Genomic DNA, 134,043 nt, shown 5'->3' with positions numbered 1-134,043 from the left:
ATTTTTCAACAAGAACATGTCAATGTGCTATATGGTGGGAGCTGATGAAGAAATGCTTACATCATTTCAGTATTCTAAGAGTATGTTCCCAAAGCTAAAAAATTGCTAATAATAATCTCAGTGAAAGTGTGTTAAGCAAAGGATTATATCCAACAGTTCTATAAAAGAAACTGAAACAGTAAACTTGAGCCACATAAAAATTCTAGAGCTATAGTAATTTTGGAAGCATAGTATGATAATGGCAATATTATCATTATTTATACGACTAAGAATACACATTATAATTGGGTTGTGAACATATATTGATTATTTTATGCAATATTCATAATAACATTACCAACAAATATTCTTATTTATATTTGGTGCTGTGAGAGGCAGAATTTCCAAAATGGCCCAGTAAAGATCTGCCTGTCTAATCTCTGGACCCTAAGAATATGACACAATATTGATCCGTTGTCTCTGTTATGTTTCATGACACCTTTGACGTTAGGAAAGAAAGATTATCTGTGTGGGCCTGATGTAATCATCTGATCCCTTAAATGTAGAGAGCTTTCTTAGCATGGTGGCAGAAGGGGAGTCATAATGATTTGAAACATGAAGACTTGTTGCTCTGTGTCTGTTTTTGAAGATGGGAGGGCCATGGGGAAGGAAAGTGGGTGTCCTCTACTGTAGTAACTTAAAGAAACAAACAAAAGAAAAAAAAGAATAAAACCTGAACTGCCACAGACCACCGTGAGGTATTAAGATATAGAGATTGTTGAGATTTAGGGGTTGTTACAACAGATAGTCAGCATTACATTGACTAGTAGAGTAGTTCATGCCAAGAAAACAATGAAAGCAAAAACCTAGGGTAAGAATTTCTCAAGCATGCAGGGCACTGATGCAATTGCAATTGAACTGTTCCATGCTTCCTATTGCCAATCCTTACCTGGTGCAGAACTCTGCAAGTGTGATCCTTCCTACTGTCTTCCCACGTGGTTATCTGTGTTGACTCTCTGGCTGGTGGATACTTCCTTCATTCTCAGTGTATTCACATTGCATCAACCTGAAAGTGTCTAGCCAAGCAATAGTAACTTGCCTATTACTAGTGCTAAAATAAATTATCTTCTCGTTTTGATTTACTGAGTTATATTCATGGAAATTTCAAAGCAAAAGAGTTGAAATCTTGTGCTAAAATCACTGTCTTGACCGGGTGTGGTGGCTCACACCTGTAATCCCAGCATTTTGGGAGGCCGAGGCGGGCAGATCACGAGGTCAAGAGATCGAGACCATCCTGTTCAACATGGTGAAACCCGTCTCTACTAAAAATACAAAATTTAGCTGGGTGTGGTGACACACACCTGTAGTCCCAGCTACTCGGGAGGCTGAGGCAGGAGAATCACTTGAACCCGGGAGGCAGAGGTTGCAGTGAGCTGAGATCCCACCACTGCACTCCATCCTAGTGACAGAGTGAGACTCCATCAAAAAGAAAAAAAAATCACTGTCTTGAAATGAAATTCTTATCATAAGTTGGTGGAAATATTTTAGTATCTCCTCCAAACCCCTCTTTGGACACAATCAAATGCAAGACACAATGCCTTTGGATGAGTTTATCCTTTAACTTAATATTAAAAAACTAGGAAGAAATATCCCCACCTCGATTAAAAGTTATATTGCACAAATGTTTGGAGTATTTGAAATAGAAGGTAAGAATAACTTATTTTGAGGCCTCAATAGATGAAAATATTACAAGGATTATAAAGAAATAATTTTAATGATACTTAGTTTATTCTTATATGAGATGTGAGTTTCTCAACAGTGGCACGATTGACATTTTGTATTGGAAACTTCTTTGTTGGAGTGGTGGTTGGGGAGGCTGTTTTGTGTATTGTAAAATATTTTGCAGCATCCCTGGTCTCTTATCCACCAGATGGCAGTACCACTCCCCAAGTGTTACAACCCAAAATATTTCCAGAAATTTCCAAAATCTCGCCTAATCCGCTATATTTATATGTTACTTAAACCAACTGCTTGATAATTTTATCTTGAGTAAAAAAAATGAGGAATTCAGAACAGTTGATCTCCTTTATTTAGGAATTTTGGTTTCTGTGCTTAGCACAATCAGCCAACCTGCAAAAATTGTCCTTTGAGAACAAATCTAGTAAATTAGCAATACAAATGTTCAGTAATTAATAGAAATGCCTATAGACAATGGAATACATTTTGTTTGAAGTTCATGTCCCTTTGAATATTTTCAAGACGGCACAGGCCTCAGTAAGGTCACATAATAATCTGTGGATTATTTCTGTGAGGGAAAAATAAAGACCTCAACAAACTGTAGCATATACTGAATCAGCAAAACTTCTGACAAAGCAAGTGTGGCAAAGACTGTTGAAAATAAAACGAGGTCTCTCTTTCTGGGGTGGCACTGTAAAAAGCCATTCCTTGAGTTGTCTTGACAGGAAAGGTTAATGTTGAAGCAGATGTGTTAGCTTACAGGGAAAAAAAGATCCTGACTCAGCACTGACTCCTCACATGAACCCTGGGAGTGCACTGAAGCCAGCGCTACAAAATTATCTTAGAATTCTTGGCAGAAAAGGACCTCGAAGGCTGGGTACATGCCTGTAATCCCAGCACTTTGGGAGGCTGAGGTGGGAGAATTGCTTAAGGCCAGGAATTTGAGACTAGCCTGGACAATATAGCAAGACCCCATCCCTACCAAAACACACACACACACACACACACCTTTTTAATTAGCTGAGCACAGTGGCATGAACCTGTAGTTCCAGCTACTCAAGAGGCTGAGGTGGGAGGATGGCTTGAGTTCAGGAGTTTGAGGCTGCAGTGAGCTATGATTGCACCACTGCACTCCAGCCTGGGCAATAGGTGAGACTCGGTCTTTTAAAAAATAAAAATAAAGGACCTCAGCGATCCTACTGTAATTTACTTGTTTCACAAATGTAGAACCTGACAGATTTTATTACTTGCTCTTACAGAATAGAGAGACATTTATCTCAAGTCGCAGTAAACTTTTGCACACTTATTTTTGGGAAATGCAGTATAGAATATAAACTCAGTTTTAATATCTCTGTTTACATATAATAAAATATAAGACTGTAACTAGAGGCTGGATAATGGCTTACAGTTCTTCCCTCACTAATAGATGCACAGTAAATCATAATGAGTTTGACCAAGAGAAGAGTCTCTTTTATGATTGGCTTAGTTTGAATTTTTACTCTTCCCTGTCTAGTTTCATGCTTTCCTAGAACCACACTGCCCAGTCCTTCATTTAGGACTTCATTTAGGTTAACCATCCTGGCTAACACGGTGAAACCCTGTCTCTACTGAAAATACGAAAAATTAGCTGGGCGTGGTGGCGGGCACCTGTAGTCCCAATCACTCGTGAGGCTGAGGTTGGAGAATTGCTTGAACCTGGGAGGTGGAGGTTGCAGTGAGCCAATATTGTGCCACTGCACTCCAGCCTGGGTGACAGAGTGAGACTCTGTCTCAAAAAAAGAAAAAATGAAAGAAAGCAAACCCTTTCTAATTAACCACATCAAGTTTCTGTCTACTGAAATCATCATTAAAAGTCTAAGACTCCCAGATTATCCATCAGCACTAGAGATCTTATCTTCATGTAGTCTTCTCATCCTTAGATCTTTGTCTTCCACTTTGTTCAATCCCACCCATCTGACAACCACAGACAGCTGAGCCTTAGCTAATAATTCAACTTCATTTGGAAGGTGTAAGCCTAGGGCAGTGAGCGTAAGAAAAAGGCGGAGAAGGTAAGGAAAGACATGAAACAGATTTTATGTGTGCTGCTTGGCTGGCTACTACTCCATCATGAGCTGAGAAAAAAGCAAGCCTGTTGCTAAGCCAGTATGTCCACTCACTTCATAGGATTTCTCTGGAAGTGGGTACTTGCAGGTGTAGTCAATGGAAGAAAAAAAGAAAAGTAAATTTATCTTCCAAGCAATATCCTATTTCTATTTTCCTGTTGTATAAGGTTTAGCCCACAGGGTATTAGTTTTCATGCTTTTTAAAGATTTCCCCCTTGGGAAAATGGATCCCATACCTGATTGGGTGTTGTTAAGTCACAAATTGATGGCCAGCCCTTATCAATACCACTTGGCAGGCGGAGAATGGAGGCCACTAGACCCAGGGCTACCCCTAGGATTACAGTCCTTTTGGAGAGCTCTGCAAGAGCACCAGCAAAGGGGGATATGGCAGTACTGGCTGGCAGGTGGGTGGTGGTTTTCTAAAGAAGGAGGTGGGGCTGGGTGCGGTGGCTCCCATCTGTAATCTCAGCACTTTGAGAGGTCGAGGAGGGTGGATCACCTGAGGTCAGGAGTTTGAGACCAATACAGTGAAACCCCATCTCTACAAAAAATACAAAAATCAGCCAGGTTTGGTGGCAGGCATCTGTAGTCCCAGCTACTCAGGAGGCTGAGACAGGAGAATTGCTTGAACCCAGGAAGTGAAGGTTGCAGTGAGCCAAGATCATGCCACAGAACTCCAGCCTGGGCAACGAGTGAGACTCTGTCTAAACAAACAAAAAAAAAATTTAAAAGGAGGTGGGAGGGGATATCACTATCTTATATAAATTGAAATGATTATAAGGGAATACTATGAGTAAATGTTTGCCAACAGATCAGATAACTAAGGTAAAACAGATAAATTCATATAAACTCACAAACTGGCAAAACTGACTCAAGTCGAATAGAAAACTTGAACAGACCTATAACATAAAGAGATTAAATTAGTAATTTTAAAACTTCCTAAAGAAAACAAGTTCGTGCCCAGCTGACTTTACTGGTAAATCCAAAGATATAGTTAAATAAGAATTAATACCAATTCTTCTCAAACTCTTCCAAAAAATACAAGAAAAGTAATACTTCCCAACTTCCCAACTCATTCCATAAAGCTAGTATTACTCTGATAACAAAACCATACAAAGATATCATGAGAAAAAGAAAACGACAGATCAATATCTTTCATGAGTATAGATGCAAAAATCCTCAACAAAATACTAGCAAAAACAATTCAGCAACATACAAAAAAGATCATATACAATGGCCAAGTGGGATCCATCTCATAAATGTCAGTGGTTTAATATCCAAAAAATCAATCAATATAATACATCGCATTAATAAAATAAATATCAGACAAAATCAGATGCGTTAACAAACAATCCCATCAAAAAGTGGGCCAAGGAGGTGAATAGACAATTCTCAGAAGAAAATATACAAATGGCCAACAAACATATGAAAAAAAGCTCAACATCACTAATGATTAGGGAAATGAAAATCAAAACCACAATGTGATACCACCTTACTCCTGCAAGAATGACCGTAATAGTAATAATAATAAAAATAGATGTTGATGTGGATGTAGTAAAAAGGGAACACTTCTACGCTACTGGTGGGAATATAAACTAGTACAACCACTATGGAAAATAGTGTGGATATTTCTTAAAGAACTAAAAATAGAATTAGCATTTGATCCACCAATCCCACTACTGGGTATCTACTCAGAGGAAAAGTCATTACATGAAAAAGATACCCGTTCACGCATGTTTATAGCAGCACAATTCACAATTGCAAAAATGTGGAACCAGCCCAAATGTTCATCATTTGGGATAAATGATGGATTTATTTATCAAGTGGATAGAGAAACTATGGCATATATTCCATCATATGATTGGCTACTCATCAGCCATAGAAATGAATGAATTAATGGCATTCACAGCAATCTGGATGGTACTGGAGACTATTATTCTAAGTGAAGTAACTCAGGAATGGGAAACCCACCCTCGAATGTTCTCATTCCTAAGTAGGAGCTAAGCTATGAGGATACAAAGGCATAACAATGATACAATGGACTTTGGGGACTCAGGGGGGAAAGGTGGGAAGGGGGAGAAGAATGAAAACTACAAATTGGGTTCACTGTATACTGCTCAGCTGATGAGTGTATCAAAATCTCACAAATCACCACTAAAGAACTTACTCATCTAACTAAATACCTCCTGTTCCCCCAAAAACCTTTGGAAATAAAAAAAAGTTAAAAATAAAATAAGTGTAGTCCCAGCTACTCGGGAGGCTGAGGCAGGAGAATGGCATGAACCCGGGAGGCGGAGCTTGCAGTGAGCTGAGATCCGGCCACTGCACTCCAGCCTGGGCGACAGAGCGAGACTCCGTCTCAAAATAAAAAAAAAAAATAAAATAAAAAAAAAAAATAAAATAAGTATGAAAACTACAGTCACTTCAATTGAAACAGAAAAACATTTGACAAAATTCAACATTCTTTGATAAGAACAACAGCAATGTAGGAACAGAAGGGAATTTTTCCAACCTAATAAAGGAAACCTTTGGAAAATCTGTATCTAAAAACATGCTGATCAAAAGATGAATGTTTTCCTCTAGATCAAAAACAATAAAGGGATGTCTGCTATCCACTTCTATTCAACATTGCACTCAATATTTTAGCTAGGTGGTTAGTTAAGGAAATGAAATAAAAAGGATCCACTTCAATAAAACATCTAAATAACACTTCCCCAAAGAAGTTGTACAAACAGTCAATAAGCATATAAAAAGATGCCCAATATCACTGGACATTAGGAAAATGCAAATCAAAACCACAATGTGAGACCACTTCACAGCTACTAAGATAGTTATCAAAAAGACAGAAAATAACAATTGTTGGTGAGAATGTGGAGAAATTAGAATAGTCATGTATTGCTGGTAGGAATGTAAAATGGTACCACCACTTTGGCAAAGTTTGGCAGGTCCTCAGGATGTTCAACATAAGGTTACCATATGACAGCAATCCCCCACCTAGGTATATGCCCAAGAAAGATAAAAACATATGCCCACACAAACTTGTGTGTGAATGTTCATATAGTATCATCATTCATAGTAGCCAAAAAGTAGAAAAATCCCACAGCCTGTCAACTGATAAGAGATTAAACAAAATGTAGTACATCCATACAATCAAATATTATTTAATAAGGTAAAGGAATGAAGCAGAGGTACATACTCTAACATAGATGAACCTTGAAAACATTGCACTAAATGAAAAAGCCAACAACAAAAGGCCATATATTTTATAACTCTATTTATATGAAATATCCAGAATAAACAAATTATTCGAGACAGAAAGCAGATTCTCTCTGTAGGATAGTTCTTTATAATATGATGAAAGTCAGTGATGTGGTTGGCTGTGACCTCACCCAAATCTCATCTTGAATTGTAGTTCCCACAATTCCCACATGTTGTGGGAGGGTCCTGGTTGGAGGTAATTGAATCATGGGGATGGATCCTTCCTATCCTATTCTTGTGATAGTGAGTAAGTCTCATGAGATCTGATGATTTTATAAGAGGAAAATTTCCTGCACAAGCTCTCTTTTCTTGTCTGCCACCATGTGAGACATGCCTTTCAACTTCCGCCATGATTTTGAGCCCCCCCGCCAACCCACTCAACACTGTGAGTCCATTAAACCTCTTTCTTTTGTAAATTGACAAGTCTCAGGTATGTCTTTATCAGCAGCATGAGAACAAACTAATACAGTCAGTCAACCAAGTACAGCTGACGCTTCTCTGACACAGGACCTGGCTTGTAGTCACTAAAAAAGGAATTTTTCCCAAGAGCGATCATGTAAATTTGATATTCAACAGGCCAAGGATCACAATCTCTCTGGAAAGCAGAGTTTGTAGGTCACTTTCTTCAGATGTCCCAAAAGTAAGTTCTTTTTTCTGTTTTGTTTCTATTATGCAATTATAAATGATTCCATATACTAAGTGCCAAACATCTCTAGAGAAATTATTTTTAAAACAATGAATTAATGTTTCTGAAAAATGACTGATATAGTCTACAAGAAAAAAAAAAACTTGGTTAGTAATTAATTTTTGATTTTTTTAACTATTATATCATGTTAAGACAAAAAATGTGAATATGTGAAGAAGTTGGAGATTTTATGGGTTATTATGAAGAACTTAGTAAATCTTTTTGATGCATTTGATGTGTGGCTATGAATGTGGCTGCATTTACAAGTCTGAGTTACAAATATACACACACACACACATATATATATGATTTTATTGCACAGCAATTCACAGGCATTTTATATATACTTTCTATTGCTTTGAGACTTTTCCACCAATCATATTTAGAGAAGGGTTTTTATTGTCTCTGTTTTTTGCTCTCAGCCTTACATTTTTAAAACATAGAAGTTTTTCTGTATCTTTTACTCTATGGGTGCAATGTATTGAATGAAATTGAGAAATATGTACTTTTTCATTACAACCGTATTATTTCAAATATAAATCCTTTGCTCTTTAGAATCATTTCTAGTAAGCAGTTTTCTGCACTCGTGGTGAACAGCAAAGCATTTTCTTCTGACATGAAGATCAGCATGACGGGAGAATAATCAGAAACTTTACAGTTAGAATTAAACACGACATGCATGATAACAAGTCCATTTTATTATTTTTTATTCAGATATGAGCTACAGAGATTACATGAATCAGGGAATAAAAGGAGATGTAAACAGGAGGGGTAGTTTAATGGACTTGTTTATACTTCAGGGCTGATTTACAATGGTAAGCCTAACCACTGGGAGTCAGACTCAGTTATCCAGGACATCGAGCAGTGGTTGATTCCACAGTTAGGAGATCACCTTCTTGGCCAGTTCACCCTCCTGTCCAGCCCTGCACAATCTCTTTAAGTGTCTACACACCCAGGACCAATCCCTGGGGATCTTGGACACCCTGACCTAATGCTTTTATTCTTGGGCTAACTTCTTCCCTCCAAATGTTGTTCATGGGCTTTCTGACCTCTTTTTTATTTGTATTTGTATTTATTTATTTATTTTGAGAGGGAGTCTCACTCTGTCACCCAGGCTGGAGTTCAGTGGCGTGATCTTGGCTCACTGCAACCTCCGCCTTTCGGGTTCAAGCAATTCTCCTGCCTCAGCCTCCTGAATAGCTGGGATTATAGGTGTGCACCACCACACCCAGCTAATTTTTGTACTTTTAGTAGAGACAAAGTTTCACCATGTTGGTCAGGCTGGTCTCGAATTCCTGACCTCAGGTGATCCACCCACCTCCGCCTCCCAAAGTGCTGGGCTGACCTCTTTACTTGGCCTGCTTGACCTAGATTTGCCTCTCAACCTCATTAAACAGCCAGGTGTAGATTCTTCCTCTGGCAATACTCTCTGAGACTGCTTTGACTGATGTGCTTCCTGTTGCAACTGCCCCCTAAATACCTTACCTGAGCTTTGACTCTAGAAATTAGCACTGCCTTGAGGGTCATCCTGCCTCATGAATGGGATAAGCGCTTCAGGCAGGGGCACGTCCACTCCTTACCTCTATGCAATATTCCATGATGACTGTGTAGACCATTCTTGGCCAACGTGATGTAAAAGGAGGAGGCCACTTCCCTCAAATATCAGGACTTAAGGCTCAACTGACATAGGCCATGACAGAGATGCCGACTTCATGCCCAACACTTCTGATTCATTTATGAAAGCCTTGCCCCAACCTGCTTCCCAGAATACCAATGTTCCTTCTAAAATCCTTTTTCTTTGTAATTCATACGAACAGTCTATTTTCTTCAGCAATTAAAACCTTTCATGAACACTTAAGTTGTACAGTTTTCAGGAGAGGCTCAGCAAATCAAAGCTGTATGGGATTTGTCTGAGCTATGAAAAGATCCAATAGTCAACTCCACACTGAAACGTTTCCTTCTGGGAATAGTATAAAATGTTAAACTGTAAAGTTTTTGCTGCAACAAAATGTATATATAAATCCCTCCCTTGTGATGGTGAATTTTATACGTCAACTTATCTGAGCTATGGTGCCCAGCTACTCAGCTGAACAGTAGTCTAAATGTTGCTGTGAAGGCATTTTTTAGATGGGATTAACATTTTATCCAGCAGACTTTGAGTAAAGCAGATTTCCTTCTGCAATGTGGGTGCTTTGTTCAATCAGTTGAAGACCCTAAGAACACAGACTGAGGTTTCCTAAAGAATATGAAATTCTTCCTAAGACTGCAACCTAGAAACCTTGCTGCCCTGTGGACTATCAACTCTCACCTGAATTTCCAGCCTGCCAGCAAACTCTACAGATGTAGGATTTGCAGCCCCTACAATCATGTGAGCCAATTCTTTAATGTAAATCTGTCTCATTCTCTCTCTTTCATATCTATAGCTCTATTTGCTATCTCTATCATCCTAAGATCTCTACCATCTTAGGATGGTGCCTAAGGCAATAAACAGCACTGATGGGGAAGACTGTGCAGGAGGATATATATCCTAGTGTGGCTCATGTTCCATATTACCTGCATCCTCAGCCTTGCTATGAACTAAGACTTCAAAACAGGAAATATCATTTCTCTCCACCCCAGTTTTTCCCATCTAAGCACGCTCACCCCATTTTTATTTTGTATGCCTGCCCTACTAATTGTAATCACTTTATAATCCAGGCCATTTTGATTCTCCCAGATGATCAATGACAGGAAGCTGAAGAAGACAGGCCATGGGTTTTTAGTCTATCTAAAGCCTATCCAAATCTCAGTTCAGAGGGAGACTCTTTCCCCCACCTCATGCAGACATGCTATGGTCTTTCCATGGTAACTGTGAAATCAGTTTATATATCTAATCACCTCATATCTGGTTATCTACTCTTATGTGTTATGAACAGAGGAGGTGGAACTACATTTCTATTCCACAATAAGAAGGAGGTTGCAATTGGAAGTTCTATACTCAATATTGCTGCAATTTCTTTCTGGATACATCAGCTAGACATAGTTTCACACATGTGCACAAGGAGTCAATATTATTATTGATATAATCTTTACACTGTCAAAAAGCACGGAAACATTGAGGTTGAAGATACTGTTCTATTTCAATAATGTAATGTTTTTAAAGAAAAAAATGGGAGGGTTAAGTTTTTCTTTTTCTTTTCTTTTTTTTTTTTTTTTGAGACAGAGTTTCACTCTTGTTGCCCAGGCTGGAGTGCAATGGTGCAATCTCAGCTCACTGCAACCTCTGCTTCCTGGGTTCAAGAGATTCTTCGGCCTAAACCTCCCGGAATTAAGTTTTTCTTATAGGAAAAAAGGAATTTGATTGTCTCCTCACATCAAATTAGTGTAAATGAAATGACTCCTGTAATAATAAACAAACTACCCCTTAATTGTGCTAGATACATCAATTTCTAAAGGCTTTTATTTATTGATGTAATGAAATGGCTAAATATTATAGAAAATCTAAGTGGGATTACTAATGTGTCAAAATACGTTTATGTCTATGTGTACTCAATGATTAGCTGCCGGTTATAAGTGCGAATATGCAGTATTTAGTTTTCTGTTTTTGTGTTAATTCACTTAGCATAATGGCCTCCAGCTGCATCCATGTTGCTGCAAAGGACATGATTTCATTCATTTTTATGACCGTGTAGTATTCCATGGTGTATATATATATATATATATATATATATAGTTTTCTTCATCCAAACCACTGTTGATGGACACCTAGGTTGACTCCAAGTCTTTGCCATTGTGAATGGCACTGCCATGAGCATACAAGTGCATGTGTCATTTTTGTAAAATGATTCCTTTTCCTTTGTGTATATACCTAGTAAAGACATTGCTGGGTTGAATGGTTATTCTGTTATTCTTTTTTTAAGTTATTTAAGAAATCTCCAAACTGCTTTTCACAGTGGCTGCACTAATTTACATTCCCACCAACAGTGTAGAAGCACTCCCTTTTCTCTGCAGTCTAGCCAGCATCTATTATTTATTGACTTTTTAATAATAGCCATTTGACTGGTGTGAGATGGTATCTGTATTAGTCTGTTCTCAAACTGCTAATAAAGACATACATGAGACTGGGTAATTAATAAAGGAAAGAGGTTTAATTGACTCACAGTTCCACATGGCTGGGGAGGCCTCACCATCATGGCAGAAGACAAATGAGGAGCAAAGTCACAGCTTACATGGTGGCAAGCAAGAGAGCATGTGCAGGGGAACTCCCCTTTATAAAACTATCAGATCTTGTAAGACTTATTCACTACCATGAGAAGAGCATGGGAAAGACCCGCTCCTCATGATTCAGTTGCCTCCCACTGGGTCCCTCCCATGACACATGGAAATTATGGGAGCTACAATTCAAGATGAAATTTGGGTGGGGACAAAATCAAACCATATAATTCTGCCCTGGCCCCTTCTAAATACCATATCCTTACATTTCAAAACCAGTCATTCCTTCCCAACAGTACCCCAAAGTCTTTATACACACACACACACACACACACACACACACACACACACACACGTATATATGTCAATGTATATTTATGAGTCAGTATATATAATATATATGGATATATATATTATACATATACATATACATATCCAGCCATTGAATGTGTTGCCATTAGCATCTAAAGAGACATCACAGATGCTGACCTTTCTTCCTATTGGTCGGGGCTGCAAGATATAGTAATTTGTCTTTCACTTTGAAGGAGATAGGCAAAGCAACCCTAGCCACTGGATCCATAAAAGCTTTGCTGAAGTGAAAGCCTCCAGAATCTTCACAGGGTTTAACTCTCACTTTCTAAAACATGTGTCCTACCAAAACCTCCAGCATACTAGTCTTCTCTTGCTCATCTTGTCTAATCAGCATGATGCCATCAATGTGTCCATATGATGTTCTGTGGATGTCTACATGGTCCAGACTTCTTAAGACTATATTATAACAAAAGCTAGGGGGTCAATAGAGCACTGAGGGAAAACCATAAAGAAATAATATTACCCAACTTATCTGATTGTGCACTGTTTTTGGTGTTCTTTTCTAATCAGTATAGAAAAGAATGCATCTAACTAATCACTAGCTAAAAATCATGTACCTGCTCTAGGAATAGATACCATGTCTGACAAAGCAACTCCAACTAAGACCACTAGTTGTTTGAGCTTGAGATAGTCTAGGCATTCTCTAGAATCTTTCTGGCTTCTGCAAGGATCAGGCTGGCAAATTAAGGTGCACTAGGCACCACTACCCTTCATCTTTATGTCAATAATGGTGGCATTGGTCTCTGCGTTCCTTCTCCCCATGTGGAATACTGTTCTTGATTAAGTGTCATGGTTGGGGATAAAGTTGGGAGAATTGTCAAAGGTGTCCACTTTCCCTTCTGCATTATGATAGTTTTCACCCTACAGGCCAAGGACTCAGCATGGAAGTTATTCTAACTGCCAGATATGTCAACTCTAACAGCACATTTGGTGATAGACAAATGACCACTGTGTATGTCCAGAAGTCCAGTGAGACCATGCAGAGCTGCTTGTTAACCAAGACTCCATTTATGACCTTGGCTCTATATTCTCAATCTAGCTGTAAGGCCTTAGTGAAATTTTGGGTTTCCTGTTACCAATGTCCACTCTGACTCTATGCCCAACAACTCTTGACATGTCTGGGGATTTTTCTTTCTTCAGTGTATAATCACCCAAGTAAAAGGCTGTAGGTCCCTTTGAGGGAGGACTAGGAAGTATAATCATCACAGTATACACTTGTCAAGATGTTGTAAGATCTTTTCTTCTAGGGGTCTGACTAGTTTTTCAATCAATAGGTTCTATATCTGAAAAGTAGCTTAGGACTAGGAGCTGAGCAAGAGACCATGACTTTTTATTGGGGTGATGGAGACCATATTGAGCCTCTTACTCCTCTATTTCTTCCCCTTCTGGTTGTAGTTACTGAGCAGCACCTTTGTTGACCTCCTTCCTATTTTGTCTGTATATAATAGTAAGGTTTACATATTTTACTTAAAATGAAGAAACATTAATTCTGGGTAGACCATGTCAAGGTAAGTATGTATTTTGCAATCCTGAGGGTGATCACTAAAATAACTATACAAATAGATATAGTTAAGAAACATAATAGATAAGTTGAAATGCAATACTAAAAAATAATTTCAAATAACCAACAAGAAAGCAGAAAATGGGAAATAGGAGAATTAAAACCTGAGAGAAAAGAAAGCAAATAACAAAATGGCAGACCTGAATTTAAAAAATCAATAGCTACATAAAATGAAAATAATTTAAACACACCCATCACAAGACATGCATTGTCAAATTGGATTTTAAAAACCAAACACATGAGTCTATTATATGCCGTCTACAAGAAACTCACTTGAAATACAATTTAGAGCTGGGTATAGTGGCCTGTATCTGTAGTTTCAGTTACTCCGGAGTCTGAGATGGGAAGATCACTTGAGCCCAGGAGTTCAAGTCCAGCCGTGGCAACATAGCAAGACAGTCATCTTAAAAAAAAAAAAAATACATATATATATATATATATATATGTGTATATATATATATATATATCACACGCGCGCACACACACACACACGCATAATATGAATATGATGTTTGGCAGGGCCAACAGAATTGAGATCATAACTGCCACTCTGAAAGCATATTGTGTGTGTGTGTGTGTGTGTGTGTGTGTGTGTGTGTAGATAAAAATAAAAGGATGAAAACAAAATACCATGAAAACAATAATCACAGGAAAGTAAGAATGGCTATATTATTAATATCAAACAAAGTAGACTTTAGAACACAAAAGTTACTAAAGATAAAGGTTAACATTACATAATGATAAAAGGGTCAATTTACCAAGGAGACATAACAATTCCAAATGTTGCAAAATACATCAGGGAAAACACAATAGTTTTAAAGGGAGAAATTTAAAAGTCCCTAATTTTTGTTAAAATCTTCAACATTCCTCTCTTAGTAATCAACAGAGCTAGGAGACAGAAAATTAGGAAAAATATAGAAAAAAACTGAACAATATCACCAATCAACTAAATATAATAGATATTATATAATATTCCACTCAATACCAAAAAAATATAACTTTTCAAGTGCCTGTGGAATATTTGCTAAGATAGATCATATCCTGGGTCATCAAAATAAGCCTTAACAAATTTGACATACAAAATATTTTTTCTGAGTATAATTCAATTAAACTAGAAATCAATAAGCAAAGATAAGAAAATCCTCAGACACTTGGAAATTAAGCACATTTCTGCTTAATCTATGGGTCAAATAAATTGGAAAACAGTCTGAACTGAGTGAAAATGAAGCTGGGAAACAGAGGAATGAAAATTTTGATTATGTAGGTAAAGCTGTCAATTAAGCAGACTAGAGCTCTGGGTAAAGAGAAGAGCTTTTCTCTGATTAAGCTGTTTACTTTCTCGTGGCTTAAAGACAGCACTTTAAATTTTGATATTAGCCACAACCATCTTGGACATAAAAAAGAAATTGCTCCCTATAATATGATATAGCCAGGCAACCCAGTATAAATGCCACTGCTCTGCAGGAACTGGCCGAATATCAATGAGAAGACAAACAGTCCAAGCACGATCACGTGAATGTGATGTTTGGCAGGGCCAACAGAATTGAGATCATAACCTCCACTCTGAAAGCAGTCTTCACAGAAACTTTTCACAGAAGTCAAACATTCAAAGCAAATTCTAGATACGTGGTAGAGACAAGGAGAAAATATGAATAATTTTCTTCTAAACAAGGAGATCAGTGGATAAAACATACCTCTAGATTCCTTGCTTCAATTTTCCCAGAAGTAAGTTCATTGTATTTTTTTCTGTTTTGTTTTGTATTTTGTTTTTGTGTGTGTGTTTGTTTCAGAGGCTTTGTCTTTTCTTATTCTTATGACAAAATTGTAAATAAAGCTTTATAAACTGAATGAAAATCATCTATGGAGAAATTATTTTGAAAAATACTGGGCTATTTTGAAGATTTTATACCTGGTAATTAATATTAGATAGATAAAAATATTGAGTTAGAATGTTTTTTAAAAATTATGCAACCATTAGGTTGTTTTAAACATAACTGAGTGTAGAAATAAGTTTAAATTGGCTATAAAAATTTTGTGAACATCTTACAGTTTTAGGAATTGGGTTGGAAGACTGAGCTGTTTTTGAAGTTAAAGTTATCTATCTTGATTGCACAATAATTTAGAGCCTTTTGGATAAGTGTTCTTCTGATTTTGAGACTGTTTAACAAGAGCACTTACAGAAATATTTGTATTGTTCCTATCTCTCACTCGGACTATAAGAATTTTAGAAACATAAGATTCTTTCTAGGATCTTTTACTCATTGGATGCAGTGAGTTGAATCAGAATGTGAAACATGTAGCTTCTCTTTATCACAATGTTATTTAAAATGTACATTGTTTTGGTAAAAAGAATTTTCATGCTCCTATCGTGAATATATTTTGTCCTGAATTTTACAACAATATAAAAGGATAAAAATGAGTCATTACAATTTGAAACTATTTGCCATATGTATAATAAAGAATTCATATTTTTGCTAGTCTTTATATAAACTGCCAAACATATAAAAATTGGAAAGAAACAAAGTAGGCAATAATAATTTACAATGGAAGATATAAGGGATTGGAGTCAGACTGGAGTTCGCATGCTACCTAAGACTGTGGCTGATTCCATAGTGAGGAGATCATCTTCTTGGCCAGTTCATGTTCCTGTGCAGCCTTAGCACAGCTCTCCTAAAAGTATCCATGCTGAATTTTCTGCACCTTAACCTAGGCTGCTTTACTCTTGGAACTGTCCTTCCCTCTTCTCTTTCCATGGACTTTCTGACCTCTTAACTTAGTCTGCTTCTACTTAGGCTTCCCCTTCAGCCTCATTACATGGCCATGTGTAGGTTCTTCTTCTAGCAGTGTTCTCTGAGACTGCCATGACTAATGTGCCTTCTGTTGCAACTGACCCCTGGACACCTTACTTGAGCTTTGGCTCTAGGAAGTAGCACCACCCTGTTGGTGTGATCCTGTCCCATAAATGGGATGATGGCTTCAGTTGGGGCTCATTCACTTCTCATCACTATGGAGGAGTTCATAGAGACCACATGGCCAACATGGCATGCATATGGAGGAGGATCACTTGCTTCGGGAGTCAGGACTTATGAGCCAAATGATGGTCTTCAGGGTGGAGCTGCTGGCTTTGTGCTCAAAAGTCTGTACCCATTCTTCCAAGTCATGTCCTTCACATGCTTCCCAGAAAACTGATGATGGTACCTCCCAGAATCTCTTTACTTTCTATAATTCAGCTTAGGTACCCTGTTTTCTCCCACAGCAAAGACCATTTGAGAGTATTCAAGTGCTACAGTTTTCAGAAGTGGCTTAGCAAATTGTATTTGTGTAGCAGTGGTTGAGTGAAGTTATGGAAAGATGTGGTGTTCTTATTATGCACTGAATCTTTTTCTGGGAAGTATTTTATGTGCCTGCTGCAATAAAATGTGTACATAAATTCCCCTATAAAATCACCCCCCATATACAGATCTACTCACAAACACTCAAATCATGTTTTTTGCTCAAGACTGAACATGCTGAGACTGTGATGTGCTACTCCTACCGGGAGGGTAGAGGGTAGTCTACTGCTGTACTTCTCCTCTCTGGCTACTGATGCAATTATCTATAGAAGTATAATGCTGCTCTCTGTAGGCAATTTTAGGTAAAATCCATGGGATATTTTCACAGTGAGCTAGCCTATGGAGAGGACAAAAGTTTCTGGGTTCTTAAAGCAGCTGCAGCCAATCCAACCCCTGTACAGGAGGAATTTCTACATTCCACCTCGTGCACAAGCCCAGATATATCACAGCCTCTCTACAGAAATGCATAATTCATTGGCAAATTTAATTGTCATTTGATGGTAAAAAATGAATCTACTTTGTATGTCCTTTAAATTGAAAATTGAATCACATTTCTACACAATAATAACCAGGATGATTAGGTTGGAATTCAGCAGAGTGTTAAAATATCTAGAAGGCATTTGTTTGTAAGAAGAGAACAGAGATAATAAATACTTTTGAGTTTTCATAAAATAAGTTATAGTTCCTTAGAAAAGTATTTAAGAGTAACCGTAAAAGACATATAACCACCTTTTATATCTCTGGGACAGGAGAAGAAATGGAGAAGGGGAGGAAAACATTTTCAATTCAATAGAAGGTAAAGATGTAGACAAAACTAGAAGCAAAGGAAAAGTAGGTTTAATGTGAGAATAAGATACAATGAGAGATCATCCAAGACAAAAATTCATACATGATTTAATGCATCTCTTAAAATACAGTTATCTATCAGTTTAGATTTCTAAACATAATGCATTGATGAGTTTTTTTATACATTAACCAAATATTTTTAAAAAGGTGCAAAAGGTTAACAAAGAGATAGAAACAGATACATTAGGCAAATATTAACCTATAGAAACCTAGTGTCTCCACGTTATTATCAGAAATAGAAGCAACCTGCTACTGAAACATAAAAAAGCAATGTTTTATGCACCTAGCCACCTAGCCTTTAAATGCACATGCTGAAAACTAACAGAGATATAATAACAAATTGCCAAACCTATTATTAGAGTGGAAATTTTTAATTGAACTCTGTTATGAAATGATTGATCTAGTAAATATAACATTAGAAAGGATGCTGAAGATCTGAAGAACACAATGAAAAAGATTGAATAGATATGTACAAAACACTTCACCTAAACAGTAAGTTACAGGTTAGGTGCACGTGGAACACTTTCAAATATTAAAATATGCTGCACCACCAAGGAAGTCTTAAGGGATTTTAAAGAAGCAGTATCTTACTGAGAAGTCATTTCTCTGATCACAATATAATTGTTAGAAATCAAAAACAAAAAGTCACTAAAAACAAACTTCAATATAGTGGATGCTAAAGAGGCAATCCTAAGTAACATATGTATTGTTTATTGTCACATTTATGTTACACAGCAAAAAGGAAACAAACCCAAACAATAACAAGCAGCAATAAGCATTTGTAGCTGCGGTGTGTGCAGTGGCTGCTAAGAGACTGCTGATCTTGGACAGGCTTGATCGTATCTCTGGGAGGGGACTGGCTAGCACTCTCAACTGGATGACTAAGAGGACTCAGCGTGGTTTCATTCTGCAGTAGGCTAGGCCAGGTCTGCTCTCACAGCAATGGAAGAAACACAAAAAAGCAAACAGATACACTCAAGGTCTCAGGAGGCTGAGGTTCAGAACTTGTGCGTCATCACACCTCCCTTCTTCTCTTGGCCCAAGTACTGGCCTGACTTGATGATAAAAACTCCAAAATTACCAGACAAAGGGTGGACACAGGCACAGGTGGATAACTGGGTCACTGATGCAATCAATCACCGAACTCCAGAATCCATTTTCTCAGCCACTCTGCTAACATTAGTTCACTATTTCAGCCAAGAAGCCAAAGGAAAAAGCAGCAAAACAAACCCCAAAAAGAGTATACATAAAATCATAAAAAGTAAGAAGATAAATTTAAAAATTAGAAAACAAACTAAATAATCAAAATGATGAAACAGTAACACTTCTGTTTTGTTTAAAAGGCCATTAATAAATTCAAAATTCTAGCAAGACTAATGAACAAAAATAAAAAGAAGTTTAAAAATAGAAGAAAAAAATACATCCATATGTAATAGGTTTTCAAAAGTATTTTTAGTTATAGATATTTTAAATTCATGCTAATAAATCTAAATATAGTTTGAAGCCAGGTAGCACGATGCCTCCAGCTTTGTTCCTTTTGCTTAGGATGGTTTTGGCTACGTGGGCTCTTTTCTGGTTCCATATAAAATTTAAAGTAGTTGTTTTCTATCCTGCAAAGAAAGTCAGTGGTAGCCTGATGGGAATAGCATTGAATTTATAAATTACTTTGGGCAATATGGTCATTTTCATGATATTGATTCTTCCTATCCATGAGCACGGAATGTTTTTCCACTTGTTTGTGTCCTTTCTTATTTCCTTGAGCAGTGGTTTGTAGTTCTCCTTGAAGAGGTCCTTCATGTCCCTTGTAAGTTGTATTCCTAAGTATTTTACTCTCTTTGTAGCAGCTGTGAATGGGAGTTCATTCATGATTTGGCTCTTTGCTTGTCTATTGTTGGACATAGGAATGCTTGTGATTTTTGCACATTGATTTTGTATCCTGAGACTTTGCTGAAGTTGTTTACCAGCTTAACGAGTTTTGGGGCTGAGATGATGGGGTTTTCTAAATATAAAATCATGTCATCAGCAAAGAGTGACAATTTGATTTCCTCTCTTCCTATTCGAATACCCTTTATTTCTTTCTCTTGCCTGATTGCACTGGCCAGAACTTCCAATACTATGTTGAATAGGAGTGGTGAGAGAGGGCATCCTTGTCTTGTGCCAGTTTTCAAAGCGAATGCTTCCAGCTTTTACCCATTCAGTATGATATTGGTTATGGCTTTGTAGTAAAAAGTTCTTGTTATTTTGAGATATGTTCCATCAATGCCGAGTTTATTGAGAGTTTTTAACATGAAGGGATGTTGAATTTTATGGTGGCAGGCACCTGTAATCCCTGCTACTCAGGAGGCTGAGGCAGGAGAATCGCTTGAACCTAGGAGGCAGAGGTTGCAGTGAGCCAAGATGGTGCCACTGCACTCTAGCCTGGGCCACACATTGAGACTTCATCTCAAATAAATAAATAAATAAATAAATAAACAAACAAACAAATTTTTGTAAAAAGCTAACAGTTTCTGTCACATATAGTAAGCTCCCAGAAGAGCCAAGACAATTTTGAAAAGAAAAATAAGATGAAGAACCTGTTCTAGCATTTATGAAGGCTTATTATGAAGTTCTAGTAACTACTAGTAAGTAGACTATGTGCAAGAAATATACAAAGAGATTAATTGAAAAATAGGATACTTCAAAGTGCATATACACATAATATACATATGCAGACACAAACACACACAAACACAAACACACACATATCTGCTATTTGAGAGAGAAGGCATAACAAATCAATACAGAAAGAAGGAACCAGAAAGTAGTTCATGTTGGAACAATTTGCTTGAGAACTGCAGAAAGAAAAAACTCGTCACCAACGACTCAGGTCACAAAATAAACTCAGACATATGAAAGAGTACATCTTTCATGTACTCTTGAAAAATACTTGAGATTATTAGAAGAATATGAAGGAATGTGTATTTATGATTTCTGAAAAGGAAAGTGCTTTCTAAACAGGACATACACACACCAAATACACAATCACAAAGGAAAAGGTTGTTTAATTTGACTACAACAAAACTTAAACTTGAATACAATAAAAGAAAATGAGAGATTGACAAAATTAATAACTGGCAGTAAACCAATATCTAGAATACATCATGAACTCCTACAAATAGGTATGACCAAAAAAAAAAAAATCAACTGAGTACAAAAATCTATTTCCAGAAGTCTAAATAACCATTCAACATATAAGAAGATGCTCAAATTCTATGAAAAACAAGACAATGCAAATTTAAATAATGAGATACCCTACACACTCTATGTTTGTGCATAATTTGGCTCCGGGAAGCTGTACATTGTTTTCTGTGTGTTCCTGTTCCACCCTCAACTTTCAAAGGCCTTGTGCACCCAAGCCATAAAGGAGACCCTCTCCATTCTCTTACCCTTCCCCCATCCATAGACTGCTATAGCTTTTTGCTCAGTGCAGTGCTTGAGATATAGGTAGGAGGAACTCTAGATTCCTTGCTCCAACTTCAGTATTAGATACTATAGATCTGGCCCTTGAGGTGAGGCTTCCTCAACATGTTTTTCTCCCTACATACCAGCCGATTCCCACCTTGTATCTGCTGAGAGGTTCTGGACCTGTGAGAGTTTCCTTTCCCCTCCTGTGGTGAGAGCCTGTCTCTGCTTTGTAGCCATGCTGGGTCCTTGTTGCAAATCTCGGCTGCAACTTATCTTTGCTTGGGAATGGGGACTGGAAGTTTCCCACCCCACCTGCAGTGGTAGCAGGCTGTTGCTTTTTACTAGGTGCAAGGCTTATCATAGAGCGACGTGGTTTCCTTCCTCTCCCTCCACAAAATGGCTTTTTGCTTCTGCCCATAACTCAGCAGCAGTAGAAGTTGACTTGGAACAGTAGTAAGGATTGGGGGAAGGGGTGATTGGTGCTTTACAGATGCCTCCCATTAGCTGCTGATTTTTGCTTCAACTCCTCCCCACGATGCAAAAACAGGTTGTTTTGTGGGGCTGACAGGGATTCCTGTCCTTCCACCAAGGCTTCTAGATTTGCCCTTTGGAAAAACTATTCTGAGACATGGGAGTATTTTGTGGCCTGGGAGCCACTGGGGGTCTCTCAGGTTTCTTGTTTGCATATATACTTTAAGTTCTGGGATACATGTGCTGAACATGCAGGTTTGTTACACAGGTATACATGTGCCATGGTGGTTTGCTGCACCCATCAACCCATCATCTAGGTTTTAAGCCCCACATGCATTAGGTATTTGTCCTAATGCTATCCCTCCCCTTTCCCCTCACCCCCGACAGGCCCCAGTGTGTGATGTTCCCCTTCCTGTATCCATGTGTTCTCCTTGTTCAGCTCCCACTTATGAGTGAGAGCATGAGGTGTTTGGTTTTCTGTTCCTATGTTATTCTGCTGAGGATGATGGCTTCCAGTTTCATCCATGTCCCTGCAAAGGACATGATCTCATTCCTTTTTATGGCTGCATAGTATTCCCTGGTGTATATGTACCACGTTTGCTTTATCCAGTCTATGATTGATGGGGATTCAGGTTGGTTCCAAGTCTTTGCTATTGTAATTTTTTAAATAAATACTAAGTGAAACCTATAAAAAAAAGAGTTGACAAGTAAGTGCTGGGGTCCCAGTAATTGTAAACAAACATGCAAGCTGTGGGTACCAGGACTAGCGTCCACACTCAGCCATTAAAAATTTAACATTTTCAGCTGTTTTCTCCCTACCTGCTTTTATAGTAGCCATGTTTTTCTCTAATACTTTACCACTTCTGAAACCAGTCGTGGGTCTCTTTCATCCCTGGAGAAGGCTTTTACCCTTTGGACTTTAGTTTACCTAGTTACCTGTGATCTCTTTGGTAGACCCAACAAAAGTTATAATTTTATAGATTATCTGACTTTCTCTCATTATTAGGAAAGCAGCACTATTCTCTTGAGAATTTACACATTGTAAGTGAAAGAAAAATTCAGGAAATCTTGTAGAGAATATCAATATCATTATAGATGAGAATGTGGAAAAGATGAATTTCGAAATATTTCTTATCATAGTACAAATTGCTACAATGATTTTAGAAAAAAGTATATATATACACATACACAGGGATGATACATATGCAAATATGTGTGTGTATTTTTCCTGATGACTCTGCATAATAAATTCTTAAATATGGAAACAAGAAATAAATGTCATTTTAAAATGACATTTGATTAAAATGACATTTTAAAATGACAATGTAAAGCTCTTTACAATCTTCCAGCCCAAACTATGGTGATTATCCTATCTTAAGATTTTAATTTTTCAAAGAGAGATAGTGAAAAGTGTGATTACTTTCAGTTAGGAAAGAAAATTTTCTTTCATCCCACAAAATTAGTAAAGAGTGCAGTTATTTCTGCTACAAATAACAAAGATCCCATTAAATTGTCTTAGATAGATCAATTCCTAAAACAGATTATTCAGGTTCTTAAGCTAAATATTATAGAGACATTAAATTGGGTGTTCAAGGATGTATTTATTGAAATTAAGAGTGGTGTATGTGGCTGGGCGCGGTGGCTCACGCCTGTAATCCCAGCACTTTGGGAGGCCGAGATGGGCGGTTCACGAGGTCAGGAGATCGAGACCATCCTGGCTAACACGGTGAAACCCTGTCTCTACTAAAAATACAAACAATTAGCCGGGCGTGGTGGCAGCCTCCTGTAGTCCCAGCTCCTTGGGAGGCTGAGGCTGGAGAATGGCGTGAATCCGGGAGGCAGAGCTTGCAGTGAGCCAGGATCGCGCCACTGCACTCCAGCCTGGGCGACAGAGTGAGACTCCATGTCAAAAAAACAACAAAAAAAAGAGTGGTATATGTGTAGGTGTTGGTCTGGGTGCAATCAGGGGACAGAAACTACCCAGTAATTAAACAAAGTAAGTTCAATATACGTACTATTGAATAGTGGCAGGAGAATAACTATAAAGATGGACTGAGAGCTCAAGAGGCCTTCCTAGGGTTGAGGGAGAATATCCAAAGAAGAATAAACATGGGGAGATAAGGTATTCATAATTGGATAAGGTGTGGTTGAAACCCACTGAATGTCAGAGAAGCCTGAATGGCAAGCTGTGGACACCAGTACTGGAGTGCACTGCTTTTGCAACAGGATGGCCAAAGGAAACAGAGCTTTGAGGAAAGGGCTGTAGCTATCTGGAGGCTCCCAGATATACTACTGCTACCCAGGTTAAGAGCTAGAGGAAACACACAGTGAATCCTGCACACTATAGGTACTTTGCATTGGAGAAAACAATTTACTCAGTGGGGAAAAATACATTCTATAGAAACCCGGCAAATGAACTATTCTGATACCTGGATGGCATCAGATACCTGCAGTGTCTCTACTATCCTCTCTGCTGAAACAGTATAGCATCATGCCCGCTGGCAAAGGAAAGTACTTAAAGGATTCAGATCCATTTTTATAGAGCAGGCTATGCAGAGTGAATTTAGGGCTGAGACAGTAAATTGATAACTGGCACAGAGCATCACAAATAAATGATGGAACAGAGTCTACAAGTGGGGAAGGAAGGAGAGCATGGGAGTAATGCAATGCTGACTGGGAAACACTCAGACTCTTTGCACTCATTTGCAACATTGGAGTATTCAGTGACTCTTTTTTTGTTGTTTGCAGGATATTTCTTCTTATTAAGAACTTCATATTAATTTTATCTTCTTTCTTTTTCATTAAACAAGACAAGATGAGGAAGAGAGAGATCAGTGTGTGTCAACAAACTTGGGCCTTATTATGCAAGAACTTTCTGAAAAAATGGAGAATGAAAAGAGAGTCCTTAATGGTATGACTCAATATATATGTTGTTCTCTATTTATGATAGGAAAATACCTGTTGCCTGGGAGGTTATCTATGCCACGTGTATCTCCCCCGACACACCAAAAACACTACAATACAGCACCTTTATACAACAGAAAATACTATTCTTCAGGCCATGAATCTGTTTTTGAAGACATTTCAATTGACATGGGCTCATAAATTGAGGTCTGAAACCACTGAATCTGGTAGCAATTGAGAAACCAATACATGTTTTAAAAGCCAATGGTCACATTTCTTACTAGTGTCCCCACTCATAGAGACTAGGGTTAAGATACTGACATTCCAAAGATATGGTAAACAAACCAACCCACCACAATGGTAACTGGCATTTTCTCTTTGGGATCTCTTTCTCTTCTTGAAACAATTAGTTTTCTTAAAAAAAAAAAAAATAGAAAAGTTGAAATTGTATTAAGTCCAAGAGGAAAATTAGCATTAGCTCTTATAATCTTACCATGTAAAAAATCTTGATTAAACTTTGATATATTTTAAAAATCAGATAGATATAGCTAAGTAGCATTTTTAACTAAATTGGAATTCCACTATACATACATTTTAAAGTTTTCTTTCCCTAAGATCATGCATTTTGGAAATAAAGTGATTTCTTATTGGGACTTCGCATGTGATCAGGATTTATAACTAATTAAGATACTATCCCTCAGACACTATCTTATTATTAGAATTATCAGAATGCCCTTACAAACTGGTATACTGTTGAGTTTGTAATTCCAGAATCTTGGCATGTAACCAGTATAGCATTACGAAGCTAGCAATGCCTTGGAACTATCTCTTAAAACACATAGACTTTCAGCAGACTTTAAACAGTTTATAATATGGGATATATTGAAGCTAGAAAAGTATAAAAGAGACAAACTTTACGACAAAATGATTGTGGATGACTAATTTTAAATAAGACTTTTCTTTATCCTTTCTCCTGTATTATATAGGAATGGCTGAACTCATTTCTCCTGCTACTTTGTTTGTATATATATCCTCATAGTCATCAAGTAAATGATTTTTCTTCACTGCTTACCATGGACCTGGGACGGGTAGATACATTTAATGAATCCAGATTTTCTGTTGCATACACACCTGTCACCAACACAACCCAACAGATAATGAATAAAGTAGCCTCTGCTCCCTTCCTGGCAGGTAAGTTTTCTAGTTACTTAAGAGGAACGTCTGGTGTGAATATTTGGTTAATTTGACTGCAAATTTATGCATTTAATTTGTATTTCAGTTTGATAAATCTTAACGGTCAAACTTTCTGAAGTACATAAATTGGGAATATATCTTCCCTTTGTCGGAAGTAACATCTCACCACTCACTGTGACTGTGAAAGCATTGTCACCAAAATGACATCGTTGCTGTAGTGTAGTATAGTTTCTTGTCCTTATAGACAAAGACAACCAGTCTCTTCCTTTCCTAAATTTGATTATAGGAATTTTAACTTTACCTTTTAACGCCAAAAACATGTCCTTGCTCTATTTGAATGTTCCTTTGAGTATTCCATATTTCAGATTTTCATCCTTCAGCATGAAGGTGCTTAACGAGTTAAGGTTAAGTAGTTGTTAAGTCAAGTTAAGGTTAAGGTTACTTAACAAGTACCTTAAAGCTGAAGGGTAAAGATCATTTTTGTAACAAGTTTTGTAACAATCATTTTTATAGCAATGTTCTGAAATTAGAGGAGATGCAGCCTGGTACAAAGGCAAGAGAACTAAGCTTAGAGTCAGAGGACATTTGATTAAAAGTAGTTCTGAGAGTCCACTGAGAACTGCTGTAATATATATGTGTCTGGAGTGCATTTTGAAAGCCATCAGCTTCTCTTAGCCTTATTATTAGCATATGCAAAATAAGAATAAGAATTTATGCAACAATAAACTTTTACAGTTCAAAGAAATAAGACCTTGTGTTCGATAGGTCAATAGGGTGACCAGTTAACAGTAATCTGTAAAAAATAACACTACATTTTTCACAAATATTTCGTTTGAGAGTAAGAGGCCAACTCAATCTGTCTTAAGAAAAAGAATCCTTTGTCTAGCTTAAAGGAGCAGAGTATTAATGCAGGATAGAGGTTTATCTTCAACGGAGGTACGTCTCTGCCCCTCAGATCTATAGCTTTGTGTGCTGGCTTCATTCACAGGTTGGTTCTCCTAGAGGCAGAGTTGGTCTGCAGACTCTCCAGATTTAAGCCCTCCCAGATTAGCAACTCCAGTGAAAAGATTACAGATCATTTCTGATAGTTCACAATAACTTCAAGGATTTTATCCACAGGAACAAATAGGTGACTTTGGGTTAGTGTTGATCTTGGCTCACCAAGAACTCATCTCTTTGGATAGGGGACATGCAGTATTTTCATTGCCCACTTGTTGAGCTCCCAGGTCATGGACCACATCAAAACCACAGGATATGTGAGTGAAGGAAGGGAAGTATCCCAAATGGATCACAGTGTGTTTTTACTAGAAAAAGAACTGGATGTCAACAGATGAAAACAACATATGTCCTTTACAACTATAAATGCATACTTCAAAGGGAAACCTGTGGTGGTTGCCCTGTCATTCATTCACAGGTTAGGTCGAGGGCTAAGATAAAGATTAAAATTAGTGCTATAGGCCGGGCGCGGTGGCTCAAGCCTGTAATCCCAGCACTTTGGGAGGCCGAGATGGGCGGATCACGAGGTCAGGAGATCGAGAGACGATCCCGGCTAACACGGTGAAACCCCGTCTCTACTAAAAAATACAAAAAAATAGCCGGGCGAGGTGGCGGGCGCCTGTAGTCCCAGCTACTCGGGAGGCTGAGGCAGGAGAATGGCGTAAACCCGGGAGGCGGAGCTTGCAGTGAGCTGAGATCCGGCCACTGCACTCCAGCCTGGGTGACAGAGCAAGACTCCGTCTCAAAAAAAAAAAAAAAAAAATTAGTGCTATAATGAGTATAAGTTTTAAGTTTTTTATTTGAGATGCTCATGGTAATGGTAACAGGAGGATGATTTCTACATCAGCTAGTAAAACTGTAATGGTTACTAAGAATTTTGTAGAGAATGGCAGATAGGTGTATCCTATTGGATCAGACACACATTCATATGGGCATGATTTTTCTGTATAAATATTTAATTGTTATAATCAGAATAACTACAAAAAATAATGCTAGCAATGTATTTGTCAATAAAGTTAATAGGAGATTAGTTATTCTGTTTTGGATTATACCAAACCCAGCTGATTGAAAGCCAACTATGCTAATACTAAAAGAAGATTCTCATTAATGAATGGAGATAGAGGTACAGGAACAGTCAGACTATATCCACAGGATGTCAGTATCAGGCAGCAGCTTCAAATCAGAAATGATGGTTGGATGTAAAGTGAGATTTTATCTGATGAATTGAATTATTATGAGTTGAGTTATAATTTTAAAGTTACTTTGAGCTTGTACAACTGTGTGAGTATCCTAAAAACCAGGACATTATTAAAAGGGTGAATTTTATGGTATGTGAATTACATCTCAATTTTTAAAAGAATATAAAAATGTGTCTTAGAAGGTACTGAGTATTCATTTTAAGCAACATAATTCCCACCAAGGGCGTTCTTCTAAGGAAAACCTACACATCTTGCTCCACCCAGTCACTGGAAGCCTGCATAACCTCTTTTTTTCCTTTCTTTGTCAACTTCTGTCCAAATTCCACTCCAGCTTAAGTAATTATTAATCTTATGCCTGGATTCTGACCCCTTCACTGGATTCTGTATCCAATAATCCAGTAATCCAGTTCATGCACTTGTTATTTAGAGTCTCTGTGGCCACAGTTTCCAGAGTATGTTGGACTTTTCCTTCCTGTGAGCCATCCAAAACTTGCTTTCCAGTGGCACCTCACCAAGCATCACACCGCTAGCTCCACATACATTTTAATGACTATGCTGTGCATCTACCTACCAACACTGAATCCACTTCTGATTCAAGATTATAATGTGATATGAACTATCTACCTAAGGTCCAGTCTCCTAAACAGCCCTGAGATGTGTCTGCTCTTGCTCTTTCACAGACGTCCATAACAATTCCCAATGTCAGGAACTTGAGCTTCTCAACATTACCTCATTCCAAACCACATGCAATTATAATAATAAATATTCATTAAATGCTACAATATGGCATATTTTTATAAAAACTGTATTCTGTAAAAAGAGCATATCTTGTAATGATATTATTCTATATTCTGTACTCTATTAATATTCTATAATAATAATAATGGTTATTACATTTATTTTACAAACATAGAAATTGAGTAACAAAGGTATTCGTTCATGATGACATAAGTTTGAGAACAAAATTAATTCTATCAAAATATATACTGCTTGCTCCCTCTACATTCATCTTCAACATTTCCACCCCAATCCAGAACTTTTCTTGTATTTCGTCTCATTTTTCAGTATTAATAAAACAGCCATGTGGCCTTGGACACAATACCTACAGAAAAGAGGGATTCTTTCAGTGATGTCAACATAGTTTCTTACACGTTTTTAAATTTATCACCTTTTTTAGCTTATTAACCATACCATCAAGGTTATTAAAGAAAAATAAATTTGTATAGGCATGTCCGCCTGATATAAAACAGTGCCTAATTGCAATTTAAATATCTATCTCTCTCTATTTACCATTTCAACCTTATAGGAATGTTAATTATTTTTTAACAGTTTAATTGGTATAGTATGACACTTTGTGACTGAAATTGGCTCAGTAATCACAACATATGAAAATAAAATAACTAATTTTCATGTATTTCTTCTGATTGTATGTAGATGGAGCTTTAGAAATTTCTCTTCTACCCAACATTTTAGTCTACCTTTCTGAAAGTTAATACTTGATTATGTTTTACTTCCATAGAAAACTCTAGCAAAAGCAATTCAACATGACATCCTGAAGTTGTGTCTCCTAGTAATTTATTAACAATAATATTCCCTTCTTGTAACAAAAGGTAAAGAGGTCTTGGGACTGCCAGATGAAGAAAGTATTAAAGAATTCACAGCAAATTATCCTGAAGAAATAGTAAGAGTCATCTTTACTAATACATACTCATATCAGTTGAAGTTCTTGCTAGGACACGAAATGCCAGCAAAAAAGGAACACAAGGACCACACAGGTAATTTTCTGGCTCTAAAATTTCACTGCTCTCTATTTCAATTATGTCATAAACCATGTGTGGGAATAGAGGTTAGTATGCCAAATTAGAGCTTCGCTAACTGTCATAATGATGTACACATGTCCCTCAACGTTTAAAAAAAATATTCCTTTTTGGGCATAAGAACATACTGATAAATGGTCACTATATATAGTTATAGACATATATTTACATAGATATATATTTATATATGTAAATTTAATATGTATTCATATGTACACACATAGATATTATATGGAATATATGATTGTTAAAAGAAAACAAGGTTGTTTATGGATAAGATAGAACAAACTTCTCTTTAAATAAGCTCAATTGTTCAAATTATACTGCAAGGCTATAATAACTAAAACAGCCTGACACTGGTATAAAAATAGACGTATAGATAAACAGAACAGAATAGACAAACTAGAATGAAACCACATACCTACAATCAAATGGTCTTTGACAAAGTCAAACAAAAACATACACTGGGGGAAAAATCCTTTTCTAAAAATGGTACTGGGAAAATTGAATTTATGTAGAAAAATAGAACTGGACCCATATCTCTCACCATATACAAAATTTAACTCAAGATAGATTAACACCTAAACATAAGACCCAAACCTATAAAAATTCAGGAAGAAAAAACTAGGAATAACCTCTTCTGGACATTGAGCTAGACAAAGAATTTATGACTAAGTCCTCAAAAGCAAATACAACAAAAACAAAAATAGACAAATGAGACTTAAACTAAAAAAAACAAAAAAACAAAAAAACTTCTGCACAGCAAAAGAAACAATCAACAGAGTAAACAGACGACTTACAGATGGAAAAAAATTTGCAAACTATGCATTCAACAAAGAATTCAAAGAACTCAACAAGCAAAACAAATAATCCATTTACCTATTTTTCAATGGTGTTATTTGGATTGTTTGAATTCTTCTTTTTTCAAAAGAAGACATACAAGCAGCCAACCAACATAAAAAAATGCTCAACATTACTAATTATCAGAAAACGCAAATTAAAACCAGGAGATAACCATCTTCCCTAGTCAGAATGGCAATTATTAAAAAGTCTTAAAAAATCAGATATTGGCAAGGATGCGAAGAAAAGATAACACTTATATATCATTAGTAGAAGGGTAAATTAGTACAACCTTTATGGACAACAGTATGCAGATTTCTCAAAGAAATTAAAACAAAACTACCATTTGAACCAGCAACTTCACTACTGGGTATCTACCCAAAGGAAAAAAAAAAAACATTATATTTAAAAAGATACATGCACTCATATGTTTATTGCAGTACTAGTCACAAAAGCAGAGATAGAGAATTAACGTAAGTGTCCATCAGCAGAGGGCTGGATGAAGAAAATATGATATATATATATATCATGGAATACTACTCAGCCATAAATTAAAATATTGATAAATTTGACTAGATATAAATTGTAAGAACTTCCCATTATCAAAACACACCATAGAGATAGTGAAAAATAAAGGCAAAAATTGTGATAAAGTGGCCAGGCGCAGTGGCTCATATCTGTAATCCTAGCACTTTGGGAGGCGAAGCCGGGTGGATTGCCTGAGTTCAGGAGTTCGAGATCAGCCTGGGCAACATAGTGAAACCCCGTCTCTACTAAAATACACACAAACACACAAAAATTAGCCAGGTGTGGCAGCGTGTGCCTGTAGTCCCAGCTACTCCGGAGGCTAAGGCAGGAGAACTGCTTGAGCCTGGGAGGCGGAGCTTGCAGTGAGCAGAGATCGTGCCACTATACTCCAGCCTGGGTGACGGAGTGAGACTCCACCTCCAAAAAAAAGAAAAATCTAACAAAAAAGTAATTCCAGAATATGTAAAGATTTACTTTGAATAAATAGGAAAAAGATCAAAAATACAAAAATAATAATTTCATAAAACAACATAATTAAAAATAATTTCGTAAAACAACACAGATCAAGAATAAGCACTAGGAGAGGTGTTTCTCCGCGTTAGCAACCAGGAAACTGCATGTTGAAACCACATGTTATATCATTTCACGTTCATAAGATTTGCAAAAATTAGCAAATAGAACAATTCAAAGTATGGACAAGGACATGTAGCAAAGAGAACACCTACCCAGCTTTACAAAATTTTTAAATTCCACAAAAACTGAGAAATTTTATTTTAAAGTTGATGTGCACATAACCTATAACTCATCATCATAGAAATCTTATTAGTGAAACTCTCATACCTGTGTTAAAGATTTGCAGCCTATTCTCTTCTTCCTGAGGACATAGAATAATTGCTTCTTGTAGCCCTAATAAGATAGCTAGACCCAAGGCATTTAAACGCAAGTATAAGTTCTTCACCTTTTCTCACCTGCTTCCGCAAACTAAGGAGTCAAGTATAATACAGACAGTGCCACTAACAGTTGGGGGAAATGCCTTCCATCTTAGGATCCTAAATTTGATGTGAATAGAGTACCACCCCACAACCCTCCTACCAAAGACCTCTGCTGAATGTGTAGCCTGAGTAAGAAACAAACTTTTACTGTGATAAATCACTGAGATTTAGGGGTTATTACTATAACATATAAGAGACTATACTGACCAATATCGATATATTTACAAGAAGATGTATATACAGATTTTTATAGCAGCAGATTTTTTTTCTGGTAATCACAAAAAGAAAAAAGGAACTAACAAATTATCATCAACAGGAAAATGGATAAATATATTGATTTACCTTCCTGCAATGTGATTTCATAACCATAAAAATGAAGAAAAAATTAAATGGGGCCATTTATATACATTTCAAAATCATAATACGGAATAAATGAGCATAGTTCATAATAATTATTAGTAGAGTTTAATTTTTTAAATTACATATGTAGTTTAGAGATATATAGTGGCATATGTATAAACACAATGTTCAAGAAAGCAGTTAGCTAGTTAGCAACTTGGGTGCTGGGGAAGTGCACAAAAGTTTCTAACTGTATTTGAAATGATGCATTTATTTTGCAAATTTGCAGTGGGTCCTTGTGTTTTTATTGTATTTTTATATCATTTGTATATTTGAAATATTTCAAGATCTTATTAAAACCATGTTTCATGTAATAGGTATTTAATTTCTATACTCAATTTTAATTAATCTTATTCAAGGATATCTCTTTAATATAGTTTACTATTAAATGGACTGATAGCTCTTTTTGAATAAATCCTTTTCTTCCAAAGACATTCTGATTGGCATGATTTAAGCATAGTAAGTAATCTTACTTGAACTTCCATTTGCCTATTATGCCTGTGTTATAGCCAGTGTTAGAAAACGCTTTAGTTCAGTGTTTCTCAATCCATGTTAGGCTCTGTGAACTTTTGAAAAACATTAAAATATGTAGTTTTCACAATACAAATCAGAAGAGAGAAGAGATCAACAAAATTCTTGATCAGCAGAAAAGCACAGGACATGGTATGAGAAAGTTTAGAGTGTTATAATTTAATGTAAAACATTTCCTGAGAGCGCTCCGCCTCATAAGTCTGCCTGATTCATTTTGAGAATCATTATTATAACTTATGTTTTCATAAGCTTTGAGTCAAAATAAGAACATTTGGAATTTGGGGCCATTGTAAAGTGCACTGTTTGCTATAATCAGTATTGAAATCATGTTTCAATAATATAGATAGTGATGTAATGATAGTTATAATTTGGTTTTTCACAAAGCTCATTGTTATGAAACAAATGAAGATGTTTACTGTGAAGTTTCAGTATTCTGGAAGGAAGGTTTTGTGGCTCTTCAAGCTGCCATTAATGCCGCTATTATAGAAGTGAGTACAAAACGTTCAATGCAAACTAATGTTTAATGCCAGTTAATGATATTAGAGGCATCAAAAGTTTCACTAAAGAAAATATAAGCGGATAGCCTTGTTATTTCATTTGCTCACTCTGAAGTTTACTGAAGTTTCTATATACCATGGAATGTAGATACAAACAGAAGAAAAAGCATCTCATTCACGGACTCAACTTTGTTGGGAAGCCAGGCATATAAGAAAACTATTAGAACAGAAGTAGACTAGTACAGAACTATAAATCAGGTCTTCATAAGTAAATGAGTAAAAACCTTCTCAGCCTTAGAATGCCATGGAAGAATGACTAATTGAAATAACATTCCAGCTTGAAGCTTGAGATGAGGGGTGGCTTACTGAATATATAAATTCAGACAAGACATGCCAAGCAAATCATAAAGTAGTATTAGGCAGGGAGGTAATGAAACACATAGCGAATTCTGAGAACGGTGAGTCACTCAGACTGTCTGGACCCAAGCTCTCAGTGGGTCAATGGCAGGACATAGAATTGGAAATACAGGTTAGCATCAAATCCCAATAGGCCAATTATACATCCATAGGAAAATAGACGGTTAAAAGAAAACAGCATGCTATTCATTAACATACAAATTTTGCTTATTAATGCCTTTCTTCAGATCACAACAAATCACTCAGTGATGGAGGAGCTGATGTCAGTTACTGGAAAAAATATGAAGATGCATTCTTTCATTGGTCAATCAGGAGTTATAACTGATTTATACCTTTTTTCCTGCATTATTTCCTTTTCCCCGTTCATTTACTATGCATCTGTTAATGTCACAAGAGAGAGAAAAAGGATGAAGGGCTTGATGACAATGATGGGTCTTCGGGATTCAGCATTCTGGTGAGTCAAATGCAACACAAATAAATAAATGGAGGAACTCAGGAAAACTGAGACTCTTCAATGCATCTTATCTTTTCTTTTTCTTTTTTTTTTTTTTTTTTTGAGATGGAGTCTTGCTCTGTCACCCAGGCTGGAGTGCAGTGGCGCCATCTCGGCTCACTGCAAGCTCCGCCTCCCGAGTTCACACCATTCTCCTGCCTCAGCCTCCCAAGTAGCTGGAACTACAGGCGCCTGCCACCACGCCTGGATAATTTTTTGTATTTTTAGTAGAGACGGGGTTTCACCATGTTAGACAGGATGGTCTCGATCTCCTGACCTCGTGATCCACCTACCTCGGCCTCCCAAAGTGCTGGGATCACAGGCGTGAGCCACCGCGCCCGGCCTCTTCAATGCATCTTTATTGAAACCTGTTCCTCCACAACCAAGGGGTACAAATAAGAGATACCTACACTGAATAATTTCAGATCATGAACAAATTTCCACTCAGTTAATTTCAGTGGGGAGAAATGCTCTGCAGTGATGGACAAAAAAAAAAAAAAAAAAAAAAAAAAGGGAAATGTATTTTGCCTCTCGAAATTTTACAGGACTAAGTAGAGAGGCTGGTTATTTAATATATTTAACAATCTCTGACCCAATTATATCTAAATCTATTTCAGATTCACTGCACCATGAAGGAACTGCTATAGGAAATAAGATAAAAGGGGACAGAACGTGCTAACATTTAAGAAAATACAACTTCCATTATGAATGATATTGACTTTTTTAGAAAGGAGGAAGATAATCTTTTAAAGAAACCTAAAAAGTAAATAAAAAAAACTTTAAGAAAACAAATAAGGAGCCAAGTGTAGAATTTTACAGAAAAAATAATGTCACAACTGTCACACATCAGTGTCCATTTAAAAAAATTTGTTGCCATGAATAAGAAAATGCCACTTTTAAACATTCTTTAGTAACAAGGAAAGAAATATAAAAATCCTTTATCCCCATGAATGGTATAAATTGTCATTGGTGTAATGTTTGCCAGGCTGAGGCTGCGTGTTACTGTGCTTCTCCGAGTTAAGGAAGAAGACTGGGGTTAGGTTACTGGGTGATTGTGAAGAAGGCATAATGAGGAATGACCATGGCAAGAGAGGCATAAACAAGATAGACATTGGTATCTGTGCCAGACAGAGGTGGGATGTGAGCTAGGAGGGAATTGGAAGGGAAAAAGAAGCCAAGGACCAGGAGCTCCTTTGAGACTGAAGAACATGGTGGGTGTACCTGAGGGAATGAGCTGGCGAAACAGGATGGTGAATAGGGGCTGGGTAGTGTGGGTTTAAAATGTCAGAGGTTGGGTAATTGCAAGAATGGACAAGGTTCTGTGTGAGAACTTATGAATAATTGACTGAAAGGGCATGGAGGTGATGTTTACAGGGGGTAGGACATTAAATAACACAGAGGCTAGGAAGGCAGATGGGCTGTGCACAGGGCAATAAATTAGGAGTCTGGAAGAGTTCCTTCCAGTATTAACATCTTATAAATCAATATTGACCTCTTGTTTGAATTAATACTTAAGGGAGACGTAGCAGAGCAGTGAAATCTAAAGACTCTAGAGCCAAAACCCCTGAACTTTGAAACATGGTTACACAACACACTGGTTCATTAGGTTCTCTATCAATAAGATGAGGAAAATAAAGGTATTCCTGAATAGGGCTTTTGGGAGAATAAAATAAATTAATGCTTGCTAAGCTCTTAAAATATTCTTCAACACATATTAATTGCTATGTGTGTGAGTTATTGTGTTGGTTTTGCCACTGTTTTGCTTTTTATTTTTAAAATTATTATTTCATTATAGTTTTCAAAGAATATTGTAAAACAAAATAAAAGAAATTGATGAGGAAAGGAAAGTGAATTATTCTGATATAAAAGAAATGGGATAAAAATAGTTCTTTCTTAACAAAAACAATGAAGGGAATTAAAGGCAAGTATGTAGACTTTTCAGTGAACACATCCAGAGAAAGATGACAATAGCTTTTGCGGGGGGAGCGGCATGACGGAATTACACATAAGGAAGAATTTCTTATATCTGAGGAAACTTGTGATGGTCCTGAACATGGAGAGACTCCAGAGAGGACAGAAGGGTCTGAGGTTCACTGAGGGGCTACCCTGTATTAAGACAGTGCCTTACACAGCCATCATCTTATGGAGCCCACAGTTGCAGTGTTATTCCTGGTGTCCAGAGAAATAAAGGAGTAATAGGGTGGTTACAGAGGTCGCCCAAGGTTACAGAGCAAGAATGCAGCGAATAAATTGTTCGATCCAAAATCTGTTAGACTGGAAACCTAATTCCTCCCCCCGCCGCCACCCCCTAGAACAATGTGCATGTATGTGTGAGTGTATTTCTGAAATCAGTTCTAGGAAAAACAATTCCTAATTCCCAAAGAATATTCCTAATTCCTAAAGAATTCTGCCCAAAACTTTTACCGTGTATTTATGTATCTTAGAATACCCAATAAATACCTGTTGAAAGAGAGAATGAATGGACGAATAAGTGAATGAGAACACTCAATAAATACCTGTTAAAAGAGAGAATGAATGGATGAATAAGTGAAGGAAAAGTTACGTTAGAATCCATTTCAGGGCCGGGCGCGGTGGCTCAAGTCTGCAATCCCAGCACTTTGGGAGGCCAAGACGGGTGGATCATGAGGTCAGGAGATTGAGACGATCCTGGCTAACAAGGTGAAACTCCGTCTCTCCCAAAAAATACAAAAAATTATCCAGGTATGGTGGCGGGCGCCTGTAGTCCCAGCTACTCGGGAGGCTGAGGCAGGAGAATGGCGGGAACCCGGGAGGCGGAGCTTGCAGAGAGCCGAGATCGCGCCACTGCACTCCAGCCTGGGTGACAGCGAGACTCCGTCTCAAAAAAAATAATAATAATAATCCATTTCAGGTTTTCTTTTCAAGTGAACATAAAATATTAAAATAACATTTTGTTTCCACATTAGGCTCTCCTGGGGTTTGCTCTATGCTGGTTTCATCTTCATTATGGCCCTTTTCTTGGCACTTGTTATAAAATCTACACTGTTTATCATTTTGTCTGGCTTCATGGTGGTCTTCAGCCTCTTTCTCCTGTATGGATTGTCTTTGGTGAGTTAGTGAATGAAATATCTCTCTATCCACCTCACAGCCTAAAACTTAAGTATTTGTTTCCGATTGATTACTCTATATGCCTCTTTTTTCTGTCTACTCTGTTTGCATGTAAAAAATCTATAAACAGGTATAATTTGATTTGAGGTATTTTGTAATGTCAATTTTTAGTGCAATTTGCAGAACATAGTTTTGTATGTTATATACAAAATAATAACTATAATATGCAACTGTTATATACACAAAATAACTATAATTTTGTATATCAATTTTATTATGCTAGTAATAATGTTAGAGAAATATAAGCCAACTAGATCCTCTCTCGTTTTAGATAGCTTTGGCTTTCTTAATGAGCATCTTGGTAAAGAAATCTTTCCTCACTGGCCTGGTCGTGTTCCTCCTCACTGTCTTCTGGGGCAGTCTGGGGTTCACAGCACTGTACAGATACCTTCCTGCATCCTTGGAGTGGATTTTAAGCTTGCTTAGTCCCTTTGCCTTCATGCTTGGAATGGCCCAGGTGAGACACCATCTGAATGTCTACTAATGATATTTCTGGAACATCTGTCCTCTCTGGAATTCAGTAGACTGGAAGTAATCATTTACAAATTCAGCATTGTAAGCCTTAAAATTCTAGCAAAGGCTGTTGTAAAGTTGCAAAGACAGAACTTTTAAAAGCTTTGAAATTATTTAGCCCAGCAAAATAAGACATTTAGAAAGTGAAAAAAAGAGGATCAACATACAATTATTTAAAGGCAATATAATGTAGTTTCTTAGGCTATTAATTAAATATGGACTTATTGCAAATCTAATTCTAAATAACTATCCCAGTTCATATTTTTACCTAGTAATTGAAGAGAATACATGATTAAAAATCACTAAATTAAATTAAATTGAAAATTTAAAACATCTGGAAAATTCATTAGTAAATTATGTTTCTGTTCATAAAATGTCTTTTCTGTTTACATCATTCTTTATTGAATTCCCCCTGCCTTCGAATTAAATGGAAATGTCAAGCATTAAATATCCATTATTTAGTGTTTAACAAAAGGACTATTAATTATAAAGAGCTCATTAACTTGAACATCATAGACGAGCCCACTTCTGGCTCTCCTTAGACACACCAGTGCCTTTTGCCCAGAAATTCTCCCTCATGCCACCAATCTACATGGATCACCACATCTTTTGACTGTGTCCTATTTGGTAAAAGTTCATCTGAGTTCCATCTCAAATGTAATCTCTTCCCATACTTCCCTACTTCCTCCTAATGTTTCAGTTTCATTTGGAACATATTTTTGTCATAGCAATTATTAAATTGCATTCTAGTTGCTCATATGTCCATGCCTTCCAAGGCATAAATTTGAGAACCATAAAGGAGGCAATCTCCCTATATAACTCTATTCTCAGTATGAGGCAGCTAGTAGTCCTTTTATTCCTATGCTAAACCTAACTGTTTAAATATAAACCTTAAACCTAATTTCCCTTAATTACTTTTCAATTTTCAGCTTTTACACTTGGACTATGATTTGAATTCTAATGCATTTCCTCATCCATTGGACGGCTCAAATATCATTGTAGCAACAAATTTCATGTTGGCATTTGATACTTGCCTCTATCTGGCGTTGGCGATTTACTTTGAAAAAATTTTGCCAAGTGAGTAGTGATATGATTAAAATCAAATATCATTTAAATAACTGTATTTCTGAAGACGAATCTCCTAATACACACAGTATTTATATTTTAAGGACTACTTTGTGTATCAACAGGAAAGGGAGGAAAAATCTCGTCGCCACTGGCCAAATTATTTCTTCATTTCTTTCTCACTATTTGACTTGTCAGAACTAAAGCCTGAATTTTGTTTATAGAATCACTAACCTTCACTTGAACTTCACTTTACTCTAAGTATAAACCTTCTTTTTTTTTTTTAAGGAGATCTTAGAAAGATAGTTCCTAAACAAGTCTGGTAATCATGGACATTTATAGCTGCTTATGTCTAACTATTTAGCTCAATGGTTCTGAGCTCTGGCTGGACAACAGAATCATGTGAAGAATTTTAAAGCAATTCTAAGCCCAGTTCAACCTGAAGAGATTCTGATTTAATTAATCAATGCATCTACATTTTTAAAAATCTCCCCAGAATTTCACAATAGGAAAGCCAGTATATCATAAATTTTCATTTGTATCACCTTGCAACATACAAGAATATGAGTTTCACAAAAGCAGGGATTTGTTTTGTTCACAGATGAAATTTAAGCACCCACCACAGTGTCTGATGCACCCTAGAGACTCAGTAGATACTTGTATGCTTCACTATTTCTTTTTTTTTTTTTTTTTTTTTTTTGAGTCACAGTCTTGCTCTGTCAGCCAGGCTGGATTGCAGTGGCACAATCTTGGCTCACTGAAACCTCTGCCTTTCCAGCTCAGACAATTCTCCTGCCTCAGCCTCCCAAGTAGCTGGGATTACAGATGTGTGCCACCATGCCCAGCTAATTTTTCTATTTTTAGTAGAGACGGGGTTTCCCCATGTTGATCAGGCTGGTCTCGAACTTCTGACCTCAGGTAATCCACCCGCCTCGGCCTCCCAAAGTGCTGGGATTATAGGCATGAGCTGCAGGGTCCGGCTTGCTTCACTTTTTTCTCCCTCCTTTTATAACCAAAGGCAGGGCCTGATTCTCCCTTCTGCATTTTCTATTTATTTAAGACAGTATGCCAAGGGCCCTTTATTCAAACAGCAATGAATACACACTTGTGGAAAGAGAAGAAGGGAAAGGGTGAGCAGGAAGACAGAAAGCCACATCTTGAGGCAGGAAATTCATCCTGTTTTGTTTTTGTTTTTGTTGTTGTTGAGATAATCCTTTAAGAATTACTGTCTCTGCCTTTTAAAAGAACCCAGAACAAAAGATGTCAGCATCCACTATTGTTGGCTAGCACACTTATACAATTAGAATTGTTTGAATATGGTCTATTTTCGTTTGATTTTTTCCAGTAGAGGTAAAAATTACATAACTGATTAGAAAAATTACTTTTTTGCCTACTAATATTTTAAGCTTCTCTACCTCTTGTTAACATTGCTTATTTAAGACACATGCTTAAACAGATTTTCTCTGTTCCACTTTTGTTTTTATGGCAAAATCTCATTGACTGTTTTTTGTGTTTCTATCATACTGTATATCCCTGGTGTGCTGTGTAGTTCAGGAAATTTACTCTTGTGACCCTCGTACTTACTAATTCTTCCTTTTCTCTTTCTACTTAATAAAACATTCTGATTGTATTATTTTTCATTTTTGTTTGTTTTCCCAATGTGTTTATTCTCAGTGGATCCACAAACAGATGTCACTGTCTTTACAATTGCTTATTAGTATCCTCTTAGGTAATTGTTTTCTCTAACGAATTTAAAGTTTATTTTGATGTGCATTATGTGATATAGTCCATCTTTCTTTAGTCCTTGTTTCAAACATATTCTAATGATATTACTTTAAATATTCTCTTTGTATATGTTTTATCAAGTTATATCACATATTGTTACATTTTCATGTCTGCATTTTATTTTTTACTTAACATTATATCACAAAAATATCTTTCACATCCATGCTTTTTCCAATTTCAAAAGCATAGTATTTTATTATTATAACCAGAAAATTTATTTCATCCAAATAAGTGAGTTGTTCCATTTTCTTCCTAGTTGTTATCTGCTCACTAAGCTTGAATTTAAGACCAGAGGTGACTGTGTTCAAAATGCTTTCAAAGATAATAAATATGAATGACAGAAAAATTAACTGGATAAAATGACAGAATAATTTCATGGTAAATCTGGTGGCAGAAGGTATCTAGTTACAGTGGCATGCTTTTATTTGCTAGATTTTTCTTTTGTCAAAAGGGAGAGATAGGTACTAACAACATACAATATGGCAGGTCTAGAGAGAGTGTAAGATATTTATTGCATGAATGAAGGACTGAACATGTGAGAAGTACACAGAAGCTTGAAAACCCATAACCTTACAGTGGAGGTCAGATGGAGAATACCAGTGAAGCATGATTCTTCCGTTTCATAATGCTTCCTAATATGAAGAAAAACAGAAGTGACGATAGAATACTAATAACAGCTGGATTCGTTTCCAGCAAGATGTTTACGAGTCATATGTCTTTAAAGCAGATCATAAATTTGCTTAAGAGGAAAATTATGGTTTGGGGATGAAATAAAGCAGAAATACAAAATAGCTTTAAAAGTATTCACTTTAAGTTTCAATTAATTATTTTATCGTGTTCTTTTTCTTTCTTACAAATGTGTCATTTACTTTTCTTAAATCCTATTCTATCTTCTCTTGGGTTTTTTTTTTTTTTAAGGTATCCAATAGTCGTTCTCAATTTCTTCTTTCTTTGCCTATGTAATGACACCTGGTGTTCCAGACAGAATTCAGCATGCCTGCATATCTTACATTAACAATTCAATCTGTCTTTCTTGAGGTTAAGAAATCCTAAAACATTTATTTAAATTCCTTTTGAAATATTTAAAAATCACATTTTCATTGCTTCCTATAGGATCTATTATAATAGAGACATCTGGTAATTTTTTTTTTCCTTATGAAGCTACATGTATCAAAACGTACATTACCTGGTGTTGACCATATGTTCAGGTTTAGCGAAAAAGGGGCTGCATTGCCATGTAACATTACTGTCACTCTCTCTCCCTAACGTGGTGATTGAACCAATATTTGTCTTCTGGCCATGTAGATGAATATGGACATCGACGTTCACCTTTGTTTTTCCTGAAGTCCTCATTCTGGTCTCAAACACAAAAGGCTGATCACGTGGCCCTTGAAGATGAAATGGATGCCGATCCCTCATCTCACGACTCTTTTGAACCAGTGCCTCCAGAATTCCATGGGAAAGAAGCCATTAGGTAATAAGGCTGCAGGTGGAGAACAGGGCAAAAAGGCAGGAAGCTAAGAGTTAGCACCTGAGGCAGGCAGTTTTCCCTTTTGTGCTCTGTAGACAGTTCCCACCTGTCCTCACCTACGCTGCTTCTATCACTTTCCACCTTGAGTTCAAAGAAAGATCCCTTTACCAACCCCTTACAGCCTAACATTGTTGACATTCACACTAAATAAAAGCTTAAATTTTACCAGCTAAGATAATTCAGCAAAACCCTTGCTTGGATTCAGTCTTTTATTTGTTTCTCTTCATCCTCAGCCTCCCTCGTTGCTTTACTAGGTCTCAGTCATTCATTCTTTGTCCTCACCTCATCTGTCTCCTTTTTCTCTCCTTTTGTTGTCCAGGCTGGAGTGCAATGACGCGATCTTAGCTCACCACAACCTCTGCCTCCTGGGTTCAAGCAATTCTCCTGCCTCAGCCTCCCAAGTAGCTAGGATTATAGGCATGCACCACCATGCCCAGCTAGTTTTGTATTTTTAGTAGAGATGGGGTTTCTCCGTGTTGGTCAGGCTGGTCTCAAACACCCGACCTCAGGTGATCTGCCTGCCTCGGCCTTGCAAAGTGCTGGGATTACAGGCATGAGCCACCGTGCCTGGCCTTTTCTCTCCACTTTTTGAACTTCTCATTTTTCTTCTATTTTTTGTCCTTTAAAAGAAGATGAAAGAGTAAGAAAGAAGGACAAAGAAAAGGCCTAGAGGTAGATACAAAGGGAATTCAGGAAGAGGCGCCCTTCAGAGTTAAGCTTATCTCATTCTGTGTGACAACAAAATGTCCATTGTGTTTGGTGCTGGTGACTTTTATTTCTAGATAAGAGAAAATAGGAAGAAAATCCTTAAGATCCCTGACTATCCAAGTCATACCCATCGCAATGACCAGCCTGTGCCAGCCCCCTGCGAAATGTCTCAGATTATCCCAGGTTGCTGAACTTCTAAAGAGGCTATTTCATTTTGTTATTTTAGCCTGTTCCGTATTTATCTTCCATATTTTTATTTGTTCCATAACTAAGCTAGGTTTACTCTAGCAGAGCAGCTCAGAGCAAAACAGTGGCTTTATTCGATGTGTTTGTGTGTTTCTTTTTGTTCCTCTCTGATCTCTTTAACACCTTGCCCAATTATAGGTGCTATGGAATGATGGTAAAGTGGAATTAAAAATAAGAATATCTAATTAAACAGCTTTGCCCGGGAGTGGTGGCTCATATCTATAATCCCAACACTTCGGGAGGCTGAGGCGGGTGGATCACTTCAGTTCAGAAGTTTGAGACCAGCTTGGGCAACATGGCAAAACCTGGTCTCCACTAAAAACACAAAAATTAGCCAAGCATGGTGGTGCACACCAGTAATCCCAGCTACTTGGGAGGCTAAGGCCCAAGAGTCGCTTGAACCCAGGAGGCAGAGGTTGCAGTGAGCCGACATTGTGCCACTGCACTCCAGCCTGGATGATAAAGCAAGACTCTCCCTCAAAAAAAAAAAAAAAAAAAAATCTAATTAAACAGCTTTATATGAATAGAGACTGAATATTTTATGAATAGTAGATGATAAAATAAGAAACATAAATTTGATTTGGCTTATGGATTATACACTTACCTGGTAAAATAAAACCATGCAGATTTAAGGGCCTCAGATTCCAGACCTATAATAGTACCCAGCATAAGTTAATTTCATTCCTTTATTTCATTCCTTTCTATAGCCATCATCACCATGTAACCAATGTCATCTTATATGCACTGTACATGCAAGATGAAATATTTCATTTACCTTCCAACACAGTCCTAAAGCCCTGCAAATTTTCAGGTTGTGAAACCTGAAACTTCATGACCTGGAATAAATATGTTGGTTAAGGTAACAGAGCCCTAGGTGGTTGTAATGGGATAAGCTTAGGTGGGCAGTACTGTGAACCTCATGCTCTTGCTATTATGATACATTGATCGTCCTTCTTACTGTAGCTCTTAATGAACCCTTGGAGACCTTGAATCAGGATAGCCAAAGATCTTTCCAACCTGTGCCAGTGGTTCACAGGAGCCTTTGGGTACCTGATGTCCGTGTCATCTCTTGGTCTAGCTTCCTTAGCTTTGCAACTTAGAGGTGATCCTGTTCTCCAATACTAATATTAGCTTTTACCCCAATCTATGGAACCTTTGCTTATAGGTCCCAAGCACAGTTAAATTCTTATAACTCCTCACATGATGCCAATGTGCAGACAGGGTTGGCAAGCAGTATTCTAGCTGATTCTGTCACACAACTATGACTGCATGACAGTGAAGACCTAGATCTTCATGTACCTTGAAGATAAGATTCGTCCAATCCTGTCTACCAAACCAGAAATTACAAACTGTATAGGAAATTGTCACTTGGAAATATGTTTTCTTTTTTTTCAGAATCAGAAATGTTACAAAAGAATATAAAGGAAAGCCTGATAAAATAGAAGCCTTGAAAGGTAAAAAAAAAAAAAAAAAAAAAAAAAAAAAAGAGAGAGAGAGAGAAAATATTTATTGTATTAATATTGATTTCCTGATTTTAATTCAGCTTCGCTTTCAGTGAGTAATCAGTGGCGGTATTTCAGGCTTGAAAAGAGTTATTTGAACTACATAATATTTTTTTTCTAACATATTGCTTCTACTTTATACAAGTTAGAAAAAAATGAATATGTTTTAGATACAGATGTATTTAGAATCAATACTGGGTAATATTGAGGTAGTCTAAGGATATTCTGGGTTTTTTTTTTTTTCTACAAACTCAAGTTTGTCTTCTGTAATCCAAAAGCTATTGGTAGATACCGTATGTTTTTCTTTTGTGTGAAAATGTCACTTACCTCAAAGGAATTTTAGTCATGTAATAATTTACCATTCATCTATTCTTCCATTTAATAAATACTAACATTGACCTACCATATGCAGGAAATGTCAATGAACCTATTATATAGACATGTTTCATTCACTTAAACTAAGTCATTTCAAAATTTCAAAAGAAGCTATTTTGAGAAATAAGTTTATAGAGGGAACTTTTAATGTTTTATTTTGAATTTAACAACTCACTATATCTATATATAGAAAAGACAACCATTCAAGGAAATAAATAATGATTCATTGGCTCCATAATAGAATTTTGTCTGTGGTTTTAATTGTTTTTCTTCCTTTTTCTCCACCTCTTTTTTTCATCCCTTTATCTTATCTTTCTTTCCTTTCCTTTTTTCTTCCTAGATCTGGTATTTGACATTTACGAAGGCCAAATCACTGCAATACTTGGTCACAGTGGAGCTGGAAAGTCAACACTGCTAAACATTCTTAGTGGGTTGTCTACTCCCACCAAAGGTACAAACTAGTTTGTTTTCAAAGTCAACTGACAAATAAATCAGCTGTTAATATAAAGTTCTTTCAAGTGTTAATCACAAACACACATATCTAGGGAAAAACTGAATTTCATTTAATAGTAATATTCTACAGAAGTATGTAATATTTAATTGGTATACTGCATATGGAATCTGAGTACTTCATAATAATTATTTTCATGGTCATTAGTTACCATTTGGCATTCCAGCTTGTATCTTTCAGCTCTTTTTTCTTTTCTTTTTTTTTTTTTTAGCAATAAGGTTTTTTAAAAAAATTTTTTTAATTTTTATTTTAGGTTTGGGGGTGCATGTGAAGCTTTGTTACATAGATAAACACATGTCATGGGGGTTTGTTACACATATTATTACATGAACCAGGTATTAAGCCCAGTACCCAATAGTTATCTTTTCTGCTCCTCTCCCTCCTTCAACCCTCCCTCATCAAGTAAACCCCAGTGTCTGTTATTTGCTTTTTTGTGTTCATAAGTTCTTATCATTTAGCTCCCTCTTATAAGTGAGAACATATGGTATTTCATTTTCTGTTCCTGCATTAGTTTGCTAAAGATGATAGCCTCCAGCTCCACCCAAGTTCCCGCAAAAGATATGATCTTGTTCTTTTTTATAGCTGCATAATATTCCATGGTGTATACATACCCCCATTTTCTTTATCTAGCCTGTCTTTGATAGACATTTAAGTTGATTTCATGTCTTATTGCTCCCCATGATTCTGTGGGTTGACTGGGCAGTTTTTCTATTCTGGACCAACGTGACTGGGGCTGGATGATTTACCATGGCCTCACTCACATATCTGGGACTTCTGTTAGGGTGGTTGTCTGTCTCTTCCCACATGGAAATACATCTTTCAGAAGGCCCACTAGGATTCTTCACCCAATGATCCACATGATCCCAGCAGCAAGCAAAGACAAATCACTAGGTAGAAGCTCTTCATCAGACTCTGCTTGTATCACATTTGCTAGCATCCTACGGGGTATACAGGCAAAGCTAAATGTGAGGGGTAGACAAAGAGACTACACCTTGATGGGAAAAGCTGCAGATGGAAACAGTTTTTCAGTATACTATGCAACTAAAGTAGAAGTTTCTAATGCCTGAATTGTATAAACTATGAAGATAAAGTCATACATACAACATTTAATTATCAGTGATTTTATTAAGAAATATCTTAAGCCTTATCTTGATATTAACTTTTCCTTTGTTACAGGTTCAGTAACCATCTATAACAATAAGCTTTCAGAAGTGGCTGACCTAGAAAATCTCAGCAAGCTGACTGGAGTTTGCCCACAATCCAATGTGCAATTTGACTTCCTCACTGTGAGAGAAAACCTCAGACTCTTTGCTAAAATAAAAGGGATTCTGCCACAAGAAGTGGATAAAGAGGTACATGAATAGCTGGGCGTGGTGGCTCATGCCTGTAATCCCAGCACTTTGGGAGGCCAAGGCTGACGGATCACGAGATCAGGAGATCAAGACCATCCTGGCTAACACAGTGAAACCCCGTCTCTACTAAAAATACAAAAAGATTAGCCGGGCATGGTGGTGGGTGCCTGTAGTCCCAGATAGTCAGGAGGCTGAGGCAGGAGAAAGGCGTGAACCCGGGAGGCGGAGCTTGCAGTGAGCGGAGATTGAGCCACTGCACTCCTGCCTGGGTGACAGAGTGAGACTCCATCTCAAAAAAAAAAAGAGGTACATAAATGTGTTAGAGTTAATGTGTTGGTCAAAATGAGATTATTAAAACCTGTTTGCACTGAGTTTTAATTTTAAATTATTTGTGTGCAAATCGTTGTACAATTGTTGGACAAGAAAATCCGATTTAAACAATAGCTAACAATGCATACAATTTACAATGTGCCAAGCATATCCTTAACTTTTAATCTAATAAATCATTTATTCTTCATAGCAACCCTATAAGATAGGTGCTATTATTATCCCTATCTTATACATGTGGTTCAAGAGAGCAAGTAACTTGACCAACTTACTAGTTAATGTGCGTGACATTCAAACCCGGGAAGTTTGGCTCCAGTGTTTGTGCTTTTTTTTTTTTTGAGATAGAGTTTTGTTCTTGTCGCCCAGGCTGGAGTGCAGTGACCCTATATCGGCTCACTGTAACTTGTGCCTCCCAGGTACAAGCGATTCTCCTGCCTCAGCCTCCTGAATAGCTGGGATTACAGGCACGCACCACCATGCTTGGCTAATTTTTGTATTTTTAGTAGACATGAGGTTTCACCATGTTGGCCAGGCTGGTCTCGAACTCCTCACCTCGTGATCTGCCCACCTCGGCCTCCCAAAGTGCTGAGACTACAGGCGTGAGCCGCTGAGACTACAGGCGTGAGCCACTGCGCCTGGCCCAGTGTTTGTGCTTTTAACCATTTACACTTTACAGCCTTGTATTTATAAATTTTTAAAAAAGGAATAAATTTTGGTGTATGACATAAATACTGTCTTTTGGTTAGATACAGAGAGTTTTGCTGGAATTGGAAATGAGAAATATTCAGGATGTTCTTGCTCAAAACTTAAGTGGTGGACAGAAAAGAAAGCTAACCTTTGGGATTGCCATTTTAGGAGATCCTCAGGTGAGTCACACTGAATTTGCAGGTGAATTCAAATTTTAAAAAATGGGAACTTTTGGTAATCGTTCAAATATTTTATTTGCAAACAACATGTGCTATAAAATATTCATCATAGAACATTACATAGAGTATCTAAATCCTAACCATAATGTTCTGTTCCATATAATTCATATGGTTTTTGCACTGTTTTCTGGAAGAACTTCACCTTTGTGGAAAACCGCTTTATATACTTTCCTTGTTTATAGATTTTCCTGTTGGATGAACCAACTGCTGGATTGGATCCCTTTTCAAGACATCAAGTATGGAACCTTCTGAAAGAACGCAAAACAGACCGCGTGATCCTCTTCAGCACCCAGTTCATGGATGAGGCTGACATCCTGGCGGGTAATCACTGGTTTCTGTTAAGTACCCTGAGGAGGACTTTAAGAGATCTCAAAAATATGGATTGTTCTCTGAACAGTTCTATTTTGTAATTCGGCAATCTAGCTGTATCTGGTAAATTGGACGGCTGGTGGTAATTTAACCTGGACACAAAGCCTCTTGCAACCATTTCAGTGTATCTTGTAAAATTTTGTGTAATTTGGTCACGTAGAAGCATGATCTGCCAGGAAACTCGCTTATTGAAAACTAAGTGAAGTTTAGATTCTAAGAGATCAATCCTTTTACTCAGAATTGAGAGAAATCCACTTGAAATATTCAAATGATTTTTAATGTTTCATCTGTTAAAATATATAATGGGATAATTTTCTATATTAGAACATATATCCACAAAATTTAACCTCCCTGATGGGATGGATTGCAAAACACGGTGTGTAAACGAGATTAAAATGTATCTATTTCATTGAGTTGTTATCAAGCCCTGCATTTAAAACCTTAGAAGCTCCTGAATTAAAGTTTGATTATATAGATGATTATCTGTCGTTTCTTGCAAATGAATGGGCCACTTTTTAATAAACTTTCTTCTTTGCTCTTCTTTTTCAGACAGGAAAGTATTTCTCTCCCAAGGGAAGCTAAAGTGTGCGGGTTCTTCTTTGTTTCTAAAGAAGAAATGGGGGATTGGATATCACTTAAGGTAAGGCCACTTAAGAAGACTGGGAGTAAATGAGAACTGGTCTAGTGTAAGGCATGATGCTTGAAGCAAAACATTACAACACATAAGAAAAACTTTTATTATTACACACAGGTGTTTGTATAAACATATATACGTATGTGTGTCTACCTAGTTAGTATGTATATGTAAGAGATATTGATCTGGAGAGTTTAGATATTGAGAATATAACAACAAAAGTTTAGATAAATATGGTTTAAAAATATATATCTGCAACACAGTTTTTATTAACGGAGGTATATATTAAGGGCACCTTTTCAACTGATGCACTTGTATTTTACACCTTCTTCATCTCTCACCCAGGGTGTTAATATATTCTTATGTCGGCTACTTGCTTCCACTCCTCCTAGATCTTCCTCTTTCTTGTTCTTTTCCTCCTGTCCATCCTCTTCATTTTATTATCTTTATTTTGAATAGCAGCATATTCTAGCTGTAATTTATTGAGTGACTCAGATATGATACTTAACATTATTTTACTTAAATCTTCTATTTTTAACTTTTAATTTTATGGGTACATAGTAGGTATGTATATTTATAGGGTACATGAACTATTTTGATACAGGCATACAGTCCATAATAATAACATCCAGATAAATGGGTATTCATCACCTCAAGCATTAATCATTTCTTTGTGTTATAAACATTCCAGTTATACTCTTTTAGTTATTTTAATATATGTTGACTGTATTCAACAATATATTGCACATATTAATATAGTCTGTATAGTCATATTAATATATTATACATGTAATATAATCTGTGAAGAATGTCACAGTAATATAATTATATTCACATGTAATATAATCTGTGAAGAATGTGCTATCAAATACTAGATCTCATTCTACTAACAATATTATCGTACCCATTAACCCCACTACCCTTCCCAGCCTCTGGTAACCATCCTTCTACTCTATCTCCATGAAATCAATTGTTTGAATTTTTAGCTCTCGCAAACGAATGAGAACATATAAAGTTTGTCTTTCTGTGCCTAGTTTATTTCACTTAATATAATGATCTCCATTCCATCCATGTTGTTGCAAATGACAGAATCTCATTCTTTTTATGGCTGAATAGTACTCCATTGTGTGTATGTAACACATTTTCTTTACCCAACCGTCTGTTGACGGACACTTAGGTTGCTTCCAAGTCTTGGCTCTTGTGAATGGTGCATCAATAAACATGAGAGTGCAGATATTTCTTTGACATACTGATTTCCTTTCTTTGGGGTATATACCTAGTAGTGGGATTGCTGGATCGTGTGGTAACTCTGTTTTTAGATTTTTGAGGAACTTCCAAACGTTGTCTATAATGGCTGCACTAATTTACATTCCCACCAGCAGAGTACCATGATTCCCTTTTTTCCACATCCTTGCCAGCATTTGTTATTGCCTGTCTTCTGGATAAAAGCCATTCTAACTGGGATAAGATGATATCTCACTGTAGTTTTGATTTGCATTTCTCTGATGATCAGTGGTGTTGAGGGTTTTTTCATATGCCTGTTTGTCATTTGTATGTCTTCTTTTGAGAACTATCTATTCAGATATTTTGTCCATTTTGAATTGGATTATTAGATTTTTTCCTATTAAGTTGTTTGAGCTCTTTATATAGTCTGATTATTAATCACTTGTTAGATGGATAGTTTGAAAATATTTTCTCCTACTCTATGAGTTGTCTCTTTACTTGACTGATTGTTTGCTTTGTCGTGCAGAAGCTTTTTAACTTGATGTAATTTCATTTGTCCATTTTAGCTTTGGTCACCTCTGCTTGTGGGGTAGAGAAATCTTTATCCAGATCAACGCCCTGGGAAGTTTCCCCAATGTTTTCTTGTAGTAGTTTCCTAGGTTGAGGACTTATAAGTAAGTCTTTAATCCATTTGGATTTGATATCTGTAAACAGTGAGAGATAGGAGTCTAGTTTCATTCTTCTGCATATGGATATCCAGTTTTCTTAGCACCATTTATTGAAGAGACTTTCCCCAAGGTATGTTCCTGCTCCTTTGTTGAAAATGAGTTTACTGTAGATGTATGGATTTATTTCTGCATACTCTATTCTGTTCCATTGGTCTATGTGTCTGTTTTTATGCCAGTACCATGCTGTTTTGGTTATTATAACTCTGTAGTATAATTTGAAGTCAGATGATGTGATTCCTTCAGTTTTGTTATTTTTGCTGAGAATGGCTTTGTCTATTCTGGGCCGTTTGTGGTTCCATATAAATAGTAGTTTGTTTTTTATTCTGTGAAGAATGTCATTGGTATTTTGATAGAGATTGTGTTGAATAAGTAGATTGCTTTGGGTAGTATGAACATTTTAACAATATGGATTCTTCCAACCCATGAGCATAGAATATGTTTCCTTTTTTGTGTCCTCTTCAATTTCTTCCATCAATGTTTTATGGTTTTCACTATAGAGATCTTTTACTTCTTTGGTTAAGTTTATCACTAGATATCTTATTTTATTTGTAGCTATTGTCAATGGGATTACTTTCTTGATTTCTTTTTCAGCTAGCTCGCGTTAGCATATAGAAATGCTATTGATTTTCGTATATTGATTTTGTAACCTGCAACTTTACTGACTTTGTTTATCAGTTCTAATAGCTTTTTGGTATAGTTTTTAGGATTTTTCAAATATAAGATCATATCATTTGCCCACAAGGATGATTTGATTTCTTCCTTTCCGTTTTGGATGCCCTTTTTTTCTGCCTCTTGTCTGATTGCCACAGCTAGGACTTCCAGTACTATGTTGAATAACAATGGTAAAAGTGGGCATAATTGTTCTGTTCCAGATCTTAGAGAAAAGGCTTTCCCCCAATGAGTATGATACTATCTGTAGGTTTGCCATATATGGCTTTTATTTTGTTGAGACATGTTCCTTCTACACCCAGCTTTTTGAGGGTTTTATCATGAAGAGATGTTGAATTTTATTAATTGCTTTTTCAGCATCAGTTGAAGTGATCATATCTTTTTTGCCCTTTATTCTGTTGATATGATGTCTCACATTGATTTCCGTACACTGAACCATCCTTGAATCTCTGGGATAAATCCAACCGTGACCAAGATGAATGATCTTTTTAATGTGTTGTTGAATTCAGTTTGCTAGTATTTTGATGAGGATTTTCACATCAATATTCCAGTAGTATTGGCCTGTAGTTTTCTTTTTTTGATGTGTCTTTGGTGATCAGGGCAATACTGGCCTCATAGAATGAGTTTCAAAGTATCCCCTCCTCCTCTATTTTTCAGAATAATTTTGAGTAAGATTGGTATTAGTTATTCTTTAACTATTTGGTAGAATTCAGCAGTGAAGCTATTAGGTTCCTTGCTTTTCTCTGCTGGAAGACTTTTTATTATGGCTTTAATCTTGTTAGTTGTTATTGGTATGTTCAGGTTTTGGATTTCTTCATGGTTCAATCTTGGTAGACTGTACGTGTCTAGGAATTTGTCCATTTCTCCTAGGTGTTCTAATTTATTGACATACAGTTGCTCACAGTAGCCACTAATGATCATTCGAATTTCTGCAGCATCAATTGTTATTTCTCCTATTTACCTCTGATTTTATTTATTTTTGTCTTTGCTCTTTTTTTTTTTTTTTTTTTTTTTTTTTTTTTTTTTTTTAGTCTGGCTAAAAGTTAGTCCATTTTGTTTAACTTTTCAAACTTTTCAACTTTTTGTATTGTTTATTTCATTTCAATTTTATTTATTTCTGCTCTGATGTTTATTATTTCTTTTATTCTGTGACTTTTGGGTTTGGTTTCTCCTGCTTCTCTAATTCTTTAAGAAATGTCGTTAGGTTGTTCATTTGAAGTTTTTCTGTCTTTTTGATATAAGCACTTGTTGCTATAAATTCTCCATTTAGTAATGCTTCCACTGTATTCCATTGGTTTTGGCATGTTGTGTTTCCATTTTCATTTGTTTCAATAAAGTTTTCAATTTCCTTTTTAATTTCTTCCTTGACCCACTGGTCATTCTAACACATATTATTTAATTTCCATGTGTTTGTATAGTTTCCAAAGTTCCTCTTGTATTGCTTTCTAGTTTTATTCTATTGTGGTCAGAGAAGCTATTTGGTATAATTTCAATTTGAAAAACAAAATTAAGTCTTGTTTTGTGGCTAGCATATCGTCTATCCTTGAGAATGATCCATGTGCTAAGGAGAAGACTGTGTATTCCACAGCCATTGGATAAAATATTCTATAATTATTTATTAGGTCCATTTGGTCTATAGTGCACATTAAGTCCAATGTCTTTGATTTTCAGTCTGGATCATCTGTCCAGTGCTGAAAGTAGTGTGTTGAAGACTCCAGCTATTATTATATTGGGTCTCTCTCTCTCTCTCTGTCTCTCTCTCTCTCTCTATCTGTCTGCCTTTAGCCTTAATCACATTTGCATTACATATCTGGGTGCTCCAGTGTTGGGTGCACATATATTTACAATTGTTGTATCTTCTTACTGAATTGACCCTTTTATCATTATGTAGTGACATTCTTTTTCTCTTTTAATGGTTTTTGTCTTGAACTCCACTTTGTCTAACATAAAGATATCTATTTCTGCTCTTTTTTGTTTTCTATTTGCATGGAATGTTCTCTGTTATTATCCCTTGAATAAACTTTCTATCCTTATCTCTTTATCTCCTCCTTAAGGCCAATGACTCTTATACTTGCCCTCTGGAGGCTATTTGTTAGATCTTGTAGGCATGCTTCATTCTTTTTAATTCTTTTGTCTTTTGTCTCTTCTGAGTATTTTCTTTTTTTTTTCTTTTTTTTTTCTTCTTCTTTTTTTTAAATTTATTTATTATTATTATTCTAGGGTACATGTGCATAATGTGCAGGTTTGTTACATATGTATACTTGTGCCATGTTGGTGTGCTGCACCCATCAACTCGTCAGCACCCATCAACTCATCATTTACATCAGGTGTAACTCCCAATGCAATCCCTCCCCCCTCCCCCCTCCCCATGATAGGCCCCGGTGTGTGATGTTCCCCTTCCTGAGTCCAAGTGATCTCATTGTTCAGTTCCCACCTATGAGTGAGAACATGCGGTGTTTGGTTTTCTGTTCTTGTGATAGTTTGCTGAGAATGATGGTTTCCAGCTGCATCCATGTCCCTACAAAGGACACAAACTCATCCTTTTTGATGGCTGCATAGTATTCCATGGTGTATATGTGCCATATTTTCTTAATCCAATCTGTCACTGATGGACATTTGGGTTGATTCCAAGTTTTTGCTATTGTGAATAGTGCTGCAATAAACATACGTGTGCATGTGTCTTTATAGCAGCATAATTTATAATCCTTTGGGTATATACCCAGTAATGGGATGGCTGGGTCATATGGTACATCTAGTTCTAGATCCTTGAGGAATCGCCATACTGTTTTCCATAATGGTTGAACTAGTTTACAATCCCACCAACAGTGTAAAAGTGTTCCTATTTCTCCACATCCTCTCCAGCACCTGTTGTTTCCTGACTTTTTAATGATCGCCATTCTAACTGGTGTGAGATAGTATCTCATTGTGGTTTTGATTTGCATTTCTCTGATGGCCAGTGATGATGAGCATTTTTTCATGTGTCTGTTGGCTGTATGAATGTCTTCTTTTGAGAAATGTCTGCTCATATCCTTTGCCCACTTTTTGATGGGGTTGTTTGTTTTTTTCTTGTAAATTTGTTTGAGTTCTTTGTAGATTCTGGATGTTAGCCCTTTGTCAGATGAGTAGATTGCAAAAATTTTCTCCCATTCTGTAGGTTGCCTGTTCACTCTGATGGTAGTTTCTTTTGCTGTGCAGAAGCTCTTTAGTTTAATGAGATCCCATTTGTCAATTTTGGCTTTTGCTGCCGTTGCTTTTGGTGTTTTAGACATGAAGTCTTTGCCCATGCCTATGTCCTGAATGGTACTACCTAGGTTTTCCTCTAGGATTTTTATGGTATTAGGTCTAACATTTAAGTCTCTAATCCATCTTGAATTAATTTTCGTATAAGGAGTAAGGAAAGGATCCAGTTTCAGCTTTCTACTTATGGCTAGCCAATTTTCCCAGCACCATTTATTAAATAGGGAATCCTTTCCCCATTTCTTGTTTCTCTCAGGTTTGTCAAAGATCAGATGGCTGTAGATGTGTGGTATTATTTCTGAGGACTCTGTTCTGTTCCATTGGTCTATATCTCTGTTTTGGTACCAGTACCATGCTGTTTTGGTTACTGTAGCCTTGTAGTATAGTTTGAAGTCAGGTAGCGTGATGCCTCCAGCTTTGTTCTTTTGACTTAAGATTGTCTTGGAGATGCGGGCTCTCTTTTGGTTCCATATGAACTTTAAAGCAGTTTTTTCCAATTCTGTGAAGAAACTCATTGGTAGCTTGATGGGGATGGCATTGAATCTATAAATTACCTTGGGCAGTATGGCCATTTTCACGATATTGATTCTTCCTATCCATGAGCATGGTATGTTCTTCCATTTGTTTGTGTCCTCTTTTATTTCACTGAGCAGTGGTTTGTAGTTCTCCTTGAAGAGGTCCTTTACATCTCTTGTAAGTTGGATTCCTAGGTATTTTATTCTCTTTGAAGCAATTGTGAATGGAAGTTCATTCATGATTTGGCTCTGTGTTTGTCTGTTACTGGTGTATAAGAATGCTTGTGATTTTTGCACATTAATTTTGTATCCTGAGACTTTGCAGAAGTTGCTTATCAGCTTAAGGAGATTTTGGGCTGAGACAATGGGGTTTTCTAAATATACAATCATGTCATCTGCAAAGAGGGACAATTTGACTTCTTCTTTTCCTAACTGAATACCCTTGATTTCTTTCTCTTGCCTAATTGCCCTAGCCAGAACTTCCAACACTATGTTGAATAGGAGTGGTGAGAGAGGGCATCCCTGTCTTGTGCCAGTTTTCAAAGGGAATTTTTCCAGTTTTTGCCCATTCAGTATGATATTGGCTGTGGGTTTGTCATAAATAGCTGTTATTATTTTGAGGTACGTTCCATCAATACCGAATTTATTGAGCGTTTTTAGCATGAAGGGCTGTTGAATTTTGTCAAAAGCCTTTTCTGCATCTATTGAGATAATCATGTGGTTCTTGTCTTTGGTTCTGTTTATATGCTGGATTATGTTTATTGATTTGCGAATGTTGAACCAGCCTTGCATCCCAGGGATGAAGCCCACTTGATCATGGTGGATAAGCTTTTTGATGTGTTGCTGAATCCGGTTTGCCAGTATTTTATTGAGGATTTTTGCATTGATGTTCATCTGGGATATTGGTCTAAAATTCTCTTTTTTGTTGTGTCTCTGCCAGGCTTTGGTATCAGGATGATGTTGGCCTCATAAAATGAGTTAGGGAGGATTCCCTCTTTTTCTATTGATTGGAATAGTTTCAGAAGGAATGGTACCAACTCCTCCTTGTACCTCTGGTAGAATTCAGCTGTGAATCCGTCTGGTCCTGGACTTTTTTTGGTTGGTAGGCTATTAATTATTGCCGCAATTTCAGAGCCTACTATTGGTCTATTCAGGGATTCAACTTCTTCCTGGTTTAGTCTTGGAAGAGTGTAAGTGTCCAGGAAATTATCCATTTCTTCTAGATTTTCCAGTTTATTTGCGTAGAGGTGCTTATAGTATTCTCTGATGGTAGTTTGTATTTCTGTGGGGTCGGTGGTGATATCCCCTTTATCATTTTTAATTGCGTCGATTTGATTCTTCTCTCTTTTCTTCTTTATTAGTCTTGCTAGTGGTCTGTCAATTTTGTTGATCTTTTCAAAAAACCAACTCCTGGATTCATTGATTTTTTGGAGGGTTTTTTGGGTCTCTATCTCCTTCAGTTCTGCTCTGATCTTAGTTATTTCTTGCCTTCTGCTAGCTTTCGAATGTGTTTGCTCTTGCTTCTCTAGCTCTTTTAATTGTGATGTTAGAGTGTCAATTTTAGATCTTTCCTGCTTTCTCTTGTGGGCATTTAGTGCTATAAATTTCCCTCTACACACTGCTTTAAATGTGTCCCAGAGATTCTGGTATGTTGTATCTTTGTTCTCATTGGTTTCAAAGAACATCTTTATTTCTGCCTTCATTTCATTATGTACCCAGTAGTCATTCAGGAGCAGGTTGTTCAGTTTCCATGTAGTTGAGCGGTTTTGATTGAGTTTCTTAGTCCTGAGTTCTAGTTTGATTGCACTGTGGTCTGAGAGACAGTTTGTTATAATTTCTGTTCTTGTACATTTGCTGAGGAGTGCTTTACTTCCAATTACGTGGTCAATTTTGGAGTAAGTACGATGTGGTGCTGAGAAGAATGTATATTCTGTTCATTTGGGGTGGAGAGTTCTATAGATGTCTATTAGGTCTGCTTGCTGCAGAGATGAGTTCAATTCCTGGATATCCTTGTTAACTTTCTGTCTCGTTGATCTGTCTAATGTTGACAGTAGAGTGTTGAAGTCTCCCATTATTATTGTATGGGAGTCTAAGTCTCTTTGTAAGTCTCTAAGGACTTGCTTTATGAATCTGGGTGCTCCTGTATTGGGTGCATACATATTTAGGATAGTTAGCTCTTCCTGTTGAATTGATCCCTTTACCATTATGTAATGGCCTTCTTTGTCTCTTTTGATCTTTGATGGTTTAAAGTCTGTTTTATCAGAGACTAGTATTGCTACCCCTGCTTTTTTTTGTTCTCCATTTGCTTGGTAAATCTTCCTCCATCCCTTTATTTTGAGCCTATGTATGTCTCTGCATGTGAGATGGGTCTCCTGAATACAGCAGACTGATGGGTCTTGACTCTTTATTCAGTTTGCCAGTCTGTGTCTTTTAATTGGATCATTTAGTCCATTTACATTTAAGGTTAATATTGTTATGTGTGAACTTGATCCTGCCATTATGATATTAACTGGTTATTTTGCTCATTAGTTGATGCAGTTTCTTCCTAGCCTCGATGGTCTTTACATTTTGGCATGTTTTTGCAATGGCTGGTACCGGTTGTTCCTTTCCATGTTTAGTGCTTCCTTCAGGGTCTCTTGTAAGGCAGGCCTAGTGGTGACAAAATCTCTAAGCATTTGCTTATCTGTAAAGGATTTTATTTCTCCTTCACTTATGAAACTTAGTTTGGCTGGATATGAAATTCTGGGTTTAAAATTCTTTTCTTTAAGAATGTTGAATATTGGCCCCCACTCTCTTCTGGCTTGGAGAGTTTCTGCCGAGAGATCTGCTGTTAGTCTGATGGGCTTCCCTTTGTGGGTAACCCGACCTTTCTCTCTGGCTGCCCTTAAGATTTTTTCCTTCATTTCAACTTTGGTGAATCTGGCAATTATGTGTCTTGGAGTTGCTCTTCTCGAGGAGTATCTTTGTGGCGTTCTCTGTATTTCCTGGATTTGAATGTTGGCCTGCCCTACTAGGTTGGGGAAGTTCTCCTGGATGATATCCTGAAGAGTGTTTTCCAACTTGGTTCCATTTTCCCCCTCACTTTCAGGCACCCCAATCAGACGTAGATTTGGTCTTTTTACATAATCCCATACTTCTTGCAGGCTTTGTTCATTTCTTTTTCTTCTTTTTTCTTTTGGTTTCTCTTCTCGCTTCATTTCATTCATTTGATCCTCAATCGCTGATACTCTTTCTTCCAGTTGATCGAGTCGGTTACTGAAGCTTGTGCATTTGTCACGTATTTCTCGTGTCATGGTTTTCATCTCTTTCATTTCGTTTATGACCTTCTCTGCATTAATTACTCTAGCCATCAATTCTTCCACTTTTTTTTCAAGATTTTTAGTTTCTTTGCACTGGGTACGTAATTCCTCCTTTAGCTCTGAGAAATTTGATGGACTGAAGCCTTCTTCTCTCATCTCGTCAAAGTCATTCTCCATCCAGCTTTGATCCGTTGCTGGCGATGAGCTGCGCTCCTTTGCTGGGGGAGATGCGCTCTTATTTTTTGAATTTCCAGCTTTTCTGCCCTGTTTTTTCCCCATCTTTGTGGTTTTATCTGCCTCTGGTCTTTGATGATGGTGATGTACTGGTGGGGTTTTGGTGTAGGTGTCCTTCCTGTTTGATAGTTTTCCTTCTAACAGTCAGGACCCTCAGCTGTAGGTCTGTTGGAGATTGCTTGAGGTCCACTCCAGACCCTGTTTGCCTGGGTATCAGCAGCAGAGGCTGCAGAAGATAGAATATTTCTGAACAGCGAGTGTACCTGTCTGATTCTTGCTTTGGAAGCTTCCTCTCAGGGGTGTAATCCACCCTGTGAGGTGTGGGGTGTCAGACTGCCCCTAGTGGGGGATGTCTCCCAGTTAGGCTACTCAGGGGTCAGGGACCCACTTGAGCAGACAGTCTGTCCCTTCTCAGATCTCAACCTCCGTGTTGGGAGATCCACTGCTCTCTTCAAAGCAGTCAGACAGAGTCGTTTGCATCTGCAGAGGTTTCTGCTGCTTTTGTTATTGTTTCTGTGCCCTGTCCCCAGAGGTGGAGTCTACAGAGACAGGCAGGTTTCCTTGAGCTGCTGTGAGCTCCACCCAGTTCGAGCTTCCCAGCAGCTTTGTTTACCTACTTAAGCCTCAGCAATGGCGGGCGCCCCTCCCCCAGCCTCGCTGCTGCCTTGCCGGTAGATCACAGACTGCTGTGCTAGCAATGAGGGAGGCTCCGTGGGCATGGGACCCTCCCGGCCAGGTGTGGGATATGATCTCCTGGTGTGCCTGTTTGCTTAAAGCGCAGTATTGGGGTGGGAGTTACCCGATTTTCCAGGTGTTGTGTGTCTCAGTTCCCCTGGCTAGGAAAAGGGATTCCCTTCCCCCTTGCGCTTCCCAGGTGAGGTGATGCCTCGCCCTGCTTCAGCTCTCGCTGGTCGGGCTGCAGCAGCTGACCAGCACCGATCGTCCGGCACTCCCCAGTGAGATGAACCCAGTACCTCAGTTGAAAATGCAGAAATCACCGGTCTTCTGTGTCGCTCGTGCTGGGAGTTGGAGACTGGAGCTGTTCCTATTCGGCCATCTTGCTCCGCCCCCTCTTCTGAGTATTTTCAAATAGCCTGTCTTCAAGCTCATTGATTCTTCTGCTTGATCAATTCTGCTATTGAGAGACTTTGATACATTCTTCAGTATGTCAATTGATATTTTAGCTCCAGAATTTCTGCTTGATTTTTAGACATTATTTCAATCTCTTTGTTAAATTTATCTGATAGGATTCTGAGTCCCTTCTCTGTGTTATCTTAAATTTATTTGAACTTCCTCAAAACAACTATTTTGAATTATCTGTCTGAAAAGTCACGTATCTTTGTCACTCTGGTATTGGTCCCTGGTACCTTATTTAGTCATTTGGTGAGGTCATGTTTGTTTGGATAGTTTTGATGCTTGTGGATGTTCATCAATGTCTGAGCATTGAGGAGTTAGGTCACAGTCTGGGCTTGTTTGTACCCATCCTTCTTGGGAAGGCTTTCCAAGTATTCAAAGGGAATAGAACGTTATGGTCTAAGTCTTTGGTCATTGCAGCTGTATCAGCACTACGGGGCACCCTCAAACCCAGTAATATTGTGATTCTTGCAGACTCTTAGAGGTACCACTTTGGTGTTCTTGGAGAATTTTTTGGATTACCAGGCAGAGACTTTTGTTCTCTTCCCTTAACTTTCTCCAAATGGAGTGTGTGCATGTGTGTGTTTGTTTGTGTGTGTGTGTGTGTGTGTGTGTGTGTGTGTATTGAGTTGTCTGGAGCTGGCAGAGGGGTGACACAAGCACTCCTGTGACCACCACCACTAGGATTATGCTGGGTCAGATCTAAAGCCAATACAGCATTGGGTCTTTCCCAAGGCCCGCAGCGACCACTGCCTGGCTACCGGCAGTGTTCACTTTAAGCCCAAGGGCTCTTCAGGCAGCAGGTGGCAAATACAGCCAGGCTTGTGTCCTTCCCTTTATGGTGGCAAGCTTCCCCATGGCCCAGGGTGGGTCTAGAAATGCCATCTGGGAGCAAGTACCTGGAGTCAGAAATCTTAGGAATCTACATGGCACTGTATTCTGCTGCAGCTGAGCTGACACCCAAACCAGAAGACAAAGTCTTCCCACTCTTCCCACTCCTCAAGGAGAAGGAGTCTCTCCCCATAGTCACCACTGCCTCAGGCCTACAGTGAGTACTGCCTGGCTACCACTGATGTTCACTCAAGGCCCAAGGGCCTTCAGGCAGCTTGTAGTACATGCTGCCAGTTCTGGGTAGCTCTCTTCAGGGCAGTGGGCTCCCCTCTGGCCTAGGGCAAGTCCAGAAATGCCATCCAGGAGCCAAGGCCTAGAATCCAGGACCCCAGGAGTCCACGTGGGTGCTCTCTACTCTACTGTGGTACCTAAGCTGCAAGACAAAGTCCCCTTTACTCTTTCCTCTCTTTTCCTCAGGCAGAAAGTCTCTCCCCAGGGCCATCACAGCTGGGAATGTGCTAAGTCAAACCTGAAGCCAGCAGAGCCCTGGGCCTCACCCAAGGCCTGTGGCAAATACTGCCTGGCTACTGCTGGTGTTTATTCAAGGCCCGAAAGTTCTTTAGTCAGGAGGTGATGAATTCTGCCAGAACTGGGTCTTTTTCTTCAAGGCAGTAGGTTCCCTTCTGGCCTAGGGTATGTCTAAAAATGTCATCTGGGAGCAAGGGCCTGGAATAGGGTCCTCAGAACTCTGCCTGGTGTCCTATTCTGCTGTGGCTGAGCTTGTATGGAAGTTGCAGAACAAAATCCTATTTACTCCTTTCTCCTCTCCTCAACAGAAGGAGGGAGTCTCCCCTGGAACAGTGAGCTGCGCTGTCTGGTGTTGGGGGAAGAGTGAAGCAGGCACTCCCTTGGCTGCTCCAGCTGGTGTCTCTCTAGGTCTTTTGCACCCCAAGTCCATTGGCTTTGAGCCCAGAACAGCATCAAGACTTGCCCAGGAATTGCAGTCCCTGTGGTCCTAAATTTGTTTCGATCCCCAGAGCACTTTAGTCCACAGTTGTGGGATGAATGATTCCCCTCTGGCTAAGGCTGGTCTAAATGTTCCCTGTGTGGGCACTGGCTGAATTCTGCCCTACATTGCTTTTCACCGTGACAGGCAACACTGAGTTCCAATGCAAAGTCCCACAATCACTGTCCTGTCCCTCCCACAAGCATACAACATTCTCTCTCTGTGCCACACAGCTGCTGCCAGGGATGGGAAGTTGTGTCAGTAATTCAAGCCTGTCTTTGCTATCCTCTCCAGTGCTTCTTTCCTTATATGATGTTAAAACCACTATGATTGCTAACCTGATTTTTTGTTCTTATGAAGGTGCTTCCTTGTGTGGATAGTTGTTCAATTTGGTGTTCCTGCAGAGGGGGGGGATTTCTGGAGGGTTCTATCTGGCCATCTTGCTCTATTTCCCCTCCTAAATCTTCTATTGTTTAAAATAGAAGTGTTGTTACTTTTACTTTATGGATGAAATTACAAACTCCCTATGTTAAGAAGTGCTGGAATCAGAAATTGAACCTGAATATTTTTAACTTCTAAATCTAGTAGTCAAATCCATATTTTTAACTACTTTTTGTTATATGATTGGTTGTTTTTGTAAATTTATACCATCTATACTTAAGAAAGAAAACAAACATATGATGACAAGACAAAGAAAGTAGGATGACAGTTTCCTTAACTCATCTGCACTTGTTTAAGTCCTAGAAAGTTATTTGAAAAATATCTCACGTAGAGTTTATTAATCTTCCACTTCTGTGTAATGTCCCAATTTTTTTTTTTTCTTATAGCACTTTGCTTGAATCTCTTCTTGGAAATTAATTAAACTATCTGAAATTCAGTGTTTTCACCTACAAAGTGAGAGTAGCAATTCCTACTTACAAGTAAAGGTTATAGAAAAATAAATAAGAGACTGCCTGGCACGTTGCATGGAAACATAACATGTTCTCAAAATAAAAAGTGCTAGTCAGGATCCCCGCCCAATTTGCGAGTCCCTTCATGGACTCCTATTTGTGCAATTGCCTTATTTTCTTCTAATCAAAGGGTCAACAAACTATAACTCATGAGCCACATCCAGCCTACTTCCTCTTCCTGTAAATATAGTTTGGTTGGAGCCCAGTCATGCCCATTCTTTTACACACTGCTCTGGCTGCCTCCACATTACAGCAGCAGAGTGGAAGAGTTTCAACAGAGTCCTAATAGTCTATAAAGCCTAGAAAATGTACTATCTAGTACACATTTTACAGGAAAAGTTTTATAACCTCCCCTTTCAAGCTGTAGGCTCCTCAAGGAATGACTTTCTACATGATTCATTCATTCCCCCCTAGCACTCAGCACAATTCCTACAAGTGGCCAAGGAATATTTCTTAAATTGTTTTCATTTCAGGAGTCAGCGTCATGGAAAACAACTATGACATTTTTTGCATCATTCCTTCAGTGGATTTCACTACTTCTAAAAAATAGCATATATTTTTTACGTTCATACATGCCTTATGTGTCAGTGGAATAATTTTTGACTTATGCATTTGGTCAAATAAAATTGCTATCATTTTTAAGGGCTAAGGATAAACATTGCTATTATTCAGTTGTTAGAATAACCCTAGATGCTAGGAATCATTATTCCAGTCCTCTAATAAAGTAACTGTTTAGGTAAGTTGAATAACACATTCCAAATGCCAAAACTATATTTCAAAGCCAAGTCACTACTGATATTTTGCCCACTGTATACTTTATAACCTTAATTAATAGATTATTGTGTTTGTCTGTTTCTCTATAATGGAGAAATAGCTGTGGTGTTTTTCAATGGATAAACTGATTTTCTCAATGATTCTTTGTCCTTAGTCAAAGTTCTGGGCTTAGCATTACAAGAAAAGCAAACCCATATTCATTCATTATTAGTTTCTGTCTATAATCCACTTTCCTTCATAGCACTTACTACTATTGATAATTATTTTACTCATCTAGTTGTCTACATGTTTTCTTCCTGTCTCCCCCACTAGACAATCAACTCCATAAGAGCAGAATAATGCTGTTTTAGTCACCATTGTATCCTCTGCACTTAGTATGACGTTTGTCACATACTAAGAACTTAGTAAATTTGCACTGGATGTCTAAACTGAATAACTGAAACTGTTTGGCATCTATACTTATCACAAATCTCCTGTTCTTTTGAAGCAATACAACAATTCTATTTAGTCAGCGTAAAACTGAACATCATCTGCTACGTTATCCATTTTGCATAGTCCTGACCTTTGCTCTATTGCAACCCTGGTATTTTCGGTCTGTGACTACTCTCTCTTCAGAGACTTGAATCAGTATCAGAATTCTCTGGGCACCACCCCTGAGTAACCTCACCAGTAACTCTCATTAGCTCATTCTTTTCTTTTGTCCATCATATTTATATGATTTGGTTGGGTTTTTGTCCTCTTATTTCTTGGGTTTGTGTCCTCTTATTTCATGTTTGTCTGACCTATTTCTGGCATGAGATTTTAATTGATTTTCTTTGTCTTATAGAGACTAGTTAATTATTTTCTTGCTGTTGGAGACTATGTCAAACATATGTCTTTTTTTCTGAATGCCAGCTTGCAGTTAAATGAAGTATGTGTTGAGGAAAACATAACATCACTTGTTAAACAGCACATCCCTGATGCCAAATTATCAGCCAAAAGTGAAGGAAAACTTGTTTATACATTACCCTTAGAAAGAACAAATAAATTTCCAGGTAATGTATATGAACACTGTGAAATAAAATATGTAAATAATAGTCATCATCATCATAATTATTATTATTACAACTAACATTTATCGAGGTCTTACAGTATGCTCAGGTACTGAAACATAATCAAAAGAATAGTACAATAACTGAATTATTTTCTGTATAGTGGGAAATAGAATTATATTCTAATAGTTGTATTGTAATGCATGGGCATTTTAGAGGGCTTCTTTTAGTCCTTCTTCCCTAGCAGTGTGTGACATAATATTCTAGTATTCATAAATGTACACAAACCCAAATGGTAGAAAACCTCTGGCTTACGCACTACGTTAAACAGCCCTGTGATGTGGCGCTCTCTCTCTCGGTGAGAATTTTGCAATAACTTTGGGTTTTTCAGGCTAATGCATAAAAACGTACTAATTATGTTTGTTGTTCAGGGAACCTGTTCCTTAACAATGGGGCACTATGAAGACCCGCATTAGTGGTTGAAACAATTAACCTTGCTGTATATGTGGTTAACAAAGACATATACATTCATTCAAATACACATTTTATGGTGACAACACAAGCATTCCTTAGAATCATCAGGTAAAGTGTTAAGCAAACTCTAATTAGCACTTTTTAACAGTCATAACAATTTAAAGAAAATTTGTAAACGTTTTAGGTAGAATGAAGAATGGCGCATATTAAATCTTACTTCTTTTCTACCTTTCTGTATGTGGCATTCTAGTCAAGACAAAAGCTTTTAACTTATCCTTTTGCCCAAGCAGGAGCTCGAGATCGAAGCCTCAGGACTTCTGTAATCACCCTAGGGTTAGAATTAGGTTTTTATGTAAGCTCAATTTAACCACTATAGTTCAAATCTGTGCAGGCTGGGGTACTGCTCATTGCTTCATGAACAATGACGGATGCATAGGTATCTTTTGATGAAAGAACTGAAGAATGAATAGATATAAAATTGCTAGAGGAAATAACCACTGTCACAATTCCAGGAAAATTCCCCGATTCAATTCCACATTCTCTGCCTGTTAGGTCTTGTGATCTTCCATTGTTAGAAACAGAAAACTTTTAAATGGTTTATATTCTATGACTTCTCTTTAACAAATATTTTCTAAACTATAGAAGATTCTGCACCATCCAATTAATTCTCAAAAAATCAATTCCTTTCCTTTTATCAGTTACAGCATAAATGGCTCCCATTTATATCTGTTCTCTAGAAAAGACTCTTGAATTAATTAGGCTTAGAGTTGAAAAACCCAGAGTTTCACAGTTAATTAAATTTTAAAAAGAAGTCAGAAAAAACTAAGATTAAACTTTACTAGAAATGCAAATGAATATAAGTTAATATTGATATAGAAATATGTGGATTGTAACACATGATGTACAACAGAAAATAATATATAGAATTTGCAGAATAAGCTGATCTATTATTAAATGCTAATTTTCAAATGTCTTTGACATATCACAAGTATAATTTCATAGATTTGTGCTTATTAGTTTGAAAAATTGTCTCCAGTTCACTTGGGATTCTTGTTTTAATTCACTGCTGTGTATGGATTCCTTAGAACTTTACAAGGATCTTGATAGCTATCCTGACCTAGGAATTGAGAATTATGGTGTTTCCATGACAACTTTGAATGAAGTATTCCTGAAGCTAGAAGGAAAATCAACAATTAATGAATCAGGTAAATAAAATACATGAAAATTACTGTGTAAAAGCATATGTTTCAAGAGCACACTGTTCCAAAGATGGATTACAAAATGTGGGGTTCATGATTAAGGCTCTTCTTAGACAAGCTTGTGGAAAAGTGAAACACATCCTTGTCAACATTGCCTTGTAGTTAAAAATAATCCATTTTTCTATATCCAAGGCTCACTGCACTCATATTAGCCCTAGGCTTCTAAGGGCAATTTCAGATAGAACATTTATTCTAAATCATAAATTTATATAAAACATGAACCCACAGATCTAAAACACTTAAGAACCCCAAACAATACTTTAAAAATGAAACTATTAAATTCCTGTAGGCCAAAGATAAAGAACAAAGTCTTAATTAGACGTATTGTACTTTTTCATAGATCTCAGATTCTCGGGTGTCAGGTTTTTCTTTTTTTTTCTTTATGTTAGAAATTGGACAATATCTATCTACCTATTTTCAAGGTCACAAGTAACTTATTCTCTTGTGTTCAGACTGTTTTGAAGCCGAACCTAATAAACTCTCTATTTCTGATACCGTACTTTTTCATTCTAACATTTTCATTTGTTCTTTAGAGTTTCAGTTCTTTACTATTTCTCATCTGCTCCCAATAGTGTCCATATTTTCCAGTAGATCTTATAACATATTTATCAAAGTTATTTTTAAACTCATGTATTTTAATTCTAACATGTGGGCCATGTGACTGATGACCCTTATCAGTAACTGACTCTGATTTTTTTACCTCTTCCGTATGGGTTATATTTCCCTGCTTCTTCATATGTCTTGAAATTTGTATTTTATCATGGACATTACTTTAACAAAACAGGAACACTGAGGTAAACAGTGGCTAGAAAATGGCATGACTCTTCCTCTGCGAGGATGCTGATGTGGATGGCAGAACTCATCTAATTTGTATTTGGCAAGTATCTGAGCTTTAGCACAGGTTTTATTAGATTCAGCCCACTTCCAGCTTCGAATGTTTTAAAGGTAGAATCAGGTCTTTCCCTTAGACATGACTTTGAATTATAGCACTGGAAAAATTCTATTAATTTCTCCATAGCCCTACTATCAAATATCTCGATAACGATTAATCTCACTGATTTTCAGCCTCCCATCACTTTTTGTTTATTTATTTATTAGTATATATCTCTCCACTCTCTCATTCAGTGACTGGACCCTAGTGGACTAATGTATTACACAAAAGGTAAGACCCATGAACCCTGATGATGTCTTGCTCAAGACACTACGCAGCTTCTTGTGTTTCTCTCTCCGTTTTTCTCAGTATCTGCCCCCAGCTACTGGTGTACTGGTCCTATGCACTTAGGAAAGGCTCCATGAAAATAAGTTGGTAGATGCTGTAAACTCGTTTTGTGACTTAGGTACCACATGATTCTAATCAGTTATTTCAGCCCACATATAACCATAGAATTTGTTTAATCTGGGCTGCTTTCATTTAGACTACCTATGGTGGTTTTCTCCTTTTTCTGCCATTTCCCTAAAGATGAAAGCTTCCACAGGAACCTTCTCCCCCTAAAAATGTTTCCTTCCTTTGTACATGTTAGATTTTTTAGGTTTCTTTGTGCGCTCGCCAATCTGATGGATTAAAAATAACTAATATTTATTCCCTTGGTAAGACAGGTGACAGTCTCTTGCAACTAATGAGAAGCAGAATATCCCTGAATTATTATTATTATTATTATTATTATTAATTTTGAGATGGAGTCTCGCTCTGTTGCCCAGGCTGGAGCGCAGTGGCACGATCTCGGCTCACTGAAAGCTCTACCCCCTGGTTCACGCTATTCTCTTGCCTCAACCTCCCAAGTAGCTGGGACTACAGGCGCCCGCCAACACGCCCAACTACTTTTTAAAATAGACTTTTGACCACTATCTTAAGATCCTTATATCTTCATTCACAGTGTGTTGTTGTGTCCTGTCATTGTACTTATACATTTACGGGTGTGTGCTTTTTGAGGTTGGATATTAGGCTTATTTTAGCATTATACGATGGACAGTATCCTGGGTATCCAGAGATTACAGAGAACACACAAAATAATGCAGTCTCAGAAACTATTCAAAACTGAATAGTTTTGAAATATCTGCAGTAACAATTTATAGCTAACTCCCAGTTTGTAGCTTGCCATTTACAGTTTACTCCCTGTTCAGAGCATGTCAATTTGTAGCTTAATTGAACATGTAAGATATTTGTTTCCTTTACTAATTTTCCAAGTCATTCCTAAGCACTGTGAAGACCTTGCCTATTTATCTTGACCTTAAATTACCTAAGGTCTCCTTTCTATCCCTTTTGTTCAAGAAAAAAATCTTTCATCTATTTCTCTATTTTAAGGCAATAACCAGCAAAACCACATTATACCTATAGTAACACAGAAGAGCCTAATCATGATCTCCTTACCAGAGCAAATCCCTATAGTAAGCCATATAAAGTACATATGAGTTGCTTATTTTATGTTTTGCAGACATTCCTATTTTGGGAGAAGTACAAGTGGAAAAAGCTGATGACACTGAAAGGCTTGTTGAGATGGAACAGGTCCTCTCTTCACTTAACAAGATGAGAAAGACAATAGGTGGTGTGGCTCTCTGGCGACAGCAAATCTGCGCAATTGCAAGAGTTCGCTTGTTAAAGTTAAAGTATGAAAGAAAAGCTCTTTTAGCACTGTAAGTATCAGAGTGGCCATAGGTTTTTTTTTTTTTAAGTCAATGCATTAAAAAGCAAATCTAAGGTATAAAGGCAAGCAAAAAAAACACAAAAATAAGGTGAATTAGGCAGCAGAAAGGGAAAGCATCACAGTGGAAGCACAGGAGGGAGGTAGAATCTTGACTTCCGAAGGACAAATATCTCATGAATTTTAATGGGATATTCAATGGCCAGAAAGCAACAGGGGAAATGAACAAAGGACAAATCTATGGTTTATCACCTTGGATTTGGAGGTAGCAAAAGGCAAAATGGCTCAATAAATGTGACAGTTAATTGTGTGTTTAATTTTTATAATTTCTTTATCCCATTACATTATAAACTGCTCAGAGAGTGTTCGATTAGGAAATGACATTGCATTCACGTTGGCAATTTTCTTTTGTGTAGGCTATTAATTCTAATGGCTGGATTTTGCCCTCTTCTTGTGGAGTATACCATGGTGAATATATATTACAACAGCTACACCTGGGAACTTTCTCCTCATTTGTATTTCCTTGCTCCTGGACAACAACCACATGACCCTCTCACTCAGTTACTGATCATCAATAAAACAGGTAAAATGGTGGATACTTGATTTCCAAATACATTTACTGTTCAGAGCAGTACTTAGCAAACATAATCATGAAAGAAACTAGCTTTTCAGTTATTCAGCATGTGTTAAAAAAACAGTTTATGAAACTTAAAGATAATAAATACAGGCCCCCAAAGAAGCAGGAATTAGATATTTTCTAAAGGAGGAACATCTGGTGGCAACTTGCGAAATGAAAGAGTTTGTACCAAAATAGCATTTTTAACGGGTTCATTAAGGTATACTTCACATGCCATACCATTTATCCATTTGAAATGCACAATTCCATGGTTTTTAGCGTGTTCACAGAATTGTGAAACCATCACTACAATCCATTTTAGAATATTTTCATCACCCCATAAAGAAACCCCATACTGAATATCAATAACTCCCGTGTAGTCCTTCCCCCCAGTCCTAAACAATCACAAATTTACGTTCTTTTTCTATTGATTTGTCTATTCTGAACATGTAATATCGCTGGACTCATACATATCTGATATTTGATGACTGACTTCTTTCACTTAGCATATTTTCAAAGTTGATCTGTGTTGTAGCATTTATCTATGTATTAATACTTCATTTTTATTGTTGAGTAATATTTTATTGATGTTATGCCACAATTTATTTATCATTCATCAGCAGATGGATATATTTTTCCCAATAATTGGATATTATGAAAAATGCTGCTATGAATGTTCATGTACAAGTTTTTGTTTGAACTTATGTTTTCATTTCTCTGGGGTGTAATCCTAAAAGTAGAATTGTTGAGTCACGTGGTAACTATGTTTACCCTTTGAAGGACCTGCCAAACTGTTTTTCAAAGTGACTGTACCACTTTATATTCACTTTTTTTTTTTTTTTTTTTTTTTTTTTGCGATAGAGTATCACTCTATGGCCAGGCTAGAGTGCAGTGGCATAATTTTGGCTCACTGCAACCTCTGCCTCCCAGATTCAAGTGATTCTCCTGCCTCAGCCTCCCTAGTAGCTGGGACTACAGGAGCGTGCCACCACACCCAGCTAATTTTTTTTGTATTTTTGGTAGAGACGGGGTTTCACCATGTTGGCCAGGATGGTCTCTATCTCTTGACCTCGTGATCTGCCCACCTTGGTCTCCCAACGTGTTGGGATTATAGGTGTGAGCCATTGTGCCTGGCCCCACACCAGCAATTTTTGAGGATTCCAAGTTTCTGCATATGTTTGCCAACACCTATTTTTTGTTTTTTCTATTACATGCAACATAGTGTATGTCAAGTGGTATCTTGTGATTTTGATTTGTATTTTGCTAATGGCCAGTAATGTTGAGTATCTTTTCGTGTGATAACTGATCAATTGTACATCTTCTTTGTAGAAATGTCTCTTTTCTTTTTTAAAAATGGATTGTATTTTTTATTGAATTCTAAGTGTTATTTCTATATTGTAGATAAAATTCTTTTATCAGATACCATAGGTCCTCATATTCAGATTCTGTATCTAAGAATTTGCCTATTCACTGAAATTTATTGCTAACCCCCAACTACATATCTGTTGCACTTTCATGATATTTACAGATATGCTCAGAGAAGTGAACATTTTTAGTCACCTGATGTACGCATTTTCAACTGAGATTGAACAAAATGACACTGCTTTCTTGTGTTAGCTCTTGTACTATAAACAAATGCTTTTTTGCAATCTCTTTCATGCTACATTTTTCACATTTTTATGTGTTTTTTTCTGTGGTGATTTTGCTGTTTAAAATGACACAAAGAATAGTGCTGAAGTGTCATCTAGTGTTTCTAAATGCTTTTTTGCATGTGACATGTCTTTTTCTAGGTTTTTTTTTTTTTTTGTCTGTTTTCATTATGAACAGATGTTGGATTTGTCAAATGTTTTCTCTGTGTCTACTGAGATGATCATGTGGGTTTTATACCACGTTATTTTCAGACATTAAACCAACCTTGCATTTATAGGATAAATTCTACTTGGTCGTGGTGTATAATCCTTTCCATTTTCTCCTGGATTTGGTTTTCTAGGGTTTTGTTGATAACGTTTTCCACCTCTATTCATAAGGGATATTGGTCTGTAGTTTTATTTTATGCTAATGTCTTTAGATATCAGGGTAATATTTGCTGCGTATAATTAGTTGGCAAATGTTCCCTGCACTTCGTCTATTTTTTTTTCTTTTTGAGACCTTGTGAAGGATTGACAATTCTTCTTTATTAGGTAGAAATGTACCAGTGTAGCTATCTTTTAATCTATAAGATTGGTATTCATACCCTCTTTTTGTTCCTGATCTTAGTAATTTTCATGTTGTTTTACTCTTTCTTGGTCATCCTAGCTAAGGGTTCATCAATTTTGTTGATGCTTTCAAAGAACCAACTTCTAGCTTAATTGTCTCTATTGTTTTTCTATTGTCTATGTCACTCATTTCCAAACCAATATTCTTGGTTTCATTTCTTTCTGTTTGCCTTGTGCTTAGCTTGTTCCTCTCTTTTTCAGTGTCTTAACATAGAAGTTTCACTTACTGATTTGAGATTTTTCTTCTTTTATTTAACATAGGTGTTTACAGCTATAAACTTCCCTCTAAGCTATGCTTTCGCTGCATAGCATAAGTTTCAGTATATCATGTTTTAATTTTCATTTCTCTCAAAATATTTTCTAATTTCCTTTGTGATTTCTTTTCTGACTCATTGGTTATTTAGGAGAAGATTCGTTTCCAAAGATTTGTGATTTTCTAAGATTTTGTTGTTGAAGTTTGAATTCTTCCCCTGTGGTCAGAGATCATAGTTTATAAAATTTCAACTTTTTTCAAAGTATTGAGGCTTGTTTGATGTCCTTGCCTTTAGCTCATCTTGGAGAATGTTCCTTGTGCACTTGAGAAGAATATGCTTTCTGCTGTTGTGAGTGAAAATTTGTATATTTCACTCTTCAGTGCTATTTTGTATTTTGAGTCTCTGTTAAGTGCATATATGTTTATAAATGTTATAACTTCCTGCTGTTTTGACCTTGTTTTGACCCTTGTATCATTAGAAAATGTCTCTTATTATTTCTAGTAACATTTTTTGTTTTCATCTATTTTGTCCAATATTAGAAGAGCCACTCCAGTTTTCCCACGGTCTTGTCTTGCATGATGTATTTTTGTTCCACCTTCTGCTTTCAATCTATTTGTTTCAATGAAATTTAATATGTGTCTCCTGTAAATGTAATTTAATATGTGTCTCCTATAAGCAGTATATAGTTGGATAGTGTTTTTAAATACAACCTAACAATCTATGCCTTTTGTGTGTATTATTTTATTCACAAACCATATTTTTACTAATAATGTAGGATTTATATCTGCCAGTTTATTGTTTGTTTTCTGAAAGTCTCATGTCTTTTTTGTTCCTCTATTTCTTCTTTACTGTTTTCTTTGGCACTGAGTATTTTCTAGTTTAATGATTTAATTCTTTTAATGATTTTTTATTATATTTTTGAATTATGTTCTTGGGGTTGTTTTGGGGCCTAGAATATACATCTTATTTTTACCTACTTAAAGTTTACACAAATTTAAGATTAATGTAACAAAGTCTACAAATACGTACTTGCTGTCCTTCTCTCAGCTTCTTTAAAAGATATGAAATCATATCGAGTAATAATAGTACCAATGTATTGCTGGTTTTAAAACATTTAGATGTGTAATAATATGTGTAATAATAACATCAAAACAGGGAAGAGTGAATACAGCTATATAAGACGAAAGAGTCTGTAGCTCATTGAAATTAAGTTTATTTACCGTTTCTGGTTCTCTTCATTTGTTCCTGTGAATTCATATTATCATCCTATGTGATGTCCTTACTCCAGTACAGCTAGGCTTCCACCTGCCTCCTTTGTGCCATTGTTTTCAAATATTTCACATGTCTATGTTTTACAGCCTCAACAATAAAATTATATGATACTGCATTATACAATTGCTTTTAAAATGAGTTAATACAAGAGGGAAATATGCATTTGTACTACCGATTATAAGTACATAGTTGTGTTTGCTGATCCTCTTTGGCGTTTTCACTTGGATTCAAATTGCCATCTGGGGTTATTTGCTTTCAGTTTTAGGTATTTCTTATAAGGCAAGTCTGCTAGTAACAAATTCCTCATTTTTGTTTATCTAGGAAAAAAAGTTATACCTTCACCATTTTTTATTCTTTATTATTTTTATTTTTAGAGATTTAGAGGATAAAAGTGTGGTTTTGCTACATGGATATATTGTGTAGTGGTGAAGTCTGGGCTTTTAGTGTAACCATCACTCAAACAGTATACATCATACCTATTACCACCTTCATCTTTGAAAGCTAGTTTTGCTGAATTTTTTTTTCAGCACTTTGAATATGTCATTTTACTGTGTTCTGGCTTCCTTTGTTTCTGATGAGAAATCAGCTGGGTTCTTATTGGTGTTTCCTGATACATCATTAAGGAAATATTTTCTTTGCCTTTGTCTTCACCATTTTTACTCTAATGTGCCTGGATTTGGATCTTTTTGCATATATCCTACTTGGAGTTGGTGGAACTTCTTGGATGTATAAAGTTTTTAATCAAATTTTGTAAGTTTTCAGTCATTATTTCTTCAGTGGTTGTTTTTCTCTTCCTTTATCTCTCTCCTCTCCCTATGGTACTTCCACTGCATATGAAATAGTGTGATTAATAATGTCCCACATTTTTCTGAGGTTCTGTTTTCTTTTGTTGTTGTTCTTCAGATTGCATAATTTCCCATTTAATCTGTCTTCATGTCTGTAGTTTACAGGTTTGCTGTAATTCTGCTGATCATTCAAATCTACTGTTGAGTTCCTTCTGTGAATTTTTCATTTCAATTATTGTACTTTCAACTCCAGAATTTCTATTTGGTTCTTTATTATTTAAAAAACTTTTTATTGGTATAGTCTATTTGATGAGACATTGTCATCACACCTTTCTTCACTTCTCTAAACTTGCTTTCTTTTAGTTCTTTGAGCATACTTACAATACCTGCCTTGAAGTCTTTGTTTTTCAAGTTTGCTATCTCAGTCTTCCAAAAGCTGTTCTTGTTGCCTACCATTTTCCTGTATAAGGGTGACACTTTCTTATTTTTTAGCATGTCTCATAATTTTGGTTGAAAACTGGACATTTAAAGTCATACATTGTAACAACTTTGGATAATGATCGCCAACTTGTCTTGAAGCTTGTTATTATTGTTTGCTCATTTCCCTTACTTTATACAACTCTGATGCTGTTCTTCAGAGGCATAACTTTGGCCATGTGCATTGTTCCCCTGAGATGGCAATAGATTTAGCAGACCTTTCTTTGTCTCTTTCCCTGATCTCTCCATTAAACTGGCTAACTCCACTGGTATAACATTCAGTTATTAGTCACCACCAGTAGCAAGCTGATTGGCCTATTGTTTTCAAAAATGCCCACGTGCATAAATTGCTCCACAGTTTGATCCAATTACAGTAATTCCCACTCATCTGAAACATTACAAGATCCCCAGCAGATGTCTGAAGCCATAGATAGTAGCAAACCTAATGGTCATCCATGAGAACACGTTTCTGTTCAGGTTTTTTATCCACAAATGTATTGCCTTTTCCATCTTAACTAAGCACTTATCATGCACTGTGGCTATAACTTTTACAGTCTGAGGTGCAACAGCAAGACTAGTATGAGTTTCTTTTTTCTTCTTCACTATTTACAGAAGAGATTTGCTCTCAGAGTATATCTTAACAGACTCAGCATACAATATTTTTCCTTTCCTTATTAAGTCAACAACTTTCACCTTTCCACTTAAAGGAAGCAATATACGGCTTCTCTTTGACATATTCAAATTGCCAGCATTACTCCTCTTGTGCTTTGGGGTCACTATTAAGTAAAATAAGGGTTAATTGAACACAAGCACTGTGATGTCTTGACAGTCAGTCTGATAACAGAAGTGGCTACTAAGTGACTAATGAGTAGGTAGCATATGCAGTGTGGACACACAAGACAAGGGGCTGATTCATATCCTCCACAGGGCAGAGTGGACGATATGAGATTTCATCCATCTGATCAGAATGCCATGCAATTTAAAACTTACACAATGTTTACTTCTGGAATTTTTCATGTTGTATTTTAGAGCTGCAGTGGACTAAAAGTAACTAAAACTGCAGAAAGTGAAACCATGGATAAGGGAGCATTACTATAAATATGGTCTTGTTTGTAGGAAAAGTCTTCTAGGCCAGTTATTGAGGTTTGTCCTCTCCACAGAAGGGCTCTTCTTAACTCTCTGTTTTGCTGCTCTCTCTAGTAAACTTTTAGCTGGTGTACGGTTTAACCGAGTAAATTGCAATCTCCTGTCAATTGCTTACCAACAAAATCTTGACAGTTTTTAGTGCACTCTTAGGCCTGAACTTCCCCAAACTCTGTTCCAACTAAAGTCAGTTTCTTCAGGGAGAGTTTCAGCACGTACTGTTCTTATGGCTTGCCGCTGCCCCTGAAACAAGAATCTCACCATTGCTTCAGAACTGGAAGCATGGATCATGCCTGATTCTCTTGGTGTGGAGCCCCTGATTTATGAGCAGGGTACTTGGCAGGGATAGTGGCCTCTGGTCTTCTCAGCTTGCCTCTCCTATAATGGAAACTCTGTCCTACACGTGAGATGGCACAAAGATGATTGTGTCCCGGTGTTTTTGGTCTCTTATTCCTAGGGTAGAGCTTCCACCTTAGGATCAGGGAATGGGTGGAGGAAGAGAACTCCAGATCTCTTAGCCCCTCTTGCCTGGTATTGATCTTCTGCAACATAGATGTGGGGAAATGAGAAAAGTTGATGGGAAGCCCCTCCCATGAAGATACTATAGCCCTGAACTGGACTTGGGGAAGAAGGATCCCTGCGTGCTTGCTGACACCCTTTCAGAGTGAAGCTTCTGTTACACAGATCTGAGAAGCAAGTGGGGAGTGGAGGGATCAGGCTGTGGCTCAAATGCCACAATTTCTCAGTGCTCTTACTGAGATTTAATAAATTTTATTAAATAAGTGTGTCATCATGTTCTGTATGCTCTTAGAACAATTTCAAAAAAATTTAATTTGTTGGTTTTTTAGGAATTTTTATGTTACTGGTTTTCCGGGGAGAAGGTCTACAGAGCTCCTCACATTGCTAGTCTACATGTTGTCTTCCCGTATCAAGAAAATTTTGAAAATTAATTAATAATCTAGCAGTAGTAAAATGACTTTTAGCAAACTTGGTGGTTAATCAATAGAAGTTTTCTGTATCATTAAAGCCTTATTGGTTATGGCCATTCATTGCAAGAGTCTAGAAAGAAATCTATTTTGAAAGACATTTGGAACTAAAAAAATCTTTCACATTAATAATAATCATAAGCAAATAAAAATATCATAAAGGAATTCCATGAGAAATAAATAGATATTTTAATTCACATTAACAAGCATTTTATGTAGAAAATATCCTGACGGTCCATATTACTGCATCACATAATGACATTAATTGTAATTTGACTACACAACTTGACATTAATTTTTTTAGTTTTGTGATACCTAATATCTTTAACTACACCTTAGGGGCAAGCATTGATGACTTCATACATTCTGTGGAGCACCAGAACATAGCTTTAGAAGTGGATGCATTTGGAACTAGAAATGGCACAGATGACCCATCTTATAATGGAGCCATCACAGTGTGTGGTAGTGAAAAGGTATGCAGGTCTCTAATAATCTTTCTGAAAAATGTGAAAAGCTAACATAATATCAATATACTCAGGCCTTCAACTCAAGAAATAAAAATGGAAAGCAAATACTGTTTTCATTTATTACTTAGTGAATTGTATTCACTGGCATAAATAATTCATATATCCATCATTGTCTACTGGCACAAACTATTAGCAAAATACCTACTCTACAATACCTACTATCAAGACCATGTGTAAGTTCAAAAATTTCTTGTTTCCCCTCAAAGATTTTATAATACATGTATTCCAAAACTTCTGTTTTGTCCTTAAACAATAAACACTGAACATATGATGCTAACCTCAAGCAAGACATCTGGTGTCCTAAATATCAGTTACATGATTTAGTTCTACTATATACATGTTTTGATTTACTTATACAGTGTTTGATTTTACTTACACAGTGTTTGGCTTTTTACTTTGATTATTTGACACCACAAGAAAAGTATAACCTCTTAAATGTCAAATTTTGACTTTTTTAGAGAACAAAATGAAGATATTTGAGAACTTATATCCTTACTTGTTATATTTTAGAATTACAGCTTTTCATTAGCATGCAATGCCAAAAGATTGAATTGCTTCCCAGTTCTTATGGACATTGTTAGTAATGGGCTACTTGGAATGGTTAAACCATCAGTACATATCCAAACTGAAAGAAGTACATTTTTGGAGGTAAGTATATATAATCGTACAATTCCTGACTTTCCTCTAACAGGAATCTCCCAGATCACCCTTTTAAGGGCTGGAATCTTGTTTTTATTGAGTAAACCACTGCATAATAAATTAACATTTGGACTCATTCTAGTTCTGTGACTTTGGAAAATCAATGCCTTTTCAGAGCTTCAATTTGTTTAAAGTAAAATAAAACGAACAAAACATTTTTCAAAGAGAATATGAAGCAATAAAAATGAAATCATACAGCACTGTGACCAGCACAAGAATAGTGAATAAATGAAACAAAGGAGAAAGAAAGGAAAGAATAAATGAAGGAAGGAAGGAAGGAAGGAAGGAATGAATGAAGGAAGGAAGGAAAGAATGAAGGAAAGAATAAAGGAAGGAAGGAGCTTCATTATTATTTTTAGAAATTTTACAAAAGAAATTCATGACAAAGTTCAGGCTAGAATTGCAGACTGTCTACATTAGAATTACTGCAGATTCCTGTCAAAAATATTAATTCCCCTGGCCTACTTCAAACCAATCAAACCACTTTTCCTCATGGGCATGGTGAGAGGAGGGAATCTATTTTTTAAAAAAGGTCCAAGTAATCGAAATGTATACAGCCCTTTAAGTTTAGAACCAGAATAACTATCACAGTTCGTAATGATTCATTTTTAGTTATTGTATACATACATTTCTCCCTTTCAGAGAGTTCTTTGAACACAAAGATCATGTATTTTTAACATCTTTCAATTTTCTGGTTTCTGAGAGCAGTATACAATAATTGGGCAAATTGCCTCAGACTTCTGTCTATCAAGGTATCCTGTTCAACTAGAGTTAATTAGATACCAACCAGCTCAGCTGACTTTGTATTTATGTGCCTGATATAGTCACTTTAACCAATATCCCCAGCAACTCATTTTATTCTCTATTCTGCTTTACCTGTTCATTGCCCCCAAAGTCAGAGTTTCCCAGAGTTTCAGAACTTGCTTCTATCCTGCCCAGAGTTCAAGAATCGCTTGAACCTGGGATGCGGAGGTTTCAGTGAGCTGAGATTGTGCCACTGCACTCCAGCCTGGGCAACAGACCGAGACTCCATCTCAAAAAATAAATTAATTAACTAATTTAAAAATAAAATAAAAGGCAAATCACAGGCTGGGAGAAAAATATTCACAATACTTACATATGTGACAAATTTGTATCAAGAATATGTAAAGAACTCTCATTCCTCTGTAATAGAGGACAACCTAATTTTTTAAATGGACAAAGTATGTGTATATTTGTATATATACCATTTGTGTATATATACTAAGTAGTTAAGCCACCAAGTATTAAACCTACCCAGTACTCAGGACGTTCTGGAAGCAACCAGACAACAGGCTGTAATCTTATCATCTATGGTTAGCAAGTGTCTTTCTGGTGACCAAGCTGAAGACCACCAGACTCTGATTAGAACTTTCTTCAGTGATGTGTTTAATCAAAGAAGCAACTATGTGAATCATGAAAATAACATGGGACTGGCTTTCAAGAGAGTTTGTGGTCTTTTATCCTTAAAGATTGTTACAAACAGAAGCAACAACAGATGGAACTAGGGCAAAGGTTTTCTTGGTGTTTTTGCTCTCCCTTCTAGTTTTTCATCTCTACTTTTGCATCTTTAACCAATATTTATCAGGTCTCATACCTAAAAAACTAGCTTATTATCACTGTAGCCATAAAATGTCAGATATTTTTTGAGTCAAGCTGCCACATTTGAGATAAAGATCAGCTAAGAAATTGAATGTGTCAACTGTGAATTATAATTTATTATTTAGCACCAAAACACATTTTAGAATCATAAGGCAAGAAAAGAGAAAAATCTTGCTCTTATTGTTTTCCAGATGTTATCAGTGCATTCATTTTCTTCAGTCACTTATCTGTAAATTTGAGTATAAAGCCAAAAGTTAAGTGTCAAAACTGGAAGGATAATGAAAGAGTCTGGGAATCTTCAAAAGGGACCTAAGGCAGAATTATGTAAACTTAATCTAAAATTTTAAAACTGTATTCCAGAAAATGAACTTTAAATTTCTTCATTCAGTTCATTGTATTCTTTGAATTTTTCAGAATGGACAGGACAATCCAATCGCATTTCTGGCATATATCATGTTCTGGCTGGTTTTAACATCGAGTTGCCCACCTTACATTGCCATGAGCAGCATTGATGATTATAAGGTAATAATGAGTAATTGCAACTTCCATTATTTGGCATAGTCAGAAGCAGAAGGTAATTTTACAGGATTTTTCATAAGAATTTTTATACATGCTTAACTGAGCAGCCAATTCAGACATAAATTCTAAGGTATAAAAATAAAAGAAAGTTTTATAAGTTGAAATATACAGATAAATAGGTAATAGAGAATTATTCTGAACTTTATCTGGATATGCCAACAAACTAGAATAGACAAACCAACTTTGAAAAAAAAGCAAAGCTGGAAAATATGTTTCTGATTTCAAGGCTCACTACAAACTTGTAGTAATTAAGAATGTGTTGTATTAATTAAGAATAATTATGTAGATATTTTAAATGAAATAGACATTTCAGAAATAAGCCCACACATATATCAATTGATTTTCAATAAAATTACCAAATAACTTAAATGGGGGTAAGATTAGACTTTTCAGCAAACTGTGGTGGAACAATTTGATATCATTCTGAATAAAAGAAAAAAAAAATGTTCTTCACATCCGTGACACCATGCACAAAATTAATTTGAAATGAATCACAGATCTTGTGATAGGCAATATTTTTCAGATAGGGAAGAAGCAGCATTTTAAAAAAAATAACTTGAACTTCATCAAAGTTAAAAGCTTCTGCTCTTTGTAAAACACCAATAAATAATAAAAGGCAGCTGAGCTTGGTGGCTCACGCCTGTAATCTCAGCACTTTGGGAAGCCGAGGTGGGCAGATCACCTGAGGTCAGGAGTTTGACATCAACCTGGCCGACATGGCGAAAACCCGTCTCTACTAAAAATACAAAAATTAGCCAGGTGTGGTGGTGCATGCCTGTGATCCCAGCTACTCAGGAGGCCGAGGCAGGAGAATCGCTTGAACCTGGGATGCGGAGGTTGCAGTGAGCTGAGATTGTGCCACTGCACTCCAGCCTGGGCAACAGACCGAGACTCCATCTCAAAAAATTAATTAATTAATTAATTAATTTAAAAATAAAATAAAATAAAAGGCAAACCACGGCCTGGGAGAAAAATATTCACAATACTTATATATGTGACAAAGATTTGTATCAAGAATATGTAAAGAACTCTCATTCCTCTGTAATAGAGGATAGCCTGATTTTTTAAATGGACAAAGTATTTGTGTATATACTTTACCAAAGAAGATGTACAGATGGAAAATATTCCCATGAAAAGATGGTTAATGTCACGAGTAATCAGGAAAATAGCCTCAATGAGATAGCTCTACACACTCAATAAAACTAATAATGTTAGAATGACCAACAATGTCAAGAGTTTATGAAGATGTGGAGAAACCGGACCTCTCATGCACTGTGGGTGGGACTGTAAATTGTACAATCACTTTGCAAAATAATTTGGCTGTTTCTTATAAAGTTAAAAATATACTTATTCTTATGACCTAGCAATTCTTCTCCTAAGTATTTACTCAAAAGAAGAGAAAACATCTTTCCACATAAACACTTGAGCATTAACGTTCTGAACAGCATTAGTCATAACAGCCAACAACTCGAAAAGACCCAAGTGTCCCCCAAGCAGTGAACTGACAAACAAATTCTGATATAGCCATACAATGGAATACTATTCAGCACTATAACAGAAGGAACAACTAATAAATGCACCAACACAGGTGAGTCTCAGAACCATTACACTGAGGGAACAATAACCACAAATAATTAGGTACTTTTAATTAGGATGATTTACTTTATATAAAATTCTTAGAAAAGTAAAATTAATCTGTAGTGACAGAAGGCAGGCTCGGGGTGTGGGGGGTCACCTGTAACCAGTGGTAAAGGCTATTGACTGCAAAGGATCATGGGAAACTTCAGGGGTTGTTCTATACCTTGCCTATGATGGTGGTACAGAAACATATGCATTCATCAGACCTCATTCAACTATATACTTAATATGGGTACTTTTTCTTGTTTGAGAATTATACCCCCAAAATTAAAAAGAGATTGTTGAAATAAATGGAAATGATATTTTTGGAAATGCGAGAACTTGAAAAGATAAGAGAAAATTTCAATATTGAACTGACAACTTACAAATGTTTATTTACAGACACTCATTAATCCAAATGAATCTATAATGCGTTCACAAATTACCTGAGCATCTTGTTTAAAAGATGATTCTGATTCAGTAGTTCTGCAGTGGAGCCAGATTTTGAGTGCCAATCATAGGCGGTGAATTTATATGATTAATCAACCCAGGCCAACTCCCATTTTTGTGACTTCATGAAAAAAATCTATGAAAACTTGTGTAAGCATCTTCACTGTGTCATCTTCATCTGTTTCGTTTTCTCTGTCTCTCTAGTGCCCACAAAAAGAGCATAAGATTTACGTAATGTTCCCTTTTCATGTGGAATATGCAGGAATCTCAAGAAATTCTATTTACTAGTACGATGTAACTATAAGTCATTCTGGTGTTAATCCAAACTTTAAAACTTCCTCCATAGGAAACATGAACTCTTTCTTTGGCTTCTGTGATGCCGTAGTTTCACCATGTTTATCCTAAGACTGTCCATTGTTTGTCTTCTTTGGAGATTCTCATTCCTATATGTAATCTCTTAATTTCGGAAATCCTCAGATATTGGCCCTTGGCTGTCTTCTCATGTTAGATGCCATTCTGTCCTAGGCAAACCCATCTAGCTCTATGGCTTCGAATCCCCTCTACCAGCTGGTCACTCCCAGATCTGACTCTACCCCAGATCTCTAATTGTATCTAATTTGACCTCCAATGTTGATACAAACTCTGTTCTCAGCATTTCCACTGTAGGCAACACAGATGTCTCAAGTTTCATGCTTCCAAAACAGAACGGAATGTAGAGCTACTTGAATGTATTCCCCCACCTCACTACTTTCTCCATAAATAGCAGCACCACATGCTCAGTCATTTCCCAAAGATCCCAAAATCATCCTTAATTCTTCTCTTGCCTCCACTCATGTGTTGAGTCAATCATCAATTCTTTACCAGTTCAACTACCGGCATAGACCTGTGTCTGATGTAGGCAGGCTCTGATATGAATCTTTAGGTCAAATTATGTCTCAGGCAGGAGCATCATTTAGCTCATCAAAGCCCATCAACAAATGAATTTAAGTATTTTTTAAAAGAAAAAAATTCACAACTGTTAGAATAGTTTCATGTATAAACCTATTGATTATACTGAAAACCACATCACTTCATAAGTAGTTTTAAAATATGTAATTTAGTATGTTTATTTAGAGAATGACAAATAATGTAAAATACATTTACATTTATAAATGTATTTATATTTATGTAGATACACACAAATATTTGAATGAGTGATAAATATTTGAATGTGGACTATGGCAGAACAACCCAATTTCTTTTATTCCAATTAAAGGATAAAGCAATTATGTGTGTGTGTGTGCGTGTGTGTGTGTGTGTGAAGGAGAGAAAAGAGAGAGAGAAATCACTGTGATGAGAATGTAGTTGTTTAAGGGAATAAGCTGTCCATCCCATTCACCCCTATCCCCCTGTAAGGCATTAAATCACTATTTTGTTTGCTGCAGTGTTCAATGCTTTGATTATTCTAAGGTCTTCTTTTACATATTTCTACCAGGTGTGTGATGAACATCAGTGTAGTTCATTAAAGCAGCAGACTGGTTATTTATGTTTGTAACTATCCACATCCCTTAGTCCAGATTACATTTGTAGACATAATCTAGAATTGTTACAAATAAAGATTTTGCTTGAATAGTTCCTTGCATAATCCACATTTTCTTAAGCCACAAACTCTGTATCTTTGCTGTCTGCTAATTAGAACAGAGCTCGGTCCCAGCTACGGATTTCGGGACTCTCCCCTTCTGCTTACTGGTTTGGGCAGGCGCTGGTGGATGTTTCCCTGTACTTCTTGGTCTTCGTTTTTATATATTTAATGAGCTACATTTCAAACCTCGAAGACATGCTACTTACAATAATTCATATTATTCAAGTAAGTGACAATATTCAAGTAAGTGACAATATTCACAAAATCATTGTGTGATTTAATTTGAAAATTTGAAATATTTCTATCAATATTTATATGGTCATAAATTAAAGAATTATAAAATCCTGGGCTATGACAATGTTTTGAATCCCAAATGTTTTCCTTGATTGCATTTGTATTTAACTAAGCTTCACATTCCTGTTGATTTTAGATCCCATGTGCTGTCGGTTATTCCTTTTCCCTTATCTTCATGACATACGTGATCTCCTTCATCTTTCACAAGGGGAGAAAAAATAGTGGCATTTGGTCATTTTGTTTCTATGTTGTAAGTATGTTTATTGTGGATGTATACTGTATATATTTAATATACAATTCTGAGCTAATCCTTTAAATTTTGCCCTCTGTAGGATGATGATATTATTGTCTATAATAAACACAAGAGTACAAAATCAGTTACTGGCATGGTTAAAACTAGAAATTGCTTCACCAAACTCCCTAATGAGAATTAATTCCATAAAGCCTCCCTTCTTTTGTCTAAATTAGGAGGAAAATGTGTATAATTTAAGAGTATCTATTCTAATTTCCTATGATTTCAGGATGCCAAAAAGTAAATTATTAATTCAATAAATAATTGTTGACTTCTGCAGTGTGTCCAAGTTAAGACTGATAATGGGAGGAAAGAGATTAAACGGACAGTTTCAATCCTGAAAGAGCTCCCAAAAGATAAACAGATGAGTAAGCAACCACTTATTAAAACAGTCATGAGTTATTTTCCATCTTAAGAGTCTATTATACAACTGAATAATAAAGAGGTCCATGAAAAACAGAGATTCATTTATGAAAATGAAAGTAGAGATTTTGTTTAAAAGGTGAAATCTGAAAAAGAGTAAAATTTCAGCTGAGAGAAGTATGAGGCACAAATAGAAATAATGAACAGAAACCCAGCAGAGGAAAAGCCCATGCTGATCCTAGGAACTGGTAATAATCTCGCCTAAATATAGACTAAAAACAAGATGCACAATGGCCATGGTCCTGGTTATGGCAAAAAGTAAAATCTTGGCTGCCCTTAAATGATGTGCTGAAGAATTTAAAAGCTCATAGTGCAGAACACAAATAGGATTAGAGATAAACTTGCAGGAAGAATACTTTGATAGCCATAAAGGTGATGGTTTGCACGCAGAGAAATTAAAAGTACAAAAACTTTTAAGTAGTCATTGCAGTGTATTAGAAGGTAAAATATCAGGGCTTCGAGTGTACCTATCACTTCCTGTTATCCCTAAATTTTCTATTTTAGTACTTCTGCTTAAGCCATTCCATGTTGTTAAATACTTTTATTTCCCCATTGGTATAGTTACCAAAAGTCTTACCTTTTATTTTTGTTGTTTTATTCCTGTTAGATATCAATTTCAATTTTTTTCTTAGATTGTTACTCATCTACTTTTATTTTTTAAAGTTTATCTACTTTAATTAAAATATCATATGTATGGGTGCTGGGTGTGTCTTATACCTGTAACCCTAGCACTTTGGAAGGCCTAGGTCAGTGGATCACTTGAGCCCAAGAGTTCCAGACCAGCCTGAGCAACATGGTGAAACCCCATCCCTACTAAAAATACAAAAATATTAGCTGGGTGTGTTGGCTTGCACCTGTAGTACCAGCTCTCTGGGAGTCTGAGGGAGGAAGATCACTTGAGCCCAGGAGTTTGAAGCTGCAGTGAGCCATGATCACACTACTGCACTTCTACCTGGGCAACAGAGCAAGACTCCATCACACACACACAAAAAAAAACCAGAAAGAAATTCTACATATCACATCCTATATTTATCAAGTGATATCTCATTTGTGAAATTCTAGGCCAAAGGAATTTGGCTAAGTCACTAAAATAAACTGTTAATGGAGATATACTGATTTCAGCTTGGTTAGCAAGATTGAAGTTGAAATTACTAATATCTTCAAGATGAGCCTCTCGATTTGGAACTTACATTGAAATTCAGGGTGATTAACCTTCATATTTGCTTTTTTTTTAGATCACTGTATTCTCTGTGGCTGGATTTGCGTTCAATGTCTTTGAAAGTGATATTCCATTTATCTTCACTTTTTTAATACCACCTGCCACAATGATTGGCTGTTTGTTCTTATCTTCTCATGTAAGTAATGACACAGTCTGTCCCAGTCCCCTGAAACTGATGACCAACTGTGAAACTTTGCCCAGTGTTGAAGGTCTACAACAACATGTTTAAAGTGCATGGGGTTCAAACATTTCTACCTCATGGAATACAATTGATCTTCTCCCAGATAAGACAATATGTTCCAGCTGACTGGTAATGGAAAATCTGGTCCTGCTTAATATATGGGGAGGAAGGGTTTAAGCGGTGGTGGGAAATAGAGTAGTCCTTACACTCATGTGGGGACTTATTTCCTCCTTGATATGCTCGGCTTTAGAAGGAAGTAAATGAAATGTCCATAATCTTTGGGATTTCAGAGTTCTAAGGAAGCACCCAATATAAGCAAAGTCCTTTTTTCTGGCTGACTGATACCTATAGTTCTGCAAAAGGAAGTTACAGTACATGAGTGAAGAGGTATCTATGGGAAGGGGAAAGGTAGAGAAGGGGGCCTCACAAAGAGAAACAATAGGCACAGGAAGGTGTGTGAAGTTCTGTGTGAGAAGAATGAACACTGTCTCTCACTGTTTGGGGAGGTTAGCACGGATCTCCAGGATTCTCTTGCCATGTGATTAGTAATTGATAAATCCTATTGCTTCAAACGAAAGTTCATAGACCTTGGGAGGAAAGAAGATAGCCCCTTGCTTTACACTTTAGAAAGGGCACTTAACGTGATATTCATGGTCAAATGTTAGCAGGGCTGTTTAGGGCCAATTCACATATATGTGGACAAATTTCAGGAAACAAAAATCTCCCAGTTTAGCAATTGTCTTTTCTTTTGCAGCTTCTCTTTTCTTCTCTCTTTTCTGAAGAACGAATGGATGTACAGCCATTTCTGGTATTCCTAATTGTAAGAACACACTCTTCTTTTAAAATTATCGCTTTTTACTAATTTTAATAATTTTCATTCCTGTACACACTGTGAAACATTTTTATTAAGGTAAAGATATAGATATCTATAGCCCAAGGAGATATAATGCTTGTAAAATCTGGAAGAATTATTTTTACAAAGATCAACTGGCTAGCTAATGTGCCTTCCAAATTTTAAGGACACTGTACAACTGTTAGAGAAGATGAGAAAGTAATGATATCACATAAGTATAGTTGTTTCCTATGTTTCTATAAAAAAGATTGAAAATGAACTTGATAGTTTCACAATTTGCTAGATAGGTTATTAGAAATTTGTAATTATTTCACTGAATGCATTTTTGTAGAAGTTCAGTTATTTATAGCACATCTCTGATATTGAACAATTATCTTTTTATGTTTCTAATCATGTGTCTCTCTTTATTCCTAGCCTTTCCTTCATTTTATCATTTTTCTTTTTATTCTTCGATGTCTGGAATGGAAGTTTGGAAAGAAATCAATGAGAAAGGATCCTTTCTTTAGGTTGGAAAAAACAAATCAGATTTTTATTTTGTTGATCAATATCGTAAAATATTTTTCATGCATAAATCAATTCATTAACAAAGAGGTGCCGTGTGCTAGGATAGGCTGGAGTAGGAACCATGGACGCATACAAATAATGCAGATCCAGATACCTAAACCCAAGAAGGTTATGATCTAATGGAAGAAACAGACCTGAAGCATGGAGTATTAAGGCTCTGTCTGCCACTGTCCACAGTGGAGCACTGGGGAAAGTTAAATGTGGCCGGTCCCACCTAACAAACAGTATAATGCCAGTGGGAGAAATGCTGTCCATCCAGGAGGAAGGAACAGAATGATCCACTGGCCAAGGACAGCAATAGCTGTGTTCTTTTCCTGGTAGTGAGCATCCCAGCCGGTGGATGACAGACCGGTTTGGTTATTAATGGGACTTAAAAGCTGAGACTATTTTTGGCACCATACAAATAAGAGCAACCATAAGCATCTTACTCCCTCTGTATCTCCCGTACCACATCAGTTTCATCTTTCGCTATTACAGAAAGTTGGATGGGAGACTGCCAAGATGAGAGCAGACCTTTAATCTTCTGAGATCAGTATGAAGGAGGCACTCAAGGGAAGAGAGACTAGAATAAGTATATCCTGGCTATGATCATACGTAGAATGGAGAGGAAAGGTCAATATGCCACATATTCCAAAGAAATGAGGGATCAAGCATCTAACTTGTATTTTGCTAGAAACTCCTGATTACAAATATTCGGGCCCATTTTCCTCATGAAAACATAATGATGTCAACATGTTGGTGTCAAAGCTATGGTTCCCAGAAAAATTACTCCATTGAGTTATGATATAAAAATTCTTTGTCAGCTAATAGGTTTCAAGTTAAAACTGATACTGAAAAGACATATTTCTAGATAAGATAAGCAAGGAGGTTGTAAGGGGATGGGAGTTGTGAAGGGAGATTGTAATGGTTTGTTAATTGCTCGTACTGCTCAAACATAAGCTTTAAAGAATGCAACTTTTGACACAAAAATGAAAGCCAGAAATCAATTATTAATGGATGGTTTTGATTCTAGAATTTCTCCAAGAAGCAGTGATGTGTGTCAAAATCCAGAAGAACCAGAAGGAGAAGATGAAGATGTTCAGATGGAAAGAGTGAGAACAGCAAATGCCTTGAATTCTACTAATTTTGATGAGGTAAAACATTACACAAAGGTTTTTTTACTAGTCAGTCTACCAGTCTAATTCTCTAATGATTTTGAGTTTCTCTATTCCTTACAAATGAGGATCACTATTTTAGTAGGTAGTCATCATTTTTACAATTAAATGAGCAGACTAAAAGTCACATTAACTCTTTTGTTCTTCTTAGAATAAATTAAAAATAGAGTGCAATAGAAATTATTAAAGCCAAGAAAGAATTTCAGAAACTGAACTAAGCAACAAACATCATTGCTTGTTGGAGAAAGTGCACAGTACAAATTCAGGGTCAGGTCCAGCCCACAGCATTTGTTTTGTTGTTTGAGGATAATCAGTGCTTCTCTACGTCTCATTGCTCCTGTTTGTTCTGAAAGGACAGGCAAGCTGTATAAAATAATGTGCTCCTGAAAAAACTGCCTTTGTAGGAGAGGAAAATGACAATCTCTCCTCTCCAAAACCAAGTGTTAGGCTAGGGACATGGCCAAGAAGCATGTCACCAAATAGAAGGTCTTCTTTGATGCATGACTGGGGCAACAAAGGGTCCAACTAATGAGAAGATGGAATTTTGTTTCAAAGCTAATGGAGAGAATTAAGGTCTGACATAACTTCTTGTCATTTACAGAAGCCAGTCATCATTGCCAGCTGTCTACGCAAGGAGTATGTGGGGAAGCGGAAAGGCTGTTTTTCCAAGAGGAAGAATAAGATAGCCACAAGAAATGTCTCCTTCTGTGTTAGAAAAGGTTGGCCATGGGGATCTTCCACGGCTGGCTCAGAGCCCTCCTTAGAGCTTCCTGATTCCTAATGAGCATTATTCTGGATACCACCTCTTGGTTCACATGCAGACCCAGAGGACAGTAACAATAATAGCCTCCTTTACATGTTTCCTTTCTAACTTAAATTAACTCACCTCATGAAGAGGAGCCTAGTCACATCTACAGTGAAACCATAAGTTCTCTAATAAGATGAACTTTTGAAGTCATAACATTTCTATTAAATGAACACAATTGATTTCCTAATGTTCATTGTTTTTCACAAGTTAATGGACAAGATGTGCTAGCACACTCTGAAGGCTTGGCCAGCAAGTGTTAGATGACCTCAGTTTGTGCCAATAATTGCACCAAAGTTAGGATCACAGGAGACAGAATATGACACATCTGGCTTCCAAGAGTGGTTTTGCCACTTCCCATCAGTGTGACTTTGCACAGGCAACCCCATCATTGAGAGCTTCTGCCCCAATGGCATAAGAAGGCGCTACAATAACTTCTCAGGGTGGTTGTGACAACTAAATGACAACTAATAACAAATGCTTGTCATATAGTGAGACTTCAACCATGTTTTACTCTTAATGTTACCATTAAAATAGATTAACATTAAGTATAACCTTTTTTTCAGGTGAAGTTTTAGGATTATTAGGACACAATGGAGCTGGTAAAAGCACATCCATTAAGGTGATAACTGGAGACACAAAACCAACTGCTGGACAGGTAGGTGAATTATGTGGAAAATATGTTATTTAATGGTGAAATAGATTTATAAGATTTGATGACCTTAAAAACAACAAATGTCACTTAATCATTAGATAACTGAAGTGATTAATGAATACACAGGAGAATAAATTCATGAATTATCACATAAATGCACATAAAAGTTAAGCACTGAAAGGGTGTCACAGAATCCTTAGGGTGTCGCTTTTCCAGTCAAAACCTCTGTGGCTGGTGGTGCCTTTGCCCAAGTTTGGCTCAGACCCACTGCATTCTTTCTGCCCACTCAGCTCAGCAGGCTGCACTCTGTTCATGCCACCAGCCTAGATCCCAAGCCTGCCAACAGTGAGCCAGGCACAGAGTGGTGATGGGTGTGTGAGCAAGCATGGGGTCTGGTTGCTGCACACAGCCAGGCATGCTGGTTGTGGCAGGGCAGGCAGCTCCAGGCACAGGCACAGGCACAGGCACCAGCTCCGTGTAAGGCTGTGGCTGGACCAGGCATACTGCAAGCAGCTTCCACTGCAGGCACCGAAAAATGTGGTGGCACCCAGAAGCTTGGAAGTGCCAGGAACCACAGAGTCCTAAAGAAGGTGTCACAGCCCTGGCTCGGGGAGCCCCTAAGCCTGGGATCCCTGAAGGGATGCAACTCTTCTCTCCTCGTTGCCCACAACATGGCAAGCAGGGGGCGTGTTTCAGCCCTGTTTGTGTTACAGCTCTTTCAGTCCCACCATTTGTCAGGTCCTGAGTTCTTGTCCCATGTCCAGGAAGAATGAAGTATGTGGACAACTGGAGGTGAGGAGCTTCACTGAGTGACAGAATAGCTCTCAGGAGACCCAAAGTGGGTCTCCTATTTGCAGGCAGGTCATCTTGATGAGTGTCCAGCTCTTACTAGAGAGGAGACCCAAAGTGGGTAGCAGCTTTCTGCAGCTGGTAGTCCCTATGTCTGTGTGAATCTGGCTAAGTCTGGGATTTTTATGGGCTCAGAAATGAGGAAGTGTGTGCCAACTGGTCCATGAGTAGCCTTGGGCAGGCCTGGAAAAAGCACCATAAGTTCTCACTCTGGGCCACAGACTCCACCTAGAACTGGCAGCCTGGCCCCCAGACTTCAGGCCTTCCTTAGCTTGAAGGTGGGGTTTCACCAGAGAACCACCCCTTTCTACCCAGGAGCCTGTGTGCCTCCTGCCATCAACATGCCATCTATAGCACCCAGGCTGTTTGTGCTGAGGGGCACCTGCAGGTCTGTGCCAAGCTGCCCTCAGCACCCTCCTGGCCTCCCTCTCACACTTGTCAGGGCCTAAAGTCCAGAGGGGGCTGAGGCAGCAAGAGGTTGGCATATTGGTACCACCCTGGGTGTGTACACACCCAGCAGGGTTGCAACAGCACCTGGGCTCAGCCACAACTTTGCTCCAAAATTGGAGCATGCACCAGCCCCTGAAATTCAGTAAAGGATGCCCCAATTCAGTAAAGGGCAAGGCTCCCACCTGTTTCTGGCGCCCACCAGCCCCCCGGAGTACACAGCCCCAGTCACACCTCCCCTGCTACAGCCAGCATCTTCACTGTGGCTGCTCCAGACAGGCTGCCACTGCCATCAAAGAGTAATTATTAAAGGCATTAAGACATCTCCCTTGCTGCAGATGGCATCTTCACCGCAGCGGCTGCAGACAGGCTGCGGCCACCTTCAAGGGGTAATTATTAAAGGCATTAAGAGAATGTCCAGCATCAGAGATGAAATTAATGCCAGAATTCATAAAATCCTATTTATACTGCCATCAGTCACATGGATTTGCACTTTTAGTGAGCATTGTCTTTCCAGTATGTAATATTTACTGTTTAGTAAAACTTAAAAAAAAAAAACCTGTATTAGACAGTTGTCCTTCACAAACTGCTTAGTTATTGGAACATACATTTCTGTGCAAATGCAACTGTTTCTTGTGAGTGTTTTCAAGAAATATATCAAAAATGAGATACAAGGAGGTGAAATTGACTTTAATTGTACTTACAATTTAGTTGTAAACGGTGGCTAGGCAAACAGAAAAAGAACTCAGGTTTATCTAAGAGAGACATCATGTGGTAGAGATAAAACATTTTCTCCCAAATTCTATGGCAGAGAATAGAAAACCTTAAGAACGCTTTTACAAAGAATGTCCAGAGGAAGTACAGAACAGAATATAAAGTAGATACCTGTGGAACTGTACCATGGGAAAGGGGCTAGTAGTCAAGCCAAGAAAGGAAAAGACAGCTTGGAATGCTATTGACAAATATCCCACTAAAGAAAGAAGAGAAAACGGACATTCACAATCCCTCTGTAGCCACTGTGAGAGCGGATGTTCATGAAGATGCCTCTCTGCTGGTGGCTTGGCCAATTCTAACTTAGTCCTTAACTTCAATCATGGACACCCTCCAACTCAGTCACCACCTGGGCTCTAAGTCGGTATTTTATTCCTCATTAAGCATGGGAGGAAAGGAGATAACTGCTCATTAATACATTGGAATGAAATCCTTTAAAAGGTAAGTCTGATCTGAACTAGAAAGCCAGCCATTTAAGGGTCACAAAATGAGCTTAATTGGATCAGCCAGTGTGAGTTTCTCTTAATCCATGCATTCTCCTGATTAAATACTTTCAGTGACCACTTGCTGCTCTATGGCTGGAAAGACACAACCCTCCTTGTCTTGCGGGTAGCTGCAGGAGCTGGCTTCCCTGTCCCTCCTGCCTCATCTTTGTCCTCCCCGTCAAGCTTCCACATCAAGCTTCATCCCTGCACAGGGCTTTGGTCTTGCTTTTTGCTCTGCCCCAAATTCCTTGCCTTTTGCCTTTTTTCCATGACTAGCATCTTCTCCTCTTTGTTGAAATGGCCCCTTAGCAGACAGGCTCTTTCTAATTACCCTACCTACTGTCACTTCCCCAGTTATTCTCTACCCCAGCCTCCTGAATTTCCACAACAGCACAACTTTTGATCTGTCTTTACTCTGTGTATTGATTTTTCTACTTGTTTATTGCCTGATTCATTCAGTAGAATTAAAACTCCTGATAACAGAGGCACTAGTTATTCCACCCTCCACTGTACCCACAGGCAACATAGCACTCGTTACATAGGAGGTACTCAAAAGATGTTGATCCATGAGTGAAGTTAAATAGTAACTCAATCAATATGTTTCATTTTGACAGTGATTTTAAAAAATTGATATCAACTGTTGGCCAGGATGGACAGGCACCACATTTATGGGATATTGGATTTTTCAGCTGAGGTTGGATTGTTGGCTGTGGACACACTTATTTTCATGTATTTGCTCTCTGACAGCCTTTCTCCAATGCAAAATGATTACAGATTATTAAATCCAATGAGGTCCTAGCGTTCCTCTAGTTTTTCTAGGTTTGTGAAGAGAAAGATGTCATGGATATAATCAAAGAAGTAGTGCATAATGTAGGTTCTGAGAGGGAACTTTCATCTGCAGGTGCTACTGAAAGGGAGCAGTGGAGGGGATGCCCTGGAGTTCCTGGGGTACTGCCCTCAGGAGAACGCACTATGGCCTAACCTGACAGTGAGGCAGCACCTGGAGGTGTACGCCGCCGTGAAAGGGCTGAGGAAAGGGGATGCCAAGGTTGCCATCACACGGTACACAGAGGAGCCACATCTGTTCTATACCCAAGGGAGGGTGGAGGGGAAGATTGGGAGTGATGACCCTCACAGGAAATTCAGGATGGGAGACTGTGAATGCTGACCCAGGTCACGCTGGGTAGATTTACAACTAGAAACTCCTTTCCTGGATATCAAAGTGTTAAGTTTCTTTCTCATATTAAATAAGAACATTTAAAAAGGCTGGGCACAGTGGCTCATGCCTCTAATCCCAGCACTTTGGGAGACCAAGGCAGGTGGATTGCTTGAGCTCATGAGTTTCAGACCAGCCTAGGCAACTTGGTGAAACCTCATCTCTTAAAAAAAAAAAAAAAAAAAAAAAATTAGCCGGGCATGGTGGTGTGCACCTGTGGTCCCAGCTACTTGGGAGACTGAGGTGGGAGTATGGCTTGAGCCAGGAGGCAGAGGCTGCAGTGAGCCAAGATTGCACCACTGCACTCCAGCCTGGGGGATAGAGTCAGACCTTGTCCCCAAAAATAATAATAATAATAAAATTTAAAATTTAAAAAGTAATTATTCATTGTTAAAATGTATAGAAAATACTAAAATTTGGACTGTCATAGAACAACTATTTGGATATAATGACATGTCCTATTTCTTCAAAAGGCAACGTTATCTTTTGTGGAGGAGCAAGTCAGCCAGTAATATCACCCCTCCTTCCCCCATACTGCCCCCAACACCACCACATGTATTTCCAGAACTGCATTTTTGAGCTCTGCTCCTCCACCCTTGCTTGGGTTATCCTCTTATCTACTTCCGCCTTGTCAAGAAGACTGTACAGCTCTCCTGTTTCCTTCAGGTTAGTGGATGCGCTCAAGCTGCAGGACCAGCTGAAGTCTCCTGTGAAGACCTTGTCAGAGGGAATAAAACGAAAGGTACGGGCAGGGCTTGGTGTTGCTCTGCAGGTGCCATAGATGGGAACCAGATAGGCTCTTCCTCCCGTTGCAGCTGTGCTTTGTCCTGAGCATCCTGGGGAACCCGTCAGTGGTACTTCTGGATGAGCCGTCAACCGGGATGGACCCCGAGGGGCAGCAGCAAATGTGGTGAGGAACATTACCATGGTCAGGGCCAGCGTGGATGACTTGCATGGAGTTTGTGAACCATTTTTCTTCTGTAAAAATTGTCCTTTAAACTTTTTTGTGGAGGAAAAAAAAAAAACTATCAATGTCACTTGTAAAACCAATACTTTGAAAAAAAATCTTTCCCTGATAATATTTTATAAACATTTCTTATTGAAGAAAGAATTACCATTGTTAGGGCCCGTAGGTCTCACTCTTGAGTTTCATAAGTGCTCAGTTGATCTTTTAGGTGCATTTCTGGATCACAATCACGTAGTGTTCCGTACTGAGCATGAGAACAGTAGTTCTCATTAAGGTATAAAGGTGATTGTCATTGTGTGCGTTTACTGTGCATTTATTTTCTTCTCACTAGGTCGTGAGATGCTGTTGTTAAATTTTATGTCATTCTGTTCCCCTTCACACAGACTTCTCATAAACAAACCTCTCTTGCTTAGCGCTTCTTTTTGAATACAACCGTGTAATGAATGTTGTGTTCTGTAAACACCCCTCTTCCAATGCATGATTCCAGTTTAACAGCTCTCACCTAGCTTGCCCTTCCTCATCCTATCTGCCCTACCAACAACCCTCTTTTGCTTAATCTCTTTTTGCTAATTATTCACATGCATGCCAGTTAAAAATTCTTTTCTCTATCTCTTTCTGATTAATTAGAGGATTTCCTAAATTGCAAATCATCTCTTGACATTATAGGCAGGCCATCCGGGCCACCTTTAGAAACACGGAAAGGGGCGCCCTCCTGACCACCCACTACATGGCAGAGGCTGAGGCTGTGTGTGACCGAGTGGCCATCATGGTGTCCGGGAGGTTGAGGTGAGTGCCTGTCCTGGACCCACACTTGAGCCCAAGGTGCGTTGCTGGAAAATGTTGTCTGTGGGCAGGGAGAGATCACTGAAAACAGCTGAAATGACTGTGCCCAGGTCTAACAATAGGGACCTTGAGACAATGCTAGCAGCAAATCAAGGTTCTCAAACATTATACTGAATTACTGAATTTTTTTTTCTCCTTTCTCATATGACCTCATCCTCCTCCTACCTCCAGATGTATCGGTTCCATCCAACACCTGAAAAGCAAATTTGGCAAAGATTACCTGCTGGAGATGAAGGTGAAGAACCTGGCACAAGTGGAGCCCCTCCACGCGGAGATCCTGAGGCTTTTCCCCCAGGCTGCTCGGCAGGAAAGGTAAACGTGGTTGTTGTTTTGGAAATGGTACCAAATGTTCAATGTTACTTGTCAGTTATGTTGACTCATAGTCATTCAAAAGGAAAACCTAAAAGAAAGGGATTATTTGTTGGATTCTGCAGGAAGTAAACCAGAGAAGAGACAGCAGACGTAAGAGCTGATATAGCAAGTGTCATGGTCCCACTATGTGCCAGGGACTGTCCTGGTATTGTGTTATCCTATCCAAAACTTACAGAGATTTTTCAGTGTAGACATAACTATTCCAGCAAAAAGTGAGTGGACTTCAAAAAAGGGTTGCGAGGGACCTTTACAGGGACCTTTGTAATTGAAATTGATTACTATCTTTATTAAGAGGAAATGAACTGAGAGACAGGTTAGGTCACATAAGGAGTTAACAAGTGGCAGAACCAAGAGGTAAACCTAATTATTTTATTTCAAATCAATTAACATTTCCAATTCTATGTAAATTCTGGTAACAGCACCATCCCGATGTATTTATTTTCATAGACAGAAAAAAATTAAAGAGTAGCTCTAGGATCATTTTTAACACCTAGAATTTATAGCAGATGATAGATAATTTAGGAGTTAGGTGAGAAAAATAACAACAAGGAGAAATAAGTCATAATAATAACAATATGGGAAAATATATTTCTACAGTGTAATATAAATGGAAAAGCAATGCTATAATTCAATGTCCAGCTCTTGGCTGTATAGAAATACATCATGAAGCCACAAGGAATAAGCAAAATAGGTGAGAATGATGCACCATAAACATATGTAATGATGTCTTATGAAATGAAATGTACATCTTCCTAATTTTCAAATGATGAAAAGACAAACATTTATCCGAGAAACAAAATATTAAAAATTGTTGTTGCCTACATTTTTGGTGTTGAATTCCTGCTCTTCTAACCAGAGGCTCAATTACATTATCCTATATTAGGTAGGCAATTTGAGTAGGATGGAGGAGAAGGAGAGATATTTGACTTGTGGGAAATATATCTAGATTTCCACCCTATTTGAGGAACTTTAAGAAACTATGCAGTATAAGTTCCTCGTTGAAGGCTGAAGTTGAAGATCAAGTATTCAATTAGAAAATAAGGTGGAAGGTGACTTTTGCAAATCTTGAAATATCATCTGGACAGCCCCTACTCACTTCCATCCAAGGGGCCAACAACACTAAACTGTCTGAGTATTACACTCCCTTCCCCCAGTTCTCCTTGTGAACTGCTTCCTTTTGATTAATATCGACTCACCTTATCCTTTTTTCCTACACCAAACTGACTCTCATTTATAGAAATAACAACCCATATACAAAGCTACACAAATCAAAACAATATGGCACTCTATTCTGTTCCATTGATCTTTCCTCTCAGGTACTCCTCTCTGATGGTTTATAAGTTGCCAGTGGAAGATGTGAGACCTTTAGCCCAAGCTTTCTTCAAATTAGAGAAGGGTAAGAAATATGACTTTGAAATAAGACCCTGGAAAGAAGATAATTTCGAATTGTAAAATAATCATCTTTATGACAAAAATGAAATGTGACAAAATGCACTAAATTTTAAAGTTACAGTCTCAAATTGAATTTTAGTAAGACCAAAATCAAGGAGCTAGAGGGATTCTCTGTGTCTGTGCCAGGAGATAATGAGAGTGATTGTTTTCACTTGCTTTGTGGGGTTTTGTCATGTATTTTTCACATATATTGGTACAACCTAAGTCAAAACTCATTTATATATGCATTTAAGAAAATTTTTCTTCGAAATGTCTATGCGTATATATGTAAAATTAAATTTTCATGGACCAGCATATTATTTTACTGTCTTAGGCTGTATATTAAGAAACTGACTCCTGTCTGGTCGTTGAAACAATCTCCTCGCATCTGTCACATTTTAAAACTAACTGCCCTGCATCTGTCATCACAGGCTCATGTTTTCCTTGCAATTTTAGCTCATTAACTCTGCTACTCTGAACTGTGCTAGTCAGAACCCCCTTGTTATGCTATTTTCATTGTCACTGCTCAGTGATATATCTTTGCTTGCTTATCCCCTGCCTTAAGGAAGAGATTCAGGTCTTCTAGTTCTAGAGGAATTGTCTAACTTCCTAGAGCATCAGGAATTGTCTGATTCTCTCCTTGGGAGCATCTGTGGTCACAGTAATGCATCTTCTTTTCATGCTCTGATGGATCTGAGCAATCCAACTTTCTGGGCCATGTGGTCATTCACAGCACTCTTCAGGTTGGCAACAAGCCCAGTACTGACCTGAAACTTCTGGTGGCATATTTCCAATCTGCCGAGCTCCTGTTAGAGCCCTAACTGCCTCTCTCAGTCTATTTTGGTCAATAAGAACAGTTTCTAACCCAATCAGGGGAAGCTGCAATGGTTTTTGGATAGAGGTCCGTGAAGATACCTGCTCTCTAAAACAGCTCACAAATCCTTCCCTATAACCTTCTGATGCAAGCCTTTTCAAAATGTGCCTGGCTTCCACCTCTTTCTGTGTTGAATGTGCAAAACCCACTGGCTTATAGGCAAGAAAGAAAGCTTACTCAGTACCATTTTCTCCTTTAAATACAGTTCACAAAAACTGCACCACATACAAGCATAGTCCAAGCACTTTTTTTCCCAAACCTAAATAAATGCATTGGTGTATTCTTAACTGAATGATGTACTAAGACATGAATGAATATTACCTTAACCTATTTATTGAAGATTTTAAAAATGTATATCCTTTGCACTATATGCTGGTGTATGAGACCTCTAGATATGAAATATGTGAACTAATACATGTTCATCCCTATGCAGTTAAACAGAGCTTTGACCTAGAGGAGTACAGCCTCTCACAGTCTACCCTGGAGCAGGTGGGTCACTCTTAGTGATTCTATATCATCCATGGTATATGTGTATAATGTATTCACTTGGAGCTGCAAAGACAGTATGGCATTATTCTCCTCTCTTTATTTCTTCCCTCCCTTTCAGGTTTTCCTGGAGCTCTCCAAGGAGCAGGAGCTGGGTGATTTTGAGGAGGATTTTGATTCCTCGGTGAAGTGGAAGCTCCTCCCCAAGGAAGAGCCTTAAAACCCCAAATTCTGTGTTCCTGTTTAAACCCGTGGTGTTCTTTTTTAATACATTTATTTTTATAGCATCAATGTTCTATTTTTAGAAACTATATTATAAGTACAGAAATGGTTCTTCGTGTGGTGGAAGGAGGTATGGGTGATGGGTAAGTGCCGTGTCAGTGTGGACAGAGGCATTTGACTAAGCCAACCTCCTCTCACAGCGTCTGTATCTCTGCAGGCCACCCTGGTTCCATTTTTCTGTGTAATACTGAATAAACAAATTTACTTTTATATGATGGTATAAGTTTGTAGATATGCTAAACAAATTTTGTTTAAATTTTTTAAATAAAAATCTTAAAACATTTTTTTTCTAACCTAGACTGAGAAATTCATGCGTTTACTCTTCTGGGTGTTTGATACTTTGTAAAGTTGATATTTTCCTAAGAATTTAACATGTCATACTTTTTGAAATAGATTTAAGTGTGTTTCTTATTGCTAAAAATACTAAATGTCATGGGTCATAGTATCGGATATCAATGTAGTTGATAACATTTCCACAGCTAACACCATGATGTAGGCATAAACTGAAAACCAAAAACCTACTATTTCAAATATATTGTACTTTTTTTATTTCTGTAACCCAACTGTGTGCCATTTTCATTGGACTTTTAAATGTAGATGTCTATATTGTAACTGATCTTTTGTGGATATGTGTCACTTGGTTTCAGAAAGTTCACAAATGTAGCAACAGGTCACATGACTGAGTAGGTATAAAATGTGAAATAAACCTCATATATGTAGTTTTGAAATATGTTCTCTATTTCATGTGTCTTTTTCTTAACTCGGTGGCCTCCTACTTACAAATTTCATTAAAAATAATTTCTAATATAAGCATAATTACTGGACTTTAAGACCCATAACAGAATTTTCTGCTATACTATTTAAGCTAACGTTTGGGATATTAGCCTAATTATTACCCTTGTTTACCAAGTATAACAATGAAACACCAACTCTACATACTTCCTGGTACTGCACTCCTTCACGTTTACAGCCATAAAACCAGACAGTTAACATAGAAAAGAATAATCATATTTCTATTTGCTTGGGCTTAACTTTGTCTGTCTAATTCAACTTTTGTGTTATACAGAAATATGCTGGGATTTGGAATACCAAGAAATATAAGTCTTATTTTTTATATATACATTTGGAGTAAATCCTACAACCCTGTCAAGCCTTAATGTACTCCATTGCTGCTAGTTGGGGTGGATTTCAGGAATTAAACCCTTCTTATTTTTAGATATGCAAATCTGTGTTCAAAGGGACAAGTAACTTAACCAAGATTACTCAACTGGTCATTAGCCCATCCAGCATTCAACAACATCTGATACCAAAGCCCATGTTTTTCCCACTACCTCAAGCTGACTCAAGCACTTACTGATAACTTAATTCAGAAGGCAGTGGACATAGAAAACCCGGAAGCTTCTTGATGTGCTTACGATTCAATCAGAAGTGAAATTACATATACTTGGTAGAAAGCAAAAATATAACAATATTATATAATCAAATGTTACATGGCATGCTATCAACAAAGGTGCTGTCTACAAAAATTAAGATCTGTTTTGAACTAAGGTTATCTAATGAAGATTCTTATGAGTGAAAAGGAATTCAAGCTTGATTTTAAAGAAAACAGTGAGTTCATAAGGGGAAAAAAAATAATAACATTCTGAGTAAGAAAAACTGAAGAGCATCAATATATAGGGTAATTCACCATTGATAGTTAGGATTGCTTACTCTAGTTGTATTACTAAGCTAAAGAAGAAGACATGGTTTTTATGTTAGTGGAGTTTTCATCCAGAGTATGAAAAAATGTTGAAATTAATATTATAATGACATGTATTTCTTGAGCAAAGAAGTTTATTCCTTTGTTGAGTCACTCCTGGAAAAGGCACATAATTAAATACTTAAAATAACAACAATATATTTTGACTAACAGTCTCTCTCAAATAAGGTGAGTGACTCTGGAGATCCTTGGACTAAAAAATAATTTCTCTGTGCTTTGTGTTGCCCCCCATGTATAGCTTCAAACTGCTGTCTTGAACGTACATGAAAAACCCATGATCACCTTTATTCTCCACAGTCTTCATAATATTGGTTCTCAAAATAAAGTTCATGTGCCAATATCATCATCATATGTGAGAACTTGCTAAAAATGCAAAATCCAGAGGTTCACACAGAATTACTGAATTAGTAACTCTGGAGATGGTACTCAGCAATCTGTATTTAACAAGCCCTCCAGGTAATGCTAATGCATGCTAAATTTGAGAACCACTAGATTGTAGCCCATGGCTGCTTTTGTGAATATCAAGTAAAAATACAGTACTCTATAATCAATACAACCTTCTTAAAATTGTTAAGAATAAGAATGACTATTCTTATTGATGGCAAAGTACGTTGAGAGAAGATTAAGAGTAATGGCTGCTCAGTATCATTAAAAATACCTATAGAGCTATGTAGGTATGCAATATGTGCTAAATGAAAGGTGATTATATTTTTGTAGACATGAATTGTAGCCATTTATTCCTTCCATTTTTAACATTCACAAGAGTTCATCATTGGGTTTTAGGGGATGAGTATTTTTATTACAGTGTAATTTATATACAATAAAAGTCAACAATTATAAATGCATGATTTGATGAGTTTTGACAAACACACACAGATACATATATTTTTGACAAATATATGCATTTGACAAATATATGCATTTGTCAAAACTCATCAAATTGTGTGTGTGTATATATATATAATTTATATGCATATCATCCAATGCCTCAATTGTGGTATACGACTTTGCCATTTGCAACAGAAGTTCTCTCAAACCCTTTGCTGATAATTTCCTCCTCTCACCATTGTTTGCATTATTTAATTTTTATGTAAGTAGACCTCACTAGGCATCTCAGAGTGCAAATACTGGGTGTTAACTATGAGTATCTATATAGATGCACTTTTTAAAATGTGTGTTTCGCTGTTGCTGTTTTAGTGTTCTGTAAATGTCAATTGGGATAAAGTCATTGACAGCATCATTTAGACTTTCTCTTTTTAGATCTGATTATTCTGTCAGCTACTTAGAGAGTGTGTTAAAGTCTCCATCCACGTTTGTGGATTTATCTGCTTATCCTTATTTTTCTGTCATAGATTTTGTTTCACATATTTTCACCATGTTATTAGGCAAATACACATTTAAAATTGTTATATCTTCCTAATGCATAGACCCTTCTATCATTTGTAGTGTCCCTCCTTATCTTCAAGTCTCTTTTTAATATTAACATAGTTACTGCAGCTTTCTCCTGGCTATCTTGTTCATGGTATATCTTTTTCCATATGTTTACCTTCAGTCTATTTGTGTCTTTGTGGTTCAAATATATCTCTTGTACACAGCATATACTTGGTTCTTGCTTTCATATCAAGTATGAGGCTTTATCTTCTGATCGGAATGTTACGTTCATTTACATTTAATGTAGTTATTGATAGGATCATATCATTTAATATTTGTGTCTCTTTTCTTTTTTCAGATATTGTAGTTATTACTATTGCCTTGTTTTTTTCCTATCTTGCCTTTTACTAGCATTCAATTTTAATTTTTCTATTGGCTTTCTAGCAGCTTCTCTTTGCATACATTTTAGTGGTTGCTCTGGGAATTACAACACATATTAAACTTATGGTAATCTATACAGAGTTGATACTGACTTTCTTCTTGCATAATAAAGAACTTCTGCAATAGTATATTTCAATTTATTCCCTTCCTTGCACCACATTTTGTTGTATATCTCAACTATGTACATTATAAAAAACCATCAAAATAATGTTATATGTTTTGCTTTAAAAAACCATATTATATCAACAAAATTAAGAAAACAAAGAAAATATATGCATCATTTATTTTATCTGCTTATATTTTTACAAAGCCTGGTGTTCTTTGTTTCTTCCTAAAGATCTGAAATGCCATCTAGTCTCATTTACCTTCAGATGAAATAACGTCCTTTAAGTTTTTCTTTTGTTTTATGGCAGGTCTATTGGCAATAAATTATAATTTCAGTTTCCATTTATCTGAAAATGTATTTTTTTCCACTTTCACATTTGAATAGTAGGTAGGATGGATATCAAATATCTGATTCACAGTTTCTTTTCTTTCTTTCAGCACTTTGAATATGTTATCCCAGAGTCATAAATCCTTCTTATGTACTGATAAGATGTATACCTATTTCCAAAGAGCTAAACTTTTACTGGTTTAATTCTAATACCACTATCTTGAGTAGTATGAAGATCGTACAGACAGTGAATCTTAAAATACCATAATTGTGTGTGTGTGTATGTGTGTGTGGTGTGTTAAACTAGCATTTAACACTGGTGTGTATTTGAATCTGTCAAATTTTGAAATTTGCATTCAGACTATTCTTTTTAAAAATAAGACCACAGTTTCTAATGTATCTTGAGGTTATTTAGGATCAATAATAGTAAAATTAGGTCATTGCCATAGACATTCTCTAAGAGACAGAACCAAGTGGGTTCTCTCTCAAGCCTGAAGTTCATGAAGTTTCCATTAGCCCATTTTGCTTCCAAGCATTTATTAAACACTTTTTGGGGAACTCAGTATGAATTGGATGTGTAGTTCTGCTTTGTGAAATGCTTATAATCAAATTAGGAAGAGAAAATGTAAACACTTGGGAAGATTAAAGAATATTTATAAGTACACAATTAAAGCTAGTTTGCTGGTTTAATCAATCTTCTACCAAAATATAAACAAAGAAAACACCACATCACGATTAAGGCAGTAAAAAGTGGTGGAAAGCAGAAACACTTCTTAGAATAATCCTCTAAAAGTACAAGATACATAATTATCTACATGTGTGAAATATAATTAAGCAAGATTTTCTGAGTCAGGGAGATGATTGAGTTTTCTCTGCCAGTTTTGCTCACACCCTTTCTTCTGGGAAACAATGGATGATTAAAATTCACTTTCTTCTTGCAGTAAATGCTGCTGAATGGCACAGTGATTAAGATCTTGACCTAAATTTAATCTGGGATCTGCCATTTATCATCTACACAGACTTTGTTTCATCACCCAGAAAATGGAGATATCAGTACCCACTTCAGAGGGTGACCATAGCAACCAAGAATGACAAAAGCAATACCAGCACCAAGCAGCTCCCTGGCTGTTCCCAGAACTCCAAGTTCTCTCACATCCTGGATGGTTCCCTTCCTGCTCCTATTCCCTCAATTCTTCAGTGACACATCAAAATGCACCTGTTTTTTCTTCTTCTTTTTTTTACTTCATTTCCCAACGGCCAACTGAGATATCTGCAAATAATGCGCTAAACAAATTTATTTCAATAGAAGAATTCATGCTGTCATCCAAAGAAACAGTATAAACTAGCTCAATCTTTGTTATCTGAAGGTATTTGGGAGGTCAGTGGGAGAGATATCCCAGGGCAGGCAGAGTTTCAGCACCAAAAAGGATTTTTATTTAGCCTATGGATCCAACCAGCATTGATACCACAGACAAACACATTTTTGGAAAAATGAGACTAACAACTGTGTCAAATGAGCTGATGTTTTGTACCTGCTCTTTTGCAAGGAAAAGCCTGCCCAACTTTTCATGTGGCTTTATGTGAGCCCAAGGTCTGGTGCTGATGTCACCTGATATATCTGCAAAGGAAATCCACTATTACAAACCTAGAACGACACAGAGCATGGTGAACCGTAAAAAGTTGATGACTGGCTGGCAGATTTCATTTCAGAGGCCAGTGAGCAAACCTGGAACTGAAAGCGTTATATTACCCCCAGTATGCCACAACTAGTTATATTTATAGGCCACAAAAGGCAGTAAACATATTGCTGCATGAAAGGTAATTCCTTTTGCTTCTTATGGCCAATCTTATGCCACCCTTCTTTTTCTTCTCATATTCTATAAAATTAGTTTAACTTCTCTTTGTTTTCTTTTTACTCTGGTTGTGTAGATACTATACCAAATTGTATTTGAAAGATACGTGCAATTAAAATTAATTTATTGGCATGGTAGAAACAATTCTGATGCCTAATGAACCAATTCTTCACTTTTTTTTTTTTTTTTTTTAGATGGAGTTTTGCTCTTGTAGCCCAGGCTGGAGTGCAATGGTGCAATCTTGGTTTACCGCAACCTCCGCCTCCCAGATTCAAGGATTCAAGTGATTCTCCTGCCTCAGCTTCCTGAGTAGCTGGGATTATAGGCATGCGCCACTAGGCCCAGCTAATTTTTTTGCATTTTTAGTAGAGACAGGGTTTCTCCACGTTGGTCAGGCTGGTCTCGAACTCCTGACCTCAGGTGATCCACCCACCTTGACCTTCCAAACTTCTAAGATTACAAGCATGAGCTACCACATCCAGCCAACTCTTCACTTTTCAACCAGGTAAACTAGGGTCAAGGAAACATGGTTTATGTCTCTCTGTCCTGGGCTCCTGCTTATTCCAGTTTCTGTACTTTAAATTGCTTTTCTGTTTTCATGTTTCTTATCTCTCCTTCTCTCTAGGCCTATGCAAATTTCAACAAAGTCTTTTAAAGACTTCATTGAATTAAAACTATAAGGGAGGATTTTTCTTGCAATTAAAAAAATATGTACAATCGTCTAAGATCTCAGAGAGGACAAGAAATACGTTGAAAAAGAGATGCTAAAGAGAACAGGGGTGATACGCAATGTCTTTAAATGGTGGGAACTGAGTGCCTCAAGATACATCATTTTTCTTCTTCAATAAGAAGACCATTTCCAGCTGTGAAAGGAGTGAGGGAAGAAAGTAAACCATCACCACCACACAGTAGAGGGCAAATAGCAATATTTTGAAAGATGAAGGGCCGGGCGCGGTGGCTCAAGCCTGTAATCCCAGCACTTTGGGAGGCCGAGACGGGCGGATCACGAGGTCAGGAGATCGAGACCATCCTGGCTAACACGGTGAAACCCCGTCTCTACTAAAAAATACAAAAAACTAGCCGGGCGCAGTGGCGGGCGCCTGTAGTCCCAACTACTCGGGAGGCTGAGGCAGGAGAATGGCGTGAACCCGGGAGGCGGAGCTTGCAGTGAGCTGAGATCCGGCCACTGCACTCCAGCCTGGGCGGCAGAGCGAGACTCCGTCTCAAAAAAAAAAAAAAAAAAAAAAAAAAAAGAAAGATGAAAGGCTTAATGTTCTTTTTATAAATTCCAGAATGTCCTTACTCTTTTTTTGATATTTTAAAATTTGAGTCCTGATCCTTCTCCTCCCAACTAAGAAAACTATAGATGAGACCTACAGGCAGACCTCGAAGACATTGTAGGTTTCATCCCAGACCACTGCAATAAAGTTAATATTAAAATAAAGCAAGTCACACAATTTCTTTGGTTTCCCAGTGCATGTGAAAGTTATGTTCACACTCTAGTTTATTGAGTGTGCAATAGCATTATGTGCAAAAAATGCACATATCCTAATGAAAAAGTACTTTATTGCTAAACAGAAAATGCTAATAATCATCTGATCCTTTAGCAAATCATAATCTTTTTGCTGGTAGAAGGTCTTGCCTCAATATTTATGGCTATGACTGATCAGGGTGATGATTGCTGAAGATTGGGGTAGCTGTTGCAGTTTCTTAAAATAAGACAACAACGAAATTTGCTGCATCAATTGACTCTTCCTTTGACAGAGATTTCTCTGTCTCATACAATACTGCTTGATATCATTTTACCCACAGTAGAACTTCTTTCAAAATTGGACTCAATCATCTCCAACCCTGCTGTTGTTTTATCAATTACATTTATGTAATATTCTAAATCTTTGTGTCACTTCAACTACATTCACAGTATCCTCATCGGGAGTAAATTCCACTTCAAGAAACCACTTCTTCGTCATCTATAAGAAGCAACTCCTTGTCCATTCAAGTTTTATCATGAGATTGCAGCAATTCAGTCACATCTTCAGGCTTCACTTCTAGTTCTAGTTCTCTTGCTATTTTCATCACATCTGCAGTAACTTCCTCCACCAAAGTCTTGGACCCCCTCGAAGTCATCCATGACAGTTGGAATCAACTTCTTCTAAGCTCCTGATAATGTTGATATTTTGACCTCCTCCCACGAATCACAAATATTATGAATGTAATTAGTAAATGTAATTAATCTAGAATGATGGATCCTTTCCAGAAGGTTTTCATTTACTTTGCCAAGCTCCTTCAGAAGAAAAATTATCTATGGCAGCTATAGCATTATGAAATGTCTTTCTTAACTAATAAGACATAAAAACTGAAATTCTTCTTGATCCATGGGCTGCAGAATAGATGTTGTGTTAGCAGGCATGGAAACAACGTTCATCTCTTTGTATATCTCAAACAGGGCTCTTGACTGACTAAGTGCATTGCCAATGAGCAATGGTATTTTGAAAAGAATCTTTTTATTCTGAGTAGTAGATCTCAACAGTGGGCTTAAAATATTCAGTGAACCATGCCGTCAACAGATGTTCTCCCATCCAGGCTTTGATGTTCCATTTATGAAGCATAGGAAGAGTAAATTTAGCATGATTCTTGAGGGCCTGAGGATTTTTTTGAATGGTAATTGAGCACTGGCTTCAACTTAAGCTACCAGCGACATTATCACCTAACAAGAGAGTCAGCCTGTCCTTTGAAACTTTGAAGCCAGGTAGTAGCTTTTCTTCTCTAGCTATGGGGAAAGTCCTAGATGGTAGCTTCTTCCAGTAGAAGCCTATTTCATCTACATTGAAAATCTATTGCTTAGTGTAGCTATCTTCATCAATTATCTTAGCTAGATCTTCTAGATAACTTGCTGCAGCTCTTATTTCAGCACTTGCTGCTTCACCTTGCACTTATTTATGTTATGGAGATGGCTTCTTTCCTTAAACCTCATGAACCAACCTCTCCTAGCTTCCAATTTTACTTCTGCAGCTTCCTCACCTGTCTCAGCCTTCACAAAATTGCAGAGAATTAGGGCCTTGCTCTGGATTAGGCTTTGGTTTCAGAGAATGTTGTGGCTGGTTTGTTCTTCTATCCAGACCCCTAAAACTTTCTCCATATTGGTAATAAGGCTGTTTTGCTTACTTATTCATATGTTCAGTGGAGTAGCACTTTCAATTTCCTTCAAGAACTTTTCCTTTGCATTCACAAATTTGCTAACTGTTTGGTACAAGAGGCATAGCTTTCAACCTATCTCAGCTTTCAACATGCCTTCTTCACTAATGTTATGATTAAAGCGAGAAACATGTGACTTTTCCACTAACTTAAACACTTAGACGCCATGTAGGGTTATTATCTGGCCTAATCTCAATATCATTGTGTCTCAGGGAATGGGGAGGTGCAAGGAGAGGGAGAGAGATAGGGAAACAGCCTGTCAGTGGAGCAGTCAGAATACACAAATTTAATCATTAAGTTTGCTGTCTTACATGGGTATGGTCTGTAGTGGCCCAAAACAATTGCAATAGTAACACCGAAGATCACTGTTCACAGGTCATCATAACAGATACAACAATAATTTAAAAGTTTAAAATATTGCTAGAATTACCAAAATGTGAGACAGAGACATGAAGTGAGCCTATGCAATTGGAAAAATGGTGTTGATAGACTTGCTCTTCACAGAGTTGCCATAAACCTTCAATTTGTATAAAACAGTATCTGGGAAGCATAATAAAACAAGGTCTACCCATAAACTAAATAGAAGTTCTGGAGTTGAGAGTTTAGCCTTTGGGAGCCTGAGTGATTGAAGTCTTGGTGCTGGGATTGAGAGGTAGCGTGTATCCAAGTCCTTCCCCCCCCCCCCCACCGATGGAGTCTCAGTCGGTCACCCAGGCTGGACTACAGTGGCATGATCTTGGCTCACTGCGACCTCTGCCTCCTGGGTTCAAGCAATTCACCTGCCTCAGCCTCCCGAGTAGCTGGGACAACAGGCGTGCACCACCATGCCCAGCTAATTTTTGTATTTTTAGTAGAGATGGAGTTTCACCATGTTGTTCAAACTGGTCTCAAACTCCTGACCTCAGGTGATCCACCAACCTTGGTCTTCCAAAGTGCTGGGATTACAGGCGTGAGCCGCTGTGCCCGGCTGCATGTATCCAAGTTCTAACTTGGCTGAGGTTGTTTTGCTACCACCAGTCAGAGAACTACTGAGGGTAAAACATAGCAAACTCTAGAAGTTCTGATTATTTTGGCTTTGATTTGAAACCTGACTCCCTGGAATGGTTGTGGTGGTTCTGAAACTAAGAAGAGGAGGCTTTGTAGCACCTTAAATTCCAGGTCTCTGCAATACAGGAAAGCACACAGGAAGAGGGGTGGCAGAATTGTTGAAATCCAATCTCTTAAATAAAGCAAAACTTTCAAATAGCAGACAGACCCTTCTTTTGAGCCTCACTCATACATCCAACCACTTGGGTGTTTTTTCCTGTTGAATATCTAGTTGGCATCTCAAAGAAAATGCATCAAAAATAGAACTCTTAACATTTCTCTTTGCCTTCTCCACCTCAGTAAATAGAAACACCCTAGTTGCCAAGCTAGGAACTATTCTTTATTTCTCCCTCCCTCAGTCCCCTTGGGTGATCCAATGGTACTGTTGACTTTGCTTTCAAGAGGTATCCCAAATCTATTCACTTCTTTTTATCTGCTGCTACCACCCTAGTCCAAATTGCCATCACCTGGCATCCAGATTTCTGCATTAGCCTCCACCCTGTTGTTCCTGAATCCAATCTTGCACCCTGTAAGATTATTATTTGGGTTATTATCTGGTCTAATCTCAATATTGTTGTGTCTCAGGGAATAGGGATTCTGCAGTTCAGAAAGGTGAAAAGCCTGGCTCCTTTAAGAAATCCCAGCAGGGCAGAAAAAGAGTGTTGGCAAAGAATCCAGAAAGGAAGAAAATGAGCCCTGGGATGACAGGATGGGGCTAAGGGATCCCAGGCTGGAGAAGAAGGGAGCTGGTTGGCTGCCATTTTGAGTCACAATAAAAACTTGCCAGAGCTCTCTAGAAGAACCAAAGTTTGAGAAGTTTGAATTTAAAGAAGCAGGAAAGGCCTATTAAGCTATTGGAACCTCTAATACTACTGACGATGAGCTAATGATGCAATTAACATAAATATTCCAATTTAAGGTAAAACTACAATAGCATTATTTCTTCTCCACTCAAAACCACTATGCAAGTTATTTCTGATGACCCAGACTTCAAAAAATATACTGTTTTTGTTTGTGTTTTTATTAAGCCACACTGCTTAAGTGTATACTCCAAAGGTTCCAGGACAAGGAATTGGTAAGCACTTAGTCTGAAATCGTTTCCTTACTTTTTGATGGCAATAATAGTAAGTAGGGATAGAGTATAGAGTATTGGTAAGTACAGAGTTGGTAGTAATCTTTCGGTTTTTTTGGTTGCTTTTGTTGTTGTTGCTTGTTTTTTGTTTTTTCAAGACGGAGTTTCACTCTTTTTGCCCAGGCTGGAGTTAAAGGGCGCAATCTCAGCTCACTGCAACCTCTGCCTCCCAGGTTCAAGTGATTCTCCTGCCTCAGCCTCCCAATTAGCTGGGATTACAGGCACAAGCCACCATGTCTGGCTAATTTTTTTTTTTTTTTTTTTTTTTTTTTTTTTGAGACGGAGTCTCGCTCTGTAGCCCGGGCTGGAGTGCAGTGGCCGGATCTCAGCTCACTGCAAGCTCCGCCTCCTAGGTTTACGCCATTCTCCTGCCTCAGCCTCCCGAGTAGCTGGGACTACAGGCGCCCGCCACCTCGCCCGGCTAGTTTTTTGTATTTTTTAGTAGAGACGGGGTTTCACGGTGTTCGCCAGGATGGTCTCGATCTCCTGACCTCGTGATCTACCCGTCTCGGCCTCCCAAAGTGCTGGGATTACAGGCTTGAGCCACCGCGCCCGGCCTGTCTGGCTAATTTTAGCTAATTTTGTATTTTTAGTAGAGACGAGGTTTCACCATGTTGGCCAGACTGGTCTCTAACTCCTGACCTCAGGTGATTCACCCGCCTCAGCCTCACAAAGTGCTGAGACTACAGGCATGAGCCGCCACGCCCAGTCTAGAGTTAGTAGTAATCTAACAGGTCACTTGAGCAGGTAAGGATCTGGGTTCTCAGCCCCTCCCAATGCATTCACGTTGCATTTGAAACTTTGATGCCTTAAATCAAATTAGCTACATTTCCTTTGCAGAACATCTAATTACATTTGTGAATTAAAATACAAGTAGAGCCATGTTCCAAGAGGCAATAGTAGAACTTTAACCTCCTCCTCCATTGAGGTTCAAAGATATTAAGCTGGGCCAGGCACAGTGGCTCATGCTTGCAATCCCAGCACTTTGGGAGGCCAAACTGGGCAGATGACTTGAACTCAGCAGTTTGAGATGAGCCTGGGCAACATGGCAAAACCACATCTCTACAAAAAATAGGAAAAATTAGCCGGGCATGGTGATGCGTGCCTGTGGTCCCAGCTACTGAGGAGGCTGAGGTGGGAGAACAGATTGAGCCCAGGAGTTTGAGGCTACAGGGAGCCGAGATTGCACCATTGCACTCCAGCCTGCACAACAAAGTAAGACGCTGTCTAAAAAAAAAAAAAAAAAAAAAAAGTTAAACTGTTAAACTTATAGATTAAGATATTCTCAAATTAACTGAGGTTGTTATATTTTGTTGCACATTTCACATAACATCAATAGCACAATGAGAGTATGTTTTCTCATTTAAAGGGATCTCAGATTTTAAAAGACTGAGAAACACAGGTTGAGACGTTTATTTGCTCCTTCTCTGTTACTCTCTTGAGATTTTTGTATCAGATGCAGAAAGCAGATTGTGGGTTACTCCACAGTTCTTAGTTGCCCCATGTAATGAATGTGCCTCTTAATGTAAACATGGAAGAATTTCAAAAGAAAATGATTGAATTATTAAATATAGTGTTCTCATTTTTTTATTCATACCCTCTCATATTGATAAAAAGGAGTTCAAATACCTTATTTAAAAAAATATACAACCAAACTATTGGGACAAGGGTAAAATGACAAAAAAAAAAACCTAAAACAGCAACAATACCGAGAAAACACATAATGAGAGGAGGAAAAGGATGGAGAAAAAAATAGGAACATGTAAAATGATACTCCATTTGTACAAATGATTTTAAAAGAAAATAGTGGCGTTTTCTGCCATTAAAAATCGCTGCAGCTGTATCTCAAAGGGATTAACCTACTCTGGACAGCCAGATTTAACAACAAATGAACCCTTGAAAATACTGCAGCTGCAAAAGACCTCTAGAGAGAGACAGCTGTATCAGTCTGGAACATTCCCCACAAAACGAAAAGGAAAATTTTAAAAATAGCCCCTGTAGGTAGGTCAGAAAATAACTCCATAGTGGTGGCATTCTATCAAGAGCAACTTTATTTTTTCTGTGAGAAATATAATAAACACTCATATATGAGAACTGAAAGTCCCATAAAAATTCATTTGTCTTCTTTCCCAGAACAATTATAAGACTATTTCCAGTAAAGGCAGCATGAGGTCAGATAATTCCTGTGCCTAGAAAACAAGCACAAAACTGGACTAAATTATTTAAAACAATTATTTTGAGGTACTGAAAACAATGACTAACAAAAACAAATGAGAGACAAGAAATAGCGAAGATTTTCCTCTTGAAATGGTGCTGCTGCATCTGGTATAGTAGTGGTGAGTATGTGGCCTTCTTTCCTGGAGCTGTTCTCGTCCTTTCCAGCACACTGAGGCTTCAGAACCTGCATCATTACAGGTGGGGAGAGATGGCGATGCCAGATTGAAGCTGACAGCAAAGACCCACAGCTCTACAACTGGAGGCATGGAATGCAATTCGGAGCAGTAAGCAGACCAGCAAGAAATTTAATGGAGGAACCATGGAAGTCCACAAGCATAGAAAATCTGAGAAACTTAACTCTCCATACATACCTGACTATCTACAAACCTATGAATGCACAGGAGATACCCATGAGAGCCTGGCAAAATGTGAGCTATTTGAGAACCTGCCCGTTCTGTGAAGGCATTCCTCAACTCAAACATAGCTCGTGCAGGAGAAGGAAGAAGTCTTATAAGGGCAGTGTCCAGAGTGTAATCTCCACCAAAACTGTTGTCTGACTTCCCAGTCAAAAAGATGCTGGGGAGAAGAAGCAGCAGCCTAGCATCTGAAGAAGAAGCCCTTAAGAAGTCAGCGATAATCTGCGTGCCTGTTTTGCCCTATCGCATGACCCAATACTGCAGGTTTTCTTTCTCCCTTGGCTCCAACTCAACCTTGTTTTTCGTGTTGCTTTGAGGCAATTGGGATTGAGAAACAGAGTTGCTTATTACAAATCATGACTGTCTGAGCAACAGGAGCTAAGGGTTGGGTAGTGATGGGCATGCACCGTAAAAAATACACCCAGTGAAGACACACAGAACAAGGCAACATGTGGTTCTCACCAGGATCTCAGGAATTTGGAACAGCTTATGGTATGCAAATATACCCATTGGGAAAAGAAAAGCACAAGAATGTCTAAATCAGAAGAGTTCCTCATTGGAGACAGGCTCCAACAAGGGTCAGTGGGCACACATAACCCTCTGCCTTCCTGATTCCCTTAATCTACATAGGGCAGTTTATAGAAAAAGAATCTGAATTAAGAAAGTAAAGTACACTGACACGTCTAATCTCCTTTTCTCTCTGCCAACTTTCTGTGAAGAGAAGCCAACTATTCAACATAATGACCCATGAATACATACATATATGCCTTGGTGCCAAAACCAGAAACACAAGAAAGGTCCCACTCATAAGCCAAAGCCTCGAAGAATTACTTTGCAGATAGTGTAACAATCTTGGTTGAAATAATAGGAGTCAAATCTGCCAGCTGTTTAAGGCGTTATTGTAAAGAAATAGAGAGTTCACAGGAATGTTGGGAAAGCTATAGACTTAGCCTCAAAATGTGGTCAAGAACTAGAAGAAGCTAGATAGTTGGGAAATACAACCAATGTCACACTGCAGAGACAATCTGTTTCAAGGTCAGAGTGCCAGACAACTACCACAGGATTATCAACGCCAACAGCACTGAATGCGGCCACTGAATTCTCGAAGCTGTCATTGCTGCTGAGCTCTTAGTATGGACACCATGAAATGGTATCTCTACCATCTTTTGTTTTCTTAATTTTACATTCCAGGATGCATGTGCAGGACGTTCATGTTTGTTACATAGGTAGATATGTGCCATGGTGGTTTGCTGTACCTATCAACCCATCACCTAGATATTAAGCCCAGTATTCATTAGCTACTTTTCCCAATGCTCTTCCTCCTCCTATCCCACTCCCTGACAGGCCTGAGTGTGTATTGTTCCCCACCCTGTGTACATGTGTTCTCATTGTTCAGTTCCCACTTATAAGTGAGAACATGTGGTGTTTAGTTTTCTGTTCCTGCGTTAGTTTGCTGAGGATACTGGCTTCTAGCTCCATCCATGTCCCTGCAAAGGACATGATCTTGTTTCTTTTGATGGCTGCGTAGTATTCCATGGTGTATACGTGCCACATTTTCTTTATCCAGTCTATCATTGATGGGCATTTGGGTTGACTCCATGTCTTTGCTACTGTGAATAATCTCTACCATCTTTAATCTTTACCTCCCCTCCTCTGCTTCCAAAGACTTGAGCAGGAGCATCTTACTAGTTGGGCTTGAATAATCTGCCTGCCCCCAGGTTAACAGGAGAAGGCAAGAAGGGAGATTGGTCCATTTGGCTGCCACAGTGACAGCCAGTTTTTGCCTTCCACCAAGACTTCAAGTTTATAAATTGTTCAGTTTAGTGTCCAAAAGAGTTGTGCTAAATTTAGGAAAGTTTAAATGAGGCTTAGAAGAATGGCTTGTTTTAAGCAAGTAATACTTCGGGGAATGGAAAATAACGATTTATCTTGAAGGAACATGAACCCCTTAAAAGACAAAGTTTCACAAGAGAGAACATCTGGAAGATGAACAGCTGTGGAAGTGTATAGGAGAAGAGAAAAATTGCTCGATGACGAACAGAATCAAATTTATCATAGGAGTTTCTTGTTCTATTCTTTGCTGTGTGGTTTTTTTTTTATTTGTTTGTTTGTTTTGGTCACTACTCCAGGATCTCTATACTCTTCTTGGTATGCATCCATTATTATCAATCTTAAATTTAAATATTTAAATATTCAGACTGCATAAAAGGTTTTCTTTCTTACCCAAAAACATACCCTGAACCAAAACAAAGCCACTTGCCATAGGATTCTCACCTCAGAAACTTTTCTAGTTTAATACTCTTATTTTTTTAATGATAGAAAGAAGAATTTAAAAAATCATATGCTGCTGACCAATTCCTTAGGTTAATTGAGAGTTCCCAACATCATGAGCAAGGACCTCAGGAAATAATGGGTTTTATCCACTTTGTTGTATTTGTAAACCATTTTATTGGTTGCTTACAAATATTTCAAATAACTTCCTGTATGTTGACAAGGTTGATGGCCACCTTGTTCTTCTAGTCCTGAGCATCTCTAATGACAACAGTGATACAGAGTTGAGATTCTCCAGAACACCAAAAATGTGATTGGACTCCATGTTTCTATTCAAGCTGTATCCTGGAGCTTTTCTCCCTTAAGTCCAAATGTTGCAGTGCCTGTACATTTTTGAGTCAAACATTGAACGCTTTCCTCAGCAAGAAATACTCCACAATTTGAATTCTTTGCCAAGTAGAGCTAAGGTCAAGGTCAAGAGGGAAATCTAACGTTTCATCAACTTTGGATTAAATATTAGAAACAAATGAAAGAAAATCTTCACAATCGTATTTGCTTTTAACTTATTTCAACTGGGAAACTCAGTAGTCATGTGGTTAAGAACTTGGTATAACTTATTTTTTGCTTTTTATACATAAAAAAGCTCAGATTTGAACTATTAAACATCTTTGATAAGCGCTGAAAGAAAACTAAATCACTTGGATTCTTATATAAATTAGCTTTCAAATTTTAAATTTAAAGCAATTAAATGCATTTTATCTTTTGCTTGTGTTTGAGACTTGGGCATAGAGTAAATCCATTTTTCACCACCCTATCCTGGGATGACTTGAAGAATCTTTCCCATGCATGCTCAGGAGTTTGCTTAAACAGGAGAATGGGGCCTTTCTTTCCTTGGTTACCCCCTACTGTTCAGTAAAGTCTTTATGAGGAATCTTTGGGGAAATAAAGAGAAGGAAAGTAAGAAATATGTGATCTGCCCCTAACCAATGTACATCCCCTCTGAAGCTTGTAATAAGGAAGCATACTATAACAAGGTAGAATTCTAAGTCATGTGCAGTAGCAAAGTATGGAGTTGTCCACAATGAGCCTGGAGCGGAAAGCAAGAGAATTCCTGCAGAGAAGCTACTTCAGTTGGCAGTGACTCTTGTGAGTGTGGAGAGGGGAGAAGAGAAAGAAGAGGCTGATGCTGTATTCCCTTGTTATTTGCTATCTCAACTTAAATGAAAGATTTAGGTCTCAAGATAAATGTGTCCTTTCCTCCTACTCTAATCTTCAGAGATTATGGAAAAACAACTGTATAGTGAGCATGGTGAACCAGAAACTGAAGAGTTCCTGGAAAAAAAAAAAAAAAAAGGCTAACAAGGGCACATTTGAAAAGGAAACTTGGCCTGGAATGGTACTCCACCCTCAGCTTAACACTTGCGGGACAGGGGGCAGGGCAAATAACAGGACAATTTTTTTTCAGTGGGTCGACCGTTCACAATATCCCTTGTTTGAACCACTAATGTTCATGCAACGTGGCTGGGGAATAATACAGAGAAAAAGGCAAGACAAGTGAAGGGATGTATTGGGACTAAAACTGCATTTCTAATAGACTGGTCCTGAATATGTCTTCCTGCAAGCTTTTGCCCTCACTTGGTCCTACTTAAATCAAGTCCACAACATCTGCTCTCCACATGAGCGGTTTGTTTCTGCTTCTTACTGATAAATTCTTACCATTGAAGTCATTAAGCTTTGCCATTCATTCTTCTTTCCCTAGCCTGATTCTTTTTCCTTTAGCTTATTCTGATCTCATTTTTCAAGGATTGTTTGGTTTGTTGGGGATATTCCAGTCTTGACTGCTCTGAAAAGGTAGCCCAAGCAACATCACTTCCTACCTGGGCATGTTGACCTGGCATGTTGCCAATCTTTACCTGCCAGCATCTCTGGCCCTGATATCCCCAATGGCTCATACCCTCTGCTATGTGTGGACCCCTACCTTCTACCCTCAGAATGCAAATTTACAGGGAATTCCCCAGCACTGGAATACTTCATGCCTAAAGGACTTCAGCAATACATGGGCACAGATTTAAACATAGTGTCTATTGGGATATACAGATGGGAGAGAAATGAGCTAGGGGAACCCAGGAGTGTAGCATCTCCTCTTAACATTTAAAAAGTAGATTGGAATTGAAACAGTCTAAGGTTCATAATAAGCATAACCCATGCTATGATATAGTTAGACAAAGAACAGTTTTAATAGCTGGTTTTCCTGAGAGCATGAACATAAATGAACCCTGATCATTGGGGAACTTATTTTCGACATTAGAGGCGCTAGGGATAAATTGCGTGTATTTTCTTTTTTCTAATTAAACTTTTGATCTTTGTCCACCCTTAAATGACTTAAGTATTGTGTCAGCTTCATCAAGAATTTGGCCTTTTCATTTATTTTTGAATAATGTGTTCACATTAGCACGATCAAGTGTTAAATTAGTTCTTTTGGTTGTAATGCTTTTGTCTTAGACTGTGTTAGTGGTTTATAGAAAAACTTTATTTTTTGGTAAAATATAAATCTAGGTATTAAACTATCAATATCTATTATTTAGTTAAGTATTTAAAACCCGTTAAAAATTTCTAGGTTCCCTCCTAAAACAGTATTATTGTTTTGTCTTTTATGTTATGCATATTTTAAAATGTTTGCAATGGCTTAGTTTAAGATATTTGAAACTTAAGTAAGACAAGTAGACAGCTGTTATTTTTAGTTTCTTAGCATCTCTTTTCCCTTTATTCTTTTATTTTTTTGATAGAGACTGGGTCTTGCTGTGTTGCCCAGGCTGGTCTTGAACTCCTGGACTCAAGCCATCCTCCTGCCTCAACATCCGAAAGTGCTGGGATTACAGGCATGAGCCACCGCACCCAGCCTCCCCTTTATTCTTTAACCATGCCCTTTTTCTAGAAGGAATTTCATATCCTCCATAACAACTGTGGCATTCTATTTGATCCTGGCAAGCTGAGACAGTCATGAACTTCACCCCTCTCTCTCTAGCAGTTGGTTCAAAGCAGTGAGCCTGTGATCCAAGAGAGGATACCTAGATTCAGCACTCCAGTATTAAGAAGTGAAGCAGGAGTCCACTTCCCTTGTGATAGTTAAGCTAAGGAGGTGAAAGCTTGGAGTCGTCCACAGATACGGCTCCAGAGTCAGAGAGAAAAGCAGTTTGAGGAAATGAAGTTAGTAAGCAGAGCCAAGGAGAGATCAGAGAGCTTCAGTTGTACACAGGATACTGCATTACATTAGATGAGGCTATTTAGGGAGTAGCAATTAGAAAGAAAGGCCCATGTGAGAATGGGCAGCCAACAGGTGTGCTGTAGCGAAAGTCACTTCCTTAATAAATCCTTCTCTCTAAAACAGAATATGACCCATAAAAGTGAAGAGCACCCAGTGAGTGAAATTTGACACTTGGTTCACAAAAGTAACATTACATATTACATGTGTATATACCAGGACATATACACAGAAGTGTGTGTGTGTGCATTTGTGTGTGTGTAATCTTCACTAATTCATCTGGCAAGAACAAACTGTGAAAAAGAAACAGAAAAAAGATACAAAGTTAAAGAGGAATTTCATAATTTATCAAGGAGTTTTTTCCCTTTCTAACTGCACTCCCCTCCAAATAAATTAATTAAGATTACACATGTGCCATTTATAACACATTTCCTAGACAGCTAGGATAATGTAGACATTTTAGGTATCTAATACAATCATGAGAAAGATCTCCAGAGTTGGCATGATACAGCTTGTAGGCATGCCTTTAATGTGTGGAGGAAAGGTCCTTGTAAAAATTTGTACTTGTTTTTCCCTCCTTGGATCTAAGTAATGTGTGAGGAACTCAGATGCATAATATGAAACAGAAATAGCCTAATGTTTCAAAAAAAAAACCCACAATGTTCCCCAATCAGGGAATCAATATAGAGGCAAATAATATTTTATTTCATCATCTTTGATAGGCATGTGAACCTTTCTAGCAATTCTTGAATAATTATAAAGTGAAAAAGATTGATTATTCCCTTTCTACTTGAATATTTTTTATGAAGTGAATCTGTTGTTTACAATTATATCGAATTCCAAAAAATCCATTTCTACCATTCAAGAAATTCACATACTTATTTTTGTCCTTAGCAATGTCTGTTGTTGATGTCCTTTTTAAAAAATTTTATTTTATTTTGCTTTAAGTTCTGGGATACATGTGGAGAATGTGCAGGTTTGTTACAAAGGCATACATGTGCCATGGTGGTTTGCTGCACCTACCAACTTGTCATCTAGGTTTTAAGCCCCACATGCATTAGGTATTTGTCCTAATGCTCTTCCTCCCCATTTCCCCCAGCCCCAGACAGGCCCCAGAGTGTGTTGTTCCCCTCCCTGTGTCAAGGTGTTCTCATTGTTCAACTCCCACTTATGAGTGAGAACATGTGGTGTTAGGGTTTCTATTCCTGTGTTAGTTTGCTGAGAATGATGTCTTCCAGCTTCATCCATGTCCCTGTAAAGGACATGATCTTGTTTCTTTTGATGGCTGCATAGTATTCCATGGTGTATATGTACCACATTTTCTTTATCCAGTCTATTATTGATGGGCATTTGGGTTGGTTCCAAGTGTTTGCTATTGTAAATAGTGCTTCAATAAACATACAAATTCATGTGTCTTTATAGTAGAATGATTTATATTCCTTTGAGTATATATCCAGTAATGGGATGGCTGGGTCAAATGGTATTTCTAGTTCTAGATCCTTGAAGAATCACCACACTGTCTTCCACAATGATTGAAGAAATTTACATTCCCACCAACACTGTAAAAGCATTCTTATTTCTCCATAGCCTTGCCAGCATCTATTGTTTCTTGACTTTTTAGTAATTCTATTCTGACTGGCATGAGATGGTATCTCATTGTGGTTTTGATTTGCATTTCTCTAATGATCAGTGATGAAGAGCTTTTTTTCATGTTTGTTGGCCCATAAATGTTTTCTTTTGAGAAGTATCTGTTAATATCCTTTGCCCGCTTTTTGATGGGGTTGTTTTTTTCTTGTAAATTTTTTAAATTTCCTTGTAGATTCTGAATATTAGACTTTGTCAGATGGGTAGATTGCAAAAATGTTTTCCAATTCTCTAGGTTGTCTGTTCACTCTGATAGTTTCTTTTGCTGTGCAGAAGCTCTTTAGTTTAATTAGATCCCATTTGTCAATTTTGGCTTTTGTTGCAATTGCTTTTGGTGTTTCAGTCATGAATTCTTTGCCCATGCCTATATCCTGAATGGCATTGCCTAGGTTTTCTTCTAGGGTTTTCATGGTTTGGGGTTTTATATTTAAGTCTTCAATCCATCTTGAGTTAATTTTTGTATAAGGTGTAAAGAAGGGGTCCAGTTTCAATTTTCTGCATATGACTGGCCAGTTTTCGCAGCACCATTTTTTAAATAGGGAATCCTTTCCCCATTGGTTGATTTTGTCAGGTTTGTCGAAGATCAGATGGTTTAGATGTGTGCTGTTATTTCTGAGGTCTCTGTTCTCTTCCATTGGTCCATATTTCTGTTTTGGTACCAGTACCATGCTGTTTTCACTACTGTAGCCTTGTAGCATAGTTTTAAGTCAGGTAGTGTGATGCCTCCAGCTTTGTTCTTTTTGCTTAGGATTGTCTTGGCTATACAGGATCTTTTTTGGTTCCATATGAAATCTAAAGTATTTTTTTCTAATTTTGTGAAGAATGTCAATGGTAGCTTGATGGGAATAGCATTGAATCTATAAATTACTTTGGGCAGTATGGCCGTTTTCACACTATTGATTCTTCCTATCCATGAGCATGGAATGTTTTTCCATTTGTTTCTGTCCTTTCTCATTTCCTTGAGTAGTGTTTTGTAGTTCTCATTGAAGAGGTTCTTCACGTCTCTTGTAAGCTGTATTCCTGGGTATTTTACTCTCTTTATAGCATTTATCAATCGGAGTTCATTCATGATTTGGCTCTTTGCTTGTCTGTTGTTGGTGTGTAGGAATGCTTATAATTTTTGCACTTTGGTTTTGTATCCTGAGACCTTGCTGAAGTTGCTTATCAGGTTAAAGAGTTTTGGGGCTGAGATGACAGGGTTTTCTAAATATAGAACCAAGTCATCTGCAAACACAGACAATTTTACTTCCTCTCTTCCTATTCGAATACCCTGTATTTCTTTCTCTTGCCTGATTGTGCGGGCCAGAACTTCCAATACTATGTTGAATAGGAGTAGTGAGAGAGGGCATCCTTGTCTTGTGCCAGTTTTCAAAGAGAATGCTTCCAGCTTTTGCCCAGTCAGTATGATATTGGCTATAGGTTTGTCATAAATAGCTCTTATTATTTTGATATATGTTCCATCAACACCTAGTTTACTGAGAGTTTTTAACATGAGGGAATGTTGAATTTTATCAAAGGCCTTTTCTGCATATATTGAGATAATCATGTGGTTTTTGTCATTGGTCCTGTTTATGTAATCGATTATGTTTATTGATTTGCGTATGTTGACCCAGCCTTGCATCCCAGGGATGAAACTGACTTGATCATGGTGGATAAGCTTTTTGATGTGCTACTAGATTTGGTTTGCCAGTATTTTATTGAGGATTTTCCCATCAATGTTCATCAGGGATATTGGCCTGAAGTTTCCTTTTTTTTTTTTTTTTTTTTTTTTGTCATGTCTGTGCCAGGTTTTGGTATCAGGATGATGCTGGCCTCATAAAATGAGTTAGGAAGCAACAAATTCAGTTGTTTGGAATAGTTTCAGAAGGAATGGTACCAGCTCCTCTTTGTACCTCTGGTTGAATTCAGCTGTGAATCTGTCTGGTCCTGGGCTTTTTTTGGTTGGTGAGCTATTAATTACTGCCTCAGTTTCAGAACTTGCTATTGGTCTATTCAGGGATTCAACTTCTTCATGGTTTCGTCTAGGGAAAGTGTGTGTGTCCAGGAATTTATCCATTTATTTTAGATTTTCTAGTTTATTTGCATAGAGGTTTACAGCATTCTCTGATGGTAGTCTGTATTTTATGGGGTCAGTGGTGATATCCCCTTTATTATTTTTTATCGTATCTATTTGATTCTTCTTTGTTTTCTTCTTTATTAGTTGAGTTAGTGGTCTATCTATTTTGTAATTTTTTCAAAAAAAAACACTCCTGAATTCATTGATTTTTTGAAGGGTTTTTTGTGTCTCTATCTCCTTCAGTTCTGCTCTGATCTTAGTTATTTCTTGTCTTCTGCTAGCTTTTGGATTTGTTTGCTCTTGGTTTCCTAGTTCTTTTGATTGTGATGTTAGGATGTTGATTTCAGATCTTTCCCGCTTACTGATGTGGACATTTAGTGCTATAAATTTCCCTCTTAACACCTAACTAAATTGATATGCAACCAAGAGTAACCTTGTCTTACAACTATGTCCTACATTTCTGAATCAGTTTAACAGGAGGAAGCCAGCTAGCATCTGCTTTGATTCACATTGCTTGAATCAGTATTTGTCTCCCTGTTGATGTGGGAATTTAGTGTTGTGGTCATGCTGAGCAAATTAGGTATTTGTGATGTTTCTTATTAAATTGTTGACTTCCTGCAGCTGTTGAAAGTCTCTAATTAACATTGACTGGCGGCCAGAGGAGTCTGACCCAGAGGAGTCTGACCCTACCGTTAGTATTTTGCTTCTCAGTGCTGCGTGGAAATGACAAATAAGCTCACATCTCCAGCTGGTTTGGCAATTTTAAAGTTAACAAATCCAAATTTATGTCATTCTGAAAATAAGATGAACAAAAGGATCGTCCTATTTTGCTTCAAAATTAACTTTAAGAAAGTTTTGCTTTAAGAACTGAGACAATATATACTTCTGTGTTCTACTATTGGGGAATTGTAAAAATAAAATTATAGGAGCTAAAGGAGACAATATAATTAGGTTTGAATTGGAACCTTCAGGTCACGTGACCAAGACTCATCGGATCATCCCTTAAGGAAAAGCATCTATTATTTGCTGTTAGCCTTTGATCCAGACTATGTGTACCCTGGTATCAGCATCCTCTCAATTTACTGCCACCTAAACTTGACTATAATACAGTAATCCAAACATAGCAATCATGTATGTTTCCAATACTGGTCTTCATTCATTGATCCCTGTAAACTTGTGCAACTCTAATGTAATTGTCCTGGGACTATCCTGATCTTGCCTTACCATAGTGACATAAAACCAGAGTGTCAGTAAATGAAGAGTGAAGTCCCACTCCAAGAGTGCTGGAGACTATGAGAGATGTGTACTGAAGTTTTTGGTTTTTTATTTTGTTTTTGTTTTTTGTTGTTGTTGTTGTTGTTGCTGTTGAAACAGAATCTCACCGTGACTCCCAGGCTGGAGTGGAATGGAACGATCAGTCTTTGTCTCCCAGCAAATCAAGCGATTCTCCTGCCTCAGTCTCCCAAGAAGCTGGAATTGCAGGCGCATGCCACCATGCCCGCCTAAATTCTTTTGTAATTGTAGTAGAGACGGGGTTTCACCATGTTGACCAGTCTGGTCTCAAGCTCCTGACCTCAAGTGATCCACCCACCCCGGCCTCCCAAAGTGCTTGGATTACAGGTGTGAGCCACTGTGCCCAGCCTGGAAGGTACTTTTGTGAAGCTGGAGCAGAGATGGTGCCTCACTTATCACATAGCAAAGCTTCTTCAAACTCCATATTGAAATCGCCGTCTCAAAACCTTCCCAAGGCAGGTGCCATATTTTCTCCTTTTTCCTACCTCTATCATTGACCACAGCCACTGCAGCTTTCTGGCCCCGTTCTCGTCCCTACTCTCACCTCCAAGATCACTCAGGCTCTGAATGCTGTTTTCTTAGGCAGAGGCAGAACAAGCCTTTTTAGGCTTCTTGGATCAGCAAAAGAAAAAGCTCTTTTGAAAGTCCTTTGTTATTTAAAGCTCAAAGTGCCTCACATGTTGATGACAGGCTAGGCCATACTACCCAGCTATTCGTACACATACTAACCTTCATGTTGCTAAGAAGATGTTTTGCAGATGTGATCAACATCTACAGTCAGTTGACGTTAAGTAAAAGAGGTTATTGTTGATAACTGGAATAGGACTCATCCAATAAACTGAAAGATCTTATGGGCAAAACTGAAGTTTCCCTGAAGAAGACAAAATTCTGCCTGTGGATTGCAGGATGCAATCCTGCCCAAGAGTTTCCAGCCTTCCCTTCCCTAGCTCACATGTACCAGATATGGCCAGCCCATGCCAGCAATCACATAATCCAAAGGTTTTCTGTGTGTGTGGGGGGGTGGGTGGGTGGGTGTGCGTGCGTGCATCCTTTTGGTTCTGTTTCTCTGGTAGAAAGTGAGCAAGGCACACTTAAGATTAATATTCCTCCCTGTTGTGTGCAGTGGCGCACACCTGTAATCCTAGCACTTTGGGAGGCTGAGGTGGGTGGATCACCTGAGCTCTGGGGTTTGAGACCTGCCTGGGCAACACAGTGAGACTCCATCTCTACTAAAAATTAGGTGGTGCATCTATGCAATTCCAGGTACTTGGGAGACTGAGACATGAGAATTGCTTGAACCTAGGAGGCGGAGGTTGCAGTGAGCTGAAATGGCACCACTGCACTACAGCCTGGGTGAGAAAGCAGGACTGTATCTCAAGAAAAAAAAATTAAAAACGAAATATTCCCCTTATATTTAAATTCCTAGAAAAGTGCTTTAATTATGAATGGATACTGAATTTCTTCAGATGCATTATTTAAGGGACCAAAGAGAGGATTATATGATTTCCTTTTTTTAATATTTCAAATCATATTAATAGATTCCCTCATATTGTGCTATTCTTTCAATAAAATTACACTCACTTATGATTTAATGTTTTAATTTCAAATGTGTATGTCCTGTTTTGCAAGGAGATTTGTTAATTTCTGCCCACATTGATCTGATGTCAAAGACAGGAATAGGGTTGGGAGGCCCGTACGTCCAGGCGTACGGGCGAGCATCCTGGTTAACCCATCTGGCAGCCCCGGAAGTCTGTGCCTTGCATATTTCCCCCATGGCCATGTGTGAGAACAGCACTCAGGAGGTTTTTCGTTTTTCTCTTCCAAAGCTCGCTCAGGCTTGACAGCCCATCCTCTGTTGTTGGTAGCTTGTGTGATCAGGACCCATCTGAGGTAGTCAGCAAATATAAGCCACTTTTTCTCAGGCCTAGTAAAGGTTTGTTATGGTTTGGTTGTGTCCCCACCCAAATTTCATCTTGAATTGTAGCTTCCTCAATTCCCATATATTGTGAGAGGGACCTGGTGGGAGATAATTAAATCATGGGCGGGGGGTGTTCCCCCATACTGTTCTCATGTGAGTGAATAAGTCCCACGAGATCTGATGGTTTTCTAAGGGCTTTCCTTTTTTGCTTGGCTCTCTCTTGCCTGCCACCGTGTAAGACATACCTTTCACCTTCCACCATGATTGTGAGGCCTCCCCAGCCATGTAGAACAGTGAGTCCATCAAACCTCTTTCCTTCATAAATTACCCAGTCTCAGGTATGTCTTTATTAGCAGTGTGAGAACTAATACAAGGTTATTCAGCGAAGCAGCTTCCTTGAAAGAGAATTGGGCTGCTAGACATTTTGGCTTTAATTTCTAGGGAAGGTATAAGAAGCCTCTAGCATTTTGTGTCTTGGTCTCTGAACCTGAGCCTGGCACAGATGTGAGGGCTTCTGCCATTAACACCCACCTTGCTGGCTTTTCTCTAGGGCTCTGCTTCTGACCCTGGGGAGGGAGAGTCAGGCAAGACCTTTCGAGGCTTCCAAAAGTGACCAATATACTCCAAAATCTTGACAGTTTTCTAATAAATCTCCTCATCTTTACTCTCAATAGACATCAGTCATGAGCTCCAAAGCGCAACTGCCAGTTTAGCCCGCTGTGCCCGTGCCACATGGCGAGGGCTGTCACACTTCCAGAAGGATGGGACAATGTGCAGTAAGTGAGACAGCAAAGCAACTGGGAGACCCAGCCTACAGTGTGAATGTCAGCTCTAGTCTTACACAAAAAAGAAAACACCAAGTCATTGCCTGTTGATTCAAGAACCTAATTAATGATAAATCAATAATTGCCAATTATTCCCAAGGCCCAGATCACTCTTAGCAGTTTGTGATAGCAAGTTTTCTGAAGGGCTTTTTGTGAGAAACTTAAACCCCCAAATTTCCCTAGATAAATGTAAAAGCTTAAAATTAATTAATTATTTGAATTAATTTAACGATCTAAACTTTTAAAATACATGTTTAACCTACATGAGAGTTTGTTTTCAAAATGGCAAGTGCATTAGTCTTCTCAGGCTGCCATAATGGAGTACCACAGACCAGGTAGCTTGAACAACAGACATTTATTTTCTAATAAGTTGTGAAGTCTGGAAGTCCAAGCTCAAGGTGTGGGCAAGGCTGAATTCTGGGGAGGTCTCTCTTCCCTCTCTCCTTTGATTGTGGTCAGCCACCTTCTTACTGTGTCATCACATGGCTTTCTTCTGTGCATGCACACTACTGGTGTCCTTTTCTTCTTCTTATGAAGACATCAATCCTAAGTCAGGTGGGGTGGCTCATGCCTGTCATCTTAGCACTTTGGAAGGCCTAGGCGGATGGATCCCTTGGGCCCAGGAGTTTGACACCAGCCTGGGCAACATGGCAAAACCTTGTCTATACAGAAAAAAAAAAAAAAAAGGACACCAGTCCTTTTGGATTAAGACTCCACTCTTATGACCTTATTTAAATTTACTTACCATCTTAAAGGCCTGATCTCCAAATACAGTCGCATTGGGGATTAGTACTTCAGCATATGGATTTTGGGAGACACACTTCAATCCACAGCGAACAGCAATGAAAGAAGGTATGCAATTCCTCCTCAAGCTCTTCAGGGTCCTCAGTGTGATCCTTCCAGTAAGCATATGGCAGTCTAAGCGGTGGGATCTGAGTGCCCCCAGTAAACTTCGGAATTGCTTAAAATCCCCACCCCTTCTCCACTGAAAGCATAGAAGGACTTTGTTTAAAAATAAAGTATACTTTGACTGTGAAAGAAATGTGACAGATGCAGTCAACATCTCCCCACTATGGACTAATTTGTGAGATCGTCTTTAGTCACTTTGCTTGCCCATCAGGACATAGACAGGTAGCAGGTGAGGTTGGTTGGTTGGTTGGTTGGTTGGTTGGTTGGTTGGTTGGTTGGTTTTTGACGGAGTCTTGCTGTATTGCTCAGGCTGGAGTGCAGTAGTGCAATCTCGGCTCACTGCAACCTCCACCTCCCAGGTTCAAGCGATTCTCCTGCCTCAGCCTCCCAAGTAACTGGGACTACAGGCATGTGCTACCACGCCCGGATAATTTTTTGTATTTTTAGTGGAGGTGAGGTTTCACCATGTTAGCCTGGATGATCTGAATCTCCTGACCTCATGATCCACCTGCCTCGGTCTCCCAGAGTACTGGGATTACAGGCGTGAGCCACTGTGCCTGGCTCGCAGGTAAGTCTTGATGAGACGTGAGGAAGCAAGCAAGAGAGAAAGGCCCAGGGTTGCTGGAGCTGCTTCATAAACAGCAACCCTGAAGTCCTCGACAGCGCTGGTTGTTTCAGTGTCTCAGGACAATGTTGTAAATTGTTTGGAGCAGATGCTAGATTGAGCAGACAACACAATCATAGCTCTTGAAGAATGAGGGACTCAGGAGAGATACAGCAAGAGAAGGGCTACAAAAAAAAGGATAAAAAGAAGCACTGAAAATGACTTTACACAGGATCAATTCTCATTCAACTATATTATTGCCATAATTATTACATTAGTGATCTTTAGAATGTTGTTCTAGAACTAGGCTGCTTTTTATAAGAATGATACAATTAAAGAATGGACTTCATTTGTCCAACAAATATATTCAGCAATGTAATGGGATTCTGATGAGGAAAGGGAGCAACAAAGATACCACATGGCTATCAGTCAGAGCGTGGCCAGCGCTGAACATGACCAGTGTGGCGAGAGTGTTAAAAGTCCACACGACAACATGTTTACTTAGTTCTACACATGCCTTTATCCACTATTTAATTAACACATTTATAAAAAAATACTTCCCAAAGTGTGGACTGAATTCTCCAATTCACTAATTCTATCATGTACAAAAGAAAGGAAGGAAGGAGAGAGGGAAGAAGGGCTCTGAACTCATGTTTTCCTTAGTGATAATCATGATTTATCTTGTATATTTCATTGAGACTTACAGGTCCCCAGCTAAACAAAACTATCTTTTTAAAAAAATGTCACCTCAACAATTCTTCAGGAATTAATGCTTTTTTGAGATTCTCAAGAAAGTTTCACACTATTTTTTCAATTCCTAGCTCTCAATGGATAACTATTTATTATCAGTGCATATCTTGTCAATACCCATGCCCTCTCTCATTTATATAAACACAGCATTTGATACTTGCAGATACTTTGGTGGCTATTATTACCACACTCCTTCCTTTAGAATTTTTGAAATAGTTCACTAGAAGTTTTAATTTTAATTAATTTTAATGCTTTAATTCTAGTTAACACATACATATATTTATAGTACTGTTGATATTTTGGAGTGCCATGTGTGTTCCTTGGGGTCTCATTTCAATTCTGTCACTCATACCCATCTATCACCTAAAGAAACGCTGTGGAAAGGCTACTCCAGGTCTGGCCTCCTCGCCATAGATACACAGAGCTCTATCCAAGACAAATTTCTCCTTTCCCAGGCTGGGCAGCCCTCATTCACTCTCTATAATCCTCCCTCTTTTCTTTGTCTACTTTTTTTTGACACTATCTACTATATCATCATTGTATCCTATAGAGCTGACCCAATGGCTAACACCTAGAAGGTTCAGTAAGTGGCTTCTGAAATGAACAAATGGATGAATGGAGTATAGCACGGTGACTCTTACTTAGATTTATCTGAATTATAAGGAGGTTGAGAGATGTTAAATGGGAATATATGGCTGTGTTTGTTCTGAACTCCCAGCAAGAAACAGATGAAGCAGAACTGTTTTTGTGCACTTAAAGCAAAGAATAACAGAGAAGAGGACATGGCCAGCTCTCCACTCTTGCTCTGGCACACGGAGGGCTCCTGGGAACACACAGTGGCTTGAGGACTCGACCGTATTTACTGAACATCTCGCTCCAAGAGGATCATGTGCCAACCTCAGAAAATGGGGGTTCTGGATGAACTCTGAGAAGTAGAGGAGGACCCGAACAAAAACGTAAACAGTTGCCATCATTTTATGTTCACTGAGCAAATGCTGAATACTGAATTCATGATTAAATGAACTAAACATTTTAACATCAGGAAAAGGTTGCGGATGCTCCACAGGCAACTTATGGACCATCTTGGAGGAGCATGTTCCAGGATGAAAGTGAAATTTTCCTTGGGTTTTAAGGTTATAACCAATGATTCATATAATGACATAATCATCTGGGAAGCAAAATAGCATTTTATTAATGCACTTACTCATTCCTACATTAATTCATTCATTAGCTTCATTAGCATTCATTAGTTTCTCTTTCATGATATAGAAAAATCTAGCAAGAATCGAAGGTTAAGTACTGGTGGCGTTCAATGAACACAAGTTTTAGAATGATCATGACCTGAATGCCATACATCTGATGCTCTTAATTGAGAAGCTAAAGAGAAATTTGGTGTCAAAAGAGGACCTATGCACACCCTACTACTGTTTAGGTGATGTATTTGTCACACATGGGGAGTTCTAGAGTCACTCTGGATAGGACAATGTAGATATCCATAGAAATCAACAGGGTCAGAGTTGACAGTGAAGAAAATTAGAGAAAAGAGAACAGAAGCCTCTAGCGGCTCATGGAAGTTTCTGAGACATCAAAATAGAAAATATGAGACCTTCCCCTCAAACATTCTGGGGTTGTCTGGGGCACGCTCCACACCCATTCCTGGATCCCATCTTTCCAGTCATGAGCTCCTTCTTAAGATACAGAACTAATGCAGAATTGCAAGTGTCAGATAAGATGGCAGCTTGGCATCAGGGCCTGTCTTCCTCTCTTAAAGCCAAACCTAGAGATGTTACAGATTTGACATGCATTTCAAATAATCCCAGTGCTGATGCATACACTAAAAATAGAGAAAAAAAAAAGAAACACAACTTTCAGAAACTCTTAAAGCAGCAGAAGGTGGCTAGGAGGTTGGTTTTGGAGGAGGTAAGAGGAATGCACACTCAAGCAGCACACAGTCATTTGTAATGGCAAGACAACTATGGGAAGAAGATAGGTTAGAAAGGAATGCTCATGTTAGACTGCAAGGAATGCTCCAGTTATACTGCTTTCTCTCTCCTGCAAAATACATGGGACAGTAAAAACTGCAGGGACCCTGGAATAGGCAGTGGCAGAGAAACATCAAGGCAGCACTACAGCCTGATTTAGGAAGAGACAGGCAGGCCAGTCCCAGAGCCTTCTCTACCCTCTACCCACCATATCTCTGCAAAGAGCATAAGCTAGGACCTGGGCTTTTCCCCTCCTCCCAGCCATCCCAGGTACTCCCTACAAGTCATGACACTGTGAGATCAGAGGGAAAAGTAGAAATATTCTGCAGACTGTAAGTTTTAGAAAAGAATGACAACTGCACAGTCATTCCAGAGAAATAAAAATTAATAGATTAAACATAACAAAAATTATAATAGGCAAAGAGAAAATAAGACATATTAGAAACATAAAATAGAAAAAGAGCCAATTAGAGAGTTGAGGTAATAAAAGATTGAATAAAGAACCCCACACAGGGGCTGGATGACAGAAAGGGTTCTGCTGAGAAATGAACTAAGAAGCCCGTTAGTCCAATCAGGGAACTCACCCACAAAGCCCCAGAAAACAATAAACAGATAAGAATAAATTTTTTTAAATTTGAGAGGCTTGGAAGATTAAAAGAGAAGTGTCCAAATAATAGAATAGGCCCTCTTAGGCAGGACAAAATAAAAGGAAGGGAGGGAATATTTGAAGAAATATTAACTGACATTTTCTAGAACTAAAGGAAGATGGAAGATTCAAAGTTAAAGTGCATAAAACACTAAGCGGGAGAGATATGAAAAATGAAATCACATTTAATCACATTGTCACGAAACGTCAGATCATCAGATACACAAAGAAAACTGAAACACATTGTGTGAAGACAAGCAGAACCACGAAAGTATGAAGACCATATTATTAAAGGTCTTTCAATAGGATTATTAGACATGAGATGCTAATGGGTAATACTGTGGTTGTGTGGAAGCAAAAAAGAAACTCTGAAGCTAGAATTTTATACAAATAAACTATCAATTGAATGACACTGAAATAAAAATTTTCTTAGTATCCAAGACCTTTCAAAGTTTACCAAACAAATGCGTTGTTGGAACATTCTTGGAAGAAGTATTAAACCACTAGAGAAAAATAATGCCAGAGGAAGCAAAACGATACAGGAAGTGAGAGTAAGTGGATAACTCAGTACAGTTTATTTTTGTTTAAGTAACCGGTAACACCCCATCCCAGCACACCCACAAATTTATTTATAACATTCCAGAGCTAAACTCAGGAGGACATCAACAAAGAGGGAGCAGGAGGAGAGAGCAGACAGAGGTAGCAGAGTTGGTTCAGGAATTTAACCATTTTAGGACAAAACATAGAAATTCTAACCTTAATTGATAGTAAAAAAAATAAATCTATGCATGAGTCATATTGAGTTAATGCTAATCAACAATGGAAACAAAAGAGAAGAAACCCTCGAGTAGGTAGGGCTCAGTGGCTCACACTTGTAATTCCAGTGCTTTGGGAGACCAAGGCAGGTAGATCACTTGAGTCCATGAGTTTCAGACCAGCTTGGCCAACACAGTAAGACCCCATCTCTACAAAAAATATAAAAACAATTAGCTGGGCATGATGGTGTGCACCTGTAGTCCCAACTACTTGGGAGGCTGACTGGGAAGATCGATTGAACCTGGGAGGTGGAGGTTGTAGTGAGCCAAGATCACACCACTACACTCCAGACTGGGTGACAGAGCAAGACCTGGTGAAAGAAAGGAAAGAAAGAAAGAAGGAAGGGAGGGAGGGATGGAATTAGATGAATATACCTCTAGAAAGGAAAGGAAAGGAAAGGAAAGGAAAAAAGGAAAGGAAAGGAAAGGAAAGGAAAAAAGAAGGAAGGAAGGAAGGAAGGAAGGAAGGAAGGAAGGAAGGAAGGAAGGAAGGAAGGAAGGAAGGAAGGAAGGAAGGAAGATAAATACACCTCTAGAAAAATTATCCAAAATGCCAAAATTGACCCACACAAAAAATAGTAATAATAATTAAATCCTTTACACTCCAAAAGCTCCAGACGCAGATAGTTTTGCTGATAAGTGCTACCAAATTTATGAGAGCAGATAAAGTTATCCTTGTTTTATACATATTAAGTTTACATATGCTTAATTCTAAATTATGGCTTGTCATTAGGAAAAGAGAAATGGACATCTAAGTCCAAAGAATAAATTAGAAGAAAGAGTAGAAAGTTGGGAAGTTGGAAAACTAGAGAAGAAGACAAAGAGTTTGAAGAATAGAGCAGGGCCAATGGTTCAATGAAAAGGGACTCTTTTATGTGATGGAAAGTGCCTGGCTCAACAGTGGAACAGAAAGTGTAGGAAGACCATGCGGACTTGAGTACAGTCTCCTTCTTTAGCCACTTCCCCAGTCGCTACCATTCTCTTCCACCTCTGCTGGGCACATAGAGCTAGAAATTCTACTG

The 134,043-nt window shown here is 37.8% G+C and overlaps 1 protein-coding gene across 2 annotated transcripts; it reads left to right on the top strand.

Moving 5' to 3' along the window:
• The first annotated feature begins 15,456 nt into the window (after positions 1 to 15,456).
• Positions 15,457 to 100,872, top strand: ABCA8 (ATP binding cassette subfamily A member 8). 2 transcript variants are annotated; one of them, XM_077972601.1, is made up of 39 exons: positions 15,457 to 15,610; positions 24,789 to 24,889; positions 25,869 to 26,073; positions 29,882 to 30,046; positions 33,763 to 33,866; positions 34,520 to 34,746; positions 37,731 to 37,872; positions 38,204 to 38,389; positions 39,375 to 39,522; positions 42,601 to 42,769; positions 45,176 to 45,234; positions 45,998 to 46,108; positions 47,345 to 47,454; positions 48,594 to 48,713; positions 48,956 to 49,094; positions 49,692 to 49,782; positions 65,272 to 65,411; positions 66,968 to 67,087; positions 69,574 to 69,772; positions 70,197 to 70,363; positions 77,908 to 78,041; positions 78,606 to 78,743; positions 80,829 to 80,936; positions 84,736 to 84,906; positions 85,112 to 85,225; positions 86,926 to 87,045; positions 87,845 to 87,910; positions 88,358 to 88,449; positions 89,520 to 89,640; positions 90,263 to 90,380; positions 91,033 to 91,124; positions 94,575 to 94,735; positions 95,556 to 95,631; positions 95,705 to 95,799; positions 96,523 to 96,642; positions 96,871 to 97,011; positions 98,388 to 98,467; positions 99,810 to 99,865; positions 99,984 to 100,872. In XM_077972601.1, the coding sequence occupies exons 2-39, from the start codon at positions 24,794 to 24,796 to the stop codon at positions 100,080 to 100,082; spliced, it is 4,800 nt and encodes a 1,599-aa protein (XP_077828727.1). In that variant the 5' UTR covers positions 15,457 to 15,610; positions 24,789 to 24,793; the 3' UTR covers positions 100,083 to 100,872. The 2 variants fall into 2 exon arrangements, with proteins under 2 accessions (XP_077828727.1, XP_014975685.3); XM_015120199.3 differs by having other exon boundaries at positions 47,345 to 47,520.
• Positions 100,873 to 134,043: the final 33,171 nt, after the last annotated feature.

Source organism: Macaca mulatta, chromosome 16, assembly GCF_049350105.2.
Source record: "Macaca mulatta isolate MMU2019108-1 chromosome 16, T2T-MMU8v2.0, whole genome shotgun sequence".
NCBI classification, from domain to species: Eukaryota; Metazoa; Chordata; class Mammalia; order Primates; family Cercopithecidae; genus Macaca; species Macaca mulatta.
This window is presented reverse-complemented; position numbering and strand designations above follow the sequence as displayed.

Coding starts and splice junctions, on each gene's coding strand:
- ABCA8 (XM_015120199.3), top strand. CDS start 24,794: ATGAGGAAGAGAGAGATCAGTGTGTGTCAACAAACTTGGGCCTTATTA. Junction 90,381..91,032: donor CTCCTTCTGTGTTAGAAAAG/GTTGGCCATGGG, acceptor CCTTTTTTTCAG/GTGAAGTTTTAGGATTATTA. Junction 95,632..95,704: donor CAGAGGGAATAAAACGAAAG/GTACGGGCAGGG, acceptor CTCCCGTTGCAG/CTGTGCTTTGTCCTGAGCAT.